A 123,445-nucleotide genomic window follows, 5' to 3' on the forward strand; every position below is an offset into this window, starting at 1 on the left:
GTACTCTTTTGTAAGAGTTGCCACAGTCACGGTGTCCCTTCACAGCAATAGAGCACTGACTGAGACAGGGAATGTGTGCACAGGAGTGCACGTGCCTGCATTAGTCAGAGTTTAGGTTACCCTAGAGCTGGAGTTCCAGGCAGCTGTGAGCCACCTGCAGGTGCTGGGAACCAAACTGGAGTCCTCTGGAAGAGCAGCAAGTGCTCTTAATGGCTGAGTCATCTCTCCACCCACTGAGGAAAAGCTTTACTGGACAGACGATTGTGTCACTGAGTCTCTTCTAGTTCTGTTTGGAATTAATGGAGATGGCAAAAAAGCTTTGCAGCCACTCAGCTCCGTCCTGTGAATGACAGTTATAGAAGCAGCCACAGTAACAACAAGGTCCCAATGCCTTTGTAGGAACTAAAGACAACCAAAATCTCAACAAGAAGGCAGCAGGGTTCTACAGCTGGGATCTATTTTTAGGAATAAACACAATCTCAAGAGGATGCTTCCTAACAAAGGAAGCAGATTTATAAAAAGGAGAGGGAAGGACTATGCATAGAAAAAGAATCATGGTGAGTCTATATATCAACTCATTAAAGGGCACTGGAGAGGTGGTACAGGGTTAAGAGTGCACACATACTGATCTTACAGAGAACCCAAGTTCAGTTCCCAACATCATATCAAGAGACTCACAGCTGCCCAAAATTCCAGCTCCAAGAGACCCAATGCCCTCTTCTGGCCTCCTTTAATCATTGTGGTCTCTCTCTCACACACACACACTCACACACACACACATACACACTGACAGACTGACTGACTGTGGGGAGCCAGACCAAATCTTTTTTTTTGGCGGGGGGTGGGGGTGGCTGATAAAAGGATAAAGAGAACTTCACTTCTGCGTCATCATCTAGGAGTGAACTTGGCAAAGCTTATCTTATGCTGGAGCCAGTGTCTCATAGGGGTCAAGGTTGTGGTTTCTGGGGACCCAACTCTTTCCCCTAGGCTGTGCTTATCAGTCCCTAGGCAACTGTGTCTGAAGTATCCTGTGTTATTTTCCAACATTGTTTGACTTAGCTCTCTGTACTTCCTAATAAACTTGTTCGGTATAAGTAAAGGCTCACGTAAGGCCGGCCTCCTGGTCCCAGCTTTTATCTTCTGTCTTCTGTGTCTTTTTTAGCCTCTGGCAACTGTCCATCAGGGCTTTGTCACTGAAGAATGACTTGCTGGTCCATGCCAAAGATACACATAATTAAAAAGTTTAAATACATTTTTAAATTATAAAAGAGAAACAATGTTACCTTTTCTCCAACAGTAGGCCGCACACTTGTGATATGGCTCATGTTAGAATCACCAGAAGTTAGAATTTGTATACCTGCTGTCCAAGTTTGCTCCATGTCACTGCTGTAGATGTAACGTCTTGTTAAATAAGAAACACAGAGCCAATTGCAGAGTTAAAAGCCAAGAGGTCAGAGCAATAGTTCAGAGCTATAAACCTTACCCTTCACTGCTGCTCCTGTCCTTCCCTCAGCAAGAAGCCTACTTTCTGTGTGTCTGTTCTTTTTATAGACTTTCTGTTCTGCCTTCTCATTGGTTGTAAACCCAGCCACATGACCTCCTTGTCACTGCCTATCTGTACAGACCTCCAGGTCTTGTATGGTTGGCATTGAGATTAAAGGCGTGTGTCGCCATGCTGGCTGTATCCTTGAACTCACAGAGATCTGCCTATCTCTGCCTCCCAAGTGCTGGGATTAAAGGCATGCACCACCACCGTCCAGCTTCTGCTATGGCTTGCTCTGACCCCAAGGCAACTTTATTAACATACAAATTAAATCACATCTCAGTACAAATAAAATATCACCATACACTGTGATTTAAAAAAAAAAAAACTGACAAAAACCAACCTGGAGAAGGAGTTTATTCTACCTTACAGGTCACAGTCCATCATCTCATCAAGCAAAGCTGAGGCAGGAGCCTGGAAACAGAGACTGAAGACCATGAAGGAACCATGGTTACTGGCTTACTCCCCCTCTGGCTCATTCAGCTTCTGTCAACACAGCCCAGACCCACCCACCTAAGTGTTGTACCAGCTACAGTGAGCTGGGCCCTTATGCATAAATTAGTAATTAAGAAAATGCCCCCACAGCCTTATTGATGATTGTGTGTTGTTGGTTGTTTATGCTCTTTTGGGGGGCCCTCCATCCAACTCCCAAATAAATTACACACAGAGGCTTAGTCTTACTTATCAATGTCCAGCCTTAGCTTGGCTTGTTTCTTGCCAGCTTTTCTTAACTTTAAATTATCCTGTCTACCTTTTGCCTCTGGGCTTTTCCTTTTCTCTTACTTCTGCAAATCTTACTCTTACCCTGTGACTTGTTGTGTAGCTGGGTGGCTGGCCCCTGGGTCCTCCTCCTTCTCTGGCTACTAGATCTCTCCTCCAGACTTCTCCTTCTATATATTCTCTTTGCCTGCCAGCCCCACCTCTCCTCTCTCCTGCCTCACTATTGGCCGTTCAGCTCTTTATTAGACAAGCACAGTAACACAGCTTCACAGAGTTAAACAAATGCAACATAAACAAAAGTAACACACCTTAATAATAGTACCCAACAATTGTAGTTCCTGGTTTACTCTAGTTGACTAAAACTAGCCAAAACACCTACTATTTAGAAAACTATCATTATCACTGTCACCATCATTGTTACCACCACCGTCTTCATCATCATCACCACGATCACCATCCTGTCACTCACCATTATACCATCACTCAGCATCCCATCATTCACCATCATCACCACCACCACCTCCACCATCTTTAGAACAAACACTGTTAGACTTCTCACTACTTGGTTTATTTAGCGAATCTGTTGTATTTGCAATTCCTATTTAGAATCTAACATAAACCATCACATAAAGTTGAAATTGTCTTTGAGGCATAACTATTTACAAGTGGGGAGAAAAATAATCTCCTTCCATACTGGAGCGGCTCCAGCATTCTCTTTCCTGCCATGTCTTCAAGGAACAGGGGTTTCTAGGTATCTTAAAGGGACCACTTCAAGTGCCAACCCCCAGGCTCACACAACATGATCTTGTGGTACCTCACAGTAGCAACAGGCCTGGGCCTTTCCATCCCATCCCTGTCTGTGCCCCGGAGAAACACAAACAGGGACCTTGTTCTGGGTTGCCACATGTGGTAGTCTGGATAAGAATGGCCCTGATAGGCTCATAGATTTGAATGCGTAGTCACCAGGGAGTGACACTACTTGAGAAGGATTAGGAGGTGTGGCCATGTTGGGAAAAGTGTGGCCTTGTTGGAGGAAATGTATCACTGGGAGTGGGCTTTGAGGTTTCAAAAGCCAAGCCAGGCCCAGTATCTCTCTCTTCCTACTGCCTGTGGATCTGGATATGGAACTCCCAGTTATTTCTCCAACACTGTGTCTGTCTGTGTGCCACCATGCTCCCCACCATGATGACAATGGACTAAACCTCTGAAACTGTAAGCCAGCCCTAATTAAATGCTATCTTTTATAAGAGTTGCTGTGGTCATGCTGTTTCTTCACAGTGACTAAGACACCATCTACCCTCCTCATCTTAGTCAGGTAGTTCAGAGAGACCTGGAATATGTGGCCAACTGTCAATGCCTCCAACTCCCACCATGACCCAAAGGCTGGGCCTGAATTTAAGTCAAGATGATCAGCACATCTAACACATATTCCCTGCCAAACTTCTGGAGTGGAAACGGCACACGGAGCCAGTAAGATACACTGAACCTGCCCATGTAATGACCAGTTCGGTACCAAGGCGGCCGTGAAAAGCAAAGGAGAGACACACGGCAACAGCCCCTAAGCTGTCACTGGACGCTCTGCAAAGGGGGGAGGGTGTTGAAAAAGATGCTCTGGGGTAGGGAGTTGAAAGATGCTCTGGGGTGGGGGGTTGAAAGATGCTCTGGGGGAGTTGAAAGATGCTCTGGGGGGGTTGAAAGATGCTCTGGGGGGGTTGAAAGATGCTCTGGGGGGGGTTGAAAGATGCTTCTGACAGGAGGAAATGCTACACTGCACATTCAAGAATGAACCTGGATATTCCAGGCAGCCAGGTAGGTGGATGCTGGGGGAAAGAGATTGGTATTTAAACTACTAAGAAGAAAAAAATAGTAACAATAAAAGATAATATACCGAGAAAGGCTGCAGTGTAGCATGAATGCGTGCTGTGACCAAAACACCTGACGTAAGCAGCCTAAAGGAAGTTTTGTTTTGGCTGGTGGTTTCAAGGCTTGAGCGCATGGCCCTTGAGCACCTGGGCAGAACATCACTGCAGTGGAATGTGTACCACAGAGCCGTTCACCTCATGTGAGACAGGAGACAGAGAAGGGTGCAGAAGGGGCCAAGGCAAGGTACCCCATCAACGTACTTCCTCCAGCTAACCCCCATTTTTCTGGTTTGCAGGCCCTCCCAGAACAGCACCTCCAGCTCCAGACTCAGTATTCCATACATGAGCTGTCGGGTTGGGGTTCATAGGCAAATCACAGCAGCAGGTTTAGGAGCTTTGACAAAGATCTGTTTACTTACTATTACATTGTGTGTGTGTGTGTGTGTGTGTGTGTGTGTGTGTGTGTGTGTGTGTGTATGTGTAGTGCACCTCGCAAGCAGGGAAGACAGGAGAGACCAGCAAGGAGACCTGTTTCTGGGCTCTGTTTAAAGGGGACAATGTAGAATGGCTCCCATAGAGAGGCTGGAGAGACGGCTCAGTGGTTAAGAGCATGTGCTGTTCTTGCAGAGGACCCAGGGTTCTGTCCCCAGCACCCACATCAAGCAATTCACAACCGCATGTAACTCCAACTCCAGGAGATCCAGTGCCATCTTCTGGTCTCTGTGGGTACTGCATTTATGTGCATGTACACACATGTAACACATGTATGTAATTAAAAATAATCTTTTTCAATTTTTTATTTCCTATGTTATGAGTATTTGTCTGTGTGTAGTGATGTGCACCTTGTACATGCCTGGTGTCCAGGGAGGCCAAAAAAGGAGTGTCAGGTCCCCTAGAACTGGAGTTACAGGTTATTGTGAACTGATATGTGGCTTCTGAACACCACCAAATGAGGGTCCTCCGCAAGAGCAGCCAGTCCATTCTCCAAGCTCAAACAAATCTTGAAGGAGGAGGAGGAGGAGGGGAGGAGAAGAAGGGGAGGAGGAGGAGGAGGAGGAGGAGGAGGAGGAGGAGGAGGAGGAGGAGGAGGAACAGAAGGAGGAGGTGAGTTTTCCACAGGAAAGGAACATAGTAAGATTCAGTTTTAAAACCACATTCTTGGTCAGGAGGAGCTGAACAAAACCTAAGAAGAGAGGCCATTCAGGAGGTCACCACAGGGCATGATGGCATCAGAGGTTGCAGCTGGGGGCAGGGGTTAGTGCACACTCAGCACTGCTGGGAGTGTCTTCCTATACGCTGTGAATATATGTTGTTGCCATTGGTTAATAAATGAGCTGCTTTGGCCTATGGCAAGGCAGCTTAGAGGCAGGTGGGAAATCCAAGGAGAGAGACAGGGAAGAGAAAGGCAGAGTCTGGAGAGACATCAGCCTGCCACCCAAGGAGCAAGATGCCAGCAGACTGGTAAAGCCACGGAATACAGGGCAAAACATAGATGAATAGAAATGGGTTAATTTAAGATATAAGAGCTAGCTAGCAAGAGGCCTGCCATAGGCCATCCAGTTTGTAAGCAATATTAAGCCACTGAGTGATTATTTTATAAGTGGCTGGAGGACCACTGGGCCAGGCGGGGACTGGAGAAAAACTTCTGGCTGCACAGCACCTCAGGACAGCTTCCTGGACATGTGCTGGGTTAATGCACACAGCCCAGCACATGGAAGGGCTCTCATGCCACTATTACAGCCTGAAGACTGTCCTTCACAGCCTAGTGTACTGGGGTCTTGGTCGCCAGCTGACAGGTTTTGCAAAACTGACTGGGTCCTGATGACTGGCTATGACCTGATCAATGGATAAATCCTTTAAGGGATTTATCATAATACTGTATTTAATGGAAGGTGATTTAAAAAAAAAATAGTAGGAGTTGGGAAATGTAGGTCACTGGGGATGTGTTCTTGAGGCTAAATCTTTCTCCAGTCCCCTATTCTCTACTTCCCCTCTCCCATGAGGTGAGCAGCCTTACCACATACTCCCACCACCACAGGCCCAGAACCAGCAGTCAAAGACTAGAGACTGAAACCATGGGCCAGATAGTAAACTTTCCTCTTTTCAAAATGTTCTCTCAGACATTTTTGTCACAGTGATTAACACAGTCCCTGACTTGAAATTCTTAATAATTTTTAAACCTGAGACCCCGCTTAACTTTTTATTGTGCATTAAAAGTCTGTTGCATAGCCGGGCGGTGGTAGTGCACACCTTTAATTCCAGCACTCAGGAGGCAGAGCCAGGCGGATCTCTGTGAGTTTGAGGCCAGCCTGGGCTACAGAGTGAGTTCCAGGAAAGGCACAAAACTACAGAGAAACCCTGTCTCAAAAAACCTAAAAAAAAAAAATTAAAAAAAAAAAGTCTGTAGCATGCCCTGGCCCCTCTATAAGGTGGTTAGAACAATGATGTAGACAGTAAATTGCTTGGGAATTTAATTTCAAGGAGGTGCAGACAGAATGTACAGTGTCCAGTACGAACCCTTCACTGATGGAAGCTAGTTGTTTTTGTTTCTCAAGACAGGGTTTCTTTCTCTGTGTAGCTTTGGAGCCTGTTCTAGGACTCACTTTGTAGACCAGGTTGGCCTTGAACTCATAGAGATCCACCTTCTTTTGTCTCCTCAGTGCTGGGATTAAAGACATGCACCACTACACCCAGTTTATGTTCTTCTTATTAAACTGCAGGGAGGAAGATGAGGGCCAGCAGACAGGACAAAGAGGAGAAGCCGGGGCCAGAGTAGTCATGCTTCCTTTCTGGACCATGAAGACAGAGTGGGGAAATCAGGCAGGCAAGGCACCCTCACCCAAGTTGAGACTGGTACTAGCTTTAATAATACACTAAGCTACTGCTAACATCCATAAGCCAGGTTGTTGGCAAGAGATGGGGATTGGTGACAGTCTCACATAGCCCAGACTGGCATCAAACTCACTGTGTACCCAAGGATGACCTTGAACCTCCAAGCTTCCAGTCTCTACCTTCCAAATGCTTAGATTACAGCATGGACCACCACATCCAGTTTTCTGTAGTTCAGGGCATTGAACCCAGGGCCTTTTGGATGCTGGACAAGTACTCTATACATTCCATGACCCACATAAGGCTGCTTGTAAGCTGATGTGCCTCCCACTGGCCTATCCAAGTGCATCCCTTTCAGAACGGGATGCTGTGCTGAGGCGTCGAGGAGGGCTGTAGCCACTTTAGAACACTGTGCAAGAAAGGTTGAGGGAGCATCGTGGCCTCTGGCGCTGAAAAGTCAGACGAGAGACTGAGGGGCATGAAACCAATTCTTTGAGAAAAGAGAAAACAAGAGATGCTATTTCAGGGAACTATTCAATTCTTGTTATATCAAGTCAGGAAATCTAAAAGCCTGAAATTGAATTAGAAAGCTAAATAAGTAAGTGTTGGAATAATTACAAATGCAAACAAAGGGGGCAGATAGAACTATTTTCTTTTCCTTTTCCTTTTCTTCTATTTCTCAGTTGTTGTTTGTTAGGTGGAATTATTTGAACTTACAATTTCTATAATGAAAATTGATTAAATATCATCAGCTTCACATAGCTCAACTCAGCATTTCCTGATAATATATGTAGCTATTGGCAACACTCTGGGACTGGAGAGATGGTTCAGCGGTTAGAGTACTTGCTGCTCTTCCAGAGTGTTAGGATTCTGCCGCTCGACTGCACATGCGCGGTTTCAGTAGCTAAGTGAGGGGTCTTAGGTCATTAGTGTGCTGCATGATCTCACAAATGCACGCAGTGTGGTCACACAATCAGTGCATGCGTGGCACAGCTCCATAAGCCCACCTGCGCATATGCATGGAAATCCTTAAAAAGCTGGACACAGACTCCTCCTCTCTCTCCTCCCTCATTGTGTCTTTCTTTCTCTCCCCTGCTCTCTCTCTCTCTCTCTCTCTCTCTCTCTCTCTCTCTCTCTCTGTCTCTCTCTCTCTCTCTCTCTCTCTGTCTCTCTCTCTCTCTCTCTCTCTCCTGTCTACATGTGCTTCTTCCCCAGACCTGGTCCTTCTGTCACCCCCTCCTCCTAATAAAGCTCTGATACTGGGTTTTGTCGTGGCTTGTGCCTCATGACCTTTTTGCCCTGTAACAGTGCCACTATACATTTTTTAAAACAACACAAGAGGACCTGAGTTTGGTTCCCAGCACCCACCTCAGGCAGCTCACACCTAGAACTCTGGATCCAGGGGATGTAATGCCCTCCTGATTCTTCAGACACTGCACATGTATGGTGTACACACATACCACACGCATACACGAAGAAGCAGTGTAAGATTCCTAAAAGGGATCATTTATTATTCTTATGATCAGAGAACAGTAAACAAATATTAGTTTTTTAAGTGAAGTAATTCGGGAAGAAAGCAGACATCTTCCTGGAAGGCATCTATAAGACGAGGATGTGAGGAGGGGTCAAAAACTGAACAAACACCCAACAAAAGCCATGGCTGAGGAGCAGACATGCAGGGAACAGAACAAAAGCAACAGTAAAAAAGAGTTTTATGTTTGAAGTTACGGGTGTATTACAGCTCACATTCAATAATACAAAAATGGCAATTTATTAAAACATGAATTCCACTTGATCAAGGAAAGCAAATTAGTGACTGGATAATTCCTCTATTTATTATTTATTGTGCTAATAACAAATGCACAAGGAAATGAGACAGAAGGCTTTAAAACCTATTGGAAGCCTCTCTGTGGACCTGGGCCAATCAGCTCTTCCAAGCGGTGCTAACTCATGACACAAAAAGCCCTCTGGAGCATTCAGATGGGCTCTTTTTAAATACACACAGCTGCTTGACACCAGGACGCCACTATGGGGTGGGTTAAATGCCTACAAACAGACACGGGGCCTCCAGCACTTTAATTCTTTAATCTGTTTTATTCTAGGTCTAATGGTATAATGAGAATAAGACAGGGCTGCACGGTGGAATTTGACCTTCCCCTCCCCCCTCCAAGAATATTAGCTAAGGTATCAAACACGGGGAGGGCTGAGGTAAGAGGTCACCAAGGGCTCAGATGGCTCAGAACTCATTGTCAGTCAGCAGCATCTGGCACACAGATCCTCCTCACGTGGCTGCTGGCTCACTGTGTTCTGGTTTTATTTCAGATTTTACTAGCTTCTTCCACTTGGTGACTCCTCAGCTTCTAACTATGAAGTGGCCTGGGGTTGGATCTGAAGACGACATCTCCTCTTATTTCTAGAAAGCCAAGGCCTCTCATCCCACCCTGTGGCTTTGCTGTTGTTGCTCTGAGACAAGGCTCTGTGACCTAGGCTGTCTGGGAACTCTATGTAGCCAAGGATGACCTTGAACCCTGATACTCCGGACTCCACCTCCAAGAGTCTGGCTTTATGGTTATGTACTTGACTTTTATGTGGCTTTTATTCTCCCATTTTTTTTTTCATGTGTAATGTGCATTAGGTGGGTGCAGATTTTATGTGTGTTTGGGCACACGTGTGTAGCTGCAACTACATATATGTGCCCATGCATGTGGACACCTAAGGATGATGTTCAAAATCATTCTCTCTGGCTCTTACACCATTATTATTAAGGTAGAGCCCTGTCTCCAACTTCTGAGGCTAGAATTACAGGCAGCCCACCATACCTCCCTGGCATTTGTGTGGGTTTCTGAGGTTCCAAACTTGGGTCCTCACTTGCTTGGCAAGCTCTTTACCCACACTCCCCAGCCCACTGTGTTTTTTTTTTTTTTTTTTTTTTGTTTGTTTTTGCTCCCAGTGCTGAGGGTTGAATCCAGGACCTTGTACATCCTAAACAAGCTGTTCACAATGAGCTACATCCCTGACTTTAAGTGTTTGTTTGTTTGTTTGAATTTTGTTGTCAGGTTTTTTGTTTTTGTTTTGTTTTGAGACGAGATCTGCTATGTAGCCCAGGCTGGCCCAGAACTCAGATCCTCCTGTCTCTGCCTGCCAGATGCTGGGATTCTAATGTGCATCACCCCATCTAGCCTAAGGACCGTGACTTTAAATCTTATCACCCATACTCTGAGGGTATTAAGTGTGTCTCTCTAGCCCTACCCCTCCTCTGAATACCAAACATCATAGCATGCAGCTCATCCTCCTACATGTATGTATAGCAGGCATCTTAGACTCAACATGGCCAAAATAACGGCAGATAAACCATCTGAAACTCTAGTTCCAGGGAATCCAATGCCCTCTTCTGACCTCCACAGCACCAGGTACACATATAATGCACAGACATATATGCAGGTAAAACACTCACATGCATAAAAATAAAATAATCCTTTAAAAAGTGGTAAACCGAAGTCCTCACTCCCAAATACCACAAAGTAATTAAAACCACTTGCTGCTTATCTTGACATTTAACCTGGACTAGGTAATCAAATTATATTTTTCTAAGAGCAGGCAAATGGCTAGGCAGTGGTGATGCACACCTATAATCCCAGCACTCAGAGGCAGAAGCAGGTGGATCTCTGTGAGTTCGAGGCCAGCCTGGTCTACAGAGCAAGTTCCAGGACAGCCAGGGCTACACAGAAAAACCCTGTCCAAAAAAATAAATAAATAAAAGGAAATGAGGTTTGAGAGCCGGCTTAACCAGTAAGGTGCTTGTCTTACAAGCATGGGGTCTGAGTTCGAATCTCCAACACCTACATAAAAAACGTGCCCATTGCAGCATGGACTTGTAACCCAGCTCCAGGAAGTTGGAGACAGGAGGGTCCCTAGAGCTTGATGCCCGGTCAGACACATTGAACTGGCAAGCTCCAAACGGGGTGGAGGGCTGGGAGGGGGCTCAGATGGTAAAGCATTTGCTGCAAAAAGTGTGAGGGCCAGCCATGGAGAGCCAGGTAGGCATGACAGCTCGCCAGTAATCCCAGCACAGGAAGCAGAGGCCAAGAACCCTCGAAACAACCTGGCTAGGCTGATTAGCGGAAACGGCAAACGCCTGGTTCGTGGCCGCGGCTCTACCCCAGTAAGTAAGGTGGAGAAGGACTGAGGACAGAATAATACCCGCCTCAGGCCTCCACACACGTGTGTGCACACACTCACATACTCACCCACATACTCACATACCCACAACATGTGAACATACAAACATGCTCACCACACCACACACATATGTAAAACACTGAAGAAAATAAAAACAGAACCAGACAAGTGGGGCCATCAAGAGGGTTCAAGCAGTAAAGCACTGGCTGGTGACCTGAGTTCAATCCCTGCAACATACATGAAGATGGAGAGAAAGGAGACTTCACAGAGCTGTCCTCACACACACTCACACACACCACCTACGCAATGATAATAGCTGGGCGGTGGTGGTGCACGCCTTTAATCCCAGCACTTGGGAGGCTGAGGCAGGCATATCTGTGAGTTCGAGGCCAGCCTGGTCTACAAAGCGAGTTCCAGGAAAGGTGCAAAGCTACACAGAGAAACCCTGTCTTGAATAACCAAAATAATAATAATAATAAATAATTGCTTTACATTTTAAAATTTAGTGTGTGTGTTTGTGTGTGGAGCGCATGCACCATGAGCACAGATTCCCCCCCCCCCCCCCACTCCCCACCCCCCCACTCCCCACGCCCCACTCCCCACCCCAGTCAGAGGTGTTGGATTTTCTGGAGCTGGACTTCCAGGCAGTTGTTAGCCACCCAATGTGGACAAGGGGAATCAAACTCGGGTCTTCTGAAAGAGCAGCAAGTGCTCTTAGCCACTGCTCCCCACCCCTAGTATAACTATTCTTTAGAATTACAGCATAAAATGTACTATGTGTTGGTCACATTTCAAGGTGTGAAATATCGGACAAAGTATTCAAGGATGAACTAACTCAACAGCTCTCTGCCTCCTAGTGATCTCCAGCATGGATTCAGCTGTGCTGGCTGGCTGGGCAGTTCCCCATCCTCCCTCACCACCCCATGTGTGTCCCTTCTCATGCTATGTACTGGGTCAAAAAACGACAGCCTCCCTCATGGAGAACTTTCCAGGATCCTGCTAAAACCTGCAAACAAGCTCTCAACAGCTGGCAACAGAGGGGATGGGGTGTTTGAGAACACGAATCGTTGTTTCTGAAGAAACGCTATCATTTTCTTGCATATAAAAGGAAAATAGACAATGATATGCTCTTAAAGATTTAAGGAGTTCACAGGTTTTAAGTTTAAATTATTTTTAGAAAATCGTCTCCCATTGCTTCCCTTGACTTACAAGTTCAAGGCCACAAAGGTTACAAGTTAGTAAGATATAAAGGGTTACAAAGGTTAGTAAGTTCAAAGTCAACCAGGGCCACAGAATAAGCTCTTGTCCCAAAAAATAAAAAGAAAACAGTAAAGACATCAATTCACCTGTCTACAATAGATGTTTCTTTGATAAAAGAACAATAAGCCTGTGCAGAGAATACATTTGCTTTCCCTGAAAATAGACGCACTAACAAGTGCAAAGTGTTAGAAAAAGAACCTCACAGCCCAGCGCCTTGTTCCTCCCCTAAGTGTGAGGGAAACCTGGCAGGGCTTCCAGGCAGGCCCAGATCTGTCTGTGTTCAGTGAAAGGCCACACAGACTCATGTGGAAGTCACTATGTGGGGGTGGGGGGTTGGAGGGGTGGTTAATATCTGAGTCTCTTACTCATCCACATTTTGATCTTTAAATGGTAAGCAACAAATGAACTTAACAAAATCAAGACTGCCACATTCAACAGGAACTGACCAAAACTCTACCCACCAGTGGTGAGAACATCAAACAAACGCGAAGCTATTTTCAAAGAAAGTCAAAATAAAGAATAATGCAGCCAGCGAGAATAAAACACTAAGAGCAAAATAAATTTATACATCAGACAGCTATTGCTCAAAATTCTTGCTCGGCTTTGGACGCCCCGTTTGCCTGGGAGCTATGAGTGCTATCTTCACATGCTGGGAAGGCTGGGAAAACTAGTCAGCATTCAGGGCTTAATCCGAAGCCCCATGCACCGGCCCTCCGGCTGAGCAGGCAGACAGCCGTGTGTCCTCCCTCCAGAAAGGTTAGGGGTTGCAATACAAATATGCAAACAAGAGCGTTCACTGTGATTCCGACTGCTATTTTATATTTAAAAAAAAAAAAAAAAAAAAAGGAAAGGAAAGGAAAGGTAGCAGCGTGCAGTCTCTAGGATTTGTTTCAATATCTCAGTATATTACAATTTAGAGGAAGAAAATGATGGAGGGGAATGGACACATTGGTCCTGAGGAAAAATCGATGCTCTTTGGAGAAAAGGTTGACATGTGTGTGACCGTTAATTCACCAGACTCACTAAGGAGTCATTGATTTCTCAATCAGTGCCCCAGGCACTTGACTCTCCCCAAGGGGAAATTAACAATCCTGACTAAACTAACATATTCTGCTACTGAACTAAAACAATGAACGCAAAGGCAATCCTGTCACCGAGCACAACATCCAATTATGGGGTGGGGAGTATGCCTGTCCTTCAGGGGAATACCTGGAATTAAAAGTTATTTCACAAAAGAAATAGTGTGTTAACAAACACACACAAATGAAGCTAACAGATTTTCTTTTCTAAACCAATATATGTAGCCCAGGCTGGCCTTGAACCCAAAATTCTCCTGTCTCAGCCTTCTGAGTGTTGGGATTACAAACGGGCACCAAGGCCAGGTTTCCTACATGTTTTGTTGTTGGTTATTAAGGTAGGCTCTCATGTTGCCTAGGCTAGCCTGGGACTTGTGATCCTCCTACTCAGCCTTACCAGTGATGCCTGGTGTTGATTTAAACAGGAAATGCTCCCAACAGTCTCAGGGGCATTGCTCACCCACTACTGGACCTGTTTGGAGGACTACAGAATCTTTTCAAGATGGAGACATGCTAGAGGAAGTATGTCAGTGGGGGCAGTCCTTAAGGTTTTATAGCCTGGCCCCACTTCCTGCTCCCTCTGCTTCCTGATTGCTGCTGCAGTGTGGATGACGATCCTGTGCTCCTGACAGCAGCCTCCAGTCCTTTCTCCTCTAAACTGCTTTTGTCAAGATATTTTATTATAGCAATGAGAAAGAAACTTGTATAACTGTCTGTCTGTCTGTTTCTTTTAAAGGCAGGGTCTCTCTGTGTGGCCCTGACTGTCTTGTAATTCACGAAGCTGGCCTCAAACTCACAGAGATCCACCTGCCTCTGCCTCCTTAGTGCAGGGATTGAAGGCTTGTACCACCATACCAGGCTAAACCTGTCTTTTTTTTTTTTTTTTAAGATTTATTTATTATGTCTACAGTGCTCTGCCTGCATGTTTGCCTGCAGGCCAGAAGAAGGCACCAGATCTCATTACAGCTGGTTGTGAGCCACCATGTGGGTGCTAGGAATTGAACGAAGGTACTTTGGAAGAGCAGCCAGTGCTCTTAACCGCTGAGCCATCTCTCCAGCCCCCCCCCCCTTTTTTTTTTTTTTGGTTTTTCAAGACAAGGTTTTTCTTTTCTTTTTCTTTTTTTTTTTAAATTTAATTTAATTTTATTTTTCTCTGTAGCTATGGAGGCTGTCCTGGAACTCACTTTGTAGACCAGGCTGGCCTCGAACTCACAGAGATCCACCTGCCTCTGCCTCCCGAGTACTGGGATTACAGGCGTGCACCACCACCACCTGGCAAGACAAGGTTTTTCTATGTAGCTTTGGCACCTTTCCTGGAACTCACTCCATAGCCCAGGCTGGCCTAGAACTCACAGAGATCCGCCTGTCTCTGCCTTTTGCATGCTGGGATTAAAGGCGTGCTCCACCACTGCCCGACTACACCTATCATTTTTAAAAAACCAATTTAACAAGCTTTACAAGAAATAAAGGCCCTTTGTTCAGACCCCATCACTTCCAAAAGGGATGGGGGTCAAAGTTAGCCCACCATCAATGTTATAAAATGCTAACACAGGAGAATCATGAGTTCAAGCCTAGCCTTAGCTTCATGATGATAAATTCAAGCACAGTCTAGGCTGCTTAGTGAGACTTTGTTTTAAAGAAATAGGGGCCAGGGATAGTCTTGCACACCTTTAATCCCAGCCCTCAGGAGGTAGAGTTGGGTGGAGCTCTGTGAGTTCAAGGCCAGCCTCGTCTACATAGGGAGTTCCAGGACAGCCAGGGCTACATGAGAGACCTTGTCAGAGGGGAGGAGGATGGAGAAAGAAAGGAAAGGAAATCACTAGGGAGGTGGCTGAATGTAGAACAGCCCTTGCAGCGCAAGTGACAGGCTTGAGTTCAAATCCTAACAACCCAAATAAAAGCTGGGCACAGGGGCTGCAGATGTGGCTCAGTGGTTAAGAGCATTGGCACCTGTTCCAAATGTCCTGGGTTCAGTTCCCAGCACCCACATGGCAGCACACAAATGACTATAACTGTAGTCCTATGGGGTCCTATGCCCTCTTCTGGGGTGCAGATAAAACACCCATACACATAAAATAACAAAATAACTAAATGCTTTTTTTTTTTTTTTTTTTTTTGGTTTTTCGAGACAGGGTTTCCCTGTGTAGCTTTGTGCCTCTCCTGGAACTTACTTGGTAGCCCAGGTTGGCCTTGAACTCACAGAGATCCGCCTGGCTCTGCCTCCCGAGTGCTGGGATTAAAGGTGTGCGCCACCACTGCCCGACATAAATCTTTTTAAAAAGAAAGCTGGCTGTATAGTGTGCACATCTGTAATCCAGCACTCCTATGGTGACATGGAAGGCTGAGAGCGAAAAGTCCCCAGAAACTTGCTGACCACCTGCATTGGTGAACATGGTGGGAAACGAGGGGATTTTGTCTCAAACAGGGTGGGAGGCAAGGACCTCCACACATGATATGTGAGACCCACAAGGGTCTGTTTAAGGAGTATCAAGGATTTATCAAAATGTGATATGAGGGAAAATACACTCGCAAAACAGAACCAAGTAAACCGCCATGATTGTTCTCTGTTCTGCCCAGGAGCTAATGGAGCCAGCCATCTGGTCTTCAATCACTCCAAGAGAGCGACCTCAGATTTTTAAGCAGTCACATAATCTGCCAAGAGGCCACGCCCTAAGGCTGGCACTCCAAAGCTATTGGTGGAACAAATACCCACAACACTTGCCCTTTTTGTCTAAATAAGAAGATTCTAAACCTAATACAAACTATGTACAATAAGAACAATTATTGAGTATTGTCCAGGAGAAAGAAAGGGTAATAACATAACATAACATAAACAAAAAATGGAACTACAACCAACAAGAACATCAAGCAAGAAACACACACTAAATGTCCAGCCACAGGTAACTGTAACTCTCTAGTCTTCAACCCCATCAAAGACCTGAGAAGGAAATACTACTACCTGAATGAACAGGAAGTGCAAGCAAGCAACCTCTGAAAAATGACATAAACAGCTGGCTGCCTGGACAGTCACCCAGTGTTTCTCTGCAATATTGGGGCTTCTACTTTTGGCTTCAGGCCTGGAATATCTAACAGACTATTTTCAAAAGCAGGAAATTTTGAGAAACTGTCCTGGCAAGATTCAGCAGTCACTTTTCCTAGTGTCCTGCTCGTCCAGAAAGGACGGCATGCTTACTGACAGCAGCCAAGGCAAGGACAGGTCTATGCCCAGCAGGCCAGTTTTGCCCAGAAGAAGATAAATTCCGTATGGGTGTCTTCAATATTCAACATCCTCTCAGGAGAAGATTGGTGCTGCCAGGAGCAATCGTGTTTCATGTCAATAGAATTCTAAGTTATTAAAACATTTCACCGGGCGGTGGTGGTACACACCTGTAATCCCAGCACTTGGGAGGCAGAGGCAGGTGGATCTCTGTGAGTTCGAGGCCAGCCTGGTCTACAAAGCTAGTCCAGGACAGGCTCCAAAGCTACAGAGAAACCCTGTCTCGAACAAACCAAAAAAAAAAAAAAAAAATCATTTCAATGCCATATTCTCTAGGTCTATGAAGTGTTAGAAGATTACCTATCCATCTGACATATTTCTGTAGATCTAGAAAACCTAACTAACATGACTATAAGTATGACAAGCATAGGTGACTATTAACCTGTAATTTTTATCAACCTAAATAACTTAAAGACTAAAGCTTCACATTATAGAAATAAACAATTGTAGGTAGATGTACACTATAAGGACAATGACCTTGAATTTGTAACAATATACAAAAACATCTTAATCAGAGGTAGAAATGTATAGTGCAGTATGACAACAGTATCCTTAATTAGTATCAATATACAAAATATCCTAAACAGTGGTAGAACAAACATACATTATGACAAATATAATTTTACATTTGTATCAATATACAAAAATATTTTAAACAGAAGTAGGGACATATGTACAAATGACAAATATAGTTTCAAATGTGTATTAATATACAAATTACCTGAAACAGAAGTAGAAAAAAATGTTACATTTGTATCAATATACAGGAATCCATACCAGCAACTTACCTAAAGCTGATAGTTACTAAGTTACTTTACAAGTAGATACAATAGTCTACCTTACTATCCTATCCTATCTGTTCCCCATTTTTCTTTTCCACGTTGGGCGCCACTTGTTATGTGAAACCCACAGTAGTCTGTTTAAGGGTATCAAGGATGGGGAAAAATACCCTCAAGGATACAGAAGCAAGTAAACAGTTGTCATTGTCCTCCGTTCTGCCCAGGAGCGAATAGATCTGGCCTGCCAGTATTGATCAACCCAAGATAAGAGAGCGACTGTGCACCCCTCCTCAGATTTTAAGCAGTCAGATAACCTGCCAAGAGGCCATGCCCTAAGGCTGGTAGTCCAAAGCTGTTGGTGGAACAAATACCCACAACACACACATGCCAGGGCACATGTGCACTTACATTCACATATACCCAAGTGCACAGGCATATATGCATACACACACACATACATACACACACACACACACACACACACACACACACACACACACTCACAGAGTGTATACAAACACAAAAAAAAAAAGGCTACACTATACCAGCAGAGCCTAAAAATCTCTTTTTGGCAAAGTTCTCTGAGTGGTTTTGTTTGTTTGTTTGTTTGTTTTGTTTTGTTTTGTTTTTTGGAGCTGAGGATTGAATCCAGGGCCTTGTGCTTGCTAGGCAAGCGCTCTACCACTGAGCTAAATCCCCAACCCTGTTTGTTTGTTTTTTGTTTTTCATTTTTCGTTTTTTGTTTTTGTTTTTGTGGCAAGGTTTCTCTTTGTAGCCCTGGCTGTCCTAGAACTCGCTCTGTAGACCAGGCTGGGCTTGAACTCAGAGATCCATCTGCCTCTGCCTCCTGAGTGCTGGGATCAAAGGCATGTGCTACCGCCACCTGGAAGTTCTCTGAGTCTTGAAAGAAGTTTTACAAGTTTCTTAGGTTAAATGTGATTTTCACAGGCTGGAGAGATGGCTCAGAAGTTAAGAGCACTGGCTGCTCTTCCAGAAGACCTAAATTCAATTCCCAGCAACCACATGGTGGCTCACCTGTAATGAGATCTGGTGCCCTCTTCTGTCCTGCAGGCATACATGTAGGCAGAACACTGTATACATAATAAATAATTTTTTAAAATGTGCTTTTCACAAATGCTCATTGGTAGCTCACAACATCTGTAACTTCAATTCCAAGAGATCTGACGCCCTCATCTGGCCTCTTCAGGAATTGCACACACATAGTGTACTTAACATACACATTCTGGCTAAACACTCTCACACAGAAAATAAACATATAGTAAACCTTAAAAAGTGTTTGTTAGTCAATCAATACAACAAATGAAACATAAAACTGGACCTGTTTTCATACAATGTTGCCATGGAAGAAAAACATCTAAATGGTGTAGAAGTTGTAGGGCTATTTCTTAATTCTACTCTCAGTCCCACAAACTAAAGTAAACTCAAGACTCAGGTGCAATTCTCAACGGGCTCAAGATGACTGGGACACACATTAGGGCTGATCCTATGGCAGTAGAACCCAATGGTCAAAAACTCAGACTCTGAAGACCTGACAAACACAGGTTCAAATTTCAAATCCACATTTTCCACAGTTGACCGTAGAGAAGTTATCTAGATCAATTAATTACTTGCTATGGCACAAAGTGCATAAATACTGACAGTTCTGTCTCTCCCCCCAGCTACTTGAATATCTTTAGAGAATGGCATCTGGCTTTCCACACGTCTTAGGGATGGGGCACAACATGATCTAATATGGTTTACATTCTAAAGTAATTAATTATTCTACCATGGTATTGGGAACCAACTCAGGTCAGGCTTGGCGGCCTTTCCACTTGAGCCATCTCACCAGAACTGTTTTTTGAATCTTGTGAGACTCCTTCCTCCCTACAGAAGGGAATGTTTCACTGTGGAGCAAACAGCTACACAAAGGATGGGAATGCAATGGTGGATTACCAGCTCAGGTTCTGGATTTAAATGGAAAAATCAAAGTTTACCATTGGTTCTGTGTGGTAGTTTGAACTAAAGTGTGCCCCCCCCCAAAAAAAGGGAGTTTCACTATTAGGAGGTGTGGCTTTGTTGGAGTAGGTGTGGCCTTGTTGAAGGAAATATATCACTGTGGAGTTGGGCTTTGAGGTCTCATATATGCCCAAGCCACAACCAGTGTCTCAGACCACTTCCTGTTGCCTGCACAGAATGTAGAACTCTCAGCTACCTCTCCAGCACCATGTCTGCCTGCACACCAACATGTGGCACCATGATGATAATGGGCTAAACCTCTAAAAATGTAAACCACTCACATTAAATGTTTTCCTTTATGAGAGTTGTGGTAGTCATGGTGTCTCTTCACAGAAATGGAAACCCTAACTGAGACATTCTGTGTTAAGGGAAAAGAAGAGTCATCAGCAGCTCTGAAGTTTTTAACCCTAGCAACTTAAAGGATGGAGTCACCTTGTACAGAACAGTAATGAGGCACAGGAAGTAAAAGTCAGTAGCATCAAGAGTACAGTTAGGGACACCTGAAGGTCAAGATGCCCAACTAAGACCCAAAGAACATGCAAAGAGGCAGGTGGATGTAGAGGAGGGATAGTCACAAAAGCAAAATGGGAGTGTAAATGTGCCTGTTTCAGAGAGGGCATTGAAAGTCATGAGTCTACATGAGATTGCCAAAATAATGAGAGAAAGGGGGTAGGAGAGAGGTCCACACCCTGGAAACACCACCATTTGAACCAGTGACACAGGAAGCAAGCAAAAACTCTGAGACCTGGCCAGTAAGACAGAAGGAAAGCCAGCCAAAAAGGTCCCAAAAGCCACATGATGAAAATGATCTTTTTTTTTTTCTTTTAAAATTTAGTTTTAGAGTTGGGGATTTAGCTCAGTGGTAGAGCGCTTGCCTATCAGTTCAGTCCTCAGCTCTGGCCAAAAAAAAAAATTAGTTTTATATATGTGTGTATGTTTGTGTGAGTGTATGCTCACCATGTGTGTGCAGGTGCATGAAGGGGCCATAATAAGATTTCCAATGCCCTGGAGCTGAAGTTATAGGAAGTTGTGAGCCACCTGATGTAGGCTCTGTGCACTGAACTCAGGACCTCTCCAAGAACAGCCTGTGCTCTTAAGCATGGTGCTGGTATGAGAGTTTAGAGAAGTGGGTGCATGGACCACTGATCTGGATGGGAAGAGAATTGGAGACAATGAATACATACAACCCAAGACTTTGGAGGTAAGTGGAGAAATTAGGTCGATAAAAAAAAGATTTGAGTGTGAATGTGTGTGTACATGTATGCACACTCATATACCATGTGAAATTAAGGTCTCAAATTCAGGCTGTCAATCTTGGTGGCAAGCAGCTTTATCCACTGAGCCATCTTACTGACCTTAATTCTTCCATTTTTACTCGGTTTTTTGATAATAGTTTTATTGATGATGCATGTAGCATTTTCATTTGTCTAACAATTATATTTATCCAATGCCTACAAAAAGGAAATAGTTTTCAGTTTCATTGAAAAGATTGGGGGTGGGAGTTAGCTTTGGTTTGTTGAGACAGGGTCTAATTATGTAGCCCAGGCTGGCTTAAAACTCATGATTCCCAGTCTGGAGAGATGGCTCAGAGGTTAAGAGCACTGACTGCTCTTCCAAAGGTCCTGAGTTCAAATCCCAGCAACCACATGGTGGCTCACAACCACCTGTAATGAGATCTTGTGTGCCCTCTTCTGGCCTGCAGTCATACATGCTGTATACATAATAAATAAATAACAATATATAACAATGTGTATGGGGGGAGGGCAGGTGTGGACAGAGAGACAGACAGAGACAGAAACACACAGACATAGGGCAGGGCACAGATATGGAAATCAGCTACCTAGTGGAGAAGCAGTCACATGACAGGAAGTAGGGAGAGAAAGGGTCAGGAACCCCAAAGCACCAGGAAAAGCAGACTTAGATTCCAGCAAATACCGAAAAGGAAGGCCAAAGAGGGGAGAAAAGGACTCAGGATTCAGAGAAGGCAGCCAGCCAGACGGGCTCTCAGGACAGCTCACTGCACTGGGGTTGGAGTGGCTGACAATTCTCAGTAGCTAACTTTCCTTCTGCTTAAATTTTGTTTGGTAAGAGACAGGATCTTACTATGTAGCCCTGGCTGTCCTAGAACACTGTAGACTAGGCTGGCCTCGAACTCACAGAGATCCATAAGCCTTTGCCTCCCCAGAGTGCTGGGATTAAAGGTGTTCAACACTATGCCTGGCTTGTTCTGATTAAACTTTTAAAGGTTAGCAATGTAACTACAAGCTGTTACGTGTTTTATGAGTCACTATATAGAGGTGCTGGAGGGCCCAAACATAAAGTACTGATAAGGAGGTGAAAGCTTCATATGCCAGAACACACTGTGCACATGTATTAAAATATCACATTGTTCCACATAAACAGGCACTATTATATGACTCTATCAAATGGAACTTACTAGCATACAGAAACAGACGGGTAACTAAACGTAGTGTACTACAATGTCCCTCCTAGGGCAGGAGAGATGGCTCAGATGTTGGTTTTAAATATGGCGCTTGTTACTGTGCCAGAAAGGTCATGAGGCACAACAAAACCCAGTATCAGAGCTTTTTTGGGGGGGTGACAGAAGAGAGTGACCAGGCCTGTGAAAGACATGTGCAGGGAGAGAGAGATGGGGGAGGAGGAGAGAGCAGAAGAAAAGGGACTGTCTTTTTAAGGATTTCCTTGCACATGCGCATGTGGGCTTACAGAGCCCTCTTCAGGCCTCTGCAAGCACAGCACACACAGGATGCACAGGCAAAACACCCATACACATAATAAAAGATAAATAAAAAAATTTTAAGTTTGAAAAAATCCTTCTTGCTATCTATAGTTTATAAACTACAAAATGTATAAATGTGCACTCGATAACTCTCATGACATTTTCTGGATAAAAGGTCCATTCTCAGCTGGGGTGTAGCTCAGGAGCAAAGCACCTGCCTAGAATCCCCCAGTGAGGGGCTGGGGTGTGGCTCAGTGGTAGAGCCCCTGCCTAGAATCCCCCAGTGAGGGGCTGGGGTGTGGCTCAGTGGTAGAGCCCCTGCCTAGAATCCCCCAGTGAGGGCTGGGGTGTGGCTCAGTGGTAGAGCCCCTGCTTAGAATCCCCCAGTGAGGGGCTGGGGTGTGGCTCAGTGGTAGAGCCCCTGCCTAGAATCCCCCAGTGAGGGCTGGGGTGTGGCTCAGTGGTAGAGCCCCTGCCTAGAATCCCCCAGTGAGGGGCTGGGGTGTGGCTCAGTGGTAGAGCCTCTGCCTAGAATCCCCAGTGAGGGGCTGGGGTGTGGCTCAGTGGTAGAGCCCCTGCCTAGAATCCCCCAGTGAGGGGCTGGGGTGTGCTCAGTGGTAGAGCCCCTGCCTAGAATCCCCCAGTGAGGGTCTGGGGTGTGGCTCAGTGGTAGAGCCCCTGCCTAGAATCCCCCAGTGAGGGCTGGGGTGTGACCTAGTGGTAGAGCCCCTGCCTAAAATATGCAAGTCCCTGGGTCCAATCCCACCATCACACACAGCAACAGCAACTACAGCATACTCTCTTCTTGTTAAGACCAGAGTACTTTTCTGAAATAAAACTCACAATTTCTGACTATCCCTAAAGCTAAACCAAGTGTGCTACCTGCACATAAACCATCGTAACTCCAGTTCCAGGGAATGTGATGCCTTCCTCTGTCCTCCATTGGCACTGCACACCTATACACAGACACCTGATACACAGGATGCACAAACATATATCTATACACATAAAAATAAGTAAATAAATAAATCTTGACTTTTAAAATACCTAACTGAGCAAGACTTGCTTGGGTCTAGGGAAAGTTATGTGGTATGAAATGACGCCATCCCTAACAACCAGACAAAACCCAAACAGTGCAACTTATTGTGAAAATCAGTTGAAGGAGGTTTAGCTTCACTAAAACAGAACAGTTGGTCCAGGGGTGAGTGAGAGATGGGAGGCATGTTTCATTTCTATTTTGTTTTGGTTGGTTTTGCTTTGCCTGCCACTTATGAAATTCTGGGCTCACTGAGTCCCAGAACAGGTTTAACAGCAAATACACCTAACACATATTAATCCATCAGATGACAAAGTCTAGAAGGATGTTGTAGCAAGTACTATAAAATACTGCCCTCTGTTGTTAAGGTCGGTCCATATTTTTAACGAAGTGGGAAGGGAAGAGAAGCGCCTCTTTTTAAGGTATAGAAACCCTTACCTTCAGGGGCTTATGTTTCTCACCTGCAAAGAATTGTAAAAACAAAACCCCACCGGGTTTGACTAGCCTGTATTGGGGGCTTCTTTCCTGCTGAGCCTGAAAGACCAAAGTCATGTTATTTCACGCTGTCTCAGCCAATTCCTATCCGGGAATCTCCAGTACAATAAATGAATTAGAGAGTGCATATTAGTGTGTGGAGGCCAGAGAATGACCCCAGGTGTCTTCCCCAGTCACTGCCCACCTTTCTTTTCACAGAGCTGGAACTCACCAGTTTGGCTATGCTGGTTGGCAATGGATTTCTGGGGATCTGCCCACCTGTCTTTGCTTGTCCAGCACTGAGATTATAGAAGGATGTGGAAATGCTCAGGTTTGTATGGGTGCTGGGATCCACACTCAGGCCTTCGTGCCTCCACAGCAGGCACTTTCCCCACACAGCCATGTCCCTGGCCTTCACATGATATAGTTTGAAACACAAAATAGTGATTGAGCATGAATTGTTAGGGCTGAGAATGAACTGAATACATCTTAAAACTAGGTTGGCTTCAGGTATCCATGGTAGGCTTGGCCTCACTCCCATAGCCTTTCCAGTCAGCATCAGATCAATTAAAAGTAAAGATTTGCCCAGAGGTACATGGATTTGGAAGACTGACTGAACCAGGAAGATTGCCATAGGATTAAGGCCAGCCTAGGCTACATTGTAAGAACCTGTCTCAAAAATTAAAGGGGGTAGGAGGAATTAGTGAGATGGCATCATGTAATCATGATGACATGAGTTCATTCCCTGGAACCCACAAAGGAAGAGGAAAGCTAACCCCTGAAAGTTGGTTTCTAACCTCTGCATGTACATGCATTCCCACACATTTGCTCAGGCACACACAAATAATAAGTTGTTGGAGCCCACTAGGTTTCCTAGTGGCTGTACCAGCAGGACTGCAGAAGAGGTTGATTGGACCATGGGCCTGGGTACCAGGTGACTGTAACTAGAAAGGGGGAGGTCTTTTTCTCCACCCCTTGGCATTGTTATAAACAGACCTTTAGAATAAAGTTCTGGACCGGTGGATAAGGATCCAGGCCCTCCTGAGTCTATCCTGTGTTTTCTCTCTGTTTCTTTACTCTTTATTTCTAACTAAATCTCTATCCCTCATTTCTTAGGAGTTCCTGGGGTAAATAAGTGTGGGGGCTGGTCTCCTACAATAAGTAAAATAAATTTAAAGTTTTTAGTTAAAAAAAAAAAAAAGCAAAGGAACTTCCCTAAAGCCTAACCAATTAGTGAAATACAGTGGCCAGGCTTCTGTGCATTAGTAGCCAGGCTAGGCCTGCATGGTCTGCATTGCTGTCCCTGCCACCATCTTGACATACCAAGCTCCCCACCTGGCCTTTACACACCTCTCTAGGTTCATCTCACCCCACCTGTATGCCACCATTTCCCAGTTCATGGCATCTTCCTCTCTGGCCCAAAGCCTGCTCCTCTCTGTGTGGGAGCCAGCAAGTCCTGAACTTGAGTTGAGATTCAAAACCAAATCATCTATAAAAGCCAAGGCAGTGCAGATACCAGTTTCTTCTCTGAGTGATGGGCTTTCCCCAACCCATCTACCTCCCTGCTGTGTTGCCAAGCCCTCAGAGGCTGGGAGTGTAACTCCTCACTGCTCTGCATACACATGCACACTACCAAGTACTTGAGAGAGAGAGAGAGAGAGAGAGAGAGAGAGAGAGAGAGAGAGAATGAGAATGAGGCACAAATCACCCTGGCCCCAACTTGCTCACAGGGAACTCCGTGACAGAAGAAGTATGGTGAGTTATCAGCAGCTACCACCCACTTCAATGACTTCCTCAGAGAGCAGTGATGTCACTCAAGAGTAGCAGGTCACCAGACCTGCAATCCCAGCATTTGGGAGACAGAGGCAGAAAGATCATGACTTTGAGGCCAGTCTGGACTACCAAGTGAATTTGACGCCAGCTTGGTCTACATAGCAAGACCCCATCTCAAAATAAAGACTGGCCAGTGTCACCCCTGGCCTCAGAACAATAAGAGGGTATGCCTGGCAGAGAGAAGCAGGGTATAAACAGAGGCCTCCAATTCCCTTCCCAAGAGGACTGCTTTATTCAAAACTGAAGTAAACATGTGGGGCAATTCAAACCCAAGTGTGTTGTTGAAACAATGAACATTTTGATATTACATAATTAAGAGGAGGCTGACAGCCATGAGTTCAGACGGCAAATTATAGACCAGCAGGAATTTCAGTCAAGAGAACCAGGAAAAAGTCAGCTAAGAATCCTACTGAGGCCTGACCGAACCTCCAACACTGGCCTCTAAGACTACTCTTTAAAGACTATTGATTTTAATTAGATCTGAACGTGTAGCAGCTTATATCCCCGGGACTATCAAAAGCAACAGAGCAATCCCCACCATTTGTGAAAACTAGCTGACTGTGCTACCAACACAGGCAGATCCGCAGACAAACATCTCAAAGCAGTCGCTGATGTGCTCAAAATGCCAAAGGAAGCTGCTGAAGAAAGCCAGGCATTAGGGAGGCAGAGGCAGGTGGCTCTCTGTGAGTCCCAGGCCAGCCTGGGCTACATAGTGAGACTGTCTCAAAGAAGAAGAGGAGGAGAAGGATGGGGAAGAGGAGGAGGTGGTGGGTGTTAGTTATTTATTTGCGCTCTTACCCCGTGAGGAACACGTCCCGAACACGACAAATCCACAGAAGAGCTGTTTATTAATAGAGGATAGAGGATAGAGGTGACAGGCCTGTGTGAAGCACACACGTGAGTGAGGAGAGGAGAGAAGAGGAGGAGAGGAGAGAGAGAAGAGAAGAGAGAGAGAGACCTGTGCAAAATGGCGCTGGCTTTTTAAAGAGTGAGCCGCACATGCGTACAGGACAGCATGTGGCTACTCCACGCATGCGCGTAGATTACATGGCCAGGCACGCTCGCGCTTTACGCAACTATGTAAAGCCACGGAGTCCTAGCCACGCAAGATGTTCTGACCTGGAAATGGCTATTTTGAACCGGAAATAATTAGGTGGTCCACCTGGAAAGCCCAACCGTGTGGACATGTAATTTTCTATCAGTGGGGAAGGGGGAGAAGAAGAGAGGGGAGGGGGAGGGGGAGGGGAGAGCAGCAGCAAATAAAGAGTTAGGTTTAGAGGCATATATCTGTAATCCCATCACTTGGCCACGGAGTCAAGAAGATCAGGGATTCAAGGCCAGCCTCAATTGTTAATGAGTGCTGGGCTAGCCTGACCTACATGAGACACTATCTCCAAGCAAAAAGCAAAGGAAGGAATTGTGTCTGCTCTCTCATCTCCTTAGAGCACTCCCGTTCTGCCTGTTTGGGTGGGTTTGAGGGTGTGCCACACTTCCCCAAGGCCTTATTTATTTTCTCCACCCTTCCCCCTCCCCGCTCCACATTCTTCAGGCCATCTTCTTTCTGGGTATGCCTTCAGGTTGGCTGACCCTCCCTCCTCCAGCTCAGTGCTACCACAAGATGCTGTGCTGAGATTCATTGCTGTAATTTTCCACTCCGAAGTTTCTATCTCTCTCCCTCTCTCTCTCCCTCTCTCTCTCTCTCTCCCTCCCCCTCTCCCTCTCTCTCTCCCTCTCTGTTTTTTCAAGATAATTTTTTTTCAAGACAGGATTTCTTTTTTTTTCTTTAATAGTAAAATACTATATGCTATAGAAAACTTGGAAAAGGCAGGATACAAAATACAGAAAATACAATTGAGAACTTTTTAGAACACTAGGACAATCCAATAGCTTGTCTCCCAAGCATACAAGCGGACAGCCAGGCAGACCTCAGAGCCTGAACTCTGTCCACCTGCACCCTGAAAATGACCCCTCTTCTAGGGTCCATTACAAACTAAGGCTTTCCAGGGCTCCAGTGTAGCTCAGGAGCACAGCAGTGCTGGACGAACATGGGTTTGATCCCCAAGTAATGTTGGAGGTGTCGGCTGATGGCCAGAAGGGTGCTGTCAGCTGACAGGGTATAGCCCAGTACCTCTAGCCTCTGCAGATAACTGAGCTCCTGAAGGCTGGCATCCAGCCTGATCTCAGTGACCCGGTAGGTGCCACCAGTACCAGCGAGCGCAGGGCTCGGAAGCGGGTAAGGCCCTACAGATGCTCGTCACGGAAGGGTGGCACTCGGTCCAGCACGATGCATTCCAGCAGTGGCAGCACTGTGGGGTCCTGCTCCTTCTGCAGCCAGATCATCAAGATCTCACAGCTATGCAGCTCCAGAGTCCTCAGTGTGCTGGGCAGGCTGGTGATAGGCACCATGCTCATGTCAGCCAAGTGCAGGCACAGGCGCTTCAGGTTGGGGCACTTCTGGCCCAGGGCCCGCATCAAGGCAGGGGACAGTTGTGGGGCCTGAGAGCCAGAGAACAGGTAACTGTCCAAGCGCAGCGAGTGGAGCCGGGATGCCATGTATCGGCGCAGAAGGTGCCACATGACGCATCATGTAGAGCGTCCACCAGCCTCTTCCAGTGGTGACAGATCCTGGAGATGCGGATCCGGTCCCGGACTAGAAGGTATGAGAAGATCTCCAAGAGCACCAAGTCTGGGAGGAAGAACAGCGTCGCCATGGTCCTGCTGTCCCGTGCTTCGGTTTTGGTGGTGGTGAGGCCTGAGCTCCCCTGAGGGCGCTGAGGTGGCCGGACTGGCCAGACCGGCGCGACTTTCGAAGGCCTGTCGAGGAGCCCTACTGTCCCATCCTAGGGAAGACAAGATTTCTTTGTGTAGCCCTGGCTGTCCTGGAACTCACTCTGTAGCCCAGGCTGGCCTCAAACTCAGAGATCCACCTGCCTCTGCCTCCTGAGTGTTGGAATTAAAGGCGAGTGCCACCACTGGGCTATAATCCTTCTCTTTTAATAGTTTCTCTCTTAACCAATTTTGTCTGCTTGATGATACATTTGCCCAAATAAACTCCTGCTTCTATATGTTGCCTTGGTTATGGTGTTTTATCATAATAATAATAAACAAGTAAATAATACATAGCAAAAAGGTTGAAAACATGCCAAATAATACACTAACAGACTACAGGATAAACTAAACGTCCTAGTTAGTGTCAACTTGGCACAGCCAGAGGCATCTGAGGGAGTTTCAATTAGGGTGTCACCCAGATCATATTGGTCTGTGGCCATACCTGTGGGGAATTGTCTGGACTGTTGGTTGATGTGGGAGGCCCCGCCTACTGTGGGCGGCGCCACCACCGGGCAGGTGGGCCTAGGTTGTTTAAGAATGGTAACTGAGCGTGAGCCAGGGAGAGAGCAAGCCAGGGAGCCGCACTTCTTCTTGGTTCTACCTTCCAGTTCCTGCCTGACTTCCCTCCAAGATGGACTGTGGCGGAGTGTGAGCCAAATAACCCAGTTCCTCCCGAGGGGTCTTTTGGTTGTGGTATTTATCAGAGTAGCAGAAAAGCAGGTGAGGCCACTAAGCCAATCTGTATATGAGGATATCATCTGGTCACAGAACAAAACGGGGACAAACTCAAGCTACAGCATAGATGAATCTTAAAAACTGCAGCTAAGGCTGGGCGGTGGTGGCGCACGCCTTTAATCCCAGCACTCGGGAGGCAGAGCCAGGCGGATCTCTGTGAGTTCGAGGCCAGCCTGGGCCACCAAGTGAGCTCCAGGAAAGGAGCAAAGCTACACAGAGAAACCCTGTCTTGAAAAACCAAACAAACAAACAAAAATAAAAATAAATAAATAAAACTGCAGCTAAACAAAAGACGATGTCACAATGAGACACAGTCTATACCTCTGTTTATAAAAAATACTCAGAGCAGGAAATCTACAGTCATAAAGTAGATAGTAATAGCCAAAAGGCACATGATTTCATTCTGAGGTAATAAAAACGTTCTACAATTGTCTATGTTTGTGGTGGCACACATCTATACGCACACTAAAAAAATAAAAAATAATAAAAAATAAAAAATCAGCCAGGCAGTGGTAGTGCACGCCTTTAATCCCAGCACTTGGGAGGCAGAAGTAAATGGATCTCTGATAGTTCGAGGCCAGGCTGGTCTACAAGAGCGAGTTCCAGGATAAGGCTCCAAAGCTACATGAGAAACTCTTGTCTCAAACAAGCAAACAAAAAAAAATTTTAATTGTATACATTAAATGACCAAATCCTAAATTATATGAACTAGATCTCAATAATTTTTTTTAAAAAAACAGAGTCTTGTTATAGGGCCCAAACTGACCTGGAATTTTCCAAGCTCCTGCCTCTGTATCTCAAGAGCTGGAAAGGGGAGTCAAGAGGATCAAGGGTCCAAAGTTATCCTCAGCAACCTAAGTTCAAGGCCACTATAGCTACATGAGACCCATCTAAAATAAAACAAAGTCACCCAATCTAATATTAAAAGTTTAAATAAAGGGTTGGAGAGATGGTTCAGCTGTTAAGAACACTGGCTGGGGGTTGGGGATTTAGCTCAATGGTAGAGTTTAAACATGCCCACTGGTGTGCACCTTTAATCCCAGCACTTGAGAAACAAAGGCAGGCAGATTTCTGTGAGTTCAAGGTCAGCCTAGTCTACAGAGTAAGTTCCGGGATAGCCAGGGCTACACAGGAAACCCCTTCTTGGGGAGGGCAGGAGTTTAAACACAAAGGTAATTTCTATAAAAAAACAAAATGTATCTTAGGTCTAGAAGATGGCTAGTAGGTAAAAACACTGTGGTGAAAGCCTGGCAACCTGAATTCAACCCCTAGAACTCACATAAAGCCAGACAGTATCTCTTATCTGTAATCCCGGCACTCCTACGGAGAGTCACCCAGAAGCTCTCAGGCCACGGTCCTGGAGTACACAGCACCGTGGTAGAACCAACAGGGTGGAGGTGGAGAACCGATGTCTGAAAAATTGTCCTTCAGTCTCCACACAAGTTCAACAGCACATGCACACTTGCACTCACACATATCTATACAAACGCACACATAAAATTTTAAATTAATTAATCAAAATGTCCATCTTCCTAGACAAATTTAGAAAATATAAGAACAAAAAAAATATATAAGAACTAAATGTGCAGGAGATGTAGCTCAATTAGTAGAGTGTTTGCCTAGTACTCAGAAAGCCCTGGGTTTGACCCCCAGTACCACATAAACCAGCTGTAGTGGTGCATGCCTAGAATTCCAGCAGGTGGAATCCCAAGAATCAGAAGTTCAAGGCCATCCTCAGCTACACAGTGAGTTCAGCCTCTTCTGACCTCTATGGGCACCTGCACAAATGGGCACATACACACATATACATGGATAAAAATAAAATCTTATTTTTAGAAAGGGAATTCATACTCTCTGTCTGGAACATCTATTGTAAGTAGGGACCAGGAACAAGAGAATTTGAAAAATGAAAAAAGGTATTTGACATGCGTTCACATATTCTTTTGCATGTATGAAGTAGTACATGACAGGAATATAAATACTAGCTTCATGAAAGGACTTTAGTGACTAGAGATTGTGGGATGCTGGAATGGAGGCTGTGCCAGCCCTCTTAGCCTCAGGACAAGGCTGTGATTGCCTCCAAGCAGGCTGAGCTCAGAGCAAAGCCCGTGCTGTCTCCAAGCAGGGCTCTTATGTCCTCAGAAAGAGCTGAGTGTAAGGAGCCCAAAATGCAAACACCTGTTTAGGACAGGCGGTCCTGCGGAGCCAAGTCTGACTCAAGACAAGACTACCATTACCTCAAGGGCAGGCTGTCATTAGCCACGATCAGCCCCAACTGCAATTGTTCAAGGACACCATGCCATTGAAACAGTACCTGAATTTGCTGGTAAAAAAAAAAAAAAAAAGCCGCCCTTTGGGGCCATCAAGATAGCTCAGTGGTGTAGGTGTCAGCTGTAAATCCTGGTGACTGCAGTTCAATCTCCAAAACCCACATGGCAGAAGGCAGAACAAACTCCCACAAACTGTCTTTTAACTTTGACACAGGTGTCTTGACGGATGTGTGTGTGCACTCTGCCTCTGCCTTCTATCTGTGGTGAGTCCATTCACAGCCCATGCCTCACTGGCCTGTCAGCACCCTCTCTGGGACAGCAAAGATGACAATCTCACAGGTGGGTATAGCTCAAGAGTAGAGCAGTTTCCCAGGATATACAAGACCCTAGTTTGATCTCCAAGATCTCTCAAAAATAGATGAATCTTGGTGCTGGAGAGGTGGCTCACCAGGTAAGAGCACTCACTGCTCTTGCAGAGGACCTGAGTTTGGTTCCCAGCACCCACATCAGTTGGGGCACAACCATCTGTAACTCCAGTTCTAGGGAATCCAGTGCCTCTGGCCTCCAAGAATACTTACACATACATGGTCCACATAAACCCATACAGCCTCACACACAAACACATCAATAATAAATTAAATCTTTAAAAAATATATATGTGAGAGGGACTAGAGAGATAGCTCAGCAGTTCTGGCTGCTGCTCTTCTATAAGACCGGGGTTCGATTCCCAGCAACCACATGGCAACTCACAACTGTCTGTAACTCCAGTTCCCGGGAATCCACTGTAATCTTGTGGTACACAGACATACATACAGGCAAAACATAATACACATAAAGTAATCAAAACCAAATCTTTTTTAAAACATTAGCTGGGGAAAGGATATCTTATAGGTAAATACAGCAGCACAAATGACTAGCAGCTTTACTCTTCCGAGGCCAACAGTATCCACAGATTCATTTTCTGAAACACAATGTATTTCACAACTAAACCTCCACACATTTAAAATTGAGTTTTCTCTTTTTGAAGTACAGCTCCAAGCAACTACAAGTTTTCATCCCTCTAACCTGAGGCAGTGGTTGCTTTTAACTTCTATCTTTTATTTAAAAAACTTAATTGGAAGTTTTTGTAGCCAGAAGGAGCACTTCAAAGAAAGGGGGAGAAAATCCCAAAAATTAATACTTTATGTCAGAGGTTAGTGGGGAGAGAAACAAAGATTGCAGACACGAGGGGTTAATGTTGTAGGAGAATGCCATGAAGGAAGGAAGGAAATGGGAAAACCACGTGGGTCTTTGAAGTGGGGTGGTATTTTCCCTGCTCTGAACAGAGGAAGACAACACAAGGCTTCCAGCGGTCCTGTCAACGCCTCCTATAGCCCAGAGGCCCTGTGTACAAACCCCTTCACCCTGCTCGGTTATTTGCCCTGTCCACAATCACCCATCCGGGTTACCACAGCTCTTCCCAGTTACTTCTGACACAGTCCTGCTGTCATAGGTACTATGTATTTTTTAACATTTCCATTCTTTCTTGTTACTGTTTAAAAGATTTGTTTTACTATTTGTGTGTGCGTGCGTGTGTGCGTGCACACACACCCACAAAGGCCAGATAGCATCAGATCCCCTGGAGCCAGAGTTACGGGCAGCTATGAACCACACAACAGGGGTGTTGGGAACCAGCCTCTGGTCCTTTGAGAAGCAATGCTTTGAGCCATCTCTTGGAGTAGGGGCCTGGCTGCTTCAGGTCTGGCCAGTCTCTGCATCCACAGCCCCTTAAGACTCTTCAGCCTTTATTTCCATCGTGACTGTCCTAGTTTGGTTGTTACTGGGATAAAACACTGCCCACAACAAACTTGGGGAGGAAAGACTTCATTTGGCTTGCACATTCCAATCACGGTCCATCACTGAGGGAAGTCAGGTCAGGAACTCGAGGCAGGAACCTGGAGGCAGGGACTGAAGCCGAGACCAGGGAAGAACACTGCTTACTGGCTTGATCCCAATGGCTTGCTGAGCCTGCATTCTTAGGTGAGCCAGGCCATTTGCCCAGCAGTGGCTCCACCCACGGGGGGGGGGGGGGGGGGGCTCCTCCCACACCTATCACTTGCCTATTGACCAATCTGATGGAAGCATTTTCTCAACTGAGATTCTTTCTTGCCAGATGACTCTAGCTGATATCAGACAAGTTGACAAAAAAGCTAATGTGAGACTCTGGACTGAACCCGTAACACTGCAAATCTGTATGTATCTGTGTGCATCTGTTAGTCAGACATCTTGTCTGTGACAAATACCTGATTAAATTGAAAGGAAGAAGGACTGTCAGGTATGGTGGCACATACCTGCAATCCCAGAACATGGAAAATAGAGGCACAAAGATCATGAGTTCAAGGCCAGGCTGGCGTACATGAGACTCCATTATAAGAGACAGGGAGTGAGGGCGTCGGGTTGCAGGTGGATAGCAGCTTCTGGTTTCAGAGTCTCCATTGTGTAGACCTGTGGTGAAACAGAACATCATGACATTAGGAAGACATGGCAGATAAAAGTTACTCCCTTCGCCAGGCAATGGTGCCTCACGCCTTTAATCCCAGAATTAGGGAGGCAGAGGCAGACAGATCTCTGTGAGTTCGAGGCCAGCCTGTCCACATTCAGGGATGGGGCATGTTTTCTCTTCTTAGTTAACTGCCTCTGTAAATGTCCTGAGAGACACCCCCAGAAGTGTACTTCACTAATGTCTTTGTGTCCCAAGTCTTCTAATGCTTCAGCCCAGTGAGATAAACAATGACATCAAAAGAGAGCGGGAAAGCTCAAACAGTGAGGAGACAGGCGAGTCCAACGCTCCGTACCTTCCAGTGTTAAAAAGCTGAGGCTTGAAGCAGGAAGAAGAAAAGAATGTGGGCTGGCTAAGAAAGATAAAGCCTGAGAAATGACTACCGGGGTTAAAAACCTAACTACATGAACTCAGAAAGAATATGGCAGCTGGACATGAAAGAACAGGGCTGTAATCCCAGCCCTCTGAGGCTGAGGCAGGGACACTGCAAGTTCAAGGCCAACCTGGGCTATGATGTGAGACTGTCTCCAAAATAAGAACATGCCCGCCTTCTCAGAGAGTGGAAAAGTCAAAGAAGCTGTCGCTGGAGAAGAGCAATGGGTAGAGCTTTCAAATCCCAAAATGATGATATTCTAGCAAACACACACATGGAGAGGTGAGCCAGTAGACAGGGAGACCTTGGTGGTACTTTAAAAAGCAAAGACCAAGCCAGGCAGTGGTGGCACACACCTTTAATCCCAACACTCAGGAGGCAGAGCTAAGAGGATCTCTGTGAGTTCGAGGCCAGCCTGGTCTACGAAGTGAGTTCCAGGAAAGGCGCAAAGCTACACAGAGAAACCCTGTCTCGAAAAACAAAACAAAACAAAACAAAAAAAGCAAAGACCAGAGCAATGTGCTTTAAGAAAGGAAAAGAAAATGAGATGAGATGTGCAAAGCACAAGGGTTTGCCTTAGAACACAAGGGTTTGCCTAGAACACAAGGGTTTGCCTTAGAACACAAGGGTTTGCCTTAGAACACAAGGGTTTGCCTAGAACACAAGGGTTTGCCTTGAACACAAGGGTTTGCCTTGAACACAAGGGTTTGCCTTAGAACACAAGGGTTTGCCTTAGAACACAAGGGTTTGCCTAGAACACAAGGGTTTGCCTTAGAACACAAGGGTTTGCCTTAGAACACAAGGGTTTGCCTTAGAACACAAGGGTTTGCCTTAGAACACAAGGGTTTGCCTTAGAACACAAGGGTTTGCCTTAGAACACAAGGGTTTGCCTAGAACACAAGGGTTTGCCTTAGAACACAAGGGTTTGCCTTAGAACACAAGGGTTTGCCTAGAACACAAGGGTTTGCCTTAGAACACAAGGGTTTGCCTTGAACACAAGGGTTTGCCTTAGAACACAAGGGTTTTCCTAGAACACAAGGGTTTGCCTAGAACACAAGGGTTGCCTAGAACACAAGGGTTTGCCTAGAACACAAGGGTTTGCCTAGAACACAAGGGTTTGCCTAGAACACAAGGGTTTGCCTTAGAACACAAGGGTTTGCCTAGAACACAAGGGTTTGCCTAGAACACAAGGGTTTGCCTAGAACACAAGGGTTTGCCTAGAACACAAGGGTTTGCCTTAGAACACAAGGGTTTGCCTTAGAACACAAGGGTTTGCCTAGAACACAAGGGTTTGCCTAGAACACAAGCGCATGCAAAGCAATAGGAGAGCGCAATGCACACGGGACGGAGCTCCGGTGACTGGGGGTGAGAATGAGAGCGGCCTGCCGAGATTCAGCAGAGGTCGGGGATCGTCTATGAGAAACCCACTAGTGGGGTGTGGCAGCATACACTTGTAATTCCAGGACTCAGGAGTCGGAGGCAAGAGGATTACTGTGAGTTCAAAGCCAGGCTGGATCACACAGAGAAACTCTGTCTCAAGGGAAAAAAAGGAAGGAAGGAAGGAAGGAAGGAAGGAAGGAAGGAAGGAAGGAAGGAAGGAAGAAGGAAGGAAGAAATGGCTCAGTGATTAAGAATATTTGCTGCTCTTGCAGAGGACCTGAATTTTAGTACTTAGCACCCATGTTGAACATCTCACAACCACCCTGTAACTCCAACTTTAGAGGATCCATGTCTTGTTGTGGCCTCTTGGGTACCCACATACACATATGTGGACACACACACACTAATAAAAATAAATCTTAAAACATATAGGACCAGGGAGATAGCTCACGGGTAAAGGCCACTAAGCCCAGTGACCCAAGTCTGATCCCCTAGGAGTCACAAGATGAAAAAAACTGACTCCCACAAGTTGTCCTAGAGAGCTGCGGCATACACACTCATGCACACACACAATTCTTAAGTGTAATTTCACATTTTTAAATAAGTAAGTATTAAAAATAATCAAAGAAATTCATGATTGTCTTCTTTCAACTAGGAATCCAGAGAAACTTAGTTACTCTGAGGATCTGATGCTCTCAGCACACCGATCAAGCCTGTTCTTATGCATCTCTCTGTACATTATACATACTCAGCAGAGACGCTATCATGGCCATGAGTAAAGAGAAGTGATAAACACTCCACACATGAAGTAATTACACTGCACTCCCACTGTCTCTGCCCTCAACGTATCGTTGTCTAGCTTCTTACACTAAAATTATTCTTGTACAGAAGAACAACAAACCGCTGTGTGAATAATCTGGTCTCTTTCAAGGAGATGAATAACTTCTAAGTGAAATCTTGTCCCAGATAGCAGACTGCAGTCAGAACTATGATTTAAGATTTAATGTGTGTGTGTGTGTGTGTGTGTGTGTGTGTGTGTGTGTGTGTGTGTGTAAACTGAACTCAATCTTCTGCAAGAAGTTCTCTTAACTCCTAAGCCCCCAGAACTATGATTTAATGCCAAGGAAATTCTTTTACTTACAACTCTGGATGGTCAGGAAATGCAGAAGCAAATCTGCAGGTCCCAGAATCCATCATGAAGCTTCAGTCCTCTCCACTATCCCTGTCTCTCCAGCCCATCTGAGAACAATGCATGAACACATTACACTATGTTATGGTTTGGACGTGAAAAGTCCCACAAGCTCATTTGCTTGAACACTGACTTTTCACTGATGGTGCCTTTTTTTTCCCCTTGGTTTTTCAAGACAGTGTTTCTCTGTGAAACAGTCCTGGCTGTCCTAGAACTCACTCTATAGACCAGGCTGGCCTCGAACTCACAAAGATTGCCCTGCCTCAGCCTCTTAAGTGCTGGATTAAAGGTGTGAGTCACTACCACCCAGCCTGATCATATCATTTTAGGGAGACTGTAAAACATTTAGAGGGGGAGTGTAGCTGGAGGAAGTATATTACTGGCAGATGGACCTTGAGGGATTGATCTCTCTCTCTCTCTCTCTCTCTCTCTCTCTCTCTCTCTCTCTCTCTCTCTCTCTCTTTTCCACAGACACACACACACACACACACACACACACACACACACACATGCTTTCAACCTTCCAGCCAGAACTGTTTCCTGATCCATCAAGACATGAGCAAACAAAGCATTACATGCTCCTGCTGCCATGAGCTCCGTCATGCCTTTCCTTTCAAACCATCAGCCAAAATAAGCACTCCTTTCCTTAAGTTACAAGCAATTGTGAGACACTTCATGTGGATACTGGGCACTGAATCTGGGTCCTCTGTAAGAGCAGTGAGCAATCATAACTGCTGAGGCCACTCTCCAGGCCCTCTCCCAACGGTTTTGATTTTTCAGATCTGTAATGGAACAATAGAAATCTATAGGGGTTTTGGAGTTTGTTTGTTTGTTTGTTTGTTTGTTTGTTTGTTTGTTTGTTGAGAGGGTTTCTCTGTGTAGTCCTGGCTGTACTGGAACTCATTCTGTAGACTAGGCTGGCCTCAAATTCAATTTTTCCTGCCTCTGTCTCCCCAGTGCTAGGATTAAAGATGTGTGCCACCACTGCCTGGCCAGAAAACTTTTAATAAGCTTCTTGAAGAGTGCTGGTGGCACATGCCTTTAACCCCAGTGTGGTGATATATTGTGTACCCTAATACACTTGCCAGCCACTAGATTAGATATAGAGGTCAAGCAGTGGTGGCACACACCTTTAATCCCAGTACTGGGAAGCACACATGCCTTTAATCCCAAGACGTGATGTCTAGGCAGAGAAAGGTATATTAGGCATGAGCCCTTGATGCAACAGAAAATTATTTAATTCCATCATCCAAAACATTGTAAGCTAGAAAAATGAATAGAAACATAAATGAAATTCTACCACTTAAAGCTACTTAAAACTCATCTCCTAAAAGTCTATTTATTAAGAGTGAGCATGGTGACACACACCTGTAATGCCAGCACTTGGGAGACAGGGGCAGAGGACGGCAAGTTAAAAGCCAGCCTGGGCTACATAGTCATAAAGCATACTGTATTCATCGCCTTCCTGTGGCCGTGATGATGAGAAGGAACTTAAGGAGGCTTGTCTGGCTGACAGTTCCAGGGGTTGGAGTCCATAGTAACACAGCAGGCAGGGTGCAGGGGTTGGAGCAGAAAGCTGAATATTGAGAGCCGCTGGTAGTGAAAGTCCATGAGAGTATACAGCAGTGACAACTAGTGTTCAGAAGGTCAACCTATCAGAACTAAGGGTTCTGTTAGAGGAAACCATCACGCAAGGCTTTAGGGAATTACTGCCTTTTGAATGAATTGGCTGTTTCTTGTTGTAAACTTCTTGTGCAATAACAGCTATGATTCTCCCCACTTACCATGCATTTCCATGTAATGTGTACATGTAATCTCACGATTGCATCTCAGTCTTGGGCACAACTTTCCCTATACATTTGGGGTAATTGGACAACTGTCCCCAGCTGTGTTTATCTTTCATTAACATGTATCTGGCCAGGGCCATTCTCCGGACAAAAGTATTTCAGCAAAGATACCTTTTTCCAAGGACAAAACTGCACATAGATAAACATTAGCTCATCTCAGCCACAGATAGAGAAAAGAACCACTCACTAACAATTAAATCCTCAACCCCTTACCTTCACCCCGGGTTATTTACACAAGACCCTAACTTAAGAGATTTACTGCTCACATTTCTGGAATGATGTTTTAGCCATTTGCTAGTTACTGAGTTAAGGCAGTAGCTTCCCACTGACTGAAGGAGATTGCCTCCAGGCCAGGCAGGTGATAGGTGCCAAGCTTCCTTCTTGTGCAGATTAAGTTTTTATTCCTCCTCAGCCAGGTGCTGTTCCTAGATTTCCTCCTCGGCAATTACTGAATGAAAGTGCTTTTACTAACCAAATACTACACGCTCTGACATAGGTTGCTTAGCCACCTAGCATATGTCCCCCTCCCTATCAGAAAGCAGCTGCAGCGGGGATGAGCTGGAAAAGCGGAGCCAAGGACAGTTTACTTTCTTGTGACTTACTGACCCCTAACATTTTACCTAGCATTTCTAGATTATAGTTTGAGCACATAGACTCCCTGATTGATCTAGCCTTTAGTTGGCCCTACCAGAGAACTCCCCTTTAGTCACTTCCCTTTGGGGTTGTAATTGGAAGCTGACAATTAATTGCTTTATGAGTGAGTGGGTCCTTATCACCTCTCTCTGAGATCCTGAAAACTTCAAGCCTCACATTGCTTTACCAAAGAATTACCATGTGAGTATATAGACTGGTTCTCTAAGAGCTCTGGGAGAAGAGGATGGATGGAGAAGAACAAAGATGAGGATGGAAATGGAAAGAACTAGGTAGAATGATGAGAGAGCAGCAGAAGGGACCGGGAGCAGGGGGGACCAAGAGCAGGGGGGAACGGGAGCAGGGGGGAACGGGAGCAGGGGGGACCGGGAGCAGGAGGACTGAGAGCAGGAGGACTGAAAGCAGGAGGGACCAAGAGCAGGGGGGACTGGGAGCAGGAGGGACAGAGAGCAGGGAGGACCAAGAGCAGGAGGACTGAGAGCAGGGGGGACCGAGAGGAGCTAAGTAAGAGAGCAGAAAAGAAACTGTGCAGATAGAATCGCCATAGAAGAATAAAGTGAATGGACTAAAGAACTCAGTGTGTTTAGATTCATTGATTATCCCTCAGATTAGAATCCTCAGCTGGGGTTGGGCATTTAGCTCAGTGGTAGAGCACTTGCCTAGCAAGCGCAAGGCCCTGGGTTCGATCCTCAGCTCAAAAAAAAAAAAAAAAAAGAATCCTCAGCTGGTTGGTAGACTCTTCCACGGACCCTGGGAGCAAACAACATAGGCTGGACCTAATATTGTTTGCGTTAGCTGAAAAGCTGTATCTTCAACCACACAGTGAGCACAGAGAGTAAACTGAAGTGTGGTAAGGCTATCTACACATGCTCAAAACCCACCCCAATGATGGACCTCGTCCAGGAAGGCTGCACCTCCTTCAGAAAGGCTGGAGGCTGCACCTCTTTAAGATCTCACAACGTCTCCAAGCATCACCAACTGGGGACCAAGTGTTCATGTTAGTGAGTCTGTGGGAGGCATTTATTATTCTCAACAGTGGTAGGACATCAGGCTTGGAGCTGGGGTCAGAACCAGCAGCAGACGCCTTTATTCACCAAACCATTCCATCAGCCCCCAGCTTTTTGTTTTGTTTTGTTTTGTTTTTTCATTTTTACTTTTTGTTTTGAGACTACTCTTGCTGAGTTTCCTAAACTGGCCTTGAACTTCAGATTGAAGGCAAGGATAAATCACTGTGGGACCATTTTCCTATTTATAAGCATACTCACAACTTTCCTCAAAGTCTTAAAAGTAGTTCAAAGTTAAACATTGTCTGGGCATTGTGATGCACACTTGTAACCTTAGCATTAGAGGTTAGATGCAAAAGGATCACAAGTTCAAGGCCAAGGCAGGCTACATAGGAAGACCTAATCATAAATAAGGGCGAGAATGTGGCTCAGTGGTAGAGTGCTTGCCTAACATGTACAAGGACCTGGATTCAATCCCACTATTGGGGACAGGGGGCAGGGGATTGCTTTGTCTTAAGTTCTTTGATCCATACTCCCTGTACTTTTTTTTTTTTTTCCGAGACAGGGTTTCTTTGTGTAGCTTTGCACCTTTCCTGGAACACGCTTTAAAGACCAGGCTGGCCTCAAACTCAAAAAGATCCACCTGCCTCCGCCTCCCGAGTGCTGGGAATAAAGGCGTGCGAAGCCGCCGCTGCCACCACCACCTGACGCTCCCTGTACTTTTATGGTCTTTTGAAAAAAGGGAGCCTGTATACACTTGTCAGTGTACTTTTCGGCAACCTTCCCTACATCTACGGCTCCTCCCAACACTTGAAATAGGTCTGTTGGGGTTGAGGATTTAGCTCAGTGGTAGAGCACTTGCCTAGCAAGTGCAAGGCCCTGGGTTCAGTCCTCAGCTCTGGGGGGCGGGAGGGGGGAATTGATCGGTTGCCAAGAGTGTTTGCACGTGGACCTCAACTAACCCAGTAACTAGTCACGTTGTTTTTAACTGGAATTTTAGAAAGACCGTGTGATACTGAGGGTAGGTTCTCATTATGTAACTCGGGCTTACAAACTCATAATCTTCCTGTCTCCACCTCCTGAATTCTGAGTTTACAAGATGTGTCTTCATGCCCAGCGAGATGGAGCTCTCTTCTCTAGTACTGAGCCATATCCCCAGTCTGAGCTGCTGTTCTTATTCAGTGAACAGCAAACATCTCACTCAGCGCTCAGAGAAAACTACATCTCTGTTCATAACCACCTACTCAAACATTTTGATTTATTATGCATAAGCATTTCAAGCGCCTTCAGCTTGCTTGCTAAATTATAAGTTATCTTCAGAAAACGCGCTGAGGGAAATCTGTGTGGCAAGCGGGGCCTTGTAACAGAGTGATTCATTTAACAGGGAAGCTTGCAAATTCCTTTTGAGTTCCAACAGTGCTTGCCTCAGACGGAAGGGACACTCTGGCAGGTCTCAGGCTGCCAGTATTTCTGACTGGTGTCCTTGAACCTGTCTTGTGCACAGGTCTGCAAGATGTTGCTTGCTTACTTGCTTTCGATATGGGAGTCTTGCTATGTTGCTCAGGCTAGCTTCAAACTCATGGACTCAAGTAATCTTCCTGTCTCAGCCCCCTGGACAGTAGTGTAGGTGTGTGGCACTGTGCCCAGCTAGCAAGATTTTAATAAAATATTTATTATTTTTAGTAGTGTCTTTGTGTGTGTTAGGATTTATATATTCTAGGCAGCCCAGCACTACCTCTGTCACTGAGGAGGACCTCAAAGTTCTAATCATTCTCTTTCTACCTCCTGAGTGCCAGGATTACAGCCATGCACATGCCCAGTTTACATAGTGTTGGGGCTCAAACACAGGACTTTGTACTTGTTAGGCCTGGTCCCCAGTTCCCAGGTAGCAAACTTTTGTGTGTGTTTGTTTTATTTTGTTTTTTCCGAGACAGTGTTTCTCTGTGTTACAGTCCTGGCTGTCCAGGAACTCACTTTGTAGCCCAGGCTGGCCACCAACTCAAAGATCCTTCTGCCTCTGCCTCCCAAGTGCTGGGATTAAAGACATGTGCCACCATTACCCTGCTATTTTTAAAAGATTTTTTTTTTTTTTTTTTTTTTTTTTTTTTTTTTTTTTGGTTTTTCGAGACAGGTTTTTTCTATGTAGCTTTTGCGACTTTCCTGGATCTCGCTCTGTAGACCAGGCTGGCCTCGAACTCACAAATCCACCTGCCTCTGCCTCCCAAGTGCTGGGACTAAAGGCGTGTGCCACCACTGCCCGGCTTTAAAAGATTTTTAAGGGCTAGAGAGAAGACTCAATGGTGAAGAGTACTTGGACTCTTGAAGAGAACCTGGGTTCTACTCCCAGCATCCTCATAGTGCTCACAACCATCTAGATCCCCAGTTCCAGGGGATCTGACACTCCCGTCTGGCCTTTGTGGCACCAGGTACAAACTTGGTGAACTTGTATACACACAGGTGAAACATTATGTACTTAAAAATAGATTCATCTTTTAAAAAGATTTTTAGGGATAGGAGGGATGGCTCCATGGTTAAAAGTACTGGCTGCTCTTCCAGAGGACCCAGGTTTGATTTTCAGGATATACATGATGGCTCATAACTGTAACTCCAGTCCCAGAGGATCCAATGCCCTCTTTTAGTCTAGGCACATACATGGTGCACACACATACATGCAAGCAAAATATCCATACACATAAAAATTTTAATTAACATTTTTATTTGTGTCTGTTGTGTGTGTGCTGTGTGTTATATGTGTATTGTTTGTGATATGTGTGGTGTGTGTGGTGTATTTGGTGTGTGGTGTGTGGTCTGTGTGATGTGTATGCTGAGTGTGTGTGGTATGTATGCTGAGTGTGCTGTGTGTGTGTGGTGTATATGTTGTGCGTGTGTGCTGTGTGTTGTGTATTGTGTGTGTGTGTGTGGTGTTGTGTATGGTGTGTGCGTGGTGTATATGTTGTGCGTGTGTGCTGTGTGTTGTGTTGTGTATGGTGTGTGTGTGTGTGTGTGTGTGTGTGTGTGTGTGTGTGTATGGCCACAGAAACCAGAAGATAATACCAGCTGCTCTGGAGCTGTAGTTCTAGGCCTCTGTGCCCGATGTGGGTTCTGGGAAACAAATTCTGGTCTTCTGGTAAAGCAAAAAGCATGAACAAATTACTTGATATAAAAGAAATATTTGAGCTAGGCGGTGGTGGTACACACCTTTAATCCCAGCACTCAGAAAGCAGAGACAGGTGGATTTCTGAGTTCAAGGCCAGCCTGGTCTATAGAGCTAGTTCCAGGACAGCCAAGGCTACACAGAGAAACCCTGTCTCCAAAAAAAGAAAGAAAGAAAGAAAGAAAGGAAGGAAGGAAGAAAGAAAGAAAGAAAACAAAAAAGAAAAAGAAGTATTTGAAGCTAAGTAGAAAAGTCTTTGGCAAAGATAAAAGATGAATTTGAAACAGCCCTTGGAAAATGAGGTAAAATTATAAAAGCATGAAGAGTCACAAAAACAACAACAACAACAACAACACAAACCCTGAAGAAAACACTTTGCTAAAGAGCTGGCTTAGCAAATGGCAGAAAAGAGTGAGGTCAGCTGTGGAAGACGTTATTTAACATCAGCAGCAGATTCTTTTAGGTCAATGAGAGTCACCTAAGGGCCTAAAGCTTTGGGCCTGTGGTGAGCCATCCCAGCAAGAACAGTCGGGAGGAGGCTTTTCATCTCATAACAACCAGAAAGCCAGAGAGGCCAAGAGCCCGATGTCTCCTTCAAGGACACACTGTTATTTATTATGCAGCACTGTTACCGTGCAAGAAAAGGCACAACAAAAGCCACTGTAAGAGTTTATTGGGGAAGAGGACAGAAGGGGTGCTTAGGCCTATGGGAATGATCGTGCAGGGAGAAGGAGGAGGGGTATCTGTGACCCGCTTTTATAGATACTCGCCCCTACCACCACACACCACACACACACACACACACACACACACACACACGCACACACGCGCGCACATATGGACTTACATAGCTACACCACTCATGCACATGGATTACGTAGGACATAAGGCCCTGGGATGACTAAGCCTCTTGCCTGCACATGCATTGTCATGGGGGAGTGGCTAGGAATTCTATCACTCCCCATGACCCAACTTCCTCCCCCAAAGACACACCTCCTAAAGCTTCCAGTACCTCCCAACAGCATCCAACTGAGACCAAAACAGGCACCTTTGGGGAAACATTCAGGATCCAAACTGTAGCTCTAACACACTCAAGTCCCTCCTCCTCATGAGTCTAAGGCAAGCCCGTACACACCCTGTGCCCACTGGACAAGCCTGAGGGACCTTGCTTCCCTCAGACCACATCATTTTGCACCAGTAAGGTCTGTTTGCTAAATGTTATGGAATCAGTGAGCATCCTTCAAAGCTGTGGATGTTGTCTCCCACCCTCTCCCCAGCCCTGCCAGGAGCTTCTATCCTGTGGGCTCCTCGCTCTTCTGCTTTTCTAGACCCTTTGCATCTCTTTTCTCTGGTTCTGATGGCTGTGGCCATCTCTTTACAGCTGAGACAAACATCCAGTGAGGCCAGAGAGATGGCTCAGTGGGTTGTGCACATGTGTGTGTGTGTGATATAATAAAAAAAATACATAAAAATATAATTTTAAAGACCAAGTATGCATATATTGACCTGCAAGTTTGTGAGACAACGTCTTACGCTGCTCCTCAGGCTGGTCTGAAATGGAGAATCTGCCCCTTGAGCCTCTCAGGTACTGGGGTAGGTACATTACTATTGTGCTTGACCTCAGCCTAGCCCACACTCGTCATCTTTTATGGCTTCATCCTTTAAGGCAAGGAAGGCACAGAAGGAAGATTGTCCAAGTGGTGGTGCCATGTAATGACAATAATTCTTTTCCATTCTTTTTTTTTTTTTTTCTTGAAACAAGGTCTCACTGTGTAGCCTGGCTGACCTGGTACTAGCTACATAAACTAGGCTGGCCTTAAACTCAGAGATCTGCCTCTCTTCCAAGCTCTGTGCCACCATGGCCAGTTGTTTCTACTCCTCCAAGTACTACAAACTGGGGAAAGTCTAGGTAGGCTCTCTGGTCCTCACCAAAGCCTTCTACAGAAAAGCATCTTGGGAAAGAAATTTAAATAATACTATATTGGGGCTGGAGAGATGCCTCAGTGGTTGGGAACACTGGCTATTCCAGATAATGGGGGTTCAATTCCCAGCATCCACAGGGCTCAAAATTATCTGTAATTTCAGTCCCAGAGGATCCAAAGCCCTCTTCTGGTCTCCACAGGCACTGCACACATGTGATATATATTCAAGCAAACTACTCATATACACAAAATAAAATAATTTAATTAGAAAATAAAATATGGGCTGGAGAGATGGCTCAGGGGTTAATTTAATTCCAGAGGACCTGAATTCAATTGCCAACAACCACATGGTGGCTCACGACCATCTATCCTAGGATCTGATGCTCTCTTCTGATGTGTAGGAGTACATGTAGAGCACTCATACATAAACCATAAATAATTTCTTTCAAAAGAAAGAAAATAAAATACACACCTTAGTTTTTCCTATAAAAGCAATTTATGGGCAAAAGTGGTTATTTTAGCTCACAGACAGTATGCAGCCCGTTGTGGCAAGTAAGTGAAGACCACAGAGGCTTGGAGCAGCTGATAAGGTTGTGTCCACACTCAGGAAGCAGAGAAGGACGAATGCCCATCTTATTTTCTTGACTTTCTCCATTGTAAGCAGTCCAGGATCCCTGGCCAGGGGATGGGCTCACCCACAATTAAGATGGGTCTTCCCACATCATTTAATGTAATCAAGATAATCCCCCCACAGGCATACAAAAAGGCTCATCTCTCGAGTGATCCTAGATCCTGTGGAGTAGGGGTTTGCTGCTGGGTCTCCTATCCCGGCTTCCCCTGCTGTGAGTGGCTGGTGTTACCTGTAGTCTGTCAGTACATCTCTCAGTGGAACCTGCAACACATCTTTACTACAGAGCAAGTTCAAAGCCAGGCTGGGCAATATAGGGAGACTTTGTATCAAAATTAGAGGAGGTCAAAGGGAAACTGGGGCTTGGAGACATAGCTCTGGCTCACCAAGACCCCAGGTTCCACTACTGGGAGTGGGGGAGGCAGAAAGTCACTAGTTAATCTTAACAGCTACAAAATTTAGTAAAAATTAGAAATTTCCATATGTTTCACAGATATGGAAAATACATGTGATGATCTTGTCAAGAGGGCAATTACCACCAACCATCCCATGCTCACCCACTCCGAGTCTGTGGTTGGTTCCAACCATCCTTGAAAGCAGAATAGAGCTGTATTACTTCAGATTCAGGCTCAAGTCTTTTATTATTTTATTACTATGTTGTGCCCATGGGTGTTCTGTCTGCACATATGTCTGTGTGCCTGTACCCACAGTGGCCAGAGGCATTAGATCTCCTGGGACTGGAGTTACAGATGCTTGTGAACCATCATGGGGTGCCAGGAATCAAACCCTGGTCCTCTGGAAGAACAGCCCGTGCTCAACCACTGAGTCCTTTAACTCTTTGAAACAGTGGTTCAGCCTCAAACGCACAATTCTCTTACCTCAGATTTCAGAGTTCTGGAATTATATGTGTATATCTTCATACACAGCAAACTTCTACTTTCTAGAACTGTCTAAAAATTGGAACAGATATTACAATTTATAAAAGACACAATAATGTGTCTAAAGAAAATTCTTTTCACTTTTTTTTTTTTTTTTTTTTTTTTTTTAACCAGAGCTGAGGACCGAACCCAGGGCCTTGCACTTGCTAGGCAAGCGCTCTACCACTGAGCTAAATCCCCAACCCAGGAAAATCCTTTTTGAAGAAAGGAAACTAATACTTCTGGGAAATGTCTTTTGTGCCTTGACTTCTTCTGAGCAGTTCCACACACTGTTGGTTAACCTCCAAACAGTTCTTTCAGGCAAGCCCAAATAGCAGTGGCTATGACAGCACCCCTGGCACCCACCCAGCCCGTCTCCATCCCATTCCTGATCTGCCTTGCCTTCACGTGCATTCGGGGTCTGAACAGCTTAAACTAGCTACCAATTAAAGATATATTTTTGCATCTTTTATTTTATTTTGGTATTTATTTATTGGTTTTTCAAGCCGGGGTTTCTCTGTGTAGACCAGACTGGCTTTGAACTCACAGAGATCCACCTGTTTCTGCCTCCTGAGTGCTGGAATAAAAGGTGTGCTCCAGCACCACCTCCACCCCCACATTTATTTTATTACACATCACTCAACGTTGTTTCTCCTGATTTCATTATTTAAAAAAAAAAAAAAAGTAATACACCTTTAATCCCAGCACTCAGGAGACAGACAGGTGGATCTCTGTGAGTTCAAGGTCAGCCTGGTTTACAGAGAGACTTCCAGAACAGACTTCAAAGCTATAGAAAAATCCTATCTCGAAAAAAAAGCAACAAAAAAGTAATATTTATTGGGCAAGGTGACAGACGATTGAAATCTTGGTATACTGTGGCTTCAGATGCAGCTCGGGTGGCAGAGTGCTTGCTTAGCCTGTGTGAGGCCCTGGGTTCCATCCCCAACACCACATAAAACAGGTGCTGTGAAACACCCAGATGATTATAGCACTGAGCAGGTAGAGGCAGGAGCACAGTAAGGGTCACTCTCAAGGGCCGGCTGTGGTGGCTCACTCTTTTAATCCCAGTACTGGAGAGGCAAAAGAAGGCAGAGCTCTGTGAGCTCACACCAGCTTGATCTACATAACTGAGTTTGAGGCCAGCCAGGGTTACCTAGTGAGGCACTCAACAGACAGACGGATAAAAAAATGGGACACTATAGAAAACACATTCATATCCATGATAACTAGATACACCATACCCAACAATTCTACTCCTTGGTGATCATCCAACAGGAAAAGGATGCTTATAGCAACATTAGTCACCCAAAAAGAAAGATCGAACTGGTTGATGAGGGAGCTCATCAGATAGACTCACTTTTCTCTCCCCTGGAACCCACAAAGGTGGAAGGAGAGAGAAGCAACATCACAAAAGTTGTCCTCTGACCTCTACAGCCACACCATGGCGTGTGCATGACTTGCCCCCCCCATCACATACATAATAATAAAAATAAAGTTTTGGGGTTGAGGATTTAGCTCAGTGGTAGAGCGTTTGCTTAGCAAGCACAAAGCCCTGGGTTCGGTCCTCAGCTCCGACAAAAAAAAAATAATAATAAAATAAAATAAAGTTTTTAAAATAAGCAATCTATTTCAAAAAATGTTCATCTGGGCATGGTGGCCCACGGCCTTTATTTCCAACACTCTGAAGACAGCCAGGCAGGTCTTTGAATTCCAGCCCAGCCAAGGCTATACAGTGAGACTCTGCTACAAAAATTCTTTCATCTACTGATGGGGATGTTTGTCCATCTGTGTGTTTGTTGGAGACTGGGTCCATGTAGCCCAGGCTGGCCTGGAACTTGTTATGTAGGCGAAGATAACCTCCTGGTTTTGCCACCATCTCTGGAGTACTGAGATTACAGTGTGTGCCATCACACCCAGCAGGAAATTTTTAAAGATGTGTTTTTATGATTTTGAACTATGTGTATGTGGGAGTGTTTGTATGTATGTACAGGTGGGTTCCCCTGTAGCCAGAGCCTCGGTAGGTAGTTGTGGATCACTGCACCCTCTCCCCTGGAAAGTGGGAATGGTTTGGGGTTTTGTTTTGTTTTGTTTTGTTTCTGGTTTTTCGAGACAGGGTTTCTCTTTGTAGCTTTGCGCCTTTCCTGGATCTTGCTCTGTAAACCAGGCTGACCTCGAACTCAGAGATCTGCCTGTCTCTGCCTCCCGAGTGCTGGGATTAAAGGCATGCGCCGCCACCGCCCAGCGCAGGAATGGTTTTTAAAGTGTGTTACCCTTCGTTTATTCAGGAAGAAACAATTGTTTTTAACAGAAAATTCACCTAGAAACCATCAAACCACCCCAGGGTTGCATCTGTTTTTGCAACACTGGCAGAAACCCACACCTCCACGCAGGAAGGACAACGTCCTAGGTGAAGGCCCCACACCTGATCCGACTTGGAGGCTCAGTCCTAAGTGAGTGGGGGACCAGGGAAGAATCATGCCAGTCTGCACGAGTGACACCCTGCCTCCCTTTCTGCGGAGAGGAAGAGCAAATAATCCTAGGGCCTAGCAACTACACTGCAAACTTCAGTTCACTGCTGAGTCAGGCACCCAGGCACAGACACCAATAGCAGGAGGAGCTGTGCCAGGTGCTCGTTGCCTGGCAACGCCCACAAAGCCTGGAGCCGAGCTTCTCCCTCGCACATCTCCTGCACGCATGCGCATGCGCTCAAAGTCCTAGAAATTGTGCTGCTGGGGTCCTTGGTGGCTATGTGGATGACCTGTTGAGCCGCCTCACCCTTCACAAGTCCTGGACTTCACTTTGACACTTCCGTCCCAGCCCTCTGGAGCTCCCGGCCACCCATGAGGCCCTCTGCTGCCCTCCTTCCACCTTACCTTTGCAGGATCCCAGCAATGATTCTCCGCAACTCAGCACTGAATAGTGTCCCTCCACTCGCTGCTGGCTCTGTGATGACTATTATGTTATTTAATCCCCTCCTTGATTGAGACAGTGAAAGTGGGAAGTTAAAGGAACTCAGTTAAGATCGCAAATCCAAAACGTGCCAGAACCTGAAGTCTGAAGTCGGTCGCATGCTGACGGCCACACCATTCTACCTTGTATGCTGCACCCAGCAGAACCATGTGCTTTTACTAAATGGTGAAACTTGGGCCGTTTACAACAGTGCATACTACCTCAATGCTCCTTCATCTCTATTTTAGTCTTAACAGCTTTACGAAGAGATGGGCATTCAATAGCTTGCACTTTCTGTGCTCAGAAGGTCAAGGCAGAAGGATCAGAAGTTCAAGGCCACCCTTTACTACATAGTGAGTTTGAAGCCAGGTTGCATTAGAAACCCTGCCTCGTAGATAGAGGCCGGCGGATCTTTGTGAGTTTGAGGCCAGCCTAGTCTACAAAGTGAGTTCCAGGACAGCCAGGACAGCTACACAGAGAAACTCAGTCTCGATGGGGCGTAGGGAGGAAAAGAGTTGCACATACTTAAATCATACCGTTTTTACATGTGCATGCATGCAGCCCTAAAATTATCACCACAATCAAGAGAATGGGTATCTCCATCATGCCCAGAAGTTTCTTTCAGCCTACTTGCAATATTTCTCCCCAACCACAGCCAACTGTCTGTATGGATTATTCATGTAACTGTGGATCTGTTTCTACTCACTATACCTTAGTTTACAGCTAGGCATAGTGGCTAACATCTTTAATCCTAGCACCCCATAAACTGAGGCAGGAGGATTGCTACAAATTCAAGGCCAGTCTGGCCAATGTAGTGAAATTGTCTTTTTTGAGACAGGATCTTTCTACATAGCACTGGCTGTGTTGCAACTCATTATGTAGCCCAGGCTGACCCCAAACTCACAGAGATCTGTCTGCCTCTGCCTCCCAAGTGCTGGGATTAAAAGCATCTGCCACCATTTCCCCCCACCCAAAAAAAAAAAAATCATAAAAAAAAGAAGGCAAGCCTTGGTGTCACACACCTGGAATCCCACAATTTAGGAGCCTGAAGTAGGAGAATCGGGGACTGAAGGTCTACATAATGGAGTTTAAGGCTAGCCTGAGAGTCTGTCTCACAAAAAAAACAAAAACAAAAACTGAGTCAAACATAGTGGCACATGCTTGTAATCCCAGAAGACTAGGCAGTAATGCTGTGAGTCTGCCTAGGCTATAGAGAGAGAATTTGTTTCAAGAAAACCAAACCAGTATCAAAAATTCCCCTTTTTCCTGAGAATCTGCCTTTTATTTTTTCTAACTATGCTTTCCTGGAAACGGATAAGATGGTATGTGTCAACTATGTTACTAGACAACATTGTTTCTAATGAAAATGACCCCTACTTGCTAACTTTTATCTAGGCACGAAATCACCATAGCTTTGGGCTCTTCTTCTAACTGTAAGTTCCCCTTGGGGACCTGGAAGCCAGGCCTGCGTGCTGGGTTGTTATCAAAAATACTGTTAGCCGGGGGGCAAGGAGCTTCGCAAAGCCAGGCATCCTCACACCTGCCAGGAACAGATCTTGTCTCCCTCATCTGAACCAGCTGTGCACTTCTGTAAAGCTTCCCACTGCTACGGCTATCTGACACTCTTGCTGCCTGTGTGAATCCTGTCCCAGCTCTCTGAACACAGCAGCGGGACAGGATCCATGTTTGGTTGGATACTAGAGGCCTCTGCCATGGGCACTGCAAAGCAGTGGGAGCAACGCACTAGCCCTTCCAGACCCCTTAGTTCAATTTGGCCAATGGACTGAGGCGAAAGGGGTGGAGAGGGAAATGCTGACAGAGTTGGGCAAGGTGGCTCCCATATGTAATAGCAGAATTCAAGAGCCAAGGGCAGGCTGGGAATGGTGGCTCGTGCCTTTAGTCCCAGCACTCAGGAGGCAGGGGTAAGATGATCTTTGTGAGTTCCAGATCAGGCTAGTCTATGTAGGGAGACGCTGTCTCAAAAGAAAGCGAGAGGTAGGAGGATCATGATTTCAAAGCTAGACTGGGCTGGGTAGTGATGGTGCACGCCCTTAATCCCAGCACTCAGGATGTAGAGGCAGGCGGATCTCTGAGTTTGAGGCCAGCCTGGGCTACCAAGTGAGTTCCAGGATATCCAGAGCTATATAGAGAAACCCTGTTTAGAAAAACAAACAGAAAGAACATTCCACAGTTTGTGTATCCAGCAGTGTTTGGATGGAGTACTCTATAGTGTCCAGCAGTGTTTGATGGAGTACTCTGTAGGTGTCCGGCAGTATTTGGATGGAGTACTCTGTAGGTGTCCAGCAGTATTTGGATGGAGTACTCTATAGGTGTCTGGCAGTATTTGGATGGAGTATTCTGTAGGTGTCCAGCAGTGTTTGATGGAGTACTCTATAGGTGTCCAGCAATGTTTGATGGAGTACTCTATAGGTGTCCAGCAGTGTTTGGATGGAGTACTCTGTAAGTGTCCAGCAGTATTTGGATGGAGTACTCCATAGGTGTCCAGCAGTATTTGGATGGAGTACTCTATAGGTGTCCAGCAGTGTTTGGATGGAGTACTCTGTAAGTGTCCAGCAGTATTTGGATGGAGTACTCCATAGGTGTCCAGCAGTATTTGGATGGAGTGTTCTATAGGTGTCTGGCAGTGTTTGGATGGAGTGTTCTGTAGGTGTCTGGCAGTGTTTGGATAGAGTACTCCATAGGTGTCCAGCAGTGTTTGGATAGAGTACTCTGTAGGTGTCCAGCAGTGTTTGGATGGAGTACTCTATAGGTGTCCGGCAGTGTTTGGATGGAGTACTCTATAGGTGTCCAGCAGTGTTTGGATGGAGTACTCTGTAGGTGTCTGTTAAGTCTGTCTGATCTGTGATGTCACTTAACTGCAACATCTCCCTCTTTCATTTGTGAGAGTGGGAACACCTATTGAAGTCAGTAGGTTGTGGAAATTACCCATGACTACTGTGTTAGGGTAGGCTGCAATTCTGTAACTACTAGTATTTGTTAGGGTACTTGCTACGAAATTCAGTACAGATGTATGTGGGAAATCCTAAGGTCTTCTGGATGGCTTGTTCCCTCAATCAAAATGGAGCCACTTTTTAAAAATCTACTGACTGTTTTGTTTGAAGTCTTTTTTTTTTTTTTTTTTTTTTTTTTGGTTTTTTTGAGACAGGGTTTCTCTGTGTAGCTTTGGAGCCTTTCCTAGAACTCACTTTGTAGACCAGGCTGGCCTTGAACTCACAGAGATCCGCCTGCCTCTGCCTCCCGAGTGCTGGGATTAAAGGCGTGCGCCACCACTGTCCAGCTTGTTTGAAGTCTTAATCAGATACTAGACAGAGACACCTGCTTGTTTCCTGGTTCTGTTTGCCTAAAAATACCCTTTCACTAGCACTGGGGAGGCAGAGGTAGACAGATCTCTGGGGAGTTCAAGGCCAGCCTGCTCTACAGTGCAAGTTCCAGGACAGTCGGGGCTACACAAAGAAACTCTGTCTCAAAACACAAAAACAAAACAAAACAGAAAAACTAAACTCAAAACTAGCCTGGGCTACATAGTGAGACACTTCCTTAAAAAAATGTTTTTTTGAGAGAATCCACCCACCTTTCTCCTGGTGTGGAAAACTCTGCATTGTATGATGAGATAAAGCAGCTCTTGGTCCCTGTGTGAAAGGCAGACATGGGTTGGAGTCAATCCAAATCCATGCTGAAGGGAAACTGCTCAGCATCCTCCCAAGGGATCCAAATAGACCCCCGGCTGCAGGTGGGCTTCCAGGGTAGATTAACGCACACCTGAGACAGGGTTAGATGGGTGAGATGAAGGGATACGTGAGCTCAGAGAACCCGTGCTTGTTCAGGACTCTAGCTGAAAGAGCAGGTGTGACTGCCAGGTGAACTCCAACTGCATCCAAAGTGTGTGGGATCGTGAGAGTGGGAGTGGGGTTCACGAGTGGAGAGAGGGCAGAGGGCAGACAGACAGGCAGGGCTCCCCTGCAGAAAAATTAAGGAAACTGGGTGTGGTGGTTGCACCCCTGGGGTCCCAGTGTTCAGGAAGCCAAAACAGGCATAATAAGAGTTGGGCTGCCTGAACCTCCGAAAACAGAAGAAAAGACCCAGGTATGGTGGTGCATGCCTTCAATCCCAAAGCTGGGGAGGCAGAGGAGCACCTGGCCTACATATGAGTTTCAGGACAGCCAGGGTTATCTAGAGAGACTTGTTTTCTTACTCTTTGTCTCTTTGGGAGCCTGCCTCCCAGCTCCCAAATAAATCACACATGGAGGCTTAGTATTAATTATAAATGCCCAGCCTTAGCTTGGCTTGTTTCTTGCCAGCTTTCCTTAACTTAATTATCCTCTCTACCTTTTGCCTCTGGGCTTTTTTTCCCTTCCTATTCCTGTATACCTTTCTTTGTTTTTTACTCTGTGGCTTGCTGTGTAGCTGGATGGCTGGCCCCTGGAGTCTTCCTCCTTCTCTGGCTACTTCTCTTTCTTCTCTCTTCTCTCCCAGATTTTTCTTCTCTACCTGCCAGCCTCATATCTCTCTCTCTGTCCTGCCTCGATATTGGCTGTTCAGTTTTTTTTGTTTTGTTTTGTTTTTGTTTTTGAGCTGAGGATCAAACCCAGGGCCTTGCGCTTGCTAGGCAAGCACTCTACCACTGAGCTAAGTCCCCAAACCCCAACCCAGTTCTTTACTAGACCATCAGGTGTTTTAGACAGTCACAGTAACACAGCTTCACAGAGTTAAACAAATGCAACATAAACAAAAGTAACACACCTTAAAATAATATTCTACAACAGAGACCCTGTCTCAAAACAAACAAAACAAACTGTGGGCTAGGACCTGTGAAATGGCTCAGCAGGTAAAAGTGCTTGCCACTAAGCTTGAAAACTGAGCAGAGCCTTGTGACCTACATGACAGGAAGAACTGAGTCTCTAAGTTGTCCTCTGACACACAGTAAATGAGTGCTCTAATTTAACCCTACATAGCAGTCAAACCACTGTCCTCTGCTGCCATCTAGTGGAAATTGACAGGAATGTGTGCATTGCTTAAAGAGACAGGCTAAATAAAGTAATAATTATTGGTTAGGTTGGTTGGTTTGTTTTAGCGTTTTGGGACAAGGTCTCTTCTGTAGCCCAGGCTAGCCCAGAACTATTATAGCTCAGACTGGAGTTAAACTTAATCAGTCTTCCTGCCTCAGCCTCCAGAGGGTGGAATTACAAGTATGCAGCACTATCCTCAGCTCATAATTGCTTATTTTAAAGGTCTGTCTGAGTTGTTTCCTAAGATTAATAAAAGCCTGGTGCTGGAGAGATGGCTCAGTGGTTAAGAGTACTAACTGCTGTTCCAGAGGACCTGGGTTCAATTCCCAGCACCGACATACTGACTCACAACTGTCTGTAACTCCAGTTCCAGGGGATCAGATACTCTCACACAGATATATATACAGTCAAAAAAAACCAGAAAAAAAAAAAAAACCTAATACACAAAGTAAATTTCAAATTAAAAAATAAAATCCTTCATTTACATATAGTATCTAGCAAAACATGTTTTTGGGGTTTTATTTTTTTTTTTTTTTTTTGGTTTTTTGAGACAGGGTTTCTCTGTGTAGCTTTGTGCCTTTTTCCTGTAACTCACTTGGTAGCCCAGGCTGGCCTCGAACTCACAGAGATCCACATGTCTCTCTCTCTCTCTCTCCCTCTCCCTCTCCCTCTCTCTCTTGGTTTTTTTGAGACAGGGTTTCTCTGTGGTTTTGGTGCCTGTCCTGGATCTCGCTCTGTAGACCATGCTGGCCTCAAACTCACAGAGATCCACCTGGCTCTGCCTCCCCAGTGCTGGGATTAAAGGTGTGCACCACCAACACACGGCAAAACATGCTTTTATAAGTAGTAATTTTCACTGTAGTAAGCTGTTTTTGAAAAAAACTATCATATAATACTATTTGATGCACAATTTCTAAAATTACCACAATAAGGCCAGATGTGGTGTTTCATACCTTTAATCTCAGCACTTGGGAGGAAGAGGCAGGTGGATCTCTAGGAGGTTGTGGTCATCTTGGTCTACATAGATAGTTCCAAGCTAACCAAGGCTACATTGAGAGAACCTGTCTCAACAAAACAAAACCAATAAATAAATAAAAATGAATGAATGAATGAATAAAATGACCATAATAAAAGGAGTAGACTATTTATCTGGCAATTATAAATGCTGATGGCCAATTGCATAAGGTACAGAGGCCACATCCCATTGGTACACAAACCCTGCTGATGACAAAATGTACTAACCTGTTGTGTCGGTTAGGGTTTCTATTAGTGTGATCAAACATCAACCATGACCAAAAGCAAGTCAAAGAGGAGAGGGTTTATTAGGCTTACACTTCAACATTGCTGTTCATCACTGAAAGAATAGGATAGGAACTCAAACAGGGAAGGATCTCGGAAGTAGGAGCTGATGCAGAGGTCATGGAGGAGTACTGTTTACCGGCTTGCTTCCCATGGTTTGCTCAGCCCACCTTCTTATAGAACCCAGGACCACCAGCCCAGAGATGGCACAACCCACCATGGGCTGGGCCCTCCCCCACTGATCACTAATTGAGAAAATGCCTTACAGCTGGATCTCATGGAGCATTTCCTCAGCTGAGGCTCCTTCCTCTGATGACTCTAGCATGTGTCAAGTTGACACACAAAACCAGCCAGAACACCTGTCTTTTTCCATCAACGGTATTAACCAAAGCCACAGGAGTACAATGCCCTACGTTAGATTACATCTAATCTTAGAGTTATATATGTCTCTGAAGGTGGGTGTCAACTATGCTACGAAAAAAGACAGCTTTGGTTGTGTAGCTGGGTCCCTTTGAGGGGCCCCTGGCAGTGGGATCAGGATCTGTCCCTGGTGCAGGAGTTGGCTTTCTGGAGCCCATTACCTATGGTCGGACACATTGCTCACCCTTGATGCAGAGGGGAGGGACTTGGTCCTGCCTCAACTGGTACCAGGCTTTGCTGTCCCTCCATGAGAGGACTTACCCTTTTGGAGGAGGGGAGGGTGAGGGGTGTGGGAGGAGGGAGGAGAGGAGGATCTGTGCTTGGTTTGTAAAATGAATTTTAAAAAATTGAAATTAAAAGAGAGAGAGAGAACTTTCAGCAACCCAAACGCTAAGAATGTCACCAGAAAGCCCTGCAGGGATTACACTATTTCTGTCAATATATAGCAAATGCCCCTTGATTCATGGCTTTTTCATATGTAGCTGTAAAACTTCTATAAACAGTTTCTACATTGCACATGCTGCTAAGGGTTATATGAACCTGTGTTGCTGAGCTATGTATGGTCTCTCATATTTGACTTAAGAATAAACTATTTCATAAAAAAAAAAAAAAGAAAGAAAGAAACAAAGAAAGAAAGATGGCTTTGAGTAAAATGACCATTGATTAACCGCAAGTGACAGACCTACAAATGCCTGGCAGGCAATTAGACATAGTCATGGCTGTTAGCTTTTGTGCATCTGTTGTTGTGTGAGAGGTGGTTTTTGTTATGTATTCGCCTGGGGGTCGACCCCAGAGCCTTGCACAAGCTAGGCAAGCTCACCACCCCTGAGCCACATTTGCCAGCAACACTTTGTTTCCTTAATTCAGAGCTTTTTCTCGTGGACACATCTCCGGAAGGTGTGTGGAGGAAACTGTTATGGGAGTCTCTTATGAGAAATGGGGCTTTAAAATCAGAGCTGCCCTCAAAAAGAGCCAGTAGGGCCAGGCGGGGTTGGGGCATGCCTTTAATCCCAGCACTCGGGAGGCAGAGGCAGATGGATCTCTGTGAGTTTGAGGCCAGCCTGGTCTACAAAGCGAGTTCCAGGAAAGGTGCAAAGCTACACAGAGAAACCCTGTCTCAGGGGGAAAAAAAAAAAAGAGCCAGTCGGGTTGTTTTGTTTGTTGAGACGGGCTCTGGTTATGTAGCCCTGAATGGCCTGAAATTCACTATGTAGATAATGCTGGCCTTGAATTCACAGAGATCCACCTGCCTCTGTCTCCCCAATGCTGGGATTAAAGGCGTGCGCCACCACACCTGGTGGCATTCTATATTTTTTATTCATTTATTTTTATATATGTGGATGTTTTGTCTGCATGCATGTATGTGAACCACATTTGTTCCTGGTGCCCATGGAGACCAGAAAAGGCATTGGATCCCCCCAGAACTAAGTTACAGATGATTGTGAACTACTATGTGGGTGCTGGGAATTGAACCTGGGTCCTCTAGAAGAGCAGCCAGTGCTCTTAACAGTGGATGAAAGAAAAGCAGAACTTAATGACCAAGCAACATCAGGTCCTTTTTTAGGGCAGGCCTATGTGCACCTCAACCCCACTTTCCTAGCACACTCACCAAGTGCTATTGGAGTAACTTCCCTTTGGCTTATCTTTTTATCCTTTTACACAACTACAGTATAACTATCAGCTTGGGCATCAACATTGATATACTATTACCTAGTTAATAAGCCTGGTAATATTTCACCAGTTGTACTATTATTCTTTTTGATTATTTTTTTTTCACATTTATTTAGTGTGGGGATGGTGTCAGAGGACAGCTTGCAGGAGTTGGTTCTCTCCTTCCATCAAGTGCATTCTGGAGACTGAACTCAGGGTTGGCAGCAAGAGCCCACTCTCTGGTCCTCCAGTATTATTTATTTCTCATGGCATTTTCTTCCCACCCATTCCTGTTGTTCTGTGCATCTCTTGACTTTTGGCTGTCACCTCTCTATCTTGTTTATTCTGAAATGTCCACTAACATTTTTTTCTTCATCCGTGGCAGGAACGTTTTGAAGCACGCAGCCCTATGACTGCCTTCCTCTCAGGTTTGCCTGATTTTTCCTCATGTGACAGTTTGATCACAAAGTGTCCTCCACCAGCTCACAGACTGAATGTTTGGTCTCTAGATGCTGGCACTATTTTAGATCCTGATTTAAAAAAAAAAAAAAAAAATGTGATCTCAATTTGTAGCCCCAAATTGGCCTCGAACTCATGACTCTTCTGCTGAAGCCTCCTGGGTGCTGGGATCACAGGCTCGCAACACAGTTGCAGTACTGTCTGGGGAGACAGCAGCAACTCTGGGAGGCAAAGCCTTGCTGGAAGAACCCAGCTGCTAGAAGTGCGCCTTTGAAGGCTGCATCTGTTTCTTGTCCCTTCTCTTTCTCTGTGCTTCCTGTTCCCTGTGAAATGAACAGTCTCTGCCACAAACTTGTGCTGCCGGCAGAACCAAGAAATGTGAAGAACTGTATGAAACCATGTGACAAAATAAGCCATTTCCCCTCTGTCTCCTCGAGTACCCATCTATCAGAGAGACAGGAAAAGATGATAGTCAGATAGTCAGATTCAGGTTTAGACCTATACTGAGCCTCATGCACACTGCAAGCCCTCTTGGAGCCTGCCTGTTCCTATTTGACCTTCTAGATCAGAGGTCTGCTGAAGTTAGAATCTTAAAAGTTCTTATTAATAATATCAAACCTGAGGCCAGTTATTGGGGTGAATGCTGGAAGATCAGAGACACAGAACAAACCACAGCTTCCTCACCTCCAGTTCCTTAGCTGGTCTTGTTTCCTCAGACTGCAAGCTTCTGAGTCCTCATCCAAATGGGTCTCAACTGAATTGTGCTGCTTCAAAGCCTAAAAGCTTAACCAGCCAAATGCTTAATTAGCCAAATGCTTCTCGTTTCTGGTCTTCACGCCTTATATATCTTTCTACTTCTACCATCACTCCCTGGGATTAAAGGCGTGTGTCGCCATGCTGGCTGTATCCTTGAACTCACAGAGATCTGCCTAGCTCTGCCTCCCAAGTGCTGGGATTAAAGGGGTGCTCCACCACCGCCCAGCTTCTGCTATACCTTTCTCTGACCCATTTTCTAGCCACCATTTTTGGTTCTGTATCTAGTGGCTGTCTGTTCTCTGACCCCAGATAAATTTATTAGGGCACACAATATTTTGGGGAACACAATACCACCACAGTCTGCAAACACAGTTCAAAGGTTTTTGTCACAACCACTCCATGTGCCACTGCAGTATGAAGTCAGCACAGGTACCATGTGGATGAGTGAGCCTGGCTATCCCTGAAGTTTGAATATTCCTATCATCTTAGTTACAGTTTCTATTGCTGTGAAGACATCATGACCATGGCAACACTTATAAAGAAAACATTTAAGTGAGGGAGCCGATTTACAGTTTCAGAGGTTCAGTCCATTATCATCATGGCGAGGAGCATGGTGCCATGCAGGCAGACATGGTGCTGGAGAAGTAGCTAAGAGTCCTACATCTTGCTAGCAACAGGAAGTCGACTGAGACACTGGGTGGTATCCTGAGCATAGGAAACCTCAAAGCCCACTGTGGTAGAATACTCTAAAGATTTGTCACTGGAATTGATTTAGTAAAATGCTGATTGGCCAGTAGCCAGGCAGAGTGACCAAGCTAAGAATACTGGGAAGAGTAGCCAGGCAGTGGTGGCACACGCCTTTAATCCCAGCACTCAGGAGGCAGAGCCAGAAAATCTCTGTGAGTTCGAGGCCAGCCTGATCTACAGAGTGAGTTCCAGGAAAGGCACAAAGCTACACAGAGAAAAAAAAAAAAAGAATGCTGGGAAGAGGAAGGGTAGAGGCAGGAGTCACCAGCCAGATACAGAGGAAGCAAGATGAGAATGTCTTACTGAGAAAAGGTGCCAAGCCACATGGCTAAACATAGATAAGAATTATGGTTAAAATGTAAGTGTAAGAGATAGTCAGTAATAAGCCACAGGCCAAGCATTTATAATTAATGTAAGCCTCTGTGTGGTAATTTGGGAAGCAGCTGCTGGGTATTTGGGAGTTTCTGGTGGGACAGAAACTTCCACTTACAGCCCACCCTGACACACTTCCTCCAACAAGACCATACCCACCCATCTTAATAGTGCCACTCCCTATGAGACTACGGGCCAGTCATATTCAAACTACCACACCCACACAAACTCATGGTGAATGCTGAGAGTGGGGACACTCTCCTGCAATCCCAGTGCTTGGGAGGTGGCAGCAAAAGATCGAGTTCCAGCCCATTCTTGGATAGATAGAGCTCAAGGCTAGCCTGGAAGTCTGGCATGGAAATACATATGTTTAATCCTGGGAGGTGGAGGCAGGTGGGTTATAGGTCTACAAGTGAGTTCTGGGGTTACATGAAGATCCTATCTTATATATAAAGAATATAAAGAACTCAAGAAACTAGACATGAAAATACTGAACAATCCAATTTAAAAAAAAATGGGCTAAAGAGCTAAACAGAGAATTCTCAAAAGAAGAATCTCAAATGACTGAAAGATATTTAAGGAATTGCTCAACATCCTTAGTCATCAGGGAAATGCAAATCAAAACAACTCTGAGATACCTTACACCTGTCAGAATGGCTACAATCCAAAACACTAATGACAGTCTATGTTGGAGAGGATTCAGAGCAAAGGGAACATTCCTCCACTGTTGGTGGGAATGCAAAGTTGTACAACCATTGTGGAAATCAGTTTCTCAGAAAATTGGAAATTGATCTACCTCAAGACCCAGCCATACCACTCTTGGGTATATACACAAGGAATACTCAATCATACCACAAAGATACATGCTCAACTATGTTCATAGCAGCAGTATTCGTGATAGCCAGAACCTGGAAACAACCTAGATGCCCGTCAACTGAAGAATGGATAAAGAAAATGTGGTACATATAAACAATGGAGTATTACTCAGCAGAGAAAAACAATGGCAGCATGAAATTTGCAAGCAAATGGATGGAACTAGAAAATATCATCCTGAGTGAGGTAGCCCAAACCCAGAAGGACAAACATGGTTCGTACTCACTCATAAGTGGATAATAGATATAAAGCAAAGGACAATCAGACTGCAACCCACAGAACCAGGGAGGCTATATAGCAGGGGGACCCTAGGATGACTGTGGCTTATAGTAAGTTTTGGTTTTACTCAATTACTGGGCAAGCTTCAGTGAAACATTTCACTATTAGGATAAGAATTTGTACTGTATCAAGCTGATAATTTTTTAAAAATAAAATAAAATAAGTAATGTATAATTAAGAAATACAAAACAAAACAAACAAACAAAAAGGCCAGCCTAGGTTACTGAAACTCTGTGTTAAAATATATATATTTTTTTAATAAGGGGCTGGAGAGAAGGCTCAGCAGTTAAGAAGACTTGCTGCCTTTTCAGAGAACCTGTCTGGTTCCCAGCATCCACTTTATATGACTCATAATTACTCCAGTTCCAAGGGATCTAATAACCCCTTCGGCCCTTCCAGGGCACTGCACACATGTGGTCCACATACAGACAAATAGACATACACACACACACACCAACAAAGTGATTTTTTTTTTTTTTTTTGGTTTTTCGAGACAGGGTTTCTCTGTGTAGTTTTGCGCCTTTCCCAGAACTCACTCTGTAGACCAGGCTGGCCTCAAACTCACAGAGATCTGCCTGCTTCTGCCTCCCGAGTGCTAGGATTAAAGGCGTGCGCCACCGCCACCTGGCAAGTAAATATTTTTTTGAATGTGAAAATAGCGTTGTTGATATGGTTCATAGGGTAGGGCCCTGGATTTGACCCCTGGGACTCACAGAGTGAAGGCAAGAACTTCCTCCCACTACTTGTCCTTTGACCTCCATAAGCACTCTGCGACATGAGTGTGCGCACACACACACACACACACACACACACACACACACACACACACACACCACATACACACACACACACACACACACACACACACACACTAATAATAATAATAAAATTAAAATGTAAAAACACAAAAATGAAATGAAAATCTCATGCAGAGATTTAATCCCTATTATGAATTAGTAAGAGGTCAGGCCAGAAGCCGGGCATGATGGAGCATGCTATGGTGGCACATGCCTTTAATCCCAGCATATGTGACAGAAGCACCTGATCTCTAGAGTTCAAAGCCAGACTGGCTCAAGGACAGCCTGGGCTTCAGAGCTGAATGGTCTCAAAACAAAACAAAAAACCAAGTCAGAGCCAAGTGGAGCTTTTCAAAGGTAGTTTGATTGGGAAGGCTCTGCTCCCCTGAGCACTTGAGTGCATGTGTGCATTACAGCCTCAGGGTTACAGTACATCTGCTACAAACGCTGCCTTTCTGACTCAGGCTCATGCCTGCACTCGCTCTCCACAGGATGCCCTCTGCCCTGCTGCGGCCCAGCAGGAAAGCCTTTCCCACATGTGAGCGCATGCCAGTGCCATGTTCTGAGGTGTCTCACGCTCCAGGAATGGGAGTTAAACAAACCTGTTGTCTCGAGTCACCCAGCACTTGGTCACAGTTTGTGACTGTGGGAAGACAACAAAGACTTGGCTGTCTCCTCAAAGGATCTGAGAAGTCTATCCAAGTCAATCTGAAGTCTAGTTAACACAAGTGAAAGGAATACAACACTTTATCAACTGATTGCTTGAGTTACATATAAATATAAATATAAATATATATATATATGTATATGTATATGTATATGTATATATATATATATATGGCTGTTATTGTGCCGCCACCGGGCTTGAGTTATTTTTATGTGTATGGGTACTTGGCCTACATGTATGCCTATGCATTGTGTGTGTGCCTGGTGTCCTAGGAGGCCAGAAGAGGGCATTGGGACTCCTAGAACTGGAGTTACAGACAGTTGTGAGTTGCTAGGTGGGTGCTGGGAATCATAACCGATCCTCTGGAAGAGCAGCCTGTGCTTTTGACTGCTGAACTGTACCTCCTCAGCCCTTGGATTACAGTTTTTAAACAGTCAGACATAGTGTGAGGTCTTTACCTCTGCTGCATAACACAGGGACAGCCTGCGTCAGACTGAACACTGAGAAGAGATGCCATCTTGCTGTATTTGTTCACACAGATGTTTAGTGACAAAAGAATGTGCAAGCTACCTAAGTCAGAAGCTCATTTTTTAGTAAAAGTGGGGGACCTGTAGGGTCCTGGCCCCCATTTTGGGTAACTGTTGCCTTGCTTGCTGACCTTGACCTTGACATCCTCCCTTTGCCAATTCCCTGCGAGATTCCACCCTCCTGAATGCTTAAGGGAAGCTCCTTGTCTGTGTATCCAGCATATTGGGCGTTAACAGCATAGATGCAAGATTGTAAAACATCAGAAGCGGGGTTAGGGATTTAGCTCAGTGGTAGAGCCTGGGGTTTGATCCTCAGCTCAAAAAAAAAAAAAAATACCAGAAGCAAACTTCTGCCCTCCGGGGGTTCTCCCATTGTGCTGTAAGCCTGTATTTAAGACCTCCTCCCTCCTTCAATAAATGACATTAAAAAAAAAAAAAAAAAAAGAATGTGCAAGCTGCCTTCTTCCTGTCCTGCCCTTGGCAGTGTCAGAAGCTTACCTGGCAATGCCTCCACCTTCCCCTTGCTTGTAGCCTCTCAGCTTGGTGTCAAGGCCCAGTCTTAGTGCTGAGCCTCTAAAGCACAGAACAGAAGAGTCCCCAAACTTTTAGTAGTCCTTCAGGGTTCCCACTGAAGATATCTTTTCTTTATAATTTATCTAAATTGTTTGGAGATGGGGACTTGGGGGCTGAAGAGGCACATCAGGGTCATACTATTCATTCAAAGGACTTGATTTCAGTTCCTTGTACCCATGGCAGGTGGTTCACACTGTGTATAATTCCAACTCCAGAGGATCCCATGTCCTCTCTGGCTTCCTAGGGTGTAGCAGGTCTTTCTAGAGAATCCCATGCCCTCTTCTGGCTTCCTAGGGTATAGCAGATCTTTCTTTGGACCGCCAGCTCCTGAACACAGAGACTTATTATTAATTTTGAAAATTTGACCTTAGCTTAGGGTTGTTCCAAACTAGCTCTTCTAATTTAAATTAACCATTTATTTTAATCTACAGTCTGCCACATGGCCCATTACCTCTCCTCCACACCACAGGTACAACTTCCTCTGAGTCTTGCTAGCAAATCTCCTATGCCTGATTCTTTCCCAGAGTTCCTGTCTCTCCCTGGAAGTCTTGCCTATCTTCTCCTGCCTAGCTATTGGCCGTTCAGCTCTTTTTTAAACTAATCAGAAGGTACCTTAGGTGGGTGAAGTTAAACAAAGACACATCTTCAGAGCATACAAAAAAATTATCTTAACACTAGGGAACTACACTCACATGTACAATTCCCTCAAAATACACACACACACACACACACACACACACACACTTGTGCGCACACACAGGGGAGGGAGGAAAGAATATTGGACCTCTTGATAGTTGAATAACAATTTCTCTTACAAGAGAATTAAGATCTTTGGAGGTTTCTTGGTGTCTTTCATTCATTGAACACAGCCACCATCACTACCCAACTAACAGGTTTGTGTGTGTGTGTGTGTGTGTGTGTGTGTGTGTGTGTGTGGTTTTTCGAGACAGGGTTTCTCTGTGTAGCTTTGCGTCTGTCCTGAATCTCACTCTGTAGACCAGGCTGGCCTCGAACTCACAGAAATCTGCCTGGCTCTGCCTCCCAAATGCTGGGATTAAAGGCGTGTGCCACCACTACCACCCAGCTCCAACTAACACAATTATCACTGTTACTCAATCAATATAAGACTTGAAAGTACAGTCCCCAGACCCAGAACATGGCTAGAGGATGTTGTAGCAGGTTCCCATCACACGAGCATACACTCTTGGTTACAATACATTCTCAGATTCCAGGAAACCAAATAACATAGGATACCAACATCTTTTTTAAAAATTTTAAAATATTTATTTTATGTTTAATTATGTGTATATGTGAAGGTTTGTGTGGAATTCATGTTCATGCAGTTGCTCACAAAGGCCAAAAGAGGACAGCAGATTCCCTAGAGCCCCCAGGCAGTTCTCAGCCTTCACATTTGAGTGTAGGTAGCAAGAAAGTAGTAAGCCTTAACTCCCGAGTCATCTCTCCAACCCCAAATTTGCCTTTTTTTTTTTTCTTTTTAAGACCTATTTATTTTTATGTGTACGGGTGTTTTGCCTGCATGTATGCATGTGTACCATGTGCATGCCTGGTGCTTGCGGAGGCCAGAAGAGTGCATCAGATCCCCTGAGACTGGATGGTGTGACTTGAACCTAGGTCCTCTGGAAGAGCAACCAGCATTCCTAACCAGCTCTCTCATCTCCGGATTTGTCATTTTTGATACTTTGAATCTCTTAAGACAAATTTGATGACAGTGTTTTGCTAAAATAGATTGATTACTCTATTGTTCTATTGGATAATAATTATGTCTATTAACATAATTTTCTATTTGTGTTTTAAATAACTCATCACTATCAGAACACACAATCAAGATACTTTTTTTTTTCAAGACAGGGTTTCTCTGTAGCTTTGGAGTCTGTCCTAGACTAGCTCTGTAGCCCAGGCTGGCCTCGAACTCACAGAGATCCGCCTGACTGCCTGGCTCTGTCTCCAGAGTGCTAGGATTAAATGTGTGCGCCACCACCGTACAAGAAGATTTTTTTTTTTTTTGAGACACAGTCTCAAAAAAGAATAGCCCAAGCTGTGTTTGAATTTTCAATCATCCTGCATCAGTCTCCTGAGTACTAGAATCACAAGCATAGATTACTACATGCAGCAAATGCAGCTAATGATTAAGCTATGAAATGGAAGCCAGGCACTGGTGGCGCATGCCTTTAATCCCAGCACTCGGGAGACAGAGCCAGGAGGATCTCTGTGAGTTTGAGGCCAAGGCCTGCCTGGGCTACAGAGTAAGTTCCAGGAAAGGCGCAAAGCAACACAGAGAAATGGAAAAACAAAAAATAAAAAATAAAAAACAAACAAACAAAAAAGATATGAAATAGAGAGTTGGTCGTAGTGGCACATGCCTTTAATCCCAGCACTCTGGAGATTTCTGTGAGTTCAAGGCCAGCCTGGTCTACAGAGCAAGTTCCAGGACAGGTACCAAAACCACACAGAGAAATTCTGTCTTGAACCCCCCAAAAAGTTAATTAATTAGTTAATTAATTAAAAGATATGAAATGGAGAAAATATGGATTTTTGCACTCAAAAAGTGTGTGCATTAGAATCAAGTACTGATTTCTCTTCTAACTAGAGACTGCCACAAAGAGCTGAGGGAGCTGGGGAGATGACTGGGTCATTAGGAGCACCTGCTCCTCTTACGTACTCCTCTTGCAGAGGACCCAGGTTTGGTTCTTGGCACCCACACAGCAGCTCACAACCTCTAGTGACTCCAGTTCCAGGGACTTGCAACCCAGGAGGTGTGAAGGCCATATACTAAAACACTTGTACAAGGCATGGTTAATGACGACCTTCCAGAACACAGTCTTTCCTTTAGGCTGTGATTTCTACTGCTGGTTGACATTGATTTCCTTTGACAGGTCATGATAGTTTACTTGGGTGTGGCCTTGACTGTGTAAGGGATGCTCAGGTGTCAATATAACATTATTTCTGGCTGGGCAGTGGTGGCGCACGCCTGTAATCCCAGCACTTGGAAGGCAGAGCCAGGTGGATCTCTGTGAGTTCGAGGCCAGCCTGGTCTACAAAGCGAGTTCCAGGACAGCCTCCAAAGCTACAGAGAAAAAACAAAACAAAACAAAAAAACATTATTTCTGGGCATTTTGGTGAGAGGGGTTTGGGAGGAAATTAGCACTGGACCAGTAGCCCGAATAATGAGAGGCAGAGGTAGGGGGATCTCTGAGTTCAAGGCCAGCCTGGTCTACAGAGTGAGTTCCAGGACAGCCAGGGGCTACACAGAAAAACCCTGTCTCAAAACAAACAAAGCAAGAAGATGGTGGAACCCTGGCCCCATCTTCTTTCTTTTATTTCCTCTTGGCCATGAAATGACTGGTATTCCTCCACCATCCACTTATACTTGATGAGGTTCCTTGCCAGAGGCTCAGATTAAAGGGACCAATCAGTCATTGGCTAAGATCTCTGAACTCATGAGCCAAATCAAATGTCTTCGTAAGTTGATTTTCTCGGGTATTTCATGTGACATTTGTGTTGTGCTTTGGAGATTTTTTTTTTTAATCAATGAATAGTAATTGTGTAAAAGAATGAGTTTGGCCCTGGGCAGCAGTGGTGCACGCCTGGAATCCCAGCACTCGGGAGGCAGAGCCAGGCGGATCTCTGTGAGTTCAAGGCCAGCCTGGGCTACAGAGCTACTCCAGGACAGGCTCCAAAGCTACAGAGAAACCCTGTCTTGAAAAACAAAAACAAAAAAGAATGAGTTTGGCTATGACTTTCGCTGAGGTGAGCTTCTCCAGCTGAGGTGGGATTCTCCTGCTGGAGTGGGCTTCTCCTGCTGGGTTGGGCTTCTCCTGCTGGGATGGGTTTCTCCCACTGTGGTAGGCTTCTCCAGCTGAGGTGGGCTTTTCCAGGTGAAGTGGGCTTCTCCAGCTAGGGTAGGCTTCTCCAGCTGGGGTGGGCTTCTCCAGGTGAAGTGGGCTTCTCCAGCTAGGGTGGGCTTCTCCAGCTGGGGTGGGCTTCTCCAGCTGAGGTGGGCTTCTCAGAGATGCAGCTGCTTTTCTGAGTCATCCTCGCTCCTGTCACTAACCCTAATAACAACTCACACGTTCACCAACTTGAACTTTGATGTAACTATTACTTGAACATGTTGTGACTTCCACTTTTTGGGTAAGTAGATGTGTATGTTGTGTCTCCCTAAGAAAAAGTCTCTTTCACTAGCACCTCATATTCTCTTTCCCTTCTTCTCTCCCCCTCCTCCTGCTCTGCTTCTCCACCTTCCCCACCCCCGCCCCTGCCAATCAGGGTAAGACATCCATTGTCTCCTGTCTTCAGATTCCAGAGCTCCTGGTTCTCAGAACACCTGTTCTAAGTAGGTTTGACTGTCAACTTGACACAGACTAGTCATCTCAAAGGAAAGGCTCAGCTGGGAGGTGTTGCCTAGATCAGATTAGCCTATGAGTATGTCTGTAGAGAGCTGACTATTAATAGATGCAGGAGGGCCCAGCCCATGGAAGGCAACACCATCCCTAGAAAAGTGATCCTGTGTGAAAAGGTAGCTAACTAAGCATGAACCTGAGAATAAGCTAGCAGGCAGCAGGTCTTTCCAGGCTCCTGCCCTGACTTCTATCAGTGATGGGTTTTGATCTGAAGTGCAAGTCAAATGTGCTGGTTTGAAAGACACTGGCCCCCAAAGGAAGTGGCACTGTTAGGAGGTGTGGCCTTGTTAGAGGAAGTGTGTCACAGTGGGGGTGGGCTTTGAGGTCTCTTTTGTTCAAGCTTCCCTCAGTGTGACAGTCAGTCAACTTCCTGTTGCCTGCTGTAGGACTCTCAGCTCCAGTACCATGTCTGCCTGCACACTATCATGCTCCCTGTCATGATGATGATGGACTGAACCTCTGAAACTGTAAGGGAGCCACCCAATTAAATGTTTTCTTTATAAGAGTTGCTGTGGTCATAGTGTTTCTTCACAGCGATAGTAACTCTAACTGAGACACCAAATAAACGCTTTCCTCCGCTATGTTACTTTCAGTCAAAGTGTTTTATCACAGAAACTAGAACAATATTCAGCCCTGGTTCCCACTCCCACACTTCCCCATCCTGAGCCCTGCAGCGTCAGGATAAATTAGACCACATGCTTTACTGGCTCTCCAGCTTTACAGACAGCAGATGGTGGGATTCCTTGGCCTCTATAATCGCGTGAGCCAATTCCTATCTAAACCTCTTCTTATAAATCTATATATATCCTATTGATGTGTTTCTCTGGAGAGCTATCACTAATACACCAATGTGCTCTGGCCTTCACTGTCCAGGGAGCAGTGGTGTAATGGAGCAGATCTTGCTCTCTGGGCATTGCCTTAGGAGTGAGGACCTCCTTAGATTGTGCACATTCCCTGTGTGCTTTGTCCCACACTCACCCGCCCTCTTCCTGCCCTAACCCCATGCTGACAAAGCATGCAGACACAGGAGCAAACACAATCCTCTCCAGATCAAATGTGCCCTGGTTTCTGACATTTCCTAACATTGAACTGTCACCAGATGCAGAAATCACTGTATTCTAAAGTGGTGCAAGCCTGTAACCCCTATTTCCCATGCTATCTCTCTCACACAGCAACCTTGTGGTAGCCTAACATGTATCCCTTGAATATTTTTAGGGGTTCTTTCTCCCCCTCCCCCCACCAAAAAAACCCTGAATGATCAGGTAAAGTGTGCATAATTGTAATTCTAATGCTCGGAAGGCTGAGGCAGGGGGATCTCAAGTTCCAAGACTACCTGAACTACAAACTGAAATCTGGTCTCAAAAAATCAAGATAGGAGGCTGGAGGTGGTGATGCATGCCCTTAGTCCCCACATCCTGGAGGCAGAGGCAGGTGGATTTTACCCAGCTTGGTCTACATAGTGACCTCCAGGGCAGCCAGGGCTACACAGAGAATATTTAGCTCAAGAAAAAACAAACAAACAAAACCCAAAACAGAAAAACAAACAAAATCAAGACTAGAAGGCTGGAGAGATGGCTCGGCAATCAAGAGCACTCACCTCAGGTCAAGAGGACCCAGGTTCCATTCCTAGCACAAACACTAGGCTGCTCAGAACCTTCTGAAACTGCAGCTCCAGGGGACCCAGTGTCCTCTTCTGGCCTCGGCAGACATGCACAGAGTGGCACCCATTAACATTGATACACACACAAACAAACAAAAAAAAAAAAATTAGTGATAACTTAAAAAGAAATCTAATGTCCCAACAAATTTGTCATTTAGAGTTTTAGAGTGAAGTTCTCCAGTGAATGAAGCATACTACAAACACAGAGACCCCAAATGAGTCATTCAGGATCTTGCTCTCATGTGTTCCAATTTGGTCACCAGACCTGGAGAAAAGTTTTTGACATTGAAGACTTAGTCTAAGAAAAGCAAACAAAAGATACGACCTGCAGCCAGCTGACATCTTCTTGTTACGTGACTATCATTGCAGCCAAGCCTTCCCATGCATATGGCCTGGAACTCTACTCTCAGTACAGCCAAGCCTTCTACGGGATGTTCGTACACTGTGTAAAGATATATTGCTGTGAACAGCCAATAGCTGGGGAGAAGGTATAGGCAGGACTTCCGAGCACAGAAAGGAAGTAGGAGGAGATAATTGAGGTACGCCAAGGAGACACGGAGGGAATTGGACATACAGAATGAAAGAAAGGTAAAAAGCCCCAGAATAAAGCGTAGATTAATAGAAATGGGTTATAGGACAGGCATCACCTTCCATTGCATATGGTCTGGACCTCTGGATCACACAAAGCAAATAAAAGTAAATGGAGAATGGAAAAGACCTTCACACTATGCCCTTGGAAATACATCTTCAACTACCAGTGGAAATTAATAGTGATTGTCCATGTGGCACACACTCTAATCCCAGCTACTCAGGTGGGAGGAAGGTTCAAACCTGAGGCCAAGGTTGGGGATTTAGCTCAGTGGTAGAGCGCTTGCCCAGCTTTGCTTTTCATAAAAAGAACTGGAGTTTAGTTCCTAGTACCTGCCCCAGGCAGTTCACTATGTCCTGTAATTCCAGCTCCAGGAGATCCAGTACACTCTCTGGCCTCTTTGGGCACCTGTTCACATGTTCAGGTGCATACACAAAAACACACGTGCACATAAATAAAAATAAGTCTTGAAAAGGTAAAGGAGCTAGTGATGTAAGCATAGTATACATTTTATCTAGCAAATGATAAACAGAAACATCAGAAAGAGTTAAGCATACTTTGCCTCTGTGGGAACGAAGCTAGGGAGGCTGGGAATGATTGCCATATGTTATGATTGCTTCTGCACGATGTGATGGTTTAATTTCATGTATGTATTAGCAGTATTTCTATCTGAAGAAAAATTACTGCAAGTTTCTCTTTCCTTCCTGTGTTGCATTGTTTCATTCTCAAATCTTCCAATTAAGCTTTTGGCTAAACACGCAAATATGATAATGATAATTATTCAGGAATTGAGAGGTTGGTGGAAACACTGTGTGCCATTAGAGTAATCAAGCTAAGCTCTCACACATCTTGGCTTTTCAGGATAATTACACCACACTGGAGGCCCAGACGGGGTGAATGAGAAAGCCATGGGTGTCTGCCACATAGGAACAAGAAAACACCACACAGAATTACTCAACTGGCAATTGAAATTTGCAGTTAACATAGCACACAACAAGAAAGGAATTGGAACTTGGGGACAAAATATTTATTTTTCAAAAACCAAATGTACAACAGAAGAAATATCCTACACAACTTACTTTAATCCTTGAGTTAAGACACAACTTTAAAGTTGGAACTAGTTCCTTTTACATAGTCTATTTTTTTAAGATATATTTATTTATTATGTATACAGTGTTCTGCCTGCATGTGTCCCTGCAGGCCAGAAGAGGGCACCAGACCTCATTACAGGTAGTTGTGAGCCACCATGTGGTTGCTGGGAGAGGACCTCTGGAAGAGCAGTCAGTGCTCTTAACCACTGAGCCATCTCTCCAGCCCAATAGTCTATTTTTTTAAAGACTTAAAACAATTTTAGATGTACGTGTATGAGTGTTTTGCCTGCACGTACGAGTCTGTTTGCCACATACATACCTAGTGCCTGAGGTCAGAAGAGGACATCAGACCCCCTGAAGCTGGAGTTACAGGACGTTGCTAGGCAACCACCTGGGTGCTGGGAACTGAAGCTGGGTCCTCTTTAAGAACAAGTGCTCTTAACTGCGAGTCACCTGTCCAGCCACCCACCCACATTTTGCTTTTTATTCAAGGTAGTCTCCCTGTGTAGCCCAGGCTAGCAAAGGCCTCAGATTTTCTGCCTCCAAAAGCCGATTACAGGCATGCAGCAACATCTGCAGCCACCCCCTGCTCAGTTCAACTCCTAACTGAACTTCTGTTGAAATAACTATTTCCTCTGTGGGAAGAGAAAGGGCTTCGAAGATGCCCAAAGCTAACCAAACATGAATCTCAGGAAGCTTCTGAAATTGACATGATTCAGGAAGCTTGGAGAGTAAGGCCTTTCCCCAAGGTTCTACCAGCAGCCAATAACTGCTGAGGGAGAGTGTTCTGAATAGCTCAAGTAGGGCGCTCCAGGGATGTGCTTTTGAGATGGCTTGTTTCCATGATGTTGGGGCCTGTCTCCCTGCAAGGCAAATGAACATTTGCTCACCAGCTAGACTTGGGCGCAGTCATTTCCGTCTATGGGTAACACCCTCCCAGGTACGAACAGGCTTTTGTTCATCTCCCCCAGGAAAAGTCACACAACAGCTCGCATCTTAGTTGACTAGGAGAGGAAAAGACTTGCCCTCTCTGGGAAAAAAAACTGACTTCAGTCACCTTAGTTCTGTATCTAGCGTAAGATGTAAAGGAAGGCCTGGTCTACAGAGTGAGATCCAGGACAAGCACCAAAAATACATGGAGAAACCCTGTCTCAAAAAACAACAAACAAAAAAGAAAGACAGCATTGTCGTACTTTGTAGCCCAGGCCTGGAACTCACAATTCTGCCTCAGCCCTCCTAAGTGCTGGAACTGCAGTTGTGCAACACCATGCCTAGCTAAATTTAAAGAGCTAGCTGCACATTCTAGAACTGAAAAAGACTATACCCACTGTGATAACTAGCTGGTTAAGATCAGGACAAGAGGGGCTGGAGAAATGGCTTAACAATTAAGAGCACTGCTGCTCTTCCAGAGGACCTGGGCTTGATCGCCAGCACCCACACAGTGGCTCACAACTGCCTCTAATTCCAATCCCAGGGGATCTAACACCTTCTTCTGGCCTCCACAGGCACTGCACACTTGATACACACTTGTTCTACAGGCCAAACACCCATATACATCAATTAAAAGGAAAGGAAAAATTTTTTAAAAAAATATCAGTACCAGGGCTGGAGAGATGGCTCAGTGGTTAAGAGCACTGACTGCTCTTCCAGAGGTCCTGAGTTCAATTCCCAGCAACCACATGGTGGCTCACAACCATCTGTAATGAGATCTGGTGCCCTCTTCCTCTTCTGGCCTGCAGGGATACATGCAGGCAGAACACTGTATATATAATAAATAAATTAATTAAAAAAATATGTCAGTACCAGAAAGAATAATTAAAATCAAGGGTTTGAGGATTAGCTCAGTGGTACTTACCTGGCATGCACATCTAAGGCCCCAGGTTCAATGCCCAGCACCACACACATACACACCACACACACACACACACACACACACACACACACACACAAAGAGAAATATATGCTGTGTGGACATCCATGCTTTTAATCCCAGTGCTCAGGAGGCCTAGGCAGATGGATCCCTTTGAGTCCAAGCCCAGCATGGTCTACACAGCAAATTCCAGAACAGTCAGGGATACACAGGGAGACCATGTAGGCAACAACAACAAAAGATTTTGTGTGCTTCCTAGTTAGAGTCACCATTGCTGTGATAAAACACGATAACCAAAAGGCAACTTAGGAAGGAAAGGGTTTATTTCACTCGCACTTCTAGGTAACATGGAAGTCAGGACAGGAACCTGGAGGCAGGAGCTAATGCAGAGGCCATGGAGGGATGCTGCTTACTGAGAGATTCATGGCTTCCCTCAGCCTGCTTTCTTATAGCACCCAGGACCAGCAGCCCAGGGATGGCTCCACCCACAGTGGGCTGGGCCCTTCCCCATCAATCACTAATTAAGAAAATGTCCTACAGAAAGATCATATGGAAGTATTTTCTCAACTGAGGCCCCCACCTTTCACATGATTCTAACATCTGTCTAGTTGACATAACTAGTCAGCATAGTGTGAATTATGCAATGCCCCCATATACAAATATTGAGACAAAGGAAAGTAGAAAAGAAGGAACAAAACAGAAGAAGGAGAAGGAGAAAAGAAGGAGGAGGAGGAGGAGGAGGAGGAGGAGGAGGAGGAGCCTAGATGTGAAGAGATTCCAAGTCAGGACCAGAACTTATCTATCAACTTGAATAAAAATACAAAAGTTGGGTTCAGGCCATGACTTGGTAAACTGCTTGCCACAAAAGCATGAGGACCTGAGTTCAATTCCCAGGACCCACACCAAAAAGGAAAATTGGGTAAATCCCTGTAATCCCAGTACTGGGGAGGTGGACACAGAGACAGATACATGGGGTTGCTGGCCAGCAAGTTTAGTCAAACCAGCAAATTCCAGATTGCAGTGAGAGACCCTGTCTCAGAAAATAAGGTAGAGAGCAACTTAGAAAGATACCCAGCTTTGACCTCTGGTCTCTGTATACAGCATACATCCACACATCCATGCATATGTACCTTCAAACACATGAACACATACAGGAAAAACACAAAGCTTAATTATGTTATTACAACATAATAAATAAAGGGTATGCAACACCCAACATTGCCATAAGAAAGCTGTTATAGCCCTATCATAAGCAAAGCTGACTTCACAAAAGGATCATGAAGACCATCCATAATGATGAACTATAAACTGCAAAGCACAAAGTAGAATTAATGAGATTAATTGCTGAGTACCTAGATAAGAATCCCTATTCTCAAGACTGGATACTGTATTGGCTAGTTTTTGCTCTTATGTTGTTTTGGTTTTAAGATACAGTCACATGTAGCATAGCCTGGGTTCAAACTCACTATGTGGCTGAGGCTAGCCTTGAACTCTTGATTTGCCTGACTCTGCCACTAAATACTGGGTAACAGGCATGTCACCATACCCCATCATTCTGTTGATATAACAAAATACCTGAATCTAGGTACTTTAAAAGCAACCAGGGAGTTGTTTAGCTCACTGTTGAAGACTGCAAATCCAAGAACAGCTGTTCATTTGATTGTGAGGGATGCCACCCCCCAACTGAGTCACACATGATGGCATCACAGCTGACAGCACATAGTATGTTTAAGAGGAAGAAATGTGGTGAGACAGGAAGCCAGACGGCAGGTAGAGAGGTCAGCCTTAATATCTTGCTCTTAAAAGAACTTATTTCTCAAGACTAGCACTCATCCCCCAGGGGTGAAGCCATCAATAACCTGAGGACTTGCTGAGAAGCCCCATTGCCCAGCTCTTAGGAGGCAGAGGCAGGCAGAGCTCTGTGAGTTCCAGGCCAGCCTGGACTACAGTTTTAGGACAGCCAGGGTTAGAGAGTGCGAGCCAGATGGCAAGATGGCTTGAGTGGGTAAGAGCCATCTGCTGCCAAGCTGGATGGCCTGAGCTGATTCCCAGGAGCCGCATGGCGAAGGAGGGGCTGACTTCCTCCGGCAAGTTGTCTTCTCACTGCACTTGGGCGCACTGGCACATGTGTGCTGCTGTGTACACGCACACACACACACACACACACACACACACACACACACACACACACACACACGCACACACACACACACGCACACACGCACACGCACACGCGCACACACACACACGCACACGCGCACACACACACGCGCACACACACACACGCACACGCACACACGCACACACACGCACACACACACACACACACACACACACACACACACACACACACACGCACTGCCATTCCTCAATATTGCCCCAGTGGGAACTCAATTTTACATGAATTATTAGGAGACCCAGTAAAACTATAACAGACACAAACCACAGGACACTGGTCACCCTAGGAAACATGGATAATGGCAGTTTTTTGTGGGGAGAAGGGAGAGGTAGATGCAGTAATGGAGAAGTTGTCCAACTGGCAATTAAATGCACTATGTGATTAGGGCAGGGGGTATAGCTCTGTATTGGAGCTCTTACCTAATATGCATGAGGCCCTGAGTTCCATCACCAGCCAGCACCATGGAAGAAAACCCAATGCAGGTGGCAGGGGTGTGGTGTGTATGTCTGGTGTATGTGCTAGAAGCCAGGAGATGTAAATTTGAGTACCACATATCATCTGTTTATAGGAATTGCCATTGGGAAAGAATGTGCTCACTATGAAGCGTGAGAAGGCAACTCTGGTCTGAGACCTACAATGGGAAGCAAAGCCAAGCACACACTTTGCACACCCTGGTACTGACTCTGTACTGAAGCAGGGCCCCTTGAAGCTATTGTGCACCAATCACATCACAGCTCATTAACCTCTCCTGCTTCCCCCACTTGAATACCCAGATAATCACCGTGCACTCTCTCAGCTCACATCCTGCTTTCATCCCAGTTGTTCATTCTGGCAGCAAAAATCTACAGAGCAGCTGTCCTGTGCCAGTTGCTACACTTGGCCGCGATGACACAAGCAGTGACCAAAAACACCCCTTCCTCACAATATTTGCATTTTAGTCGAGGAGGTAGACACACACCTATGATTCGACATAGGAGAGATAAGTGCTATGGGGGAGGGGCAAGCTAAGTAGGGGTGCAAGGTGAGGTCCATGATAGTATTGTAAACTCTATCTCTTAGGGCTTTGAGCGGAGTGTAATGAATTGTGAAAGCTCCGTGTAAAGAAGGGATGCTTGGAACAGCGTGGAGTTGTGTAACTAGAAGCTAAATCATCTATGTCCTTATAGGACGTGTGGTTGACGGTTAGTGTAACATGTAATCTGTGGGGAGTATTGAGGAGAGGAGGGATGGTATCTGACTTGATTTGCCTAAGAGTCCACCATCTCTTGCTACTTGAACATGACGCCCCGGCTGCTGTGCTAAGAAAAACCTAGTAGGGTAAGAGAAGCAGAGAATTCTTAGGAGGCTACTGCCAATAGTTCTGGCCAGAGTAATTGAGGCTTCTTGTAGAGAGCTGTATGAATGGAGATGATCCAGACTCAGCAGACAAGACTTACAGTTAGAACAGATGTGGGGGCGAAGGAGAAGTCAATCCAGGCTTAGGGTTTTCGTAGCTAACGGTCCCGGTTCCTAGTTACCTCAGAGAACAAGCTAGAGGGACGAATTTGGAGTAAAACCGACAGCTTTGGACAGTCTTAAGATGCTAATTTGGCACCCAAACGGAGAGACGATCGTTGTTAAGAAACTGGAGTTGACATAAATAATCAAAGCTGCAGAGACACACTTGGGACTTGCTGGTGTCCAGTGGCATCTTGAAAGCTAGGAGCCCGATCAAGGCGTCTGGAAAGCGTTAGACCCAGCAGGAAGGGAAAACGAGTTTTGGGGACAGTCCCAGCGCCTCCAGGAGCAGCAGCCTTGGAGGTGTGAACTCGGTAGGCGACGAGGGCTGCTCTGGCATGACAGTGAGAGCTCGGTGACCCGCGGATGACCGGCAGCTGGCCGTGGGCTAGGAAGCCACCAATTACAGACACTGGGCTCGTACAGCCCGCCTAGAAATGGCGGAGGCCGCAGCCGGCGTCGCCGGGCGGAATGAGAGCTCGCCACACGGCGTCTAGGTGCCGTGACAACAAACTTTCGCCTCTCCGAAACTGCCTCGGAAGGGAAAGCCAGTGAGCAGCCAGATCAACGGGACTTGGAGCCGCCGCGGAAAAGGCAGCGGTCTGTGGCTCGCAGAGTCTCGCGAGAGAGTACGCGGCCTCGCCCTCCCAGCATGCTCCGCGCCGCCGCCGCTGCCGCCGCTGCCGCCGCCGCCGCCGCCGCGCCGCGGTTTGAGGGCGGGAGGCTGGGGGAGGGTAGCGGAGCCGGCGCAGCCGCCATGTTGGTTCTGAGGAGGCTGCTGTGAGGTGCCGACTGAGCGAGCGGGCGGGCAGGCGTGTGGAGCGGCGAGCGCAGCGCGGGATCTGCCTGAGTGAGTGCGAGTGACGGCGGCGACGCCATGAGCGGGGGCACTCCTTACATCGGCAGCAAGATCAGCCTCATCTCCAAGGCGGAGATCCGCTACGAGGGCATCCTCTACACCATCGACACCGAGAACTCCACCGTAGCCCTCGCCAAAGGTACGGCGGGCGGGCCTCGGGGACGGGGAGCGCGGGCCGGCGCCCGCGGCCTTCGCGCTCTTCTCCCTCGGCGAGCCTCGGGGGAGGCCGCTCCCGGGCCCCCGAGCGACGAGGGCCCTGGCGCGGCCTCTCCCGGTTCCCCGGGCTGCTTCCTTCCATCCGGGGCGCTCCGGGCACGAGTGCGCGGCGCCCGGGGCGGGGCGGCGCCCGGGACGGGGCGGCCCTGAAGTCCCGGGAACCAGCCGGAGAACACACCCAGGTTCGTGGCTTCCAAGACCGACATTCGGTCTTCAGTCTTCTGAGCCGCCGAACAAAGCCGGAGGAGTCCAAGAATTTTTCCGCCTCCCTTGAGTTGAATGCGACGTGTTGATTCCCCGGCACCCATTTTAACCCCTTTCTCAGCGTTCTTCATCTCGTTGGGTTGCGATGGTGCTCCAGTGAAGTACCAAGTAATGTGCTCAAAACTTTGGGTTTGCGCCGCAGACGAGTGCTCGCGGAAGGCCATTGGTACGGTCGAGCCGATCGCATCCGGTTTGTCTCCTCCGTGATTGTTACCTGTTAAACGGGAATTCTTGTGCAACCATTTCTTTAGGGTGCACGTTAAAATGTTTGCTTGCAGTCCCCACGGGCCACTTTCTGGAACCTTGGTAGAAAGGAAAGTTCAAGTTTGATGATCCGGGACTCTTGTGACCAATTCAGATAGAGTATTATGGGGCGCTGACCGGCTGGCTCCGCTGTACGTGTTCCACTGGGAGAGGGAGTTGTGTTAGAGAAGGGGGACCACCCTACCCGATAGCCTTTAGCCTCCGGACGGTCTGGGTTGTGTTTCCATTCACACGTGCTGGGCCTTGGCCAAGAAAGCGGAAAGAAAATAAACTTGAACGTCTGATCTTAGAGGAAGCCCTACGACGATTTGTAATACTCGGGAGAAGTATTTTCCCACCATGAGAACCACGTCCACTAGGATAAGAGGTCTGGGGATAGGAAGGTTCTGAATCTCAGATCGTGTCAAAACATTAGCTCAATGGGAGAGTCGTTCCACAGTACCAAACAAGTTTTAATGACCCGTTTTTGAGATGTTTTGGTAGACCCTTTAAACAGTGTTTTGGGACAAATATACCTAGGTAAGAAAATTTTTTATGTTGTTGAAACATACCTGATAGAGATTAGGGGTTTGGCCTGATTGGCAAGAGCTCTGGCCTAGAAAGTGGAAGATCTGGATTCCCTCCTCAATACCACAAAAACAACGCTAAAAAGGTACACTATAGAGGAGTAGGGTGATTATTTTCCACAATTGCATTGTAGTGGTATTTGTGTAACTTTTGACAACTTACTTTTAAAGCATTCTTGAATCAGACACTTAACAAGTTAAAAAGTCCAATTTCTAAAAAGCAGTATGAAGCCTGGTGCTGTGACACTTGGCCTGTAGTCCCAGCTATTTCAAAGGCTTCATGAACTAAGGAACTTTGGGCCTGCTTAAGCAGTACAGGAAGGTCATCTTAAAAAGCAGGTATCTCAGTTGATAGAGTGCTTGCTTATCATGCATAAAACCCTGGTTTCAGCCTAGTGGTGGTGGTGGCGGCGGCGGCCCACGCCTTTAATCCCAGCACTTAGGAGGCAGAGGCAGGTGGATCTCTGTGAGGTCGAGGCCGAGGCCCGCCTGGGCTACAGAGTGAGTTCCAGGAAAGGCCCAAAGCTACACAGAGAAACTCTGTCTCGAAAAACCAAAAAAATGAAAAAGTGTAAAACCCTTGGTTCAGTCCCCAGTGAGAAAAGCTGGGGGTGGTGGGTGATGCCTGCTGGTAATTCCACTAGGGAGGTGGAGGCAGGAGTTCAGGCATTCAAGATTTGCCTGGTATACAGGAAACCCTCTCAGAAAAGACAACTGGAAAACCAAGGAATACCCCAGAGCTTCCTCTTTGCCTTGTGGTGTGCTGTCACATACTGCCTGTTAAAGAGCCTGCTTTCATCTTTTTAGACACTCAGTATACTTGAGGATGTGTGATTCTCTTTAGTAATTAGGACCTGATCAATGGTGTGAAGCTGGGCATGGTGGCACAGGTCTTTGTCCCAGCCTTAAGAGTTAGTGGCAGGTGGATTTGAGTTCCAGGCCTGCCTGGTCTATTTAGGGAATTTTAGGCCAATAGAACTACATAGTGAGACCCTGCCTCAAAAACAAATGAGAAAGGCTTGACCTTGATGCTGCTTTATCTGCTTTTTACAGGATGGAGATTTTGCTTCATAGGATCGTTTGTTGTTTTTTGTTTGTTTTGTTTTGTTTTTGTTTTTTTAAGCTGAGGATCGAACCCAGGGCCTTGCCCTTGCTAGACAAGCGCTCTACCACTGAGCTAAATCCCCAACCCATAGGATCGGTTTTAATGATTTTATTGAAGTGTGGGAAAAGCTTTCAAGTTCTTGGTGCTCTCACCAAGTGATCTAAAAACTAGTTGAGAACAGTATTTCTCATTAAGTTCGTTTTGTAGAGGTCTGGGGGTTTGTTTATCTGAGTCTCATGTAGTTTGGGCTGGCTTCAGACTGGACATATATAGTCAAGGGTGACTTTGAAGTATTGATCCTCCACTTCCAGCTTCCACTCTGAACACCTAGTCCTCTAGCCACCACCTAGGTGCTGGGATTGATTATAAGGGATAGTAACTTTTGTTTTGTTTTGTTTTCCAAGACAGGCTTTCTCTGTGTAGTTTTGGTGGCTGTTCTGGAACTTGCTCTGTAGACCAGGCTGGCCTCGAACTCATAGAGATCATCCGCCTGGCTCTGCCTCCCAGTCCTGAGATTAAAGGTGTGTGCCACCACCGCCCAGCGGGATAGTAACTTTTACTATTTTTATTTATGTGTGTGGTCTGTGTGGTTATAAGCATTTGTGAGTACAGATACTGACAGAAGCCACAGGTGTCAGATCCATTAACACCACCCTGAGCTGGAATTACAGGCAGTTGGGACCCACCTGTCAGGTGCTGGGAATCTAGGTCCTCTGGTGGAAGAGCAGTATGCACTCTTTTTAATGGGTGAGCCAATTGAGATTCCTTTTTCCTGTTTCCTCTGGGTTGGTCTGTTGGTCATTTGGTTTACCTGAGGAAATCTAGAACTCTATGTAACTCAGACTGGCCTTGAAGTGTAAGTGATTCTTTGGCCTCTCCTCACCAAGTATTGGTACTGCAGGTGTAAGCACCCATACCCAGCCCTTTGGGGCTTTTTTGACGTAGGGGGTCTCACTGTGTAGCCTACTCTGGCCTTAAACATAAAATTCTACTGCTTCCATCTCTAGGATTATAGACTTGAGCCATCACAGTCCATTTTTAATATTTTGAATGTATTAAATATTTCTAAATTGTAAACCTATCCTTTTATACTTTAACCTTAAGAAAAAAAAACTTTAATTGCCCAAATTTTTAATAAAAATGTGTCTCTTTAACAAAAAATTTTATTAGAATAAAATATTAGGCATTTTACCAGTTTGTAATAAATTCTTATTATTTAATTTATAACATTGTTATTTAATCCATATATTGATATGATTTTTCCTTAATGTCCAGTACTTAACACCTCTATTTTCAAAATGAGAAGTTGGGAGCCAGGGGGTAACTAAAACCTGTGAGGTGGCTGACAGCCTGAATTCAGTTCTTAGGACTCATCATGGAAGGAGAGAGCCAACACCAGCAGATTGTCCTCCAACCTCCACATGTACACACAACATAAATTTAATATGTTTAACATTTACTTTTATTTTATGAGTATGGATGTTTTGATTGCCTATGTGTCTGTGTACCACATGCATGCCTGGTGGGACTGGAATTACAAGTGGTAGTGAGTTCTGAAAGAACTACTATGCTCTTAACCCCTGGGCCATTCTCTAGCCCCCAAAATAATTTTTAAAAGTTATTAAGGAGCTGGAGAAGTGGCTCAGCTGGTATGAGCACAGCAGTTTAGAATTTTGTGTAGATAGACTGTTTTACTTTTGGCTTTTAACCTTCCCACAGGTTTGGATATTTGACAGTTAACGCTTAGTTTTTTTCCAGCTTGGGGCTATTCTGAACAATGCTTTTAGGAAAATTAGTGTATAAATGCACTGATGTGTTGAAATCTTTTGTGGGGACATACTTAGAATTTGAATTACAGGAGCGCAGGGAGTGTATGTCTTTACTAAGTAATGCACAGCAGTTTTTTCTAGTAGGTGCTTACTAGTTTTTATTTCAGTAGTGAGAATTCTAGTTGTTCATATGTATCACCAAAAACAGTACTGAATGCCATATATTTATAATTCTTGCCAATCTGGTGGGTAGGTAGTTCAGTGTGGTGTTAGTTTTTGTTATTAATTAGACATATGTATAGGAAGGTATGTGCACATGAATGCAGATGCCCACAGAAGGCAGAAGCTGGAGTTACAGATGGTTATAAGCTACCTCAAGTGAATGCTGAGAGTCAGACATGCTCTTAACCACTGAGCCATCTTCAGCCCTTGAATATGGTTTTAGTCCCTATTTCTCTGGCTACTAATGAGTTTTAAGTATCTAAGCCATTTGATGTTTATCTTTCCTTAAGTGCCTTTGAAATTTATCACTGGAGTTATTCTCTGGAGTTATGAGTTTCTAAATATAAATCCTTTGATGGATGTACATATTACTAATACCTTTTTTATGTAATGGTTTTGTATATAGTTCCTCATTTTAATTTAGACATGTTTATCGGGCATTTCTTTAGGGCTAGTTGGGTGGTGTTTTTCTTTTCTTATTTGTCCATGTTAATAATGACTTTTTCTTTCATCCAGTGCTGTGCTACTTCATCTTTTTTTTCTTCACATTTTGGGCTATAATGGACCTGATACTGATTTTGTGTATAGCATAAAATGTTTAGATCTCTAACTTCAGTAAAAGAGTCACTTGACTTTTATGGTCTGTATTTAGGTCTTTTACATGGCTATAGTGTGTGTGTGTGTGTGTGTGTGTGTGTGTGTGTGTGTGTGTGTGAGAAACTACATAATTCTTTTGAAATTTGGCTAGTTAACATTCGGTATGGTATAGAATTAGGGTGACCAAACTGGGCAGTGGTGGCACTCCCCTTTAATCCCAGCACTCGGGAGGCAGAGCCAGGTGGATCTCTGTGAGTTCGAAGCCAGCCTGGTCTACAGAGCAAGATCCAGACAGGCACCAAAACTATATAGAGAAATTCTGTCTCAGGGAAAAAAAATAATTAGGGTGACCTTATCTGTGGCTTTGCCTGGTAGAAAGTCATCATTTATGCCTGTTTTAGTGTTATTATTAAAAAGCATTCTCTTTAATGTTCCAGTTTGGGTAATCAGTTGTATATCCCACAATAATAAAGTGAAAGCCTGATGGGGAGGAACTGGTAATGGTTCATTTCTCTTGTGTTCTGCTAGAGAGTTCATAAATTAGCTCCCCTCTAGGGATGAAGCCCAGATAAGCTTGATGGCCTTTGATCCTAACAGCCTAGGTGAATGTCAGGAAGTCTTTTTTTTTTTTTTTTTTTTTTTTTTTTTAAATGTGGAGCTGAGGATCGAACCCAGGGCCTTGTGCTTGCTAGGCAAGCGCTCTACCACTGAGCTAAATCCCCAACCCATCAGGAAGTCTTAAAAGATGATCTGAAATGACGTTGGCAGCTGCCTTTAAGTGTGTTTGTAAATAATCTAGGTCATGGTGGTTTCAGCAGCTCCTGCAGTTTGTAGTCCAGTGTTACTTCTTTAAAATGAAAACATCTGGGGCTGGAGAGACGGTTTGGTGGTTAGAAGCACTGGCTGTTCTCCCAGAGAACCTGAGTCTTAGCACTCACATGGCAGTTAGAGCCATCTGGAACTCCAGTCTCTGGAGATATGACTCCCTCTTCTGGCTTCCAAGGGACTGCATATGTAGGGTACACATAACATACATACATGCAGGCAAACCATTCATACACATAAAACTTTTTAAAATTAATTTAAAACTCCTAAATGGGAGTATTGAGGAATTTGCTTGAGTGGGTATGTAAAAGGAAGTTTTATAACAAGTAGACATTATTAAGGAGGTAAACTTTTACGCTGTGACTTTTTTCACTTAGAAGAATCAAGCCAGGATGTTGAAGAAAAATAATAAAGCAAGTGACAGGCATAAATAATTTGTGGAATAATTCCAGTCTGTTTGTACTTCACTTGTGAATGAATACATTTAATAATCCCTGTGTGCTGAATGAGGGAGTTGTTGTTGTTGTTGTTGTTGTTTGAGACAAGGTTTCTCTGTGTAGTTTTGGTGCCTGTCCTGGAACTCACTCTGTAGACCAGGCTGGCTTTGAACTCACAGAGATCTGCCTGCCTCTGCCTCCTGAGTGCTGGGATTAAAGGCGTGGGCCACTGCTACCCAGCTGAGGGAAATTTTTATATAAATGAAGCAATTCTTGTATGTAGTTGGCTATCCCTGGGGAATCATTCAGGATGCCATTGCAGAAGGAAGAGATGGAAAAAGAATGGCAAGTCAGTATTTTTTAAATGAGTTGCCCTTAAACTTTCAAGGGATTTGGGTCATATACAAAGGTGGTAAACTGTTAACAGTCTTTCATCATCTGCTGGGTCTTGTCCACTGTCTTAGTTTACCCTTCTTGTTTGTTCATGGACCACATAGTCATAAACCACCATCCTAGTGGAGTGAGCAGGAGCATTGGAAGTGCCAATGAGGCACCTCATTGACCTGTTTTGAGATAGGGTCTTTCTATGGAGCCTGGCTGACCTGACACTTAACACTGGCCTCAGATTCACGAGCTCCCCTGCCTCACGGGTGCTGAAATTAACAGTGTGCACCATCATGCCTGGCCAGAAGTTGATGGTGGAAAACAACCCACAAAATTGCTGCCTGGACCAACAAAGATCTCATGAAATTTAAAGCCCTAATTTCTTTTGTTTGCCCTATTTAGTGAGGTTGCCTGAACTAAGGCTTAAAAACATCTTTGTTGTTGCTGCTGTATGTACAAGCCACAGAAATACAGACTTCTAAGAGTCTTAACTTGGTGTTTTGTTTTGTTTTTTGGAAGATGGGTGAGATGAGCCATGATTTTCTGTATTCTAATACTGAAAACAGTGTATGTCAGAAAGAAAAAATAATAAAGGAGGAAAATAAAATACCAGTAGAGAAACTATTGGCTCAGGGTAACAGCAAGAGCTGTATTTAACTCAGTGCTTCAGTATGAACAGCAGCAAGGACGGTAGCTGAACTTTCATTCTTCTCCAGGCATACTTTGCCCTTATTTTCTTTCATATAGTGTGTAGATAAAGTATGAGTTGGTGAGTTGATGGTAAAGTCTAGTTTTGTGTGTTTTTGGAAGAACATGTGACCCAACAGGTTGATTGGAGTACAAAGGGAGTACTTGACCATGGCCAAGTGTTTTTGCATCTGTTCCTTTTCCTGTGAGAATGTAATGCCTACCTATTTTATACCCTTCCTGATAAGTACATGAAGTGCTACATAAAAGTAATCAGCTTAGAGTCAGTGCTTAATGAAGTAGCAAAGCATTTTTAAGTGCTTAGTAGCTAAACCCCAACTTCTCTCATGCATTCAGCTCAGTTTCTTGATGTGACAGTCTTTTGATGCCCCTCATTCTCACTCATCATTTCCTGTTTAAATTCCATGATTCCATGAGCAGTCATTACAGAGTATTTATTGTACTCTCCTCACTCCACACCCTACATCTCTCTTGTACTGTTGTACATACGAGCTTGCAGAACTCACAGCCCTCATTATATAACCAAGTTCACTCTGAATTTACTTGGATTCACTGACCTCAGCAGTCTTAGCCACTTCCTAGGAGTCGTGCTGTATTTCCATCCTCTACTCTTCTCTGGGGGCTCTTGTGTTCCTTCTCTTTTCTTTAGACCTTCAACACTTTCTACCCCATTTTTACCTTCAGTCTGTTTACTTGCTTCCTTTTTGACTCAGCAAAGAGCAGCAGGCAAAGTGCAGTAGATAACAATTACGTGCTATAAATCTCAAAGGGCTAGAAGCAAGGATTTTGGAAGTTTGGCAATAAAGAAATAAAAGTAAGGGGATAGGTTTGTTAAACCTGACTTAAACACTACACAGTGCAGATCCATGTAACAAAATATCACATGGTACCCCATTGATTGGTACAATTTCTGTGTTCTTATGTATCAGCTTAAAAATAATAGAGCCAGAAAGGTGAGTTTATAAAAGGCACTTGCTGAAAAGCCTGATGTGATGGTTTGAGTCATTTACCTATAACCCGGAACCCACAGGGTGGAAGGAGAGAACCAGCTCCTGCAGATTGTCCTCTGACTTCATGCAGTGTGTGGCACATGCATATGCACACATAACAGCCAATATAGACAAACCACCTCCACCCTTCTACTTGGGCACTTTGATCAATTCTGCTCTCCTCGATGTTTTCTTTTCCAATTGCACTTCTGTTTTCGTTGGTTGTATCATTTGGGAGATTAAAATAAAATATCGGGAAGAAGGAATGCCCAACTAAAAGCAGCTTACAAAGTCAGTATTAAGCCAGGTGTGGTGACGCACAATCAAAAATGCACAAGATAAAAGACCAAACAGCAAGTAAATGAGTTTAAAGGACAAATTCTTAGTAGAATTGTACCTGTAAGCTAAGTAGATGGTGGATAAAGCCAAGAAGTAACCTGATCTGTACCCTGAGCCGTGGGTACAAGGAAATGAGAATGCCATGAAGTGGTTGAGGATGTAGACAGAGCTAAAAACTAGAGGGCTAACCCAGGGTTTATTCAGACAGTGTTCAGACCAGCAAGTCCTTCTTCCTTCCTTTGACTGGTTGCTTTCTTGTGCACTGAAGATGGTAAAACAGTAGGAAAACTGGTTGCAGAGACTAGGCACGCTTGAGAGTAGATGGACTAGGACTATAATGAAGACAGACACACTGGATGCTGAGATGACTGCGCTTAGTGTGTCCCTCTCCTAGGAAGCTGCATTTTGATAGTAGGAATTAGTGGGTGTGTTGTTTTTGTCCTGTGGTTTTTGTTTGTTTGTTTGTTTTGGTTTTTTTGAGGTAAAGGTTTCATTATTTAACCCTAGCTGGGAACTTGAAGATCAGGATGGCATTGAACCTGCCTCTCAGCTTGCTTCTTCCTGGATGCTGGGGCTTATAAGTATTTACCACCACACCCAACCACCCTAAATTGTATTAAGTGCAATTCAGCAACTGTAATTTTTCTCTTCTCTTTTTAGCAGCTTCATTGTAAATAGTTTACATGATGTAAAATTCACCCATTTTAAGTGTATGAGGCAATAAGAATCACACAGCCATCACCTCTTTCGTTAGAAGGGTTTATTGGCTTACAGTTCAGGGAAAGGTGAGATAGCAGATGTCTCCATGGTGGCAGGCATGTACAGCTGGGACTTCTCCCATCTTAGTAAAATAGGAAGCAGAACTGGAATATGGTTTTGCAACAATTCAATCATCCTAAAGTTTCTTTGTATCTGGTTAGTCTATCCACTCTGCTTTGTTTTTTTGTCTTGTATTTCCTTACAGAGCCCCCAAATCAAGCCCAGGACCTTGAACTCCACCACTGAGCTACAGTCCCAATTCCTTTTGAGACAGGGTTTCTCTGTGTAGCTTTTGGAGTCTGTTCTGGAACTTGCTCTGTAGACCAGGCTTGGCCTCGAACTCACAGAGATCCGACTGCCTCTGCCTCCCGAGTGCTGGGATTAAAGGCGTGAACTACCACCGCCTGGCTAATCTAGTGGATTCTTAACAATGGAGTTCATGAGAAGATATCACAGAATCCTTGGTCTCCTGAAGTTACATATAAATGGATCTTGTCATATTTACAACATTCAGGAAGACTTCATAGATGTTAGCAGTTTTCTAAGACACAGATGAGCAAAAAACCACCTCCTCTATGCCTAAGATAAAATATTAGCATATTATAAAGTATAATAAAACATACATATTAAGTGTGTTTGTTTTTCTTTCTTGCCTCTTTTCAGGCTTATATAGTTTGAAATTATAGTTACAGGTTTTTCTTACATTCCATAATTATGTTCTTAGAATCCCTTAAAACAGTTTATTAGTATTTATTTATTTTTGGTTTTTCGAGACAAGGTTTCTCTATGTAGCTTTGCGCCTTTCCAGGCTGGCCTCTAACTCACAGAGATCCTCCTGGCTCTGCCTTCCGAGTGCTGGGATTAAAGGCGTGCGCCACCACCGTCCGGCAGCAGTATTAATTTATAGGAGACATTTATCTCATGAGTCAACATGAATTTATTTAGCTGAAAATATTTCTTTTTTAAGGGGGGAGAGTTTTTTTTGTAGACTCTTATGTCTGCCTATGTCTTAACTATTCTACTTGTATGATAACTTGCCTTACTAGCTATTTTGTCTCCTTGTCCCCACCTCCTTCCCAGTGCGGGGAACAGGATTTAGGGCCTCACACAAGTTAGGCAAGCATCATACCACCAAGGCATCTTCTAGGACCGTCGTTCCCTCCCACCCCACCCAGTATACTTTTTAAACATTGTCCTGTAGTTTTTCTGGCTACTTTTTCACATAAGAAGTTTGGTCCTGTTCTGGTTTTTGTTTCTATGTAGAGCACATCTTATTAGCTGGGCATGGTAGTCCAACCTGTCACCCCATCACTGGAGAAGAAAAGGCTGGAGGATCATCACAAGCTGAAGTCTAGCCAGTGGCAGACACAGTCTCCAAAAAAACAATCCATATTATTGGTGGGCTTTCTGGCAACTTTCTATTTGAGCTGTTGTGGGACCTTTCTTTCAAGAATCTATCTTGTACTGCGTATCCATGTTGATCTAAGGAAGCTAGCCTTTCTTTAGCCCAGGAAAATGTTTCTTATTTGGTTGTTGATTTTTATTGTGGATCTGCTTTATAGATACTTAGTTTGAAATATTTCTCCTCTATGTAGTTCTGGCTGGCTGGCATAATCCAGTCCTTGAACTCAGAGAAATCTGTCTGTTTCTACTGAGTGTTGGGATTAAAGGTATGAGCATGGCTTTGTAAGTAAATTCTTAATTGAAGCTTATTTGGAGACAGTGCATTGAAGTTTTCTAAGAAGAGTTAGCCTTCCTGCCTTTGAATAAACAATGCGTACAATAAAATAGCACCTAAAATTTGCCCCGTCTCAGGAGTGTGGGAGCCAGAAGGGTCAAGGACACCATGAGAAAGCTCAGGCAATCAACTGACCTGGGCTCATAGGGGCTCACAGAGACTAGACCGACAGTTTTCTTATGGAACTCCTAACTGTGGGAACATGGCTGTCTCCGACTCCTTACTGGCTTTTGGGACCTACTTCTCATACAATGTTGCCTTGCGCAGCCTTAATACATGGGGAAGTGCTTGGTCTTACTACTTGATATGCCATGTTTTGTTGGTACTTATGGGAGACCTGCCCTTTCCTGGGTGGTTGAAGGAGGAGATGGGGGGGTAGAAGGGGAGGAGTTGGGAATGAGGCTGTGGCCAGGATGTAAAATAAATAGATAGATTTTAAAAAAAAAAAAAAACTTGCCCCTTCTCCTTAAATATTTCATGTTAGTCAAACCTTTGTGTTTAGATTTAGAGGTCTCCGTCTGTGATCAGCTTGCCCCTTAGCTTTGGACCCTGATGGTATAAATGCCCCAGCACCTGTGACCGAAGAAGCAGGGGACAAGATAGGTCTTCACAGGGCATGTTCTTAGGGACTTAGGTCCTACTTGCTGCTTTTCAGATTTCCCAATAGTGCTGTCACATTATGACTCTATGGAGGGATTCATCCATTGTTTAGGTCAGAGCCCTCAGGATCCAGTCACTTCCCCAAATCATGTCACTCTACAAAACAAGTTCTTACTGTGATCTTTACTCTTTTTACTCAGTACTTTGTTTATCCCTTCCTTCATTTCATAACATTCATGCATCTCTGTCCAGGGGGTTCACCAGAATCATCTTGGAATCTCAATTCAGATGTTGCGCAGTAAAAACAGCTCTTTGATCTTCACTTGATTTCCTTTAATCCCCATTTTTCTCCTTCTTGTCATTCTTTGAGAGGAATAACCTTGTGCAGTACAGTCTTTGTGTAGGGTAGCTGAATTAGCACATGTTATAGTTCCTGGTTTATTCCCGTATTGGGGAAGGAAAGGCTCAAATCCCTGGTAGTCAGTTCTCCCTGTTAAATTATTGTAAACCCATGGCTTTCCTTCTGATATATTTCCAAGCTCTGTTAATTCTGATTTGTCCTCATATAAGGGGAGGCCACAGCTGGATAAGGCCTCAAGTTCTAGCTTTCTCTTGGCTTACATGGCCACATCTGCCTCATTTATCATTTGAATGGCAGGTTAACCTTTTCTTGCTCTAGGAGCCATGAAAAGTATTCGTCAATAATGTGACTTATCAGGGTCTAACTTAGGAAGTCCACATTGACAGCATTGTGTAAAGCCTGATTGTCTCAAGGGGAAGATGTGCTAGTGAGGTTAGTTTTGAGAGGTTGAGGAAGAGGAAATATAGCCTTAAACCTAGTTTTGTGCTTATCAAGCTTTATTTTTCTGTTTCACTACCAGACATCAGTGTCTTTGTACGTAACATATTAGTTATTTGTTGATCACATGAAAGGTACTTTTTTCAGAAAAAAATTTGCCTGGTTGGAAAACATATGGTTCAAATTTTGAAAAGTATTTATTTAGAAGACAGTGTAGTAGCAATGGGGGCGGTGCTTCTTGAGGCATGGTCTTGCTATGAAACCCCCACTGGCCTCAAATTTACAGTCCTCTTGCCACAGCCTCCTGAGTGCTGGGATAACCATTACAACCAGCCTGATGGGGATATTTTACTTTCTCAGATGTGTTTATATCAGTTTCCTTTGGCCTTCCTGTACTTTGTAGAATTGTGCTGGGAGCTCTCTTAACTGACAGGTCCTTAGTATTTACCTTTTAATAAACAGACCAGAGGGGCATTATATTGTTATTATATCATCATGTTAAAACCTCAAAAATGTTTGGGTTTTAGCATTTCCGTGTTGTTTCTCTAGAAATTTTTAGCTTTGACAGAATCAGCTCAGGTATCTATCCTGCTACTTTCTTTTTTTCTCCTCACATACCTTCAGTGTTGTTGCCTTCATAAACAAGGAAAAGGTTTGGGGGTTTGTTGTTGTTGCTTTGGTTGTTTGGTTGGTTGTTTTTGTAATTTACTGGATTCCCCTGGATACAGGTTGAGTGGTTCCTAGGCCTTGGGAAGTCTAATAGAGTGTTCTGGTTTTGTAGAAGGGCCTTAACTTATCCACTCTAGTTCAGAATAAGCTAATGGGCAGCTTTGAGGCCTGGGATATTATTTATTTGTGGTGATGATGAAGATGGGTTAAGATTTATGTTTATATGTAATTTTCTTAGTTCTGTTTTTTGGTCTTTGTCCTTCTGCATAGAAAAGGTTGAAGTGGGGACTGGAGAGATAGCCCAGTGGTTAAGAGCAAGCACTGCTTCTGCAGAGGACCCAAGTTTGTTATCTGCACTCCCTATCGGGTAGCTTACCTGTAACTTCATTCCAGGGCATCTGATGCCCTCTGCTCTCCTTCATGGGCATTTGTACTCATAGGCACATACTTACACATAAACACACACAAGAACCCATCATTTAAAGCAAATCTTTTTATCAAAAGGTCAAAGTATGAACCCTTTTGCCTTTATTTATTTATTTTGTGGAGGGGGAGTTCCTGCCTGCTAACATTTCATTTGGCCATGAAGAGAAAGTTGGGGGAGTGCTGCTCAGCTAAAGCCTCTACATCAGTTTCTCTTAGCATACCTGTGTCCTGTCCTCCATCTACCTATTTGGGTTTGCTAATGCGATTTTCTGTAGAGGAAGAGTGGGCAAAGGATGTTACTTGTTCTGCCTTGTTCTTCCAGGTTAGACTAACTGTGTATCCAAATGATTGTCCTTTTTAGACCAGATCTCACTCACCACCCCGATCATAGATTATAGGAATATGGAGTATATTGCTGTGCCTGGTTGCTTAGGTGTTCAGTGTGGTTTAGTTTTTTAGTCTTTGAGACAGGGTCTCACTCTATAGTGCTGGCCAACCTGGAACTTATGTACAATCCTTCTGCCTCAGCCTCCCATGTGCTGGGATTACAGGCCTGAGCTGGTGCTTGTTTTGGGGGGTTTGTTTTGTTGGTAGTTTTTTGGTTTGGTTTGGTTTGGTTTGGTTTGGTTTGGTTTTTTTAGCTTCCCTTTGACTTTCATTTCTTTACATTTTAGGGAAGGATGTTCTGCATACGTAATGATGATGCCATGGGCCATAGTCTTTCCTAAAACTTCCTCTTAAGTATTAGGAGGATTTTTTTTTAACCCGAGACAGGGTTTCTCTCTGTAGCTTTAGAGCCTGTCCTGGACTAGCTCTGTAGCCCAGGCTAGCCTCGAACCCACGGAGATCCACCTGCCTCTGCCTCCCGAGTGCTGGGATTACAGGCGTGTGCCACCACCTCCTGGCAGGAGGAATTTTTAGAATAAGAAAATAGGACATTATTAAAATGAGATAGCATTGGTTTTCTGTGGATCAGTTTTATGAAAAATTAACTGCCAGTCAATCTCTGCCCTGCACTCATTCACTCTTGCCACGAGCAGTTTGTGATCTTTGGCACTTTCTTATTTGGAAGATCACATGGATGCTGATATTTTCCGTAGTCTCCTAAAACAGTAATCCTGAAACTAGTGTAAGAGACTCAAGAGTGTCTTAAAGTGTTCTCAGAACATAATCATTTATAGCCAGCTGACATTGCATGTGATCCACAGGTCAACTTTGAGTAACTCCGTCTTCGGTGTTAAATACTGAGAGTTAGTATATAGCAGCCATTTTAGGTGATGGGCATTTTAATCTTGCCCATGGAAACTTAGCATCTGGAAGACTTACTGTTCACCAAAGAAATGTTACCTTCATCAGGCGGTGGTGGTACACACCTTTAATCCTAGCACTCGCGAGGCAGAGGCAGGTGGATCTCTGAGTTCGAGGCCAGCCTGGTCTACGAAGTGAGATCCAGGAAAGGCACAAAGCTACACAGAGAAAACCCTGTTTCAAAAACCAAAAAAAGAAAGAAAGAAAGAAAGAAAAAGAAAGAAAGAAAGGTTGGTTACCTTCATTGACTTCTCTTTGCCTCAAAACTTAAACGTTGGAATTTGTGGACTGCAAAAATGTTTGTTGCCATCCCTTCCCAACCAAGAACTATGATGTAAGTTTTCAGATCTTCATTTTGCTAAATGAAAACACTAAAAATAAAACAGCAATGGGGAAAAAAAAATTTTTTCATACCTTATCATAAACAGCCACCAAAGATAGAAGGAAAATTGTGAAAACACAGCCTCCTAACACTGGGCTTTTAAATGAAATATGTTCTGCTTTTAGCAAAATGTGTTCTATTTCCCTCTTCTAAAAATGTTTGGCTATATATTAATAAGTGTTTTCTTATGAATGGTATTTGAGAATGATGCTTGGTGTTTGTAACAGAATCCTTAGGCCCTGCCTTAATATGGTGAGTAGTAGACATTCATCTTATGTCCTCTATTTTCTCACCAGTTCGATCCTTTGGTACAGAAGACAGACCAACAGACCGTCCAATACCACCTCGAGATGAAGTCTTTGAGTATATTATATTCCGGGGGAGTGATATCAAAGACCTCACTGTTTGTGAGCCACCAAAGCCACAGTGTTCTTTGCCTCAGGACCCAGCTATTGTTCAGGTAACTTACAGTAAATTGCCTTTGAGTGGTAAAGTTATACCTGGTTACCCTTGGCTTTTGCCTTTCCCGTTGAACTTTTACTAACTAGTTAGAAGTTACTTGATTATATACAACTACTTGGATAATGTTCTTCTATAGGTTTCTTTGGGGATCATAAGTTGAAACTTAAAATAGCTGAAGAATTTAAATTTTACAATAGTTTCTAGTTTCAGCATTACTACGTTGTTATGATGGCTGACACTGAAAGTTAACTGTGTAAGGATTTTTTTTTTTGGGGGGGGTGGGTTTGGTTTGTTTTTGTTTTTTTTTTTTTTTTTTGAGACAGGGTTTACTCTGTGTAGCTTTGCACCTTTCCTGGAACTCACTTGGTAGCCCAGGCTGGCCTCGAACTCACCGAGATCTGCCTGGCTCTGCCTCCCGATTGCTGGCATTAAAGGCATACACCACCACCGCCTGGCACATAAGACTTTTTTTAATTTTTAATTTTTTAATTTATTTTTTAATTTCCAGAGCTGAGGACCGAACCCGGGGCCTTGCGCTTGCTACACTGAGCTAAATCCCCAACCCTAAGACTTCTTGGTTTTTCAAGACAGGGTTTCTCTGTAGCTTTGGAGGCTGTCCTGGAACTCGCTTTGCAGAACAGGCTGGCCTCAAACTCACAGAGTTCCACCTGCCTCTGCCTCCTGAGTGCTGGGATTACAGGCGTGCGCCACCACCGCCCGGTACCCTAAGACTCTTAATACAGAGCACAAACACTGCACATAAGTTGGTCCTCATGGTGCTTTTTCAGCTTGATACCCATATTTATTTTGCTTTTTTAAGTGAGGAAATTGAAAAGGAACTGCAGTTTGAATGGAGACAGGTAATAAGACTCCAGAATCTTGGACCCATGCCTCTACACTATTCAGATAATGGTTCATATTACAAACCAGGGTGATAATGGCTACTCTGAGATAAAATAACTAGCTTAAATGGGGGCTGCTAAATCATAGTATGTATTATACAGTATGCAATGACATAATGAGATACCACAGCACAGAAGGGTTTTAACATAAATTCTTTTAGTGTCTCAAGTTGAAAGTTAGCTTTTAAATGTTCTTAGAATTGAATCTTTGCATATTTTATTGAAGATGAACGCACCCGCTGTCCAGCAGTCCTAGCACTTCAGAGGTGGCCATGACCGTGGCAAAAAAACAAAAAATAAACAAAAGTGGGGAGGAAGGTTATAGTCTTCTAGTGTTTTTTCTCTTGAATTTTTTTATCTTTTTATTTATTTATTTTTGTTTTTTGGAGCAGAGGATCGAACCCAGGGCCTTGCACTTGCCCATTGGGCAAGCACTCTACCACTGAGCTAAAACCCTAGCCCCTTGAATTCATTTTATTTGTAATCTTTTTTTTTTCCCTGTCTGTCATTTCAAATGTGTGTGTTGGCTTTTCAACAAGTCACATATGGGAAATTTTAGTTTTCCAGACATGACTCTTAAAATATTTATCTTTCCTGTGCTGGAGAGATGACTCAGAAGTTAAGAGCACTGACTGCTCTTCCAGAGGTCGTAAGTTCAAGTCCCAGCAACCACATGGTGGCTCACAACCATCTATAGTGAGATCTGATGCCCTCTTCTGGTATGTAACACATGTAGGCAGAATGCTGTATACATAATAAGTAGATCTTTTGGGAGGGAAAGCTTATCTTTCATAAGATTTTTTTCTTCTGACTGTTAAAGGAAAATACCTACCAAAACCTTCTAAGTGAAATGAAGCAAAGAACATAACTCAGTAGAGTGCTTGCCTAGTATATTACAAAGTCCTGCTTCTGATCTCTAATGCCAGGGCTGCAAAGACAAGGCAGGGAGAAAATATGAAACAGTTATTAATAACTATTAAGGAAAGTACCTTGATACTATTTTTTTTCTGAATATAAAAGAAGCTTTTTGATTAAGAAACTGAAACTTTCATCCTTGCAGCAAAAACTAGATTTTTGTCTCCCTGTTTTAATTTTTATTTTGGGGCAACAAAGTCTGAAGTAACCCTGAGAAAACGTGCGTTGTTTAGGTTGAGGAAGAAGAGACAATGCTGTAATAGAGGTGGCTCCCCACACCAGCACTGCTGTACCTATTTAGTGTCTTCTGCATATATCATTCAGTTACCAGTTACTTTGAGTAATCAGCTTTGTGGAAACAGAAAAACACAGGCGAACAAGGCAGAATGGTATGACTTCTTCTAACCATAAGTCTTCACTTTGCTTGTTTTTATTCACTCGTGCAACCACGTGTTTTGAATACCCAGCATGTGCCGATATTAACAGAGAACAAAAGGTAAGGCCTAAACTAGCAAGATAGCTTAGTAAGAAAAGGTTTGTGGCACCAAGCCTGGTGACCTGAGTTCTGCCCTCCTGACCAACAAGGTAGAAGAGAACTGACTCCCACAAGTTATCCTTTGGTCCTCTATATGCATGCCGAGACATCTCCTCCCTCCTACACACAATAATTTTAAGGTTTTTCCATAAATTAGCTTATAGCCCTGTCTGTAGTCTTCAGTACAATTCATATTTGTATTGTAGAATGTTTTATAAGATTAGTTAACAATATATATGTATTATGGTACATATTTATTTTCATTTAGTAAGTTAAGATACATGTATTGCCCAGAAAAATACCTTAAAAGGAGGAGAAGTTTTATCTTGGCTTACAATTTCAGAACCCTTAGTCCACTTTTTAGATCTATTGTTTGGGGTCTGAGGGAAAAGACAATGTCATGGCAACAGGAATATATGACAAAGGCTGTTCACCTCATGGTGGCCAAAAAGCAGGGAAAGCATGTCAGTGGAACAGGGCATCTCTCCTTTATTCTCTTTTGTTCCATCTGGATTTGAAGCCTGTGGGCAGCACCCACATTCAGGACAGTTTTCTTCCCTTAGTCATTCAGCTCTGGAGAAAGCATTTACAGACATACCCGAAGTATGATTTACTAATCTCCTAATCAGGTTGACTAGATAAACCATCACATTGCAGTTTATTATAAAAAGTTACTTGGCTTTTTTTTTTTTTTTTTAAGATTTATTTATTTATTATGTATACAGAAGCGGGTGCCAGAACTGATTACAGATGGTTGTGAGCTACCATGTGGGTTCTGGGAATTGAACTCAGGACCTCTGGAAGAGCAGTCGGTGCTCTTAACCTCTGAACCATCTCTTCAGCCCTACTTGACTTAATCTAGTAATGTTAAAAAATAAACAACTTTATGTAGGGTATTTGTTTCTGCATCCCTTTCTGTGAGTTCAGCAGTGGACTTCAGGTGATTGAAAATAAGATGGATCTGGAGAGATGGCCCACTTGCTAAAGACACTTAGAACCAAGCCTGATGACCTGAGTCCAATCCTCAGAACCCATAGAATGGAAGGAGAGAAGGTCCTCGGCAAGTTGTCCTCTGGCCTATACATGAATGCATGAATAATACACACTAAACAAATGAATGGATGTAAAAATAAAGAAAAATTATAAATGAGAGTTCTTTTTATGTCAATATCAGACTAAAACCCATTAACTGAAAATGATTTTTTCTCTCTCTTTTTTTTTTTTTTTCTGAGGGGTGGGGGACCCAGGTCTCTCATTCTGGCTGTTCTGGAATTCACTGTGTAGATCAGGCTGACCTCAAACTTGCAGAGATCCACCTATCTCTGAGTGCTGGGATTAAAGGTATGCACCACTACACCCAGCAAGTAATTTTTCTATAAGCAGTTACTTTATAACTGTTATAAAACTAAACTCAGAAGAGGAATTTATCATAGAGAAAGTGTTTCTAAATAGCATTAAATGTGACTGGTATGTAGACATTGGGAAGAGAGATAACAGCAATTAAGAGCATTTGACTGCCCTTGCAGAGGTCCCGAGTTCATTCCCAGCACCCACATGGCGGTTTACAAATGTGGAAATGAGGTTGTTGATTGTTGTAATATTAAGTATATCCTGTAAGTCATTGTGATTGCCTTTTTTTACTAACAGTTAAACTTAGCATGTTTTTAAAAAGCGTAGAAAAATCTGAGTCTCCATTATATGTATATTGCTTAGAACTTAGAATAACCCATGGTTTTATTTCAGTCTTCACTAGGTTCGTCATCTTCTTCATTCCAGTCAGTGGGTTCCTATGGACCTTTCGGCAGGATGCCAGCATACAGTCAGTTCAGTCCAAGTACATTGGTTGGGCAGCAGTTTGGCACCGTTGGTGTTGGTATGTGGTGACATTTTTTTTTTTTTTTTTTTTTGGTCTCAATTTCTTTACTATAAAAGTATAAAAAAAACTTGCCAAAATGTTGTTTAATCTTTGTTTTATGATTATAAGTACTTATGTTGTAAGTTGGGCGTGGGTGCATTTTATAATCCTAGTACTTAGAATACATGCAACCATGTTTCCAAAAAAAAAAAACCTTACACTCTTTAACATTTGTCATAGTAAACGCTCACAATGCGTTTAAGGAGCTGGAAAGACGCCTCAGCAGTTAAGAATACTTAACTGTTCTTGCACAAGATCTTGGTACCCAGCACCCTGCATAGTGACTCAACCATTCTGTAGCTCCAGTTCCAGGAGATTCAGTGCCCTCTTCTGGCCTCCTAGAGTTCTTGCACACATGTGTGCACACACTCTCAGGTACATACACATTTAATAAAGAAAGAAGCAAACAAACATTTAACCCACCAAACACATTAGCTCCAAGTAACACATTAGTCCACAGTTAAGAAAATTTAGTCTAGCATTAAACCCACTTTTCTTGAAGTACAGAATCTCATGTATGAATACAGACGGTATTTGCAGACATGGTGGGGTGTGAAAACCCGAAGTATCTTGAAAAAAAAAAAGGTTGGTCTGGTTGCACAGCACATGGTAGAATGGGAGTTCTTTGCTCCTGATATAAATTAACCAGCAATTCTGCCTTTACCAGGTTCAGCCCTACGGCCTCATACTTTTAGGACAAGCACTGTATAATTAAGCTACATCCCCAGTCCCTGACTACTTATTTTAATTAATTGTACACAAAGGTTAAAATAAAAAACATGGGTATAATTAGATCCCCTCCTCCCATTTTTTATACCAAGTGATGAGTTCAAGACAGGTTTGCTGGTGTGTCATGGAATGCTGACATTCTATACTCTTATGTGCAGAATGGCAGAATATTGACCAAATAGACAGATGCTTGCATGTTAGTTGGTTAGTCAACTAACTGATGGTTCTCTTGGGTCTCTGGAGTTAAATAGAAATAGTATTTTAAAGATTTATTCTATTTGAAAGGGGTGGGGGTGTCCAGAAAAATACACTGAATTCCCTAGAACTAGAATTATAGGCAGTTGTGAACCACTTGACATGGGTGCTGGGAACTGAATTTAGGTCCTGTACAAGAGTAATACGTACTGTTAAACTGCTGAGCCATCTCTCCAGTTGCCTATATAGATTAATTTTTAATTACTAAGAATTTTTCTATTCTGTCATACATACTGATAACAAAGCACATAAAAGGGCATATCTGCTGTCAGACTTTTCATAATGATACAGTGGTCAGTTAATTAGAACGCTATAACAATCCCAAATGTGGCCAGTCTGGTGACATACACCTTTAATCGCAGCACCTGGAAGGCAGAGACAGGCAGATACCTGTCTATGAGATTGAGTCCAGCCTATAGTAAGTTCCAGCACAGCCTGAGCTATACAGTTGAGACTCTGTCTCCAGTAAATAAATAAATACACACACAAGCGCACGCACACACACTCACTCACTCACACACACTCCTAAATGTGTGTTAGCTTTTAGAGACATAACAGTTGCAGAATGTTGATTCTCTGCAAGTAGAAATTGATTTTTCAGCGATCCTAATCAGGGCCACAGACAAGTTACATTAATATCCAAAAGATTTGGACGCATATATGATATTTTCCCAATCCACAAAAATGAATGTGGAATTAATAAAGATAATTTGAGAAACTATATAAATAATTTGAAATGGTGCAAATGATTAGTAACAGATCAAAGATGAAATCACAAAGACCAATTGCAGAACACATTTGCTGACACCTTATCTGAACAGAGTATTGAAATAGTAACGCAACACTGCTTATAGTAATAGTACTAATGATACCATATACCTAGGGCTGGAAAGATGGCTCAGCGGTTAAGAGCACTAGCGTTCACTTCCAGAGAACCTAGGTTCAATTCCCAGAACCCACATGGCAGCTCACAAATGTCTGTAAATCCAGTTCTAGAGGATCCAACACCCTCACACAGATATACATGTGCAGGCAAAACACCAAATGCACGTGTATAAAAATAAATAATTAAAATAATAATAACACCACATACCCAGAAATGAAAGATACCTTAAAAATTCTGTGGCAGTTTTTTCTCTGGAGAGAAACTAAATTGCCCATATTCTCCAAGGGACATTTGGCAGTGAAGGGCTGAGTCAGTTTTGGCTTTTAAAACTAGGGCTGTATTGGTATGTAGTGGGTAGAGTCTGGGGTTCTGGGACAACAACTTCTGAAACCTCCCAAATGAATCTCAGCTGAGCAGGTTGTTCAGTAGGGCAGTCTCACCAACACCTCCAAGTTGTTGGGTTCCTGCAGGATCGGCAGCTGGGCCTTGGGTTGGCCTCGGGCAGAATGTTCAGGTCCGTTCTCGGGACAACTAGTAGTAGCAAAAATTGTCTGACCCAGAATGTAATGAATGCTGAGGTTGAGGTAACCCTGCTCTATAGAGAGAACCACAGAACTGCTGAGAGACTAAAGTGCTACATAAACAGCTAATCCATGCTTATGAATTGAGAATCAGAACATTGTAGATGACATGCTCTCCTGAATTGATTCACAGATTCAAGTCAAAATCCCATCAGTCTTTTTAAAATAGAAGTTTCAGGTTTATATGGCCCAATTTCAAAGACTGTTTCAAAGATAGATTAATTAGAGCTCTGAATTACTGACATAAAGATAGACAAACAGGGCTGGAGAGATGGCTCAGTGGTTAAGAGCACTGAGGTCCTGAGTTCAATTCCCAGCACACACATGGTGGCTCACAGCCATCTGTAATGAGATCTGGTGCCCTCTTCTGGCCTGTAGGCATACATGTTGTATACATAATAAATAAATAAATCTTTTAAAAAATGTTTAAAAAAAAGATAGACAAACAAATATGGATAAATGAAAAACAGAGAATAGAAGTAGATATACCCAAATACTGATTTTTTACTTTTTCCGTGAAGTTCCTAGTACAGCTCAGTGGAAAGATAAAGATTATTTTAACAGATAATGTTGTAGTAGCTGAATATCTCCATAAATAATGCAAACCTTGATTGACCCTTCTTAAGCCTTAGATAAAAACTGATTTGGGGGCTGGAGAGATGGCTCAGAGTTTTAAGAGCACTGGCTGCTCTTCCAGAAGTCCTGAGTTCAATTCCCAGCAACCACATGGTGGCTCACAACCATCTGTAATGAGATCTTGTGCCCTCTTCTGGCATGCAGGGACACATGCAGACAGAATACTGTATACATGATAGATAGATAGATAGATAGATAGATAGATAGATATGCAGACAGAATACTGTATACATGATAGATAGATAGATAGATAGATAGATAGACAGACAGACAGACAGACAGACAGATAGATAAATCTTTTTTAAAAAGTGATTTGGGAGGCAGTTGAGTCTCATGCCTATTACCCCATGTGTGTCAACTTGACACAAGCGATAGAGTCATCAGAGGAAGGAGCCTCAACTGAGGAAATGCCTCCATGAGATTTCAGCTGTAAGGCATTTTCTCATTTAGTGATCCATGGAGGAAGGCCCAGCTCACGGTGGGTGGTACCATCCCTGGGCTGCTGGTCCTGGTTTCTATAAGAATGTGGGCTGAGCAAGCCGTGGGAAGCAAGCCAGTAAGCAGCTCCCTTCCACGGCCTCTGCATCAGTTCCTGCCTTCGGGATCCTGCTCTGTTTTGAGTTCCTGCCCTGACTTCCTTCAGTGAGGAACACCATTGCTGAAGTGTTAGCCTAATAAACCCTTTCCTCCCCAACTTGCTCTGTGGTCGTGGTGTTTCATCTCAACAGTAGAAACCCTAGCTGAGACACCCCGGTACCTAGAAAGCTGAGGTGGGAAGACTTTGAATTTGGAACTAGCCTTGCCTTGTCACTAGTACTAGTGACGGTGATAATAGTGTTTGAGGGTTACAAACGTGAACCAGTAGCAGGATGAAGTCGAGGAGCAGGGGGTATGGTGAGAAGAGTAGAAGGTCCAGAGCTTGCTACCATTGAATCGGCACTCCAGCAGGCAACAGGCACAGTGATAGGAGTGCACACCCTCAGAGTAGCTTACATTTTTGGGGTGATGTTTCATCTCTTCTAGAGCTGCCCAGAGCGGAAGCCTAACTTGGAATGTGCCTTGGTGGGTGAGAGTACTCCATGTGTGAGGTACTGCTGCGTTCTGGTGCGGGGGCCCCCCCCTTTTTTTGGAGCAGAGGATCGAACCCAGGGGCGCCCTGCTACTGAGCTAAATTCCTAACCCCCTGGTGGCCCATTTTAAGGGGATTTGAAGAGTAGAATTCATCAAATCAGGAGCCTGGGGAGCTGCAAAGTGTCAAACACCATGACTAAAGAGTAGAAATATTTGAAAGAACTGGAGTGCACTCTGGAAATGAGCAGATTGCATTTTAAGAGCAATGTACAGGTTACACAGGTTCAAATACACAAAGTGATGTGAGAAGTGGGGCAGGTAATGAGGGCTTTATAAACTGAGGTAGTAGTTGGTTGACATTGGGAAGCTTTAGAAGGTCCCAAATACTAACTATAATGGTGTGACTATATTTGTATTGAGTAAGAGCTTATTCTGACTACCATCATAGAGGTATACAAATGAGAGATGAGATAGGGACTGTTGAGATACAGGAACAACCTTCCTGGATGGAATATTAAAAGAGTACCATAGATAAAGGCTCAACCACTCATCTTCAGGAAGATTGGTAGAACAAGTATGGCAGAGAACTGGGCCCTTCCTAGGCATTTTGTTACTCATGATCCTACTCTTTTGTCACTGCTTTGGGCAAGTGCACCACCATGGTTCCTTCAGAACGGAGAGCATTACAGGAAGAGTCTGTTGTCCCCTGCCTTAACTGGTAGAAAACTCTAGTGGAAGTACATGTTGCTTCGCCTGTTGATGCAAATGTTATAGTAATTAAAATTAGACAATGTATCGTTTCTGCTGTTCACCATACCATTGTGTCTCTATTTTTGCACCATGTGTTCTAAAAACTGTTTGAAGGCTATAGGACTATATAGTCCCATTTTTCACCCTACACTCTCATAGATTTCCTAAATTATTTTGTATAATCTAATTTTCAGTATTAATAATTTTTATAAGTATGGGTTGGGTACCCAATCAGTAAAATGCTGTTTTTTGTTTGTTTGTTTGTTTTGTTTTGTTTTTCTTTTAATCTTTTCAAGCTGGGAGCTCCTTGACATCCTTTGGAACAGAAGCATCCAATAGCAGTACCTTATCCCAGAGCAGCACGGTTGGTTCTGCCTTCACACAGGATACAAGATCTGTAAAACCACAGCTAGCCCAAGGTAAGCTGTTTTGCCTGTCAAGGACTTGCATTCTAAACTTCTCTAGCAGTTTTTGCTTTGTTCTGAAGATTTATAAACAGCATGTATCATTGCTTTTGGCTCTTCGAATTTTGGTTTTGAGACAGGGATTCCACTCCTTATCTTAGGCTAGCCTCTAATTCAGTATATTCCTGCCTTGGCCTTCTGAGTGCTGGGATTACAGGTGTGTGCCAACATACTTCCCTAGTTCAGGGATTTTTTTTTTCCCTAGTTACTACAATAAATACTTTGCTGAATGGCTTCTACTTATTTTTACTTTATAAACTTTCTACACATTGGAATTGAAATGATGAGCATTCTGTGTTTGACATTTGTTTACAAAGTTTATCAGATTTGTCCTAGACTCACCACTGAAAGTTGAACTATGCTAGGTAAATTTGAAAACCCATCCAAAGAAACTGTTGATATGCATGTTGTTGAGTCTTGCCTAACACTTCACACATGTGGGCCCTTCTGTCTCTGGGTCATCACAAAGGAACCATCTTGTAGTGCTTCTGAAAATTCAGGGCATAATTGAGATCTGAAAGATTAGAAACCCTGGAGCCTGGAGATTAACATTTTAGTAAGCTTAAGGGATCCTGTTGTCATTTTGAAAAATTCTGTTCTGCCAGATAGCGTCATAATCTGAGTCACAGAGTCCTGTGTCTGCTGTGTCCATTGCTGCAGTCAGTGTGACGGGCCATTGCTTTCCGTCCAGGTGGGACAATGCGGGGCAAAGACGGTGAAGATCAGAATCAAGCCAGTTCTAATAAGCGTGATCCTGTATGTTTGCAGTTGTGCCTTAAATTGTAGCAGTGTTGTAATTAGTCTTGCCGAGGACCTGAGTTGGGTTCCCAGCACCCACATGGGGACAGGTCAGAACTGTCCATGACTCCAGCGGGATCTAAGCTGATAACCTCTAGCTTCCATAGGCACTGAAAGATTCTCACACGTGTTGGGAGTATCTCCTGGAGCTGCCTTCTCCAAACTCTACTGCTGAGAAAGCCCGCCACACAGCAACTCTACCCCCACAGGGAATTTAAGGTCCTCCAGAAGACTTCTCCCGTCATGGTTCCCTCTCATGGCTTCTTCTCTTCCCCTGGGACCACCCAGGAATGCTCTGCTCAGATTGAACCTAGGTTTACTAATTCAGCCTGATCTGACTTATTATATTGGTGGCTGCGATGTTACTGCTGGGGGATTTAAGCTTTTCAACACACATACACATGCAAACATAATTAAAAGTGAAAATTTAAATATATAGGTGTGCATTTTAAGTTTTAAATACTTTAAAGATTTTTTTGTAAATGGAAGCATAAGGAATAAAACAAATCCATAGGCCAGGGCGGCAATGGTACACGCCTTTAATCCCAGCACTTGGGAGGCAGAGCCAGGCGGATCTCGATGAGCTCAAGGCCACCTACAGAGCAAGATCCAGGACAGGCACCAAAAACTACAGAGAAACCCTGTCTTCAAAAAACAAAAACACCCTATAATATTGCTACCCACAAATGACTATATTTTGTTATTTTGTTTCAGACTTTTCTAAGCTAATATAATTGTATACTTGTGACTTGTTGTTTTGCTATATTTTGTTAGAGATCTTTCTAATAAAATATAACCCTCAATTTCCTGAATTATAAATGGGACTTTTGCTTGTGAAATTTTGCTGAGTATGGTGGCTCATAACTTTAATCTTGGCAGTTGGAGGCAGAAGTAGGCAGATCCCAGTGAGTTCCAGGTAGTCAGGGCTACGTCTGGAACTCTGTCTTTAAAAAAAAAACAGAGGGGCTGGAGAGATAGCTCAGTAGGATTAAGAGCACTGACTGCTCTTCCAGAGGACCTAGTTTCAATTCCAGCACCCACATGGCAGCTCACAACTGTCTGTAACTTCAGCCCCAGGGAATCTGACACCAGTGCACATAAAATAAAGTTAAATAAACAATAAAAAGAAAGAAGGAATAAATAGGGATTAGAAAGGTGGCTCAGGGTTTAAGAGCACTTGCTGTTTTCAGAGGACCCAGGTTTGATTCTCAGCACCCATGTGGAGGATCCTAATCATGTGTAACTCCAATCGCAGGGATCCAACTTCCTCTTCTGGCCTCCTCGGACACTGCACATGTGTGATACACACATGCAGGCAAAACTCCATATGCATTAAAAAAAAATGTTAAAATACACCTGGAGGGGCTGGAGAGATGAGCACTGACTGCTTTTTCCAGAGGTCCTGAGTTCAATTCACATGGTGGCTCACAACCCTCTATAATGAGATCTGGTGCCCTCTTCTGGTGTGCAGACATACATGCGGGCAGAACACTGTATACATAATAAATAAACAACAACAAAAAAAGTGTGAGTGCCACCATTAAAAAAATCCAGGCGGAGGTGGCGCATGCCTTTAATCCCAGCACTCGGGAGGCAGAGCCAGGCGGATCTCTGTGAGTTCCAGAAAAGGCGCAAAGCTACACAGAGAAACCCTGCCTCGAACGAATAAATAAATAGATAGATAGATAGATAGATAAATAAATAGGCAAATCTTAAAAGTGCCAGGCGGTCTTTAATCCCAGCACGGGGAGGGGGGGGGTGCACGGGGTGGCAAAGGAAGGCGTATCTCTGAGTTCGAGGCTGGGCTACCAAGTGAGTTCCAGGAAAGGCGCAAAGCTACACAGAGAAACCCTGTAATTAAATAGATGGATGGATGGATGCACGGATGCACCTGGAGACCTGGGTTAGTGGTGGTGCACGCCTTTAATTCCAGCACTCAGGAAGCAGAGCCAGGCAGATCTCAGTGAGTTCGAGGCTAGCCTGGTCTACAGAGCAAGATCCAGGACAGCCACCAAAACTGTACAGAGAAACCTTGTCACAAAAAAAATAAATAAATAAAAAAGCCTGGTTGTACAGCAAAACATGCTAGAAAAATGAGAGTAGCAAGCTTAGCTACTTGGTATAATAAAACTATAAAAATAAATTTAGAGGTGAATAAAACAATGTACAGTGTTGGAAACAGCTCTGCTATGAATGCAAGATGTAATGGCTAATGGTATAGTTTAGTGGTAGAACATTCCCTACCTGTGTGTGATGATCTGTGGTTGAGCCTCTATACAGCCGGTATGGGGAAAGGAGTGAGGTGAAGATCTCTAGATTAAATTGTAGAAAGAGGCTGACATTGGTGCCTGATGGTTTAAGAAAAGTAGGATTGGATTCCTTCCCTCTTACTGCAGACTTGAAAAATATTTTTATTAGATTTCGATGGGGATATTTATATAAATCTGTGGCATAGAAAGCCTAAGAATCCATTTAAATTTTACCAATTAAAATGTTTGGATTTCAGACACTTGACAGGTGACTCAGCAAGAGCTTGTGCTGCTCTTGCAAAGTATGTGTATCAGACAACTCAGCCCCACTGGAAACGCCTGCTCCAGGGGCATCTGATGCCCTCTCTGGCCTTCTCAAGCATGCACATTCAGGTGCACAGGCACAAACACGTACACGGAATAAAAATAAAATAAATCTTTTTAAATAATAATAAAACTGGTTATAGTGGGACACACCTTTAATCCTAGCACATTGGAGGCAGAGGCTAGTGAATCTTTGTTAGTTCCAGGCCAGCCAGGGCTACAAAGTGAAGCGCTGTCTCAAAAAAGCTAAATAAATAAATTTCTGAATTTCACACAAATAAGTGAGATTCTCTTTTAACTCTGATAAGAATGTGATGGTCACTCAGGGAGGTGGTTTTTATTTTTCCTGAATCATATACATTTCTGGATTTATTCCTAATCATCTACACCACATTTCCTTATTTGTAAGTTAGTAAAAAAAGGAAATTTAATGTGCAGCCAGTGACTCACTCTGTGCCCCATTGGGTTCACCTCTCTACTGCTTCAGAGTCACGGGCTTTCTTCTCAGAAGAGCAGTGAGAAAAGTGGTTTTAGGAATATGAAAGGTCATTTGATAGAGTGCTGTCAAATGAACTGCAGCAACAGGCAGTCTCAAATCTTCACACTTCAGCTGCTTGTGATGGTATATACCTGTAATCCCAGCACATGGAAGGCGGTGAGGCAGGAGTGTTGGCGGTTCAAGGCCAGCTTTGCCTACTTAGCAAGGACATGGTCTAAAGGAAGGAAAAAGGAAAACCTAACATAGAAAACTGCATAATGGCATATGCCTGTGATCTCTGCTGCATAGGCAACTACATTGGAAGCTGCAGCAGGAGGATCACTTGAGTCCAGGTGTTGAGTGCCAGCCTGAGCACCTTAGCCATTCCCTGTCTTAAACAATGCTCCTTTGTAAGTATGAAGTGAGCCAAAATATTATAACAACAAAAATTAGTGCTTCTATTAATAGTACCTTATGTTTCCACTGTTTACCGGTAATTAAACTTTTGACTAAAGAAACTTTGCCATAAATCTGTAAATACCGTAGACATTGTAATTACATACTTGGGGGATAGTATTGATACAGTCCCTGGGGTTCTGAGTACTCGGCAACCAGAGAGCAGTCAGCATCCACCCTCTTTCCCAGTTCCTTGAGCCTGCACAGATGTAGATCTGGGGATTTTTTTCTTATATATAAAATGAAGGTAATGTTTAAGTACAATATCATGGAATCTAAGAGCTTCTCTAGAAATTTAGAGCAAACATTACAGGAACAAAAAGCATGATTATTTAATAAGTCAATCCCATGATAAGCAGAGACATGACAGGAGAGCTTTTATATGACTAGGAATGGGTGATTATTCTGGAATTCTCGGAAGAGTTTGTTTTTGCTGCCTTTTTAATTCTGACATTTAATTACCCAAATACATAAGGCTTCTAAGAACTACTATTGTGCTTTATTGTTCTTTACATTCTTGTAACAGAACTCCATGCTTTAGTTTGCTTTGACATGCATACCTAGATCCTAGCACCTTGGTGATGGGGGCAGGAGGATCAGGAGTTTAAGGCCAGCAAGAACTATATGATATTCTGTCTCCTTCCCCACCCTCAAAAAAGAAAGAAAGAAACTGAATGTGTCACTCCTGTGATTAGGGAAAGCCTCCATTTGCCTACAGTGTGATCTTTGCATCCCAGCACTTGGAAGGCAGAGGCAGGTGGATCATCTCTGAATTTGAGGCCAGCCTGCTCTACAGAGTAAGTTCCAGGAAAGCCAAGGCTACATAGAGAGACCCTGTCTCAAAAAAACCAAAAAAAGAAAAAAGAAAAAAAGAAGAAAGAAAGAAAGATGGATATAGCAGTGGTGGTGTTACTATAGTGTGATTTTTGGTTTGGTTTGGTTTGGTTTTTTGTGAGATTTGGGGGTTTTTTGTTTGTTTTGTTGTTTTGTTTTCATTAGCTGAATAATCAGCCCACTAAAGATAAGTAGATTTAAACACTGGTCTAATAAAATTCAGTTTTATGCTGAGGATTTGAGTTAGCAGAATAAAATTCTAGACTTATTTTTACAAGGTCTAGATGATTTTGAAATCCCAGGTTAGGGTAGTTTATTATCTTTTGGTTACATTTTAGGTCGATCAAGCCCTCAGTTAGACCCTTTGAGAAAAAGTCCAACCATGGAACAAGCAGTACAGACCGCCTCGGCCCACTTACCTGCTCCAGCACCTGTTGGGAGAAGGAGCCCTGTACCAAGCAGGCCTTTGCCATCCACCAGCCAGAAAGCAATAGACAACCAAGAGCACAGGCGAGGTAGAGCTGAGCTGTCTACTGTTCCTGCACTGACTGATCACTCTCCATCTCCTCATTTCACCAAGGGTTACTTTATAGGAACGACCCCGGCAGGTTGAAGTGAACTTTATTTTAATGGTGTTTGGACTTTCAAGTTCGATTGAAAGTGGTGGGGGGTGGGGGTCTTTTAGGGGTGTTGCAGGTGTTGTCATCTCCATTCTAACTCTGTGGAAATTTATGGTTATGTATTCTGAATTGATTTGCCACTTTGCATGTCTCTCTTTGTAGCTGAAGTACACAAAGTGACAAGGCCAGAAAATGAGCAGCTCAGAAATGATAGCAAGAGACAAGTAGGTAAGTTACTTGGGTCTGGCTGGTTTGGGTTCATTTCATCTGAGGGCTTTTGTGGTTGGCTGGCTGGCTGGCTGATGGGTTGATTAGTTGGTAGGTCGGTTGGTTGTGACAGGTCCTCACTGCATATCCCTGGCTGGCTTGAAACTCTGCCTCTCGAGTGCACAGATTAAAGGCATGCATGTGTCACCACCCCCAGCAGCTACCTGAATCTGGAGGCCTCGTACTGTGGCTCTCAGTGGGGGAAAACATTTTGGAGACGGCATAGTTGCTATAAAAAGAAAAAGTGGGAGTTGCTGACTCAGAGGGCTGACCCCAGGGGAATCATTGTGAGACTGTGCATGTGGCAGACTTGCTGACCTCTACAAAAAGACATACCTGCAGATAAATGCCAGTAATTAGTGATGTTGAGGAAGATGTAGTTTGATTAATTTACACTCTGCCAATATCTGTTTCCTAGTTTTGCTAGTATACAGTAGTTCAGATTACTGTTGGTGAGGAAACTGGAAAAAGGACTCAACGCCATAATGCATTTCCCCCCTTTTTTTTCTTTTTTGGGGGGGTTGGTTTTTCAAGACAGAGTTTCTCTGTGTAGCTTTGCGCCTGTCCTGGAACTCACTCTGTAGATCAGGCTGGCCTCAAACTCACAGAGATCTGCCTGCCTCTGCCTCCTGAGTGCTGGGATTAAAGGCATGCACCACCAACGCCCGGCTCTATTTTTTTATATTTAATTTTTCTGAAGTACTATTTTTCTGGAAAAGACTTGATGGTACACAATTGTCTTTGGGTTTGGGGGTGGTTTATGTCCATGTTCTTATGGATGTATGTGCATGCAAGTACATAATGCATATATGTACACATGGGGGTGGAGGCCAGAGGGCAATATTGGGTGTCTTTGTTGATCACTCTACACATTATTTTTGAGGTAAGAGTCTCTCCCTGAACCTGGAGTTCATTAACCTGACTGGGCTGGCTGGTTGGTGAGCTCCAGGAATCCACCTGTCTTCAGGACTTGGGTCCTCATGCTTATTGCAGATGGCCTCCTCAATCACTCTTCATCCTATAATTGAGGAAGGTTTGCTCACCTGAAACTTGAGTTTGCTAATTAGGCTAGTGTTAGCAAGCTTGCTCCAAGGATCCTGTCTCTGCCTTCTGAGAGCTGGAATCATAGGTGCAGGCTACCGTGCCCTCCCAGCATTTATGTGGTTACTGGGCATCTGGACTGCAGCCCTCACAGTTGTATAGCAGGAGAGCTTTACCCTCAGGAATTCCTCCTCAGCCATTTTAATATTTTTTAATGTGTATTGAGTGTTTGCGTGCATGTGTGTGTATATATGGTTACCAGTGTGTGCCCACTGTGGGCCACCATGTGGGTGGTGGAAATCTCAGGTCCTCTGCAAGAGCGGCCAGCACTCCTAACCTCTCAGCAGTTTCCAGCCCCCAGAATAGCCTTAGTCTCTCTCTCTCTCTCTCTCTCTCTCTCTCTCTCTCTTTTTTTTTAAGTATTTAATGCACCAGCAAGATAGCTAACTCTTCCAATAAAGATGCTTGCTGCTAAATCTGATTGAAGTGGGGGCGGGGGAAGTGTTTAAATCCAGAGTTTGGGGGCTTGTTTTGTTTTGCTTTTTTAAGATAGTCTCATGTAGCCCAAGCTAGCCTGGAAATTACTGAATAATCAGGGATGGCCTCCAACTTCTGATTCTGCCTTCCAAGTGCCACCAGATTCAGCCCGAAGATTTTTGCTTTGTCTGTTTATTTTATGTGTATGAATATTTTACCTATATGCACATATGTACACCACGTGCCTGTTGGGTCCCTTGGATCTGGAGTTACATATAGTTGTGAGCCACCTAATGTAGGTGCTGGGAACCAAACCTGATCAACTCTTAAAAGCAGTAAGGGATCTAAACCTGAGCTTTCTCTTTAGTCCTTTTTTGCTATTTTAAATGAAGTGCTTGTATAAGAACTTTCCATTTTCTTTCATAATTATTGATTGAATGAGGTTTTATATTTTCTTTGGCAATATTTAATATTTAAAAAGCATGTTTTGTTAATTTCCAGTTTATTAATGGAAAACAAAATCTAAAACTGTTCCAAGTTAGAACATAATGGTAACATGTAATCTCCTTCATTTAGATGATGATTAGAAAGGGATCTTTGTATTCATTGTTAGACACGTCAGTGTGCTGTTTTTAAGTATACCAGCACTCATTTCTCCTGTACTTGTTTTGAGGTACTCTGTGTGGCCTGGGCTAGCCTGGACCTCTTGGGCTGAAGAGATCCTCCTTCACCCTTTGAGTGGTTGCTTATTGTTTCTGTGTGGTTTGCTATGTTGTGTGTGTTGTGGAGTAGTTACTACATTTTAAACAGATGAATCTCTTAGAATAATTGCTGTATGTTTAATCATTGGAAGTTATGTAAGGAGCCAGAGAAATGCCTCCGCAGTTAAGAGCACTTGCTGCTCTTACAGAGAAGGGTTTTTTTCCTAGCACCACAGTTGGCCACTCATACACCCCTTTCTGACTGCAGGCACATACATGTGGATGCACATAAATAAAAACAATAAATCTTTTAAATAATATTATGTGAAGTAATAAGTAAATTTGTCTTAAGAGTGTCCTTAAACTCACTACCTGTGTTGGAGATAGCACTCAATGGTAGAATGCTTGCCTAGCATCCAAGAGGCCTTAGGTCCAGTCGCCAGTATCACAAAAACAAAAGATAACTAAAAAGTTTCACTACCCTTATCCACCACTAAGGGTCACTGACAGAACAGTGAATGTTCTTGCAGTTTCTCCTTGGATTTTACACAAATAGGTGTTCTTTTTGCAGAACTTTAAAGTGAATCATGCCCTGTTTCCTGGCATGTAAATGAGTTGCTTTTAATAATAAAATTGAATGTGTTAAAAGACCTGCTTTTCTAGACCTAATGGTCTAGATCTGCTGCTATGGGCTTTTATGGTTGATTTTCTCAAACTCACTTTACGAATCCTCAGCAGTCAAAAGTTAAACTCACACCAAGTACCATTCCATATTCTGTTTTGTTGGGTTTTTTTTTTTTTTTTTTTTTTTATTATGTATACAGCATGTATCCCTGCAGGCCAGAAGAGGGCACCAGATCTCTTTACAGATGGTTGTGAGCCACCATGTGGATGGTGGGAATTGAACTCAGGACCTCAGTGCTCTTAACCTCGAGCCATCTCTCCAGCCCCCTTGTTTTTTTTCTTAGTCACACATGTGTTGGATATTTGGGTTCCCAAGTTTTCACTATGAATTACACTACTTTGTATTACTTTGTCATATCTCAGATGATTTTGATTGAGATCCTGTGGCAGTGTTATAGAAAGAGAATACATAGATACAGAAAACTTGCGTAAGTGGAGCCACTTAGAGGGGAAACGTGAAGGCAGGAAGTGCTTGGAGCCAGTAAAGACGATGCTTCTCTTGTCTGTTGTCTTATCTGAATTGTGAGAAAAACATCTCCTACCTTGCAGTCTCTGCTAATTAGTGTTCATTTATATTCCTATACATCTCGTTTCCTGTTATCCTTTCCACAAAGGACCTGACAATTATACATTTCTTTGTTGTGGTCTTCATAGATACAACTATATAAAAATTTTTGTTTGTTTGTTTTGAGCTGAGGATTGAACCCCAGACCTTGCGCTAGCTAGGCAAGCGCTCTACCACTGAGCTAAATCCCCAACCCCTTTTCTTTGTTTGTTTGTTTGTGGATGTGTGCCACTGTGCAGGTGTCTCAGTACAGATGTGGAGGTCAGAGGACAACTGTGGAAGTCAGTCCTCTCTTCCTACCACATGAGTCCCAGGGATTGAATTCAGATCATCAGACTTGACAGCAAGCTCCTTTACCACTAAGCCATCTCTACAGCCCCAGTTTCAGGGGTTTTTGTTGTTGTTTTAAGATGTTTATTATCTGTGTATGCATGCTGTATCTGCATGTATGTCTGTGTGCAGTGTGTGTGCCTATTGCCTGCAGAAGTCAGAAGAACACACCAGTCACTTCCTGGAACTGGAGGTTTGAATGGTTGTGGACCACCATGTGAATGCTATGAATCAAAATCCAGCTTCTCTGTGTTTTTAATCATTGAACCATCTCTCCACCCCACCCCCCATTTCTGATTTATATAAAAAATACATAGAGAGAGAGAGACCTTTAAAAATTTATTTTGTAGATTTTCATTCAAAGACCATAGTACTCACTGAATGTCTGTTACAAATACTCTTTCTTACCATAGTTCCAGGTGTTCCTTCTGCTCCAAGGAGAGGACGTGGGGGTCATCGCGGTGGCAGGGGAAGGTTTGGTATCCGTCGAGATGGTCCAATGAAATTTGAGAAAGACTTTGACTTTGAAAGTGCAAATGCACAATTTAACAAGGAGGAAATCGACAGAGAGTTTCATAATAAACTTAAATTAAAAGGTAAATTTCATTTTCTACTCATGATTGGTGAGGTAAAAATGTTTTACAGCTTAGATATTTCGAATTATAACTTGCATGTTTTCCGTTAGAAGATAAACTTGAGAAGCAGGAGAAGCCTGTAAATGGCGAAGATAAAGGAGACTCTGGAGTTGATACTCAGAACAGCGAAGGGCATGCTGACGAGGAAGATCCTCTTGGACCCAACTGCTATTACGACAAAACGAAATCCTTCTTTGACAATATTTCTTGTGATGACAATAGGTACTGTCTTTTAATGTACTCTCAGGGTATTGATGTATAAAAATTTTATATGGATTCACAAGGTTTAGTGAATACTTAGAAAGACCTAATGACCACAATGAATTTTTATAAGATTTATTCATTTCTATTTTATGTATATCGTAATGGTGTTTTCCCTCATGTGTGTCTTGTCTGTACACCATGTGCGTGCAGTGCCCACAGAGGCTGGAAGAGGGTATCAGATCCCTTGGAATTGTAGTTGGAAAAGGTTGTGAGCTACTGTGTGGGAGCTTGGTATTGAACCTAGGTCTTCTAGAAGAGTAGCCAGTGCTCTTTTAAGTATTGAGCCATCTTTCCAGCCCCCACAATTACTTTTTTTTTTTTAAGTGAAGTTTTCTTTTCCTAAAAGAAATTACTTTTGAAATTTTTTGTTTTCTTTTGTTTGCGTGTGCACATTCTATAGAGTGGGTGTGGTAGTCAGGTCTCTCCTCCTGCTATGTGGTTTTCCAGGAATGGAACCCAGATGTCCAGCTTGCTAGCAAGCACCTTTATCAGCTAGGCCATCTCTCTAGCTCAGAAGTTTTAAATGATATTCTTTCTAAAAAAGTAAATGCAGCCAGGCATTGGTGGCGCATGCCTTTAATCCCAGCACTCGGGAGGCAGAGGCAGGTAGATCTCTGTGAGTTTGAAGCCAGCCTGGTCTCCAAAGCGAGTTCCAGGAAAGGCGCAAAGCTACATAGAGAAACCCTGTCTGGGGGGGGGGGGGGGGTAAATGCTGAGGATGTAGCTCAGTGGAGGAATACTTGCCTAGCATATGCAAGGCCCTAGGGTTTATCCTAGTAACACAAAGAAGAAAAAGAGGCTGGGTGGTGGTGGCGTATGCGTGCCATGAAGGCTAGGGAGAATTTAGATTAACTGCTTGTTTTTTCAATTGATTTTGAGAATTCAATTAAATTTATCCAGAATTGGGAATTAGGGCTACATACATAGATTGCTGAGAGATGAACTTTTTTAAGTTGTCACACTGATCTTCATCTGCTCTTATATAACAGAGAAAGGAGACCAACTTGGGCTGAAGAAAGAAGGCTAAATGCTGAAACATTTGGAATCCCACTTCGTCCAAATCGTGGCCGTGGGGGCTACCGAGGCAGAGGAAGCCTTGGCTTCCGTGGTGGCAGAGGACGTGGCAGTGGCCGAGGAGGGACTTTCACTGCCCCTCGAGGATTTCGTGGCGGATTCAGAGGTGGTCGTGGGGGCAGGGAGTTTGCAGATTTTGAATATAGGGTAAGTATAGCTGCATGCTGTGGGATTGGCCTTCAGAACATTTTGCTTGTATCTGTTTTGGCAGAAATATTTTTAAAGCATCAGAATAACTTGAGACTATACATGGTTGGAATATTTATTTTAACTTAAAGGACAGTAATTTCTTGACTGATGAATAAAGGAGAGCCTGGCGTGGTGGTATGTGCCTTTAACCACAGCACCAGGGAAGCAAAAACAGGTGATGTGCATAGTGAGTACCTGGTGGCAGCCCCAGGCTAAGCGGCAGCCAGAGCGCTGCCTGCAGCCTGACTGTGCTTTCAGCCGGAGGGGGATGAGGAAGACTGGTCCTTTTTGCCTTTTTATTAGAACCAGGAGTTTTTCATGAACGAACCAGTAAAATCGCTTAGACACTGTCCCCAACCTCCCTCCCCCCCCAAAAATAGGAATGCTCTGCTAGCAGCTGAGTTGGTGTTGCCTTTTTTGTCTTTAAAGAAAAATTTTAAGGGAAACACACTAAAGGAGCATTAAAACTGTACATTAAAACTGTACATTAAAAAAACTGTAATATCACCTTTATTTCATATTACTAGATTTTTATACTTCAACACTAAAAGACTCCAGGAAGCAAAGCAACACCTGAAAGCGTTGGCATTCACATAGGGAGTGGCAGGCATAGTGCTGAATGGTTCTCACACACTAACTTAAGCCTCGGGTCAGCTCTGTGAGAGGGTTCTATTATTATCTAAATTTTACAAAGGAGACGGATACAGAGATATTAAATAACTTGTCCAAGGTCACCGAACCCGAGAGGGAGGATGCTGAGTGTTGGGCCTAGCAGGTTGGCTCTTGAGTCACTACTCTTAATATAGGTCTGTAGAGAACTCACTCAGCTCTTGTTTTCTTATTACGGCTTGCTCTTGAGAGCCCTCTGATATATTGGTATTCACCAACAGTTGGGGAAGAATTCCGTAGCTTTATGTGGTATGCTTTTGTGTATAATTGATCTAATGAAAGAGGCCTGTTAATTAAGGCAGTATTGTAACTGTCTTATTGAAGTATCTTAGTTTTTTGACAAAGAAAATAAAGAGCAAAACCCTGTTATACAGAGATCCACTGGTAACAGTGAAAGACAGTTGCAGAGGTTTGTTGGCTTGAGTTTTGTTGTCCGGTTTTTATAACTGGCTATTATTGAGAGTCTCTGTGGAAGGAGATCAGTATCGAAGGGCTTGGGACCAGTTATGTTAATTTGAATGTCTTGGATATTGTGCCAGACTGCTCAGAATTAGCTTCAAGTCATTAGCTCCTGTTACCAGCAAGACCCCTTCAGCTCAGGTTCTCACTTTGTAGACTGCTTTTGCTTATCTGACTTGTCTTAGAGTTGCCAGCTACCCCATACACAACTCAGTACTTTGAGCCACTAGCATGGGTATGAGTTTGGGGTGAATGTAAACAAACTTGGTTTAACAGAAACAGAAGTAAAGATAGGACCATAGAGAATCAGCCACACTAGATCCTCTCTTCCACCCCACCTGTGGGGGAGGCAGGGTTAAGAAGAATGGTGCACTCATACAGGCTTTGTGTCCTGTGCTCTCTGGCTTTTCCTTGTTCTTTTTGGAGAAGGGGATATCTGGGTTGCGGTATGGGTGCAGTCAGCTTCTATCTCATGCTCCTGTAAGTAGATTTCAGTCACCATGGTGGGTGACTGAGTCTTCTTCAGAGAGGGTACTGAGACAATAAAAACTCTGAAATGGGGGCTAGAGGTGACTCAGTACTTGCTACCCTTACAGAGGACCCAAGTTTGGTTACCAGCACTCATGCCAGGCAACTCAGACCTGCCTGTGACTACAGCCCCAGATGGTCTCCTGACTTCCACAGGCATACACACAGACAATACTTTTTTTTAACTGGGATGGGGGTGGAAGAATTTGAAATGACTCTATCTCTTTCCTTCCCCTTTTTATTTTCTCCTCCCTCCCCTTACCCCTCTCTCTCTTTCGCCTATCTTTTTTTTTAACCTTTCAGAAAACCACGGCTTTTGGACCCTAAAAGGTCTGGATTGGTCATACTGCTTTCTGAAAGGTAAAAAAAGAAAAGAAAGAAATTGGGAGGTGTGAAGATTGGTTTGGTGGGGGACAGAGGGTTCATCTTTAGTTCATTTGTTTCTGTGCCAACTTGTACTTTGCCGTATGTGCTTCAGTTTATTAGTGACATTGCAGATAGTTTGTATTGTACCCTCAGATGAAGTCAAGTCTTTGAACTAGGAAGTACTTGTCCTGCCTTTGGGGTGTGCATCACTAAAAATTAGGTGTGGTGTAGGGCATGATGGCGCACACCTTTAATCCCAGCACTTGGGAGGCCCAGGCAGAAGGATCTCTGTGAGTTCTAGGACAGCCAAGGCTGTTACACAGAGAAACCTTGTCCCAAGAAACAACAACAACAAAAAAGTATGGCCGTAAGGGAGGTTGGCTCCAAGAGCCACGTGGATCCCACACCCCGTGGATGCTTAAATCCCTTATAAAACAGCATTGTATTTACATAGAACCCATCATATCCTCTTATCTGTTTGTGGGTTCTGGAGGTTGAACACGGACCTTAGCCCATGCTGCGCAGGTGCTATATGCTGGGCTTCACGCCAACTACCTGCAAACCCTTCTAATACAGTCATGCAGTGTGACTAGGATGCAAATAGTTGTTATACTCTGTTGTATAGGCCCTACAGGGAAAGGAACAAACCAAAAGAGATTTCTGCATGTTTCCACAAATGCAGAAACATAAACACACATCCGCTCCTGAAAACCATGGAGATCCCAAGGACACAAAGAGTGGACTGTGTGGTGGCTTCTTGTCAGAGGGGAAGCAGAGGCCTTGTCTCTGTACTGAGTGTAAGCCTGAGTTTAGGGTCAGTCTCACTGGGATACCCTTCATAGCTAACTGCTGGTTACTGGTTATAGTTTGTAATTTTCCCAGTCAAGTTTGTTTTCAAACTTATTTCAAATATAAGAGTTGGTCAGGCGTTGGTAACGCACGCCTTTAATCCCAGGAGGCAGAGGCAGGCAGATCTCTGAGTTCGAGGCCAGCCTGATCTACAGAGCAAGATCCAGGACATGCTCCAAAGCTACAGAGAAACCCTGTCCAAAAAAAAAAATTTAGAGTTGTTTGTTTTGTTTGTTTGTTTGGTGTTTTGTTTTTTGTTTTTGTTTGTTTGTTTTTTAAGCTTACAAAGTTTTGTTTGGGGCTGGAGAGATGGCTCAGTGGTTAAAAGCACTGGCTGCTCTTCCAGAGGTCCTGAGTTCAATTCCCAGCACCCACATGGTGGCTCACAACCGTCTGTAATAGGATCTGATCCCTCTTCTATCATGCAGGCGTACATGCAACTTACATAAAAATAGATGAACAAAGTTTTGTTTGTTTTTTAAGGCCTGGTTGTATGTGGCTTAAACTGGCTTTGAGCCCCACTATATAACCAAGGATGACTGAGTGTCTCTCTTGCCTCCAACTCCATAGTGCTGTTATTAGAGGCATGTGCCTCTATCACAGCTAATTTTCATAGTGGTGGGGTAAAGCCAAGGGCTGCGTGTGTAGTAGGCAAGGACTCTGCTAGCCAAGGTACTTCTTACCCTGAAGAGTTATTGGGGGCTAGAGAGACAGCTGGACAGTTAAGAGTGCTTGCTGCCGTCTTAACACAGGGCTCAAGTGTGGATTCCAGGACCCATACTGGGTTTCACAACTCTCACAGCCCTGTGGCTGCTGCTCCAGGGACTCAATGCCCTCTCCTAGCTTCTGTTTGGAAACACAGGCACACTCATGCACACACTTATACAAGAAAATTAAAAGTAAAATTAAGTACATGTTAAAGTTACTTTTAAAAAATAGATTTCTAAATCCAATACTACTTTCTCCTAGCATGCAGTTTAAGAGAGAAATGTTATGTTACCTTCTGGATTATTGTATTGCTTGGTAAAAGATGTCAAAACTTAGGGATTTTATTGTGCTTGTTTCAAAAGAGTCTTAAGAGCGACTAAATGAAGGTTCACCTAACTGTTGGGTGGTGAGGTCCCTCCTTGTTGCAGAGTGGCCTGCCCATCAGGTCAGATGTAGAGCTTCAGGCAGTGTTTCCCAGAGCGCAGTGAGACAGGTTTTTTTCTGTGAGAATAAGAGGAGGGTGTATTTAAAGTACTCTAAATAAACTTCAGCAAACTAAGAAAAAAGTGTTCCTAATGAGCCATGGCTTGGAACATGAACTGATACTTCTTTTTTCCTTTTTAGAAAGACAACAAAGTTGCTGCATAGTCTCCAACAAGTCTTTGAAAATAGATGACTCCTAGCTCTTCATGGTCCTGGAAAGTGCTTGCGGTCTTTGTGAAGAATGAGGAAGTGAAGTTGCTGTCTGTCTGTCACCAGCACTGGGTTTTGTCTGTCTGTTTTTCTGCTTCATTTCAAAGCTACACTGCAGTTGCTTTGGGGCAGGAAGGCTTGTCTTAAAACATGAGCATAAGTGTATGTGGAGTAGCAGAAGGTTGTAATCCTTGCTTAGAATCAAGGAACTACAGCCAGCTGAATGGAACTGCTAAGTATTTTTTCATCACTAATTAATTGTAGTTGGTGATTACTTCGAGTTGCCTGCAGATAGGCCGTGATACTGTGTTTTGAGCCACAGAAGGTTGTGTGTGTGTGTGTGTGTGTGTGTGTGTGTGTGTGTGTGTGTGTGTGTGTGTCTTTTTCTTTTTGGAGATCCTATAATATGAGGTAGCTTATTTCGACACTTAATTAGGGTGCTGGATGGTAGAGAATTTTGTCAGTCAACTATGTACACACAGGTAAATAACTGTTTCTTAGGCAAAGGTAACTTTTTTATATAGTTGTAAAATTCCATTATATTCCATTGCCAAAGAAACATTTAAGAACTTTGTATAGCTGTATAAAAAGCAACTAATTTTTTAAAGAATAAACGTTTAAAGTCAGCAAACATGCGTGTCCTTGCTGAAGTCGGTGTGCTGAGGAGCAGGGTTATGGGTGGGTCCTTCCCTCTTGCTGTTCAGGCTGAAGGTTTTTGATTTCTTTTTTAATGTTTGGAACACAAATGAAGATTTGATAACTTTATTCCATTATCTAAAAAGGATAAATTATTCATGCATAGTATATGGGCTTCATTTTGTAGCAAATCACAGGATTTGTCCAAATAAACAGATATTTTCAGTGTATGAATGTAAATAATCATAGATTGAGAATGTACCTCGCTGTATTTTCAAATAAATAACCTTCCCCTTTTTAAGACATGAAAACTAGGCATCAGGACCTGTTCCTCCTGCTGTGCCTGGAACTCTGTTGTACTGACACTGACTCCTGCTTTACTTCAAGAAGATGGAGTTTTCAGACTCATCCGGCACCTGTAAAACATGACTAACAGTCTGTGGGCCGTGACCCACTGAAGACTCCGTGTACACGTTTGTTGCTAACTGTAAATTACTAATAAATCTTTTTTGATATTTAAGCTATAGTGAAAAAGATCTGGCCACTTTGTGTTTTTAACGAAGGCCATGGAATAAAGGGATCCAAAGATTTAACTATTTTTATCTATTTTGATTTTTATTACTTTTCTCATTAAAACATTCAGTAGTGGTAAAGGTGTGGGAGACTGCACTGTAAGAGAATCTGACTATTTAAGGATGGTTGATTTTTTTTTTTTTTAATTTTATATCTTTTGTATAGATTAACAAAGAAATGTTTTGTAATGTGGTTTCATTGTTGAGATCTAGTACTTGGCAGCCATAGTTTACTGTGTTCCTGCATGTGGACAACTCACCCTTTTGCAGGACCCACAGATCATGATATTGACCACATTTTTAGTCACTGAGCATCAAAGCACGAACTGTGGCAATACTTCTATGCCGAGATGTCCCAGGCCAATTCCAGAACTGTCAGTGCCAGATCTCCATGCTCATGCAGTACGAGCTCACACTTCTTCACAGCCCTCTGGCCACTAACTGGGGTGCCTGTTGTCCACAGTGCACCTCCCAAAGCAAGGCTTTTATCCCAAAACAATAAAACTGTTCAGTGAACATGTTCTCCAAGTTCTTTCTCATAAGGAATGACATTCTGTTTCCATACAAAGATTAATGGGAGGCATCTTGAGTGCAGGATGCAGCAAAATGTTTGCCTTGGAGTAACTAAGTCATGTCTAACTACTTCCAACATTTATTGTTGTTGGAGATAGTCAAGGAAAGCTAGAAATCCCTTTCTCAGATGAGGATAAGACACTCATTAAGATCTGTGACATGGCTGGGCAGTGGTGGCGCACACCTTTAATCCCAGCACTTGGGAGGCAGAGGCAGGCGGATCTCTGTGAGTTCGAGGCCAGCCTGGTCTACAGAGTGAGATCCAGGACAGGTGCAAAGCTACACAGAGAAACCCTGTCTCGTTAAAGAAAAGATGTGTGACATGAGAGTAGGACAGCCACATACAGGCAGCACTGTCCAGAGTGCACCTCTGCTGCAGATAGGACTCAAGGGAGTGTAGAGCTCACCCAGCAGTGAAAGGCCCTGGGTTCAATCCTCAGCACCACGGAAGTGACGAAGATGGAAAACTTGTCAGCTTCTCAAGGGGAGGGAGAGGTGAGGGCTGAGTCTTATTTTTATTTTTTTGTAGATTGATTTATTTATTATGTACACAGAAGAGGGCGCCAGATCTCATTACAGATGGCTGTGAGCCACCATGTGGTTGCTGGGAATTGAACTCAGGACCTCTGGAAGAGCAGTCAGTGCTCTTAACCACTGAGCCATCTCTCCAGCCTGAGGGCTGAGTTTTAATCCAGCCCATTGGTTCTGAGGCAGAGTTGAATTAACATCCGCAGGGTCCTAAGCAATATGAGAAGTAGTGTTTGGCTCTAGATAACCAGGGCACATCATTGGTATTTAAGATTATGGGGCCGAGCCGAGCAGTGGTGGCACATGTCATTAATCCCAGCACTCCAGCAGACAGAGGCAGGCAGGTCTCTGAGTGCGAGGCCAGCTTGGTCTACAGAGTGAGTTCCAGGACAGCCAGGGCTACAGAGAAACCCTGTCTTGAAAAAAAAAAAAAAAATGTTTCTATAGCGCCATCGCCCGGCATGGTGTATGCAGCTTTAATCCCAGCTCTCAGGAGACAGGCAGGCGAAAGAAAGAAAAAGGGTGTGTGGCCAGGTAAATATCAAGTCAGTCACACAGCTCAGTGTACAGTATTGTCCCATCTATCTCGAAAAGTACTGGTTCCAGGAGCTGGAGAGATGACCCAATGAGTAAGCACACTTGCTTTGCATGCCTGAAGACCTGAAGTTCAGGTCCCCAGCACCATTTAAAAAAGCAGTCCCTGGTTATGTATGCATGTAACCCCAGGACTGGACCAGACAGCCCAGTTCAAACAAGCTTCTAGTCCATTGACGGGCCCTATCTCAAAG

The 123,445-nt window shown here is 44.1% G+C and overlaps 1 protein-coding gene and 1 pseudogene across 4 annotated transcripts; one reads left to right on the top strand and one right to left on the bottom strand.

Moving 5' to 3' along the window:
- Positions 1 to 27,614: 27,614 nt before the first annotated feature.
- Positions 27,615 to 28,335, bottom strand: LOC118592590 (annotated as a pseudogene).
- Positions 28,336 to 78,433: 50,098 nt separating this feature from the next.
- Lsm14a (LSM14A mRNA processing body assembly factor) lies at positions 78,434 to 121,577 on the top strand. Of its 4 annotated transcripts, XM_036193400.1 has the most exons (11): positions 78,434 to 78,762; positions 94,286 to 94,449; positions 98,547 to 98,676; positions 103,923 to 104,045; positions 109,568 to 109,744; positions 110,012 to 110,077; positions 114,328 to 114,510; positions 114,600 to 114,771; positions 115,803 to 116,034; positions 118,036 to 118,092; positions 120,280 to 121,577. In XM_036193400.1, the coding sequence occupies exons 1-10, from the start codon at positions 78,642 to 78,644 to the stop codon at positions 118,057 to 118,059; spliced, it is 1,392 nt and encodes a 463-aa protein (XP_036049293.1). In that variant the 5' UTR covers positions 78,434 to 78,641; the 3' UTR covers positions 118,060 to 118,092; positions 120,280 to 121,577. The 4 variants fall into 4 exon arrangements, with proteins under 4 accessions (XP_036049293.1, XP_036049301.1, XP_036049309.1 ...); XM_036193408.1 differs by lacking the exon at positions 118,036 to 118,092; XM_036193416.1 differs by lacking the exon at positions 109,568 to 109,744.
- The last annotated feature ends 1,868 nt before the right edge of the window (positions 121,578 to 123,445 follow it).

The sequence above is a fragment of the Onychomys torridus genome, chromosome 1 (assembly GCF_903995425.1).
Source record: "Onychomys torridus chromosome 1, mOncTor1.1, whole genome shotgun sequence".
Lineage (NCBI taxonomy): Eukaryota > Metazoa > Chordata > Mammalia > Rodentia > Cricetidae > Onychomys > Onychomys torridus.

Bases quoted from the DNA above. Each gene is read 5' to 3' on its own strand.
- Lsm14a (XM_036193400.1), top strand. From the start codon at position 78,642: ATGAGCGGGGGCACTCCTTACATCGGCAGCAAGATCAGCCTCATCTCC. The intron at 104,046-109,567 runs GTAAGCTGTTTT...GTTACATTTTAG, and splicing joins AAAACCACAGCTAGCCCAAG to GTCGATCAAGCCCTCAGTTA. The intron at 109,745-110,011 runs GTAGAGCTGAGC...CTCTCTTTGTAG, and splicing joins CAACCAAGAGCACAGGCGAG to CTGAAGTACACAAAGTGACA.